At 42.7% G+C, this 143,258-nt stretch overlaps 5 protein-coding genes across 9 annotated transcripts in view; 3 read left to right on the top strand and 2 right to left on the bottom strand.

Annotated features, from left to right (window-relative positions):
• KCNG4 (potassium voltage-gated channel modifier subfamily G member 4) overlaps positions 1–21,643 on the top strand; it is a 37,957-nt gene extending 16,314 nt beyond the window's left edge. The window contains exon 2 of the mRNA XM_036752944.1: positions 20,909–21,643. Within this exon, the coding sequence (XP_036608839.1) occupies positions 20,909–21,643 (735 nt within the window). The remainder of the gene's footprint in view (positions 1–20,908) is intronic.
• A 15,679-nt stretch (positions 21,644–37,322) lies between these two features.
• Positions 37,323–44,057, bottom strand: ADAD2 (adenosine deaminase domain containing 2). Of its 2 annotated transcripts, XM_036748082.1 has the most exons (12): positions 43,994–44,057; positions 43,194–43,411; positions 41,742–41,885; positions 40,558–40,698; positions 40,025–40,072; positions 39,634–39,759; positions 39,241–39,391; positions 38,984–39,151; positions 38,620–38,843; positions 38,119–38,356; positions 37,827–37,947; positions 37,338–37,671 (listed from the first exon to the last, which is right to left on the bottom strand). In XM_036748082.1, the coding sequence occupies exons 2-12, from the start codon at positions 43,396–43,398 to the stop codon at positions 37,567–37,569; spliced, it is 1,671 nt and encodes a 556-aa protein (XP_036603977.1). In that variant the 5' UTR covers positions 43,399–43,411; positions 43,994–44,057; the 3' UTR covers positions 37,338–37,566. The 2 variants fall into 2 exon arrangements, with proteins under 2 accessions (XP_036603976.1, XP_036603977.1); XM_036748081.1 differs by lacking the exon at positions 43,994–44,057 and having other exon boundaries at positions 37,323–37,671; positions 43,194–43,982.
• A 13,149-nt stretch (positions 44,058–57,206) lies between these two features.
• Positions 57,207–64,011, top strand: TAF1C (TATA-box binding protein associated factor, RNA polymerase I subunit C). Its single transcript, XM_036748332.1, has 14 exons — positions 57,207–57,356; positions 58,070–58,163; positions 58,552–58,649; positions 58,745–58,834; positions 58,946–59,019; positions 59,401–59,639; positions 59,852–59,968; positions 60,130–60,247; positions 60,331–60,402; positions 60,595–60,730; positions 60,848–60,991; positions 61,139–61,313; positions 61,405–61,542; positions 61,693–64,011. Exons 1-14 carry the CDS (start codon positions 57,222–57,224, stop codon positions 62,820–62,822), a joined length of 2,760 nt encoding a protein of 919 aa, XP_036604227.1. The 5' UTR covers positions 57,207–57,221; the 3' UTR covers positions 62,823–64,011.
• A 13,083-nt stretch (positions 64,012–77,094) lies between these two features.
• On the bottom strand, positions 77,095–111,563 carry DNAAF1 (dynein axonemal assembly factor 1). The gene is made up of 12 exons (XM_036752298.1): positions 111,461–111,563; positions 94,884–95,016; positions 93,751–93,842; positions 89,392–89,613; positions 89,107–89,273; positions 86,644–86,765; positions 85,707–85,873; positions 83,786–84,064; positions 82,310–82,410; positions 81,769–81,831; positions 79,501–79,861; positions 77,095–77,404 (listed from the first exon to the last, which is right to left on the bottom strand). Exons 1-12 carry the CDS (start codon positions 111,561–111,563, stop codon positions 77,298–77,300), a joined length of 1,917 nt encoding a protein of 638 aa, XP_036608193.1. The 3' UTR covers positions 77,095–77,297.
• A 587-nt stretch (positions 111,564–112,150) lies between these two features.
• On the top strand, positions 112,151–137,939 carry HSDL1 (hydroxysteroid dehydrogenase like 1). 4 transcript variants are annotated; one of them, XM_036752294.1, is made up of 6 exons: positions 112,212–112,297; positions 126,506–126,555; positions 130,801–131,033; positions 132,870–133,315; positions 133,502–133,729; positions 136,419–137,939. In XM_036752294.1, exons 2-6 carry the CDS (start codon positions 126,509–126,511, stop codon positions 136,515–136,517), a joined length of 1,053 nt encoding a protein of 350 aa, XP_036608189.1. In that variant the 5' UTR covers positions 112,212–112,297; positions 126,506–126,508; the 3' UTR covers positions 136,518–137,939. The 4 variants fall into 4 exon arrangements, with proteins under 4 accessions (XP_036608191.1, XP_036608192.1, XP_036608189.1 ...); XM_036752295.1 differs by having other exon boundaries at positions 112,249–112,297; positions 130,849–131,033; XM_036752296.1 differs by lacking the exon at positions 126,506–126,555 and having other exon boundaries at positions 112,151–112,297.
• The last annotated feature ends 5,319 nt before the right edge of the window (positions 137,940–143,258 follow it).

The following is a 143,258-nucleotide window of genomic DNA, read 5'->3' as shown; positions in this document are numbered from 1 at the left end:
TTGAAGGTCCTTTCCAGCTCTCTGATCCCACAGTTCTGGGTAACAGGAAAGATCGCAGCAGCCATTTGACTTTCAACTGGAGGAGAATCGGAGGAAGCTTCTTATGGGATGTCTCACATGAGCCATGTTTGCAAAATTGGATGCAAGGGTAGTTCCCTGGAGAGAAATGGATAGTGGGGGGTGGGGGGCATCAAATCCCATCTCTCTTACTTTGAGCCTATGGGGCCTTGAATGAGTCACTTCCCTCTCACTAGTCCTCAGCGTAGAGCAAGCAAGGTTCTTAATCCTTTTGGGGTTGTATCTTGGACTCATTTGGAAAATGTGGTGATGCTTTTGAATGATGTTTTTAAATGTATAAAAATAAAATAATTAAGATTTCAAAGGAAATCAATGTTGAAATACAGCTCACAAATTTAAAGAAAAAAAAAGTTCATAGAGGCCAGGTTAAGAACCCCTGGCTTTCCAATATCCATTGAAAGTTCCCTTTCAGTTCTAAATCTTCAGACCTCTGAACCTAGTCCCTGCTTTGCCTTCTTTTCCTTTATAAACAGACCATTTCAGAGCATAGCCGTTCTTCACTCACAAAAAGTCAAGTGCTGTGGCATCCTGAAATTGCCCTCAGATGTCAGTGACTGTCATCTGAAAATGTCAGTGATCATTCAATCAGAGGGCTGTCTGTGCCTGGCTTTTCTAAGAACAACTTTCTCTTTCAAGCTGTGTACTTGAAAAAGGCAAACCCTATTTCAGGTCCCACACTCCCCTGGTAGCTAGTTGAGACAAATCCACTTGGGAGTCTGTAAAACTGGTGAAGCCAGCAAGATCTGCTGATAGGAGGATAAAAGACAGAGCCAGAAATCCTAGGAAAGTCCAGCTTGTTAGTGGTTTGCAGGATCAAAGGATTTAAAAGCTGGGAAGGAGCTTAGATGCCAGGTTCTTAATCTGGAGTCTGTGAATGTTATTTTTTTTTAACATTTTGATAACTGTTTTTCAATGTAATTGGTTTCCCTTGTAACCTTAAGTAATTTGTTTTATGCGCTTAAAAACATGATTCTGAGAAGGCTTTACCAGACCGCCAAAGGGGGCTGTGGTACCAGAAGGGTTCAGAACCCCTGCTCTGGTCCAAGAGCCCCATTTTGCAGAGGCCCAGGTCCAAGGTCACACACAGTGCCCAAGGCAGCAGACTCAAAAGTACACAATCAGGTTTCCCAGCAGCTGTTCTTTCCCCCCAAGAGCAGCCGGTAAGCAGAGACACAGTACCTCATTAGGTGAACTCCTCATTAATTCAGGCCCATCTACCATCTGCTAGTGAATTTGGGTGGTGAGGCCCACAAGCCTTTCTATGACATCAGCAGGATTCCAGGATATGAGTTAGCAAAATGATCACAGGTAGGAGTTCCCAGGACCACACATTCTCACTTTTGCCCGCGTAAGCATTTTCTGCTTTATTATAGAAAAGAGGAGGGGAGGAAAAGGAGGTAGAGGAGGGAAGAAGGAGGAAGAAGGAAGACTCAAGCCTCATCAGGACTTCCTAAGGAACCCAGGGCACCTTGATTCCTGATTCCCCACCATCTGCACTAAATCCAAAAATCTTAGAATCTTGGAGTTGATAGGAACCCTCATCATCCTCTGAACTGGCTGCAGAGAGTAAGGCATTCTTCACGTATATCATCCAGCCATTGACTGGAGACTTCTAAGGAAGGGAAGCCTATTATTTGCCTCTGAGACACTCCATTCCACTTTTAGTTAGTTCTAATTATTAACAAGTTTTTTTCCTTTTGTTTAGCTGAAATCTGCCTCTCTGAAACTTCCACTTATTGATCCCAGTTCAGCTGTCTGGGGCCAAGTTGGACAAATCATACCCTTCTTCCAGAGAGTCTTTGAAGACAGCTCTTGGGCATTTTTATTGTTGTTCAGTCATTTCAGTTGTGTCCAACTCTTGGTGACCCCATGTGGGGTTTTCTTGGCAAAGATACTGGTGTGGTTCGTCATTTCCTTCTCCAGCTCATTTTACAGATGAGGAAACTGAGACAAATGGGGTGAAGTGACTTGCCCAAGGTCACACAGCTACTAAGTGTCTGAGGCCAGATTTGACCTCAGGTCTTCCTGACTTTAGGCCCAGCACCCTATCCACTACATCTTCTAGCTGCCCTCATTCGTGTCCATCCTTAATTCTTTTCATTTGGTTGGTCTTAAATGTCCCCAGTTGCTTCAGCCAGTCCTCTTATGGCATGGTCTCCTTTAACATGCCTCACCACCCTGGGTCCCCTCCTCTGAACACGCTCCAGCTTGGCAATGTCTTTCCTAAAATGGGGTGCCCAGAACTGAGCACCACCCTCCATTAATGGTCTAACCAGGGCAGGGCACAGAAGACCCATCACCTCTCTCATCAGCCAGAGGTTCTTAACCTAGTTTGTGCCTATGGACCCCCCTCTCAGACTAATGTTCTTAAATGCATAAAATAAAACCCATATAAAATCACAAAGGAAACTAATGTTGAAATACAGTTATCCAAATTTTTTTAAGCCAAGTTCATAAACCTTGGTTAAGAACTTCTATATGTAGACACTATCCTCTCTTAAGGCTGGTTAGGAAAGTATTGCCTTTTGTTACTGCCAGGATTACATTATTATTTTACATTGAGTTTGTGGTCCACTAAACCCTACAATTTTTTTCAAATGAACTGCAATCTAACCTTACCACTCCCATCCTACCCTTGGACAATTCATTTTTAAAATCCAAGTGTAGGATTTTACGTTCTTCCTGTGTAATTCACTTCAGCCCATTATTCCAGCCCATTGAGATCTTTTGGGATCTCAATTCTTCCATCCTAAGTGTTAGCTTCACCTCGTTTGTTAATGTGACAAAGATGGCATCTAAACTTTCATCCAGCTAATTAATGGAGATGTTGAACAGCACAGGGCAAAGCAGAAATCCCTGGGTCTCTGTCATTGTAATACTCAGTTCGTGTCCTCTACATAATTGAGCATTCTTTTAAATAAGACACAAGAATACCATTTCTGCAAAGTGTTGTCAACCTATCTAATGAGCATGGTTTTCTTGTGTGGTTTGTGAATTGGTTTTGAAATCTATGCCCAAAGAGGAGTTCCAAATGTTTAGTGACCAGGAAGCACCACTGGAATGTGTGACTATCGTCTCCCCCAAGGGGCTGTTGTGAAAGGGGCAGCACTCACTGTCAATGGAAATCATGAGTGGGATTTCAGCATGGCAGGGGACTGCAGAATCAAATCCAGCCCCCATATTTTACAGATGGGGAAACCAAGGGTCAAAAAGGTCAAGGCATTTGCCAAAGGTCACACAGGTAAGTGGGAGAGGGAAGATAGCTAGAACACAGAGAGAGAGAGAGAGAGAGAGAGAGAGAGAGAGAGAGGGAGGGAGAGAGGGAGAAAGATTAAGGATTTGCTATGTGCTATGCACGGTGCTAAGCAAATGCTTGGGATGCAAATATAAGTTCCCACCCTCAAGGAGATTGCATTGTAATGGAGGAAGACAATACATGAAGGAGGCACTGGAGAGTGGAAGGAGAGTTGGAGGAGAGGATACCTGTGTGGGCTGAGAGCTCCGATCAAGGAGATCAAGGACATAGAAAAGTCCAGAGAGAGAGTAGAATTAAGAGCAAGGCTGGTAAGAAGAGGGAGAAGTCCACCAAATGAGACAAACCAGGAAGATTAACTTGAAAGGGGTCCTTCACATAAAGGACTAGAACCTGCTTGTCCTGACTCCCGTCCAGCCCTTTTTCCTCACCAAACTGCTTCCTATGTCAGGCGATAAATCACAGGAGCACAGAATTTAGAGCCAGATGGGCCCTTAGGAAGTGGCTAGTCCAATTTACCCAATTTGCAGATGGAGAGACCGAGGTCCACAGGGGCAGGGGGATTTGCCTATGTTCATACATGTATTAAATCGCAAAACTGAGATTCAAATCCAGGTACAATTGTCAAGATCAAAGTAAAATTTGATTTTAGTTCTGGTTCAAAATGTTAACAGGTTTCCAAAATTCAATTTGGTTAATGTATATCTGCACAAAGTAGTCCAAAATATACCATTCTCACTAGCTAAAAGGGGAAGAAACCTAGTGTTGTGGTAGAAAAAGACCTAGCTTTGGAATCTGAGGTTCTGGATTCAAATCTCAGCCCTGCTACTTCTTAGCCCTGTGAATTTGGGCTATTCATTCACAGTTTCTTCATCTGTAAATTGAGAGTGTTGGACAAGATGACCTCAAACGTCCCTTCCAGTTTAAAATTCTATGAGTATGAGACTTGATAATCACATTTGGAACCTCCTCTGGCAAACAAAACCATTTCAAAATTTGGCAAACCTTGGCTCTCCCTGTCTCTCTGTCTCTGTATCTGTCTCTCTCGGTCTCTCTTTCTCTCTCCCTCTCCCTCCCCCCTCTGTCTGCCTGCCTCTCTCCCTCTCCTCTTTCTCTGTCTCTCCCCCCTTCTCTCCTCTCACTCTCTCTCTCTCTCTCTCTCTCTCTCTCTCTCTCTCTCTCTCTCTCTCTTTCTCTCTCTTTTCCTCCCTTCTCTCTCTTCCCTTCTCTCTTCCTCTCTCTCCCCTTCCTTTCTCTCCCTCCCCCCCTCCTCTCTTCCTCTCTCTCTCCCTCTCCTTTCCCCTGCCTGTCTCTCTCTATCTCTCCCTCTTTCTTCTCTCTCTTTCTCTCTCTCTCTCTTCCTTCTCTCTCTCTGTCTCTCCCTCTTTCCTCTCTGTCTCTCTCTCTCTCTCCCTCCCTCCCCCTCTCTCTTTCTCTCTCCTCTCTGCCTTCCTGTACCTCTTTCTCTCTCCCTTTCTTTCCCCCCACTTCCTCTCCCCTCATCTCCTCACTCTCTCCCCTCTTTCTCCCTCTACCTCTCTTTTTCTCCCTGCTCTCTTTTCTTCCCTCCATCCCTCTCTCTCTTTTGCCCTCCCTTCCTCTCTTTTTCTCTCCCTCTCCCTCTCCCTTTCTCATCTCAGGACCCATAAATTGAGGTGGCAGCCTCACTGATGTGTCATCACTCAGCTCTCCCATTCTCTGAGCGTCAGGCTGGACTGGAGAGGGTGACTTAATGATTCCAATGAGAGCAGCAGTGCAGTCAGAGTGAGTCAGCATGCTCTTGCTGCAGTGCAGTGTGATTCAGAGGCCCCAGGCAAGGAGGGGCCCAGAGAGGAGAGGGCTGCAGCATGCCTGGAATATTCAAACGGAAAGTCTCCAGACCTAGCATTCATGCACCTTACAGGAGGCACCATCTTGACTTCTTATTCCACCAGAACTTCAGGAAGGTTATCCATGGATTGTAAGCCAGAGAGACAATCAGAGAATGTTCAAACTGAGTGGGACTCAAGAGACTGAAGCCCATAGAGGGGAAGTGACTGGACCAGGGTCATAGAGAGTTAATGATAAAGCCAAAACTGGAACCGAGGTCTCCTGGCTCCTGATCAAGTACCGTTCCTAATATAGGTTCATCCAGCATTTAGTAACACCTCCCACATACACTGGAGGATAAAAAAAGATGACAGCAGGATTTCAAGTCAGAAGACTTGTTTTCGAATTCTGCTTCTGCTACTTAAGCCCTGTTTGACCTTGGGAAAGTCATACATCTCTTAAGCTCTCTGGGCCCTACTTTCCTCATCTGTGAAATGAGGTGTGTGGACTATATGACTTCTAAAATACCTTCTAACTCGAAAGCTATGATTCTATGAACTCCTTGCCTTAACAGAGTTGATGATCTCCACACTACCTCTCTTGAACCCAGGTCACTTGATTCAATCCAGTATATTTGTAGCACCTAAGGAACCCCCTCTTACATGCAGATCTCCTAAAGAACTACCCGAGATTGAAAGTACATCGTGGATCAGGGCCACTTAAAAGCTTAGCTCATGAGCCCACACCAATGGGTTTATTTTTGCCAGCTAATTAAAGGACATAATCAGACCAAAAGACATTTACTCAAACAAAATAGCAAATAAAGTGACAATAAAAAATCCTTCCATGTGCACATGACGTATACCCTCCCATAGATTGCTACATTACCAATGTAAATACAAAAATATGCATGACCTGGGAATACTCATGGAGAACAAATCCATAAGGAACACATAGGACCAGGGAACATACATGAAACACAGGAACATGTGTTAGTAGATCAATAAGCATTTATTAAGTACCTACTCTATGTCAAGCACTGTGCTAAGCTCTTGGAATACAAAGAAAGGCAAAATACAGTCCTTACCCTCCAGGAATTTACAGTCTAATGTATGATTAGGACATATGCATGAGGACAAATGTGGCCAGAACAACTCAAAACACCAATGCTGCAAAGGCGACCTATGTTCTCTGGTAGCATCACCATGCTACTCTTTGTTAATTTGTAATAGATGTATTACTTCTGATGGGTATTTTGTCTCTGCTAAGCCCTGTCTCTGTTGAGTTAATGTCTTAGCTAGGTGTTCCCCCTGGTGCCATGGTCACTGAATTTCTGTCACTATCTTTTGTGCTTCAGCTCTTTAGGGTTATCTGCTAGGGTCTTGGCTCCCATTTGTTAAGGTGTAGTGACTAGAAAGCCTCTCTCTGGCAAAGGCAAGATAACAACTTCTTAGTTTGAATTTGAGGATATGAGCCACCATACTTAATGAAGGGTTGCTGAAGGAATGCAACCAAATTGCCCTAGGATAGACTGCCTGCTTTTTTTTATTGCCTGTGTTCGGTTCTTATGAACAGTCTGAGGTTCCAAACAAGTATCTGACTTGGAGTAACAAATTCTTTGCAACTTCCATTTAATCCTTATGGGAATAATGTGCCTACAAAACCTAAATTGGGAGCTCTGACCCAAAACACCCATAGGAGCTATGTGGAGGCCAAAGCTATGAAGTCCATTTCATGCCCAAGATCCTCTCCAATTAACAAGCAAGTGAAATTGAACAAAAGTAAGCAAATAAGGCAAGTCCATTGCTTCCCTCCCTTCTCACTCATTCCTTTACCATGAATATATTCTAGCAACAAAGCTCTTGACTTTTGTGTTCTCTCATATCCAGTGCAAAACCTTGATATTTTCACATACACAGTTTCCAAAATTAGTTCTAGATCAAATGTAGATCCAAGGGGAAAATGTATAGAGGATTCCACACCGGCAAGCAAGTCTCACACAAAATAAACCCATTATTCCTCTGTCTTTGCTCAGAAAAAAAATCCATTTTACTTGCAAGACTTCAGTTATTATATTTCTTCTTCCCAGGGGAATTCACCAGTTTTTTCTGTTCAGCCCTCTTAACTAGTACCCTATTCCTCACCATCTTTACTATCTCTCTTAATACACCCATTTTTTCTAAGACAAGATATTTTAACCCTGACATTTACTCAATCAAAGATCCCTCATAGTCATAAGTATGAGATTTGACAGATTAATTTTCTTAATACTCCACTTTTTATCATGTTACACTTCTATTCAGTAACTTTTTATCACTCTTTATTGCCTACAGAATAGTCAAAATTCCTTAGCCTAGCATTCAAGACTCTCAACAATTTGGTTCCAACCTGATTTTCTATCTTCATCTCCCACTACTTCTCCACCCATGCCCTCCGATAGAGCTAAATTGGATTGTTTGCTGCCTCCCGAACAAACCTTGTGAATTTTCATCTCTGTCACACTGCTATCACCATCCCCCTTTCCCCCACCTCCCTCAAGTCTTTTCCTCTCTTGTTATCTCGGTCCTACTCATCTCTAAAACAAAAAGAAAAGAAAAAGCTTCCCCCAGGAAGCCTTCCATGACCATTCCATTCCAGCCCACAATGACCTCATTTTTCCTCCTCTGATCTCCTATAGAACTCACCTTACCCCTCATCTATTATTTAACATTTTGCTCTACAAGTGCATCTATTTAGAGGAATGAGGATTTTTCAGATGAGGACATTGGGAGCTAGAGAGGAGAAATCACTTGCCCAAGATCACACAGGTAAAAAGTAACAACACCAAAATTTGAATCCTACACTATTAGGGTTATCATTCTGTTTTTCTGGTCATATCTTGTCTTTTCATCTTGATTTAAAAGTTTTTAAGGGCTCTGACAGTTATATATACATATATATATTTTATATCCTTCACAGAATACTGCATATACTAGGTGTTCAGTGACTGTTTGATGATTGACTGAAAGTCATATTATTACTCATTATCCAATTTGTTCTATATCAATCAACTAATAAATATTTGTTAAGCCCTTACAAGGTGTCAAGTACTCTTCTGAGGTCTAGGGAATTCAAAGGTGAGAGTGAAAGTCCTTGCCCCCAAGGAGCCTACATTCTAAAGGGAAAGATGCCAAGGTCCATATAATCCCAGAATGCTGCTCCTTAGGTCTTCGGACTAAAGACAGAATGATAGGCTAAAGAACTAAAGAGTCCTTAGAAATCACTTAGTCTGACCCCTCCATGTTTACAGCTGAGGAAACAAGGGTTAGCACGATCACACACTTTGCCTGAAGTTACACTGCTACCAAGTATCAGAGCCAGGATCTGAAAGACAGCTTCTGAATCCAAAGTCTGCATTCATTCTTCTATATTGTGTTGCGGCAATAACCACAGAGTACGGGGTTAAATCCATGCTAATTCTATGTTTGATCATCTGTCCAAAAAAAAATAGCTCCTTGAGGACAAATGCAGCCTCATCTATATCTGCATTCCCAATCCCCTTCACATGATAAGCGGTTTAATAGATTGTTGGTTGTATTGAATCAAAACACAGTGTCAGCTTTGTCCTAGGAACAGTGGACTATCTCTACTCTGGTCTCTTCTCTTTAGTCACTTTTACTCTAAAGACAGAACCCAATCCGTGAGAAGGTTGGCACCAGGCTGAAGAGGAGGTAGGTCTGTCTGGCTGTGCCTATGAAGTCATTGAGAAAAAGAAAAGGAATTTGATTGGACTTGTCAAATTAAGAGGTGATCATTGGTTATAAAAGTCTTATCCAGGTGCTCAGGGTTGATGTATATATACCACCAGTTGTTCAAAGAAAAAGGGCTGAAAATCTCATCATTATGGAGAAAAGAGGAAATTGGGTGGTGACTTCAATGGAATGGGTGGTATTTGTATTTCTGCCTGTCACAGCCCAGGAACTGCTAGCATTTATATAGCACTTTAAGGTTAGAAAAATATTTCATTTGATCCTCACAACAACCCCTCACTTTACAGATGATAAAACTGAAGCAGGAAAAGGTGACTTGCCCAAGGTTACACAACTAGTAAATATCTGAGGCCGAGTTTGAACTCAGGTCTTCCAGACCTCAGGCCTGTTCACTTTATCCATTGTGTCACAGAGCCAATGATACAAGTGTGGCCTGAATGAACACAAAATGTCAGAGCCAGAAGCCATGTGGTTATAGGACTCCAGGAACGCCTGTCTATGTTCCAGGTTGTGAGGAACAATGACGTGTTCTTAAAGGAAACAGGAACAAGGTTTCAGTGGACAAAAATGGAAACTGAGGTGGAGGAGGGGAGAACTGACCCTTGTCAGGATGATGGACATTGGGAAAATGTAACACAGAGGAGAAAGAGAAGGAAAAGGACAGCTTCCCAATTAGAGCTTAAAGCCAGAAGGAGGGAGCTAGACGTTCAAAGGAAAAAGAAGCCTCCTGTCCTTCCACAGAAGCCATTGGTAAGACTGTCCAGAAAAAAGCAGAGAAGGAAGAGAATCAATGTAGTAGTTGGTCATTCCCTGCTCCTGGAAGGGGGTGGGGGTGGGGGGTGCACGGTGCAGAGTCAGTTGTTTGCTGACCCGATAGCAAAAAGAGAGACTCAGAATATGTGGCAGAGAATCTCCCAGGAGTTATCAAAATGGATGATCACTACCTGCTTCTGTGGTTTAAGCAGGCATAGACACCACTTCCAAAAGGAACCTGAAAATATTGCCAAAAATATATGAAGTCTTGGGCAAGAAACCGATGACAAAAGGGGCACAGGTTGTATTTTCTCCCTGTTTGCCCATCAAAGGAAAGGGATACAAAAAAGAAAAAATTAATCTGAGAAGTGAATGGCTGGAAAAGAAGGTAGTATCTGAAAATGGGGTTTTAGACCATAGCTTATGGCCTTATACCACAGGGTTGACAGATTCCTGGCCAGAGATGGCATACACCCTAACAAAGAATGGTAAAAATATGCTTGCCAGGTATCTCACACATCTAATCAAAGGGACTTTAAACTGAAAAGGATGGGGGAAGGAGAAGACTCCCTAAGTCTATCCCCCAAATTGGAGAACAGCAGCAAAGAAGAAAGGAGTTGAAGAATAGCAGCTGAGAAAAAAGGAAAGAAATGTTAAAAAAGAAAAATAATTTTAAAAAATAGACAAACAAAAAAGAAAAGCAGCTGAAATATCCAGAAATTCACAGGAGACAAAATCCAAGAAAATAGTCCAAAGTAAAACCCACAGCCTCAAATGTCTCTTTGCAAATGCACAAATTTAGGCCACAAAAAAGAGGAATTAAAATTGCTTATGCAAAGAGGCAGATTAGACCTGAGAATGAGCTGAGGCTGCCAAGGGAAGCTAAGGACAACCCAAAGAGGGTTGTTGGGGGTTATTTAAGTTACATTGAGAGGAAAAAAAGATGATCAGAGGAGGAAGGACTTTGGAATGGTGTGGATGAGATGGTGATAAGGGTCAAGGCAGGGCTACTCATTCCTTATTCTATTTCTCTGTCCTAAGCAAAGGAAAATGACCTTTATGTTAGAAATGACTGCCAGGAAGTTGGTTACCCAAGGTAAGTAAGGAGATAGCAAGAGAATACTTCTCTGCCCTCTATTAAGTCAAGTCACCTAAGTTGGATGAACTCCATCTTTGGCTTCTGAAAAAACTGCAGATATGATTGCTAAGCCACTGTTCATGACATTTGAAAGATTATGGCAACCAAAAGAGGTACAAGATTGGAAAATGGCAAATACCATGCTGATTTTCACAAAAGTGAAGAGAATAGAGTCCTGAAACCATAGGCCAGTGTCCTTGACTTTGATTTCTGGGAAAACTCTAGAAAATGTCATTTGAGAAATGGTTGGTGAGCAGCTGGAAAGGGAAATAGTCACGGCAAAGATGTACCCGGCTTAACCAAGCACAGGTCTTGCCAGACTAACCTCACTGCCTTTTTGCACAGGATTACTAAACTAGCGGATGAAAGAAATCCTGTAGATATGGTTTACTTAACCTTTAAGAAAGGTTTTCATAAAGTGGCCCATACTGCTCTTATGGAGAAGATAAGGAGGTATGGATTAGACAACAATACAATCAGATGAATTCAGAACTGGTTGGATGGCCAGACTCAAAGAGTAAATGTTAATGGTTCCAAGTCTATATGGCAGAAGGTTTCCAGATAAGTGCATCAGAGATTTCTGGTTGGTCCTGAGCTGCATTTCATTTTTGTCAATGACTTGGATAAAGGCAGAGATAGCACATAGGTTCATTATATTTGCAGGTGAGGCAAAGCTGGGACAGTGATCACATACTGTGTGATGGAGCCAGTATGCAAAAAGATCTTGACTGGCTAGAACATGAGTCTGAATCTAATGAGATGAAATTGAATAGGGGTATGCTGGAGCCAGCTCTTACTGGCTTGTGAGAGTTGGCTGTTAAATTTTCAGTGTGACCATGTATGCCTCAGAAATCCATAAATGCTATAAATCAAGACTTAATTTATTGTTTTGTTGATTGCCTAGACTTAACAAAAGTGATGGAGAAAATATTAATAATGTAGATTAAACTTAAAAGTGTGTTGTACATACATTTTTGAGAGCTAGTTACTAAACATTTACCAGCATATTTACCTAGATAAATGTAAAAGTCTTAGACTTGAGCAAAAAAAAAGTCAGCTTCACAAATACAAGATGAAGGCTAGTGGTTAGAGAGCAGTTGTTCTGATCTTGGGCTAGTGGACTTCAAGCTCAATATATATTAGCCATTATAAGTTAACAGTGTGGTGTAGCAACCATGGGCAGTTAGGTGGCTCAGTGGATGGAACGCTGGCTCTGGCATCAGGAGGACCTCAGTTCAAATCTGGCCTCAGACGCTTACTAGCTGTGTGAGCCTGGAAAAAGTCACTTCACCCTATTTACCTCAGTTTCCTCATCTGCAAAATGAGCTGGAGAAGGAAATGGCGAATTGCTCCAGCATCTTTGCCAAGAAAACCCGAAATGGGGTCATAAAGAGTCAGACACAACTGAAATGACTGGACACTAAAACAATGAAGCAATCATAAAAGCTATGGGGACCTTGAGACCTTGGGCTGCATTAAGACTGCCATCGCCTCCAGGAATAAGGAGGCGATTGTCCCATTATATTCTGCCCTCATCAGACTTCATCCAGAGCATGGTGTCCAAGCCTAGATCTAGATCATTGATCATTGGGCTCATTGAGTGCAGACCAAGAAGATCATTGAGAAGCTGGAGAGCATGCCGAGGAGAAGGACCAGGATTAACCAGGATGGTGAAGGTCATGAGTCCATGTCCAGCACTTTAGTTAAACCATAATTCCTCCACTTAGATCACAACGGTTACCCTGCTGCTCTGGGATGACTTGTCATTCTTAGCGAAGCTTTATAGTTTCTCCAGCACTAAGCCCAGTGGTCTGCACAAGTCAATTTCCCTCCTTGGGCCTCAGTTTCCTCATCTGTAAAAGTAGCCCCTAAAGCCCCTTCAGACTCTAGATCTATGATTCTATGTTCAAAGTTCTTTCTAGCTCTGACATTTAATGTTCTGTGCTGGAAGTATCTGGATGGCACAGGGGATAGAGTATTGCTCTTGAAATCGGAAAGACCTGAGTTCAAATCCAGCCTCAGAAACTTACTAGTTACTGCGTGACCCTGAGCAAATCACCCTCTATCTGCTCAGTCGTCTCATCGGTAACATGGAAATTATTCCTTTCCAGGGCTGTTGTGAGGATCAAATAAGGTAATATTTGTATAATGCTTTGCAAACTTTAAAGTGCTTTAGAAATGCTAGTTAATATTACTTTCTAATTATTCTAATACAGTATTATCTTGTTCTAAGGGCCCGCCCAGGCAGCTAGGTTGCACAATGGGTAGCACACTGGGCCTGGAGTTAGGAAGACCTGAGTTCAAATTTGACCTCAGGTACTTATTAATTGTGTGACCCTGAACAAGTCACTTAACCCTGTTTGCCTCAGTTTCCTCATCTGTCAAATGAGCTAGAGAAGGAAATGGCAAACCACTCCATTATCTTTGCCAAGAGAACCCCAAAAGGGGTCATGAAGAGTCAGACACGACTGAAACAACTGAACAACAAGGGACCTCCCAGGTGTGGCATTCTATGCTCTAAGGACTCTTCGGCTCTCATGACCACGATCCCTGTTTTCCTTTCCTTGGAGAATAATTTGCTCCCTCCCCTCCATTTTGGGAGAGCTCCTACACCTTCCTTCATCCTATCCACACAATAACCCTTCCCAGAAAAAGTACAGAGCAACCTAGGGTAAGAAGGCAAACTGGGAGAGTGAATTCCTTTGGTGCCAGAAACAGGAAGTCCTTCAGAACATTCCTCCTCATTTGTCCTCATTTGTCATATGTCAGAGGACTGCTTGAACCCAGATCTTGCTGACTTTGAGTCCAGCCTTATCTACTAAGACATAGAGTGAGGTCCAAATGTGTATCTTTTAGCCAACATAAATAATACCCAAGCAGACCCCATTTTTTGGAGTGGATTATAGCAGAGAGGAAGTAAAGAAGAAATATAGAGGAAATGGAAGCTCCTATGGACCTCGCCAAGGAACCCTGAATTGGACCTGGATCCCAACCACCCAGTTCTGGGCCTTTGTCTTTGCCCTAGAACCTTCTCCAGGGCTTTGGAAGTTGTCATGAACCAGCCTCACCTTGACCCTCCAGATCCTGCCTCCTATCCACACTCCTCAAGGCCAGGCCTTTGCCTCCTCCTACCTGAAGTGAGGTGGGTCTCCTGGGTCTCCCAGGACACAGCCTGGATTGGACCTTGAGGGAGGACTTTGAACAATCTTACCACCTGCCTCTCACTCAACAGACTTCTCTCCATCCACTGAAATCCAGCTTCTTCAGCCAACCTGGATTCATTCCTCAGTAGTTAGAATACTCCCATCCTCTCACACTCTCCCCACCCAATGATTCTAAGCCTCTGCTCATCATTGTACAAACCTCATCCTCGTCCCCCACTGCTTGCTCCCCCAACTCTGCTCCCCTCAAACCTGCCCTCACAATGCCCCATTCCAAATCTACCCATTCCTTTCCACCGTGCTCTCTTGATGCCTACTCCATAATTAACACACTTGCTTTCACCTTAAAGCTTTTCCTTTCCCACCCCCTCCCTGTTCTGGATCTCCTTGATACCTAGGTCCCTCCAGAGGACACTGCATCGCTGGTCACCCTTTGTAGCACCGGCTGTACTCCCCATCAAAACTTCCAGACTCTCCCTCCCTCAATCATCGCTCAGTATCCTCTCCTCCCTTGAGATTCATTCAGTCCAAATGTATCATCCAGTCAAGATTCTAGGAGCTATTATCTGTTGATCCCCAGGACGTTCTCTTTCCTTTCTTAATGCACTCACTGCCTGGTTCAGTTATTTTTCTCCATCCCAACTCCTGCCCTCATAGTAGGGGACTTCAGTGTACATTTTAATACTCCCTCAAACACTCTTAACTTCTCAATTCCTCAATCTACTCAATTTCCATCGTCCGTTGTTCCATTCTGCCTCAGCTACAAACAGAGATGGTTATACACTTTATATTTCTGTCATCTACAAGCCATTTCACTTCCATATTGATTAATTCAAAAATCCCTTTATCTTTCATAATCCTTTATCATTGTCCCTTTCTCTCTGCCTTATGACCTTTAATGTTGTTCTTCATTCTTACCATGACCCCCAGTCCCTCCATCTCTCAGTTTTTCTCAGCCAATATCACCATACACTGGCTACATTCTCTTTCCTTCCCAAACTCTGTGAATCAGTTCAAATCCGGACTTTCTCTACATTTAGGTACCTTGCTTCCTTGCTGAACCCTGATCTTGTATTATTCCCACCATCCATCTCCTTCGTCCCTATACATACACTACTGAATAAAGCTGGAGAAAGCAATAAAACCATCCAGACTGGATCCACAACAAATTTATGTTTTTTTTTCTTTTTTTTTTTTTTTTGCAGGGGCAATTGGGGTTAAGTGACTTGCCCAAGGTCACACAGCTAGTATGTCAAGTGTCTGAGGCTGGATTTGAACCCAGATCCTCCTGACTCCAGGGCCAGTGCTCTACTCACTGCGCCACCTAGCTGCCCCAACAAATTTATGTTACATAATCTCAACTGGGCCCTCGCTGCTGCAAGGCAATCTTTTTACACGTGCCCCCAATTAACTCACTATGCCCACTCACCACAGCAACTTTTCTAAAACTTTTAATCATTCCTCAACCCCTGCCCCCACCAATAACCAGACTCCCCATCTCCTACCCTCTCAGCTGAGAACCTTGCCTAGGCAAATGCAATCATTCGTCAAGATCTGGTCCTTCTTCTGACCCTATCTCACATCACTCAGACATCTTCCCCCACTGTCTCCTCCTTCAGCCCAGTCTCCCATAATCAGCTGGCCCATCTTCTTGCCAAGGCCAACTCCTCTACGTGCACAAGTGATCCCATCCCAACCTGCTTTCTCCAGCAAATTACTTCCTCTATTCCCACTGCCTCCTGGCTTCTTCCTCACTACCTACAAACACAGCCATGTCTCTGTCCACCCCTTGCTAGTTATTTTCCTATATTTTTCTTCCCTTTGTGACTAAGCTCCTTGAGAAGGCATCGATGCTTCCGTTCACTCTTACCTCACCCTTTTCTTCAATCTCTACAGTGGCCTCCCCGCTTGTTACTCCACTGAACCTGCTCTCTCAAAAGTTACCAGTGATCTCTTACAACCAAATTGAATGGCGTTCTTGAGCTCTCTGCAGCCTCTGATGGAGGGCCCTTGGAGACCATCTAGCCCAGCCCCCTCACTGTACAGATGAGGAAAAGCATGTAGAAAAAGTCAGAGGTAGGATATGAACCCAGACCTTCTGACTCCAGAGTCAGCACTGTTTCCAGCATACTTATCCTTTACTATGTTTCTGTTCAGTCATTTTCAGTTGTGTTTGATTCCTCATGATCTCATTTGGGGTTTTCTTGGCAGAGATATTGGAGTGGTTTGCCATTTCCTTCTCCAGCTCATTTTATAGTTGAGGAAACTGAAGCCAACAGGGTTAAGGGACTGTCCCAGGAACACACAGCTAGTAAGTGTCTGAGGCCAGATTTGAACCCACAAAGAGGAATCTTCCTGACTCCAGGCCCGGTGCTCTAACCACTGCACCACCTAGCTATCCTTTACTATTCGGAAAGCCCAAGTCCCATCTGAATTTGTTTTTCACTCCAGAGTGCCAGGGAACTTATACTGTCCCAACCAGGCTAAAGGAATCTGCTAAATTCTCATCCTAGTATGGGTCATTTGGGGTTGCATTCCAATTAATTAGACCAAGATATGAAAAGGGTGTTTTAATCCAGCTGCTATGGCCTAGTGGGGAGAGTCTTTGACCAGGGAACTTAGAAAATTTTGGTGCTAGGCTTATCTCCAGGCCTAGGTATTAATCCACTCTGGGACCTTTAGGAAAGCACTTAATCTCTCTCCCAGCCTCAGTCCCCATGTGTAACATTCAGTAATTGAACTAGGTGGCCTCAAAGGGAAGTAACGGGAGAAAGAGCATTGATCTTGGGCTCAGAGGACCAGGAGTCAGAAGGGGAAAAAGGACTGTGGTTGCTTTTAGCTTTTTTAATCACAATATACTGCATGACTTCAAATCACATCTGTCCCTGGCAAATACAACTTAGGAAAGGTTAAGAGATGAAAGCCTGAGAGTTAGCAATTATGGCCAAACATGATCATGTCCGTTTGCACCCTCAGAATGGTGGGCCAGCCTCATGCCCTGGCACACACCACCCCGAGAATCAGAATCTCAGCAGCTCTGAATCTGGAATTTTCTAGAGGAAGCTTGGAACGTTCACATCATTCTCTGCAGTTAAAAATTGATCCGTTCATGTCACTTTGATACACGGTCACTGAGACAGATGGTCACAGGAGTCTGAGATGAAGTCATCATTCTTTTTCCCCTGAGTATGATTCCTGTGCCTCATTGTCAGTCTGAAATCACCCCCAAACTTCCAGCACGGTTAGTCACTTATTTGTCCATGACAAGATTTCAGGGTGGGGGGTTACAGAAACAAGATGGTTTCGACGGGTATTGTCCCTTAGGGCAATTGTTTGTTTATTTAACACTAGAAACCTTATCAATGTATTGGTGAATCTCTGACCTTATGACTAGGAGGGTGCTAGGAGTCAAGAGCATGAGGAAGGCCCAAGGACAAACTGACCGTTAGCTTCTGCCAGAAAGGAGAGTCAATCGTAATGGAAAGGGCCCCAGACTTAGAACCAGAGGTCCTGGGTTCAGGTCTCTGCCACCGTACCCTTCATTAAGTCACTCCATTTCTCTGGGCCTTAGTTCAAATCCCATCTCTGGCTCTCATCTGTGTGACCCCAAGAACGTTACCTAACCTCCCTCTGCCTCAGCTTCCTCATGTGCAAAATGGGAGGATGGTGACGATGGTGGTGGTGATGATGATGACAGCTAATACCCGCATAACGCTGACTTTGTGCCAGGAACTGTGCTAAATGCTCTATGATGACCATCTCCTTTGGTCCCCACGGCAACCCTGCAAGGCAGATACTATTACTACACTCGTTTTACAGATGCATTTGCCCTTCGTTCTCAAAGAGGACCACGACCTCAGGGAAAGGATAACACGACTTGCCGTTGACTTTGATTTGAGGGAGAGATGGCTGATTTTACAGATGAGGAAACTGAGGAAGACAGCATGAAAAGGCTTACACAGCTAGTAAGAGTCTAAGGCTAGATTTGAACTCAGGTCTTCCTGAGCCTAGGTCCAGCACTCTATCCACCACACCACCCTATGTTCCTCCATAATGTAGCAGATTTTCCAACTTTAAAATAGGGGCATTTTCAACGCCTCCATCAGCAAGCAGGCACAGGGAAAGTGCCTTATAAACTTTCAAGTCCTACAGAAATATAACCTATCAGGGCAGCTAGGGGGCGCAGTGAACAAAGCACCAGCCCTGGAGTCAGGAGGACCTGAATTCAAATTTGACCTCAGACACTTGACACAGTGACCTTGGGCAAGTCACTTAACCCCAATTGCTCTGCCTTCCTCCCTCCAAAAATAAATAAATGAAAGTAAGTTTTAAAAAAACAAATAAGAAATACAACCTATCAAATGTTGAACTTGGTGACAGGAGACTCAGGTTCACTAACCACGTGATCTTTGTCCAGTCACTTCAGTAGCACAATGGAGGGGGCCGTCTCCAGTCGTCCTAATCTGTATCTTGCCACTGGACCCAAATGGCTCCGGAGGAGAAAGTGAGGCTGGTGACTTTGCACAGCCCTGCCTCACTTAAATCCAATTCACTTGCAAGTCATGGCATCACTTTCCTGATGTCATGGTCCTCTTCAAGAATGAAGGACAAACCAACAGCAGCACAATGAAGAGAATGACCAATCAGGGACCTCTGGTTCTAATCCCAGCTCCTCCATCTAGCACCTGGATAACTTTGACCAAGCAATGCAATCTCCAGGGGCCTCCCCTCCCTCATTTGTGAAATGACAGGGCTTGGAAGAAGTGATCTCAAAGGTCCCTGCTCCATTCTCTCCTCTCTCTCGCTAAGACTCAGTTTCCTTATCTGCAAAATGGAGGTAACAATCCTCAAGCCTCAGACTTTTCGGAGTCATTGTGAGGGAAGCCCTTAGTGACCTTGGATAAATGTGAGTTCTTTGTACCGCTATGATTATAAAATAACATATGGGTCTTTTGTGGGAACCTCAGGATCTGCCCTTGACAAACCCTCTTAGGGCCTCAAAAAATCCCATCTGAGTTTGTTTTGTTCTCTAAAGAGCCAGGGAACTTACGCTGCCCTGACCAGGCTAAAGGGGTCTGCTAAGTTCTCTGGCTGTCATCCTAACATTGGTGATATGGGCTTCTTGGGAAGATTAAAAGAGATGATATTGGGAATGGGGGAGTAAGTGAATACGCCTTTTGGCAAATGTAATGCTGTATTTCTTCAGTCCCAAGAGAACTGTATAAGCTATTTTAATCTCATCGTTCCTAGGGAGAGCTTACCTTTACTCCCATTGGCTGAAGTGAGATTACCACTCATATTCTTCACCACTTTTACCTGGTGTCAGAGAGGAGGTGGGGGAAGGTCTTCAGGATTCCCAGATGGCCAGGGATACCTTCCTAGCATGTCACTTGGCAGCAGCCAATGTTAAAAAAGAAATTCTAGATAAGGGGAAAGACCTCATGCTCTTAGCAAGACAACACTTTTTTTAAACCCAGTCACAAGCCACTCGCCCTTTATCCTGGCATTGTCACTTATGAGTCACATCACAGATTTTTAAGACTGGGATGAGAGCTTGGATACTATCTAGTACAGCCCTCTCACCTCACACCTAAGGAAGCTGAACTCAGAAAAGGAGAAGTGATTTACCCAAAGTCAACATCAGAGACAGAATTTGAGTCTATGCCTTCTGGCTCCAAATTCGGCTCTCTGTCTGTGTCCTACCAATGTGAGTGCAGGGGCTGCTTGTAATTGACCATCACTCATGGAGTTTTGCCCAAGTAAGAGCTTAGCAAATATTGGGTCAATCGCTATTTGGAGGGGTGGGGTACTTTATCCTCTTGTCTAATCCTGGAGTATCTTACTCCCTCACACCATCACTTGAAGGTAGAAATAGTGAAAATTCACATTTTTATAACGTACTTAATTCACAATCCCCTAAGAGGTAAATAGAGCACCTGAGGAAGGAAGTTGATTCTTAGAGAGGGAAGATAAGCTAGGAATGGTGAGAACTACAACTCTACCACTGTGAGTTTGGAGAAGTCTCCGGTTATTCCTTTGGTCATGACAGCACGTCTTTGTGACATTTAAGAGGAAAAACTCATGGAGGCAGTTGTCAGTCAGTCAACAAACATTTATTATAGCAGGAATGCCTTCTAGCCACAAAGAACTGTGTTTTCAGGTACAAGGGTATCAGATGATTTATAGACCAAATTAATCAGGACTCCTCTTTCTGTAGGCAGTACAAGGAAGACAGTTGGCTTTCCTTTGACTTTCTTTGCTTTAGAATTAAAGATTCATAGAATATTATGGGTTGGAAAGATCCTTAGCAAGATGTCAGAGCTAGGAGAAGCAGGATGTCAGAGCTTAGAAGAATATCAGAGCTGTAAGAAACCTTTAGGCATGGATTGTCAGAGCTGGGAGAGACCTTAGAACATAGAATGTCAGAGCTGGGAGAGACCTTAGAACATAGAATGTCAGAACTGGGAGGAGCCTTAGAACATAGAATGTCAGAGCTGGGAGAGACCTTAGAACATAGAATGTCAGAGCTAGAAGAGACCTTAGAATACAGAATTTTTGAGCTGGGAGGGACCTTAGGACCTAGAATATCAGAGCTTAAAAGGGCCTTAGAATAGACAATGTCAGAAGTAGGAGGGACCTTAGAACACAAAATGACAGAGCTAAGAGGGACCTTAGAACACAGAATGTTCAGAGCTGGAAGGGACCTTAGAACACAAAATGTCAGATCTTAGAGGGGCATTTAGAGATACTAATTTTACATAAAAGGAAACTGAGACCCCAAGAAGGGAGGTGAATCATAAAGGCTGAGCAGGACATTCATCAAGGATCCAGCAGCAGAACTCAGTCAGGTCTCCTGACTCTCACCCAACTCCCCAGTGGGGTGGGCCCTGGACTTTTTTCACCCAGCCCACTGATCTGCTTTCTTTGTCATATCTGTTCTTGTCTTCCCCTCCCCATCCCCCCACAGGGTGAATGTTCTCAGAAGTGCTATTACATTTTCATCATAGAGAGTATCTGCGTTGCTTGGTTCTCTCTGGAGTTCTGCCTGCGGTTTATCCAGGCCAGGAACAAGTGCCAATTCTTCCAGGGACCCCTGAACATCATTGACATCATGGCTATTTCCCCTTACTACGTGTCACTCTTTGTATCTGATGATGCCCAAGGAGAGAGAGAGAAGTCCAGCAGCAACAACTACTTGGAGAAGGTGGGCCTGGTGTTACGGATCCTGCGGGCCCTGAGGATCCTGTACGTGATGCGCCTTGCCAGGCACTCCCTGGGCCTGCAGACCCTCGGTCTCACTGTGCGCCGGTGCACCCGAGAATTTGGCCTTCTCCTGCTCTTCCTCTGCGTTGCTGTCACCCTCTTTTCCCCCTTAGTCTATGTGGCCGAGAATGAATCAGGGAGGGTCCTCGAGTTTACCAGCATCCCAGCTTCCTACTGGTGGGCTATCATCTCCATGACCACTGTGGGCTATGGGGACATGGTGCCCCGGAGCGTCCCGGGACAAGTGGTTGCACTGAGCAGCATCCTGAGTGGGATATTGATCATGGCGTTCCCAGCAACGTCCATCTTTCACACTTTCTCTCATTCTTATCTAGAACTGAAAAAGGAACAGGAGAGGCTGCAAGCCCGGCTTAGTCGCATACAAAACACCAATCTGTCCAACGAGCCTGTTCTGCAGGAAACAGACAAGCTGCTCTGAGAAGGAACAGCTTTACCTATCAAATACCTCTGACTGTTAAAGATGGAGATGGAAGCGGGGGAAAGGGAGGAAGTGGATTCACAGAGTGTTCTGGGTGGAAGAGGCCATGGAGATTAACTAGTCCAACCACTTTCATTTTACAGGTGAAAATGAGCCTCAGAAAGGGGGCATGATCTGCCTGTGATCACCCAGCTAGCTAGCGAGAGGTCCAGGATGAGTCAAGTCTCTTCCCTCCCAGCTCACTGCAGTTATATGCACATTGTAATTAGCTGAAGCTTACTTGCTGTAGCTCTCTAGGGTTCTAAAGCCCACCCAAAGCTCAATAGAAGAGGCTTAGCTCTGATTTGTGACCTTCTCAACCCCTTCTCCCAGCTACAAAGATGGACTTGTTTTACTCCAGTCATCTACCCTGAGTCCCTGCTTCCCTGCTCCATGTAACAAATGGGTCATGCTTTGATGTACTAAATCGTGCTCGTTTTATTTCCCTTTGACTTCCTTGGATTTTCATACTTTCTGAGCCTACATTTGCTCACCTATAGAATGAACATGATACTACTGTGCTACCTGCCTTAGAGGGTTATTTGGTGGAAAGTGCTTTGTAGCCCTTAAAGTGCTATAGAAATATGAGTTGTTATTCCCAAACCAGTCATGGACTTCCTGCAGGACTGGCTGTCCTGGGTCCTTATAAAAGGAGACCCACAGGAATCTATGCCTACCTTAACCCTCCTTCATAAGCCATAACCCCAGTAAGACTCTAAGAGCAAGGTAACTCTCCCATTCCTTTGGTTCACACTCTCACCCAGAATTCTAGAGGTTCTACCACATCCAATCATGGAGCAGGTTGCACCTTCTAAAGCAAGGGTGGGGAACCTACAGCCTTGAGGCCACATGTGGCCTTCTACATCCTTAAGTGCAGTCGTTTGACTAACGCTAAATTTTACTGAATTGTTCTGTAAAATTTGGATTCGGTCAAAAGGACACACTTAAGGATCTAGAAGGTCACGTCTGGCCTCAAGGCTGCAGGTTCCCCACCCTATTCTAAAGCCTCTCTTTCCCTTTGTTGTTGTTCAGCTGTTTCGCCACGTTCAACTCTTTGTGACCCCATCTGGGGTTTCCTTGGTAAAGATACTGGAATGGTTTGCCATTTTCTTCTCCAGTTCATTAAGAAACTGAGACAAACAGCGTGCCCAGGGTCACACAGTTAGGAAGTGTCTGAGGCCAGATTTGAATTTAGGAAGATGAGTCTTTCTGACTCCAGGCCCAGCACACCTTACCACAAACCTAAAGTGAGGCCCTAAGCCACCTCTCTGGGATAATTCACAAACCAGATCCTGGTGATTTCAAGTTTCAAAGGGTCCCCCGGCCTGGGACCCGTTCCGTAGTTCTTGGCATCCTATTAGCTGCTTCTTGGGTGGCCCAAGAGGGTCTTGATGTCTCTTAGCTTTTCATACTGATTCTTGACATGAATCAATGCTCTTTTTATCCACTGTAGCTATTTAAGGGCTCAGAATTCTTCCTCAAGGTTACTGAGCAGGCACTTGGCCTCTTCACCTAAGGCACCTAAGGAACATGTTTCTCTATCTATACCATCCCGCTAGGCCATCCTGAAGTGACCATTACTCACTGTTAGCTCATTTAGAAGAAATGGCGTTGGTGGGCAGGCATTGTCCTCCCCATCGCTGGCTCTCTGAGCTAGGCTACTCCATAGGAACCAGAACCTGAAAGGACCTGAGAGTTCAACTGGTCTAATCTCATTTTACAAATAAAGAAGTGACTTGCCCAAGGCACCCAGCTAGCTAGTAGTATATTTGGGATTTGAACCCAGGTCCTCTGAATGGTGCTTTTCCCATATGCCACAGTCTAGCCTCCCTGGTTGCCTAGGGAAGGTTTACTTCACACTGTTATCTACCCACCTCACCACTATCCCCACCCACCCTCAGCCCCACCAAACCTACCAACACTTCTGCACCCTCCCTTGAGCAAACGGGGGTGCCCCAGCCTCTAACAACAGACAGAGAGGCAGTCACAGCCATAGTTAATCAGCTGTCCCACCGTGCAGAAGGGCAATATGCCTCTCATAAGAAACAGTCCAGAAGGGATGACCTTCCAGATTTACTTCCTAGACAGCTGTACACATTAGAGAGTTATAGCCAAAAGGCACCAAGGGCTAGTATAAAAGCACATGAAATCTTTTAATGACTGTACTACGTGTAAATAATCACCAAATAAAAAGTCATACTGCTCAAGTGTGTGACTGCTGGGGGTTTTAGTTGAGAAGCAGTCTCAACAGTTCCTTGAAAAAAATCCATTAATTTTTAGTATGTGTTATTGTTCATAATAACCATAGCAGTTTTTCAAAGCATTTTCACGTATATTAATGGTTTTATCTGATACTCACAACAAACCTACAAAATGGGCAAGGCAGATATTACATTCCCCAGTTGATAGATGTGGAAACTGAGGTTCAGAGAGATTTACCCAATATCACACAGCAAATTAGGGGAAGAACCAGGGCTAAGAGCCGGATCTTTGGACTCCTAGTTCTCATTTTTCCTCTGGGATTACAGAATTCTAGAATTATACAGTAGTCCCATACCTAGAGCTGGAAGGAACCTCAGAGGCCATCTCCTCCAACTCTATCCTTTAACAAAGGAAGAAAATAAGCTCCACCCCCACCCCTACACTGACCCACCCCACCCCCCACCCAGCTCATACAGGATTCAAACTCAGATCTTCTGGATCTGCAACCACATCTCTTTCCCCTGTATTACCCTCCCTCCCTAGTTTAATGAGCAAATCTTTATACCCTGATCCAGCCCCTTCATTTTACAAATAAGGGAACTGAGGCCCAGACAAGGAAAATGATTTGCCCCAGTTCACACAAATTTAGTGACAAAGTCAGTACCAGGACTTTCATTCTCTAAATTCCAAGCCCAATTCTTATTTCACCTCATTATACTGCCTCCCTAAATGTTCTTCTCCAAAAAAGTTGAGCTTTTAAAATATATTTGCTATTACAAACCCTTAAAAACAATAAAATCCTCAATCATGCTGTATATACTAGCAAAACTCTTAATTAAATCTCAATTTAATTCAGTTTCAATTTCAATACACCTAACGTCTTAACATAAAAACAAATTGAAGCTCTTTGCTAATTTAGGGTAGAAAATTAGACTCAGTTGGCCAAATGTAGCTTAATTAAATTGTCTATTTTTTTCATTACAGTAACTTCCCAAGAGAATTTTATAAGCTATTCCATTGTCATCGTTCCTGTGAAGTACTATTCTTCGTTATAATTGGCCAATGCAGGGCCATGTGATCCCCAGTTAGTGAGGTGTATGTACACACATAAATACACACATTTGTACATATGTATACATGCATAAATTTGTGTCCTATGGGTTAAGTAATATTGCTGAAGCCAACTTTGGAAAAATTCTAGACAAGGGTAAATTGCTTCCATATTCAAGAAGAAAACCCAAAGGGTTACGGGAGAGAGGGAGGGATAAAATTTGGAACTCAAAACTTAAATAACAAATGTTAAAAATTGTTTTTACATGTAATAGGGGGAATAAAATATTACTTGAAAATAAAAAAAATAAGAACACCCTTTATTTAAGGCTCTACGTGAGCTACAGCGTATATATGGCCTCTGCTACTTACTATGTGTCAATCCTGGAGCTTCAGCTTCCTTATCTGTAAAACTGAGATACACATCCTTGCCTTGTCTGACTATGCCTCAGGGTTGTTGGGGGGAAAGCTTCAGAAACTCTACAGCCCCTTCAGAAATGGGAGCTATTGGCTGCTTATGAAGGCATCACCAACTAAACACAGCATATGACAAGTCCTGAAGAAATTCTGGAAAGAGACAAAATGGGGGAATTGCTTCAAGTGCCAAGAAAAAGTAGACAGAAACTACCCGTTGCTACCTGGCTGCAGAGACCCAAACCTTCGCATCCTAATGCAGTCTATGTTTGTGATAAGCCTTGCTCAATCATGCCTATGCAGCAACCCAGTCTAGATGAGAGGCTGAGACACGGATTGTAAATTGCTCACCTACAATGGGGTCAGCTTCTTTGTTCTGGCTCTTTCACAAAAGCGAAGTTGAGCGGGACATTTCATTCCTGTGAAATTCAATTTGGTGATGAATTTGGTGCCTCGAGTTAAATTTAGCTGATATTACTGCTGTCCAAGGCTCCCGCTGTAAATCATTCACTAACCAGTTTTAATTAAAACCTCCTTGGGGATGTTTGGCATTCTCTGAACCATAACTTTGCTTGCAAGGTTGTTTCTGTTCCCCCCCCCATCCACCTCCACTCCAATTTCCCAAAAGAAATGTTAAATGCCATTAAGAAATTAGTTTTTGTATCTTCTGCACAGGGAGAAAAAATTGTCTCACTCAAACATCTTTGTTAATCTCAATTATCAATGGGGGGCATTTATTTATGTAACTCCAAAGGGATCAAATTTCAAAAATACCAATGTAGGGGAAGGGTGAATAGAGAAGGAGGAGAGCAAGAGGGAAAGAAAGGAGAGAGATAAGAAGAAGGGAGATGAGGAAGAAGAGAGAAGAGATGATGGGGAGAGGAAGAGGGAAGAGGGAAGTAAGAGACATTGGAGGGAAAGAAAGAAAGAAAAGATGGAAGGAAGAGAGATAAAAGAAAAGAAGAAGCAAGAGAGATTAGAAGAAACGGGAGGGAAGAGGGCAATGGAAAGAAAATGGGAGAAGGAAAGGAACAGTAGAGAGAAAAGGGAATGAGGAGGGAGAAGGAAGGAGGGGAAAGGATGAGAAAGGGGGATAGAACAGAAGGAGAAAGATGGTAAAAGGGGGAGAGAGGAAAGTCAAAATGAGAGAGTACAGCTACCTCCTACTTGCCCTGTAACTCAGGCACTTGGTAAGTCCTCATGTTAAGCATCCACTTTGAAGACCCTGTGGGTGGAAGCTTCACCTTTCTGTCATGGCCCCAGTCCTCCAGCTACAGCAGCTGACATGAGATGTGTCCTCCTGCCTGTGGCTGGTGCTTAAAGAACATGGATTCAGTTTTGTTTGTGTTTGGTTTGGTTTGGAACAACTGGTCTTGAAACAACAAAATGGATGCTTATTCCAAAAGAAATGCACAGAAATCACCCTGAACATGCCTTATTTGTACTTTTTATTGTTTGCCCTATAATCAGGGAGTCATCAGATACAACTAAATCAATCATACAAACCACTCCATGTGCTACAGGGCACCTGGCATCCAACAGACTGATGGATACATTATCCTCAAAAATACACAGGCAACCCGTGGTTATCTTGGTGGCCAGGAAAGAACAAGGGAGTCGTGTACAGTAAGAGGTTACTACCCATGAGCTCCTTCACCTGGGAAGATGTGATTACATGAAAACAAGATGAAGTAGGGGCAAACACTGGATCACAGATTTCAAAGTAGAAGGAACCTTAGAGATCATCTAGTCTAACTCTCCTCTCACTTTACAGGGGGAGAAACTGAGGTCCAAAGGGTTAGGTATCTTGCCCAGGGTCACAAATAACTGGGATTCAAATCCAGCTTCTCCAGCTCCCATTCCAATGTTCTTTCCACTACATTCTGCTGCCTCTGATGGAATCTTGGAGTCTAGCAGTTTTTAGGAACAGTGAGATCAAGAGTGTATGTGCCCATGATCAGGAATAATAAAGGCAGGAAGGCAGCAGCTAGGGATAATAGCCCTAACAGAGGGAACCAGCCTATAAGTAGTCTATGAAAAGTCCCACCTAAACCTTGGTGCCCAGAACTAAACACAATACTCTATATGTGGTCTGACAAGGAGCCAGCTCCTACCATGAGCATCTACACCTTGGAAATCAGCAAATGCTGTCAATCAGAACTTGAGTTATTGTTTCATTGATTGTCTACACCTAAGAAAGTGATGGAGAAAATGGTAATGATGCATATTGAACTAAAAGTGTGTCATACCTCTTTCAGAGACCTGGTTGTTAGATGTTTACCAGCATGCCATATCCTAGTGTCTGTGGGAAAATCTAGGGTTACAAAGAAAAAGTCAAAGAGTCTCTGCCCTCAAGGGGCTTACCTTAGATAACAAGCACTAAGTTAAGGTAAGCAGACCCTAGGTGCATATCTTTGGATACACCAAACAAGAGCAGGTCAGTCCAAACAGAGGGGTCAACAGTATTCCTTGGGTTTCAGGGACTGAACCATGGATTTCATCACTCACTTTGGTGTTCCTGTTGACATGTTCTCCTTCCTACGTCTAGGAGAAGAGGCCTACTCTGACCTGTGGACATCAATCATCTTGGACTATTAGTAGGTTCTATCGCCTAGAGAAAACAGGCGTATAAATTCAAACAAGTCTAGATTCTAAAAGCAACCAAGGACCACAGAAAAGCAGCTCTGGACTCACAAGAATAAATGAATGAATGAATGAATCTGTCAATCAATCAATCAACGAATCCGTGAATCGATGAAAAATGCTTTTTAGGCACTTAATTGTTAATTAACTACTTAATAATTATGAATAATTAAGTACTGTGATAAGCACTAATAGAAAAATCAAGACAGTCCCTGCTCTCAAAGAACTCACAGTCTAATTGGGGGAGACACAACATATGAAAGTTAGTTCGTAAAAAGGCCCACAAATTCTATCAGTAAAGTGGTGATGTTGGTAACAAGCCTCAGGGGGTCCTTATTTTACATAAGTTGGACAAATGATTGTGTGGGAGACCTGTGAGGCCTAAAGGCAGAGCAAATGTTAAAGCCTGGAGGACCGATAGGTGAAATAGTAAACAGAGTTCTGGGCCTGGAGTCTGGAAGACCTGAGTTCAAATCTTACTAACTGTGTGACTGTGGGTAAGTCACTTAACCCTGTTTGCCTCAGTTATCTGTAAAATGGGGATAATAATAGCACCTACAAACAGGCTGTTTCAAGGATCAAACGAGTAATAATTGTAAAGCGCTTAGCACAGCGCCTAGTACTTAGTAAGCACTATATAAATGAAGATTCCCTTCCCTTCCATTAGGAAATAGGTAGCAACATAGACTCTGGAGTTGGTTGAAGGTAAAATTAAAAGCTGACCATGATGAACCAACTTAGAATGATCCGTATATTCTGAAATAAACTTCCAGAAAACTCATGAGGATGTCAAAGAGCCATGAAGACATACCCCCACAGAAGCATTTTAGAGGGTTTTAAGCAGTTTAACTGAGACTTACATGTTCTCATCAGAATATTTGGTTCAATATTTTGACAATTTTTTTAAAATCTGTGTATAGGTAAATTAACGTGAAGCCAGGGCTGACACTGGGCCCTGCATACAACCTACTTCCCAGGTTATTTCTCTCTGATGCTTATCATCTGCATGACTTTGGGAGAGGCCCTTAACCCCTTCAAGCCTTAGGCAACCCTGAGACTATAGGATTGTGATCTGTGTCAGCAGAAGGCATTCCTATATCAGTGAAATACCATTCCTTGGGACGTTAATATATCTCCATGAGTCCCCAGAAACATTATTTAAATTGCCCCTCAGATACTGAGAAACATAATCAAGCTGGTCCCAGCCGCCATCGCTGTCCCAAAGGTTCCCTGACCAGTGAATCCCACTGCCTTTTAGTGTCCGAAGGAACAAGCCAGAAGGGCAAAGTTAAACTGTTCCCTATTAAGAATACAGAACTATTGAGACTTTTTTAAGGAAATCTTTTCCATAAGGAAGTCAGAACTTAAATTCAGCCTTTAAAGATAGGTAAGACTCGGAAAGGCTCAGAAGGTGAGTTAGTAGTACGCTTACATAGGGACACCCAAACAGAGCCATGGGAAATACAAAATGAGAAATCAAAAGGGACATTTACAGAGTGGTTCCTGGACTCTCTGCCCCATGTTCAGTCCCAGTGAAGTCCAGTTCCTCCTGACAGCTACACACAAATCCATGCTCTGATTTTTGTGCAAAAAAAAAAAAAATAGCCTCTTGATGAAACTGGAGTTTTAAAGGTTTAGGTTAACTTGTTATGGTCTTTTGCTCCTAAAGTGAGAGGATAGTTCATATGCTCCCCTCATTCATCCATCAAACATTTGTGAATATATATACTATATGCTAGACACTGTAAGGAATAGAAGAAAAAAGAATAATTCCCTCTGGCCTCCAAGAGGTTACAGTCCAGTGTGGCAACCAGTAAAGAAGAAAAATCAGAGCAGAACCTGGTAAATGCTACATGAGTGGTTCAAATTACTTGTAAGAGTTCAGAGGAGAGAGAAATTACTCCATTAGGGAAACTCAAGGGAAGCTTCATGAAAGAGGTAGAATGTGAGCTTCTGAGCTAGAGTCAGAACCAAGTTGTGCCCTGACTAAAATGTGTCCTCAACAGACATGACCCAGAGAGTACTGTTCTACAACTAAGTCCCTAATTTAGTCCACACATCTTACTTGAACATAGCTGTTTTCATGCTGTCTGCCTCAGATTGAAAGTGCCTAGAGCATAGGGATTGGTTTTTTTTTTTGTTTTGGGGGGTTTGTTTGTCTTTCTTCATATCCCCAAGGCTTAGAACAGTGCCTGCTACATAGTAAATGGACTTGACTTGACCTAGAGCGTATCGAACATGAGACAAGGAAGACTCAGTCCACTCCATTTCAAAGTGGGCCTTTACTGCCCCACTGAGTCCATCAGTTGTGTCTAAGCTCTGGAGCAAAGGTCTGCTGTGCAGAGACTATTCTCGGAGCCAAGGATTGAGCAGGTGGACTGACGCCATGTGAGAACAAATCTTACTTATTTGGCAGAACACAGTTGGCTAATGTCACTCTGAGTAACTTGTTTACTCAACAACTATGTGATTAATTGGCACCAAAAGGTTTGGTGGGTACAGGCACAGAGTACAATGGCAGACATTTTTCTAGATCTTTAGGTCTCAGTTGATGTCACTGGCCCAGCGCAAAAAAGTAAATCAATTTAAATGATCTCCTAAGGGAACAATCTGTAGTAAATGGGCTAGTTAATAGGCTTCTAGGTCTTTAATCATTTACTCCTTTTTTTCTCACAACCACAATTATTCAGTAGCTGAATATTAATTGGAGGAAACTCACAGACACATACAGTTAAATAATTCAATCTTTTGGAAAACTCAAGAAAAAAAATCTGTGTTTCACTTTCACCCTATCCCAGTCACTTCATCTCCCACTATCCCAAATATACCTTCTCCATTCCAGTGAGGCAGAACTCCTCCATATCTCCCTCTGCACCTTCCACCTCCCTGCCCTTCACCCTCTCATAATTCCCTGCTTATTCAGGGCATATAGGATGTAGTGGTGGAAGAGTTCTTAGGGATTATCCAGGCAAACGTCCTTCATTTTACAGATGAGAAAACCGAGATCCAGAGAAGTTACCTATCCTACCTAAGTCCTTAAGTTGTTTGCCTGGCAAAGCTGGGATTCACTCTGAATCTCAATTTAGAGCACCCTGCATTACATCATGCTGCCTACAGTTTTCGGGATCATTGAACTTCAGAGTTGAAAGGGACATCATGGACCCTGGTTGAATTGCTATCTGAACAAGGAGGTCTTCTATGCAATCCTCAGCAAAAGGGGCATCCGGCCTTCATTTGAAGACCCCAAGTGAAGCCTCCCTGCTTTCAATAATCTTTGGGACAGCTTTCATCATTGGGATGGTTCTCTTCCCATTAAGCTCAAATGGGTCTCTCCGTAACTTCCACTTCATTACTCTTGGTTCTGCACACTGAGATGAGGAACAAGTCTGATCCTTATTCCATGGAACAGCCCTTCAAATGCTTGAAAAGACAGATTTCCAGTTCCCCCCAAAAGCCTTGCTTTCTTCAGACCAATCCTTCAAACCAAACCATGCCTCTCCTATATGTTACTTGTGAATCTGATATTTTTAAACCCAAGACTTTATATTCATTCCTCTCTGTGTTCTGCTCCTGACTCTCTGAGCTTCTTTCTCCACCAACACCTATCAATCTTCTCCCCCCAGTCCATATCCCCTTCTTCAACTGGTCATCTAAACTTCCATTTTAAGCAAAGCACCCAAGCCAGCCATGTTTACTCCTATATCCTTCTCTGGTCTCCATTCCTTACCCTTCAGACTTCTTTCTAGCCTCACCCCCTCCCAATTTTCAGCTTCCTTGTGTTGTCTTCCCCCTTTACAATATAAACTCCTTGAGGACAGGACTTGTCTTTCTTTTTGCTTGTACTTGTAGCACAGTGCCTGACAATGAGTGCTTAGTAAATACTTAATTAACTTGTAGACACTAAATAGCTTCTTAATAGATTCTGCCCAATGTTCTAGCTCATCAAACTTCACCAAACACTGGATGGTCCCTAGAGGCATGTCTAGCTGTTGTTTCCATTCTTTTCAAGATTTTTTCTTTAGTGACTGAAAGGTTAATTTAACTCCGTAATAAAAGGATTTATTTGGTGAAGTTAGGATTCAGTCAAAGAGCCCCATTTGAGGACTTAGAGGGCCACATGTGACCTCTAGGCTGCAGGTTCCCCATCCCTGACGTAGGGGGACTGTGGACCCAAAATTAAGAACTTCTGATTGACATTACCTTGATCTGCCAATTGAATAACTCTTTCAAAAAAGGGAATGAAGCTCCTTCTGGTTGCGTCCTTTTCTACATGCTTATTAGCCATCTTTTTAATAGTGCATTGGTTGATATCGGTTAGTGCTTAACTATTTTAAGCTGCTTTACATATTAGTTTTTTCTTCTCTAACTTGATGGCAGACTCCATAAGGGCAGGAACCATAAATTTCTATACCCCACAAAATTAGGTACATAGTACAAATCACAGGATGTTAGAGCAAAAAAGGCTTATAGAAATCAAAGGATCATAAGGTTTTTACAGTTGGAAAGGAACTTTTAAAACTGGGCCCATCACTGCATTTTCCTGTCTTTGGAGTCATAAGAGCCTTCATTCCCACAGTTCTTGATTTTTTTTTGGCATGTCAGGCTTAATCACTTAGTCCAGCTATCTCCTTTTATACCAGCTGAAACAAACTCCTAAGATGTCTGGATCACTCATGAAGTGCTAGGAGCTAAGAGAGGTACAAGGACTGTTCTTTTTGATGTGGTGAAACTGATGCCTAAACAGGTAAATTGGCTGGCTGGGAGATGCCACTTGCTCCTCCCTCCTTCCATGTCTTTGTAAATACTAATTCCCCCAACAACAGCATCATCACCAAGAACACCTTGCCTTGTGGAGGAAACATAGGTTCATCTATCTCAAGCTTTAACTGTTTCCCAAAATTAGACTTTTGGAAATTGAAGTAATAATTCCAAGCCATCACCACCTCCTTCCCCAGGAGCATCACACATCACAAGGAATGCCTCCAAAAAGTAAGAAGGGTATCTTTGTAACAGGAAGAGGAGGAAGAAGGGCAATTAATAGTCTTCTCAATGTTTCCTTCTTTGCTGATCTCTAACTGAAATCTCTCCTGTTTCACAAACAAATGGAGCCTCGTCGTGAGATCCCATAATGTCACTGGAGATGCGGAGTCTGCCCACAGGAGAAAATGATGACTAGGGAAGAATGAAATAATCCAGGCATTTGTTCTTAAGCCTCAGACTAAAAAATAGCTTGAACACCTGTCCTATTTATTTATGAGACGCTCATTAGAGTGTAAGAGCAAATGGAATCAGGAGAGCTCTGTTTGTCTGCGTCCTTCCATGACAGAATGCAGTCAGTCATTGAGTAGATGGAAAACGTTTTTTTTAGCAACACTAACCCAAAACTTGGCCACTTGGGTGGCAGTGTGAAATAGGGGGAAAGGACTCCAGATTGGGAAGTAGAAGACCTATTTTCATTCCTGCCACATCATGGAACCTTAGAGATTCAGCCTCTTCATCTTGTAGATGGGGAAACTGAGACCCAGAGTGGGAAACAACTGACCCAAGGTCACAAAGCTAAATAGTGGTACGGCACGAACTAGAATGCCAGCCTTTGGTCTCCTGATCCATCCCATCCTTCTTCCCATCTTATCCTACCGCCATCTTTGAGTCCAGGATACTAGCTGCTGAATGAAGTCTGACTCTGATACTTGCCAGCTGTGTAATCACGGGCAAATCACTTAACTGAGCTTCAGTTTATTGGGTTTATTTGCAAAATGGAGATGGTAAAGTACCCACCTCACAAAGTTGTTGTGAGCCCCAAATAAGATATATGTCAAGGGATTTGCAAAAATCTAAAGTGCTACATAAGTGTCAGTTATTACTTGTGTATATGTTTGTGGGGAGAGGAGAGGACAACATAGATTTTAAACTGCATCTAATTTCCATTTATCTGAATAAATCTCATACAATCACTGCATGATCTACTATACCCTGAGGCTAGATTGTGTCTTATGCTTGTATTCATCTCTCATAGGCAATCAATTAATCAACAAACATTTGTTAAAGACAGACTACATGCCAAGGAAGTGCTAGGTGCTTGGGATGGGAAGAGGTTCTGATTCCTTTGGTATGGGGAACTCTCAGATAAGGAAACTGCTTACCGATGCAGGTCAGCACCTTCTCTGCAACTTAGAAAACTGCCTACATTACTGAGGGAATAAATGACCAGACCACCATCCAAAAGCCAGTGTCAGAAAAAGGGCTTGGACTCGACTCCCTGGCTTTAAGCATAGGTATCTATTTGCTATATTACACTATCTCTCTTAAGTACTAAGAATACAGAGACAAAAATGAAGTGTTTCCTGCCCTCAAGGAGTTTACATTCTATAGAGGTAACATGAAGACATATATCCACATATGCAGAATATGTATATGCTTACAGACATACATTTCAGTGCGAGGTAATCTGGAAGAGAGGCACTAGCAGCTAATGCAAACAGGAAAGGGAGGTGGCATTTAAGCTGAGCTTTGCAGGGAGCTCAATAAACAGGCATTGAATGGAATCATAGGGGTTTGAGGCACTTGCTACTCACATCCTCTAGGATGGGTCTTAATCATTTTTTTATGTCAGGGACCCCTTTGGCAGCCTGGTAAGACCTATGAACCCCTTCTCAGAATAATGGCTTTTTTTAAATACATAAAGTAAAATATATAGGACCACAAAAGAAGCCAGTTATATTGAAATAAAAGTGTAAGTTTTTTCTGAGCCAAGTTCATGGACCCCTTAGGGGTTTACGGACCCAAGTAAAGAACCCCTGCTCAGGAGGATATGCTGAGGACAATAGAATCATAGATTTAGAGCGAGAACAGACCTTCTTTTGTGGTTGCTCAGTCATGTCCAACTCTTCAACCCTTTGAAATACAGCACGCCAGTATTGTCCATGGGGTTTTCTTGGCAAAGATACTGGAGTGGTTTGCCTTTTTCCTCTCTGGTAGATTAAGGCAAACAGAGGTTAAGTGACTTACCCAGGGTCACACAGCTAGTAAGTGTCTGAGACTGGATTTGGACTCAGGTCTTCCTGACTCTACCAGCTAAGCCATTTAGCTGTCTGTAAGAGGAAGAGACCTTAGAGGCCATCCAATTCAAGCCCCTTTTTTCACAGGTGAGGAGAAATTGAGGTCTAGAGAAAAAGAGTGACTTGCCTAAGGTCACACATCTAGTAAGTTCTTAAGGCAGAATACAAACTCAAGTCTTCATCAACAGGCATTTTTAAGTGCTTACTAAGTGCCAGGTGCTGTGCTAAGATCTGAGGATACAAAGAAAAAGTAAAAAACAGTTCTTGCCCTCAAGGAGCTTATGTTCTAACGGAGAAGATGATGTATACATAAATCAGCACGCGCAAGACACACATTAAGTGCCAGCACTGGACGGACAAACAAGACGCTCCCTCCCTTCAAGAAGCTTACAATCTACTGAAGGAAGAACAGCACACAAAAGCAAGCTGGAGAGTGAATGGGGGAAGAAGGTACCTAGTCCTCAGCCCCTCCCCCACCCACCGAGAGTGCCAGGGAGGAGGTGATGAGGACCCAATAAGGCTCAATCTCCAGGACGAGATTTCAGGTGAGAGCTTATGGGGGGGGGGAGGCAGCAGGATGTTTGAGGAGGAAACCAAGCAGAGCAGCTGATGGAAAGGGGCTGAGGTGGAAGACAACGTTTGGGCTGAAGGCATTAGTACATGGGGAATGTGGGACGGAGCGTTTGAGTCGAGCCTTCAAAGAAGCACAGATTCTAAGAGGCTGAGGTGAAGAGGGGGAGCGTGTTAGGCACCAAGGATGACCAGCCAGAAACGAGATTCAGGAAGCTCACACAGTGGACTGCGTGGAGGACAAGACCTAAGGTAAGGGAAACAGTGAGATGATGAGGCCTGCACCAGTGGGGGCTGTGGGGGTGGCAAGAAGGTAAGTCTGTGACAGATTATGTGGAGAGAAGGCAAGATTTGGCACCTGGTTGGCTATGCTGGGGGAGATGAACATGTCTGGAGTGACACAAGGTGCAGCGGAGAGAGCCTGGCCTTTGGTGAGCTCAGATCTGGCCGGACACTTCCTAGCTGTGTGACCATTTGCCTCAGTTTCCTCATCTGTCAAACGAGCTGGAGAAGGAAATGGCAAACCACTTTAGTATCTCTGCCAAGAAGATTCCCAATGGGGTCATGAAGGCCTGGAAAAGACTGAAATGACTGGACAACAAACGGGGTCAGAAGCCAGAGGCCGAGAGTCTAAAAGGGAGGAAAGCAGACACCAACATCAACTAGCTGACCTGGTGGGACGTAGAGGGGATTGTCAAGGACGGGTGACTTGAGCATGTTTGGAGGCAGCAGCGAGCTTCTTTCCATGATCTCCTCCATCCATGATCCCTAACTTGACAGATTCAATCATGGTGGCTGACATGGGGGAGGCCTCCCACTGGAAGCTGTACAGAGTTCTGGCCAAAGCCCTCCTTTGATAGAAATGACACCAACTTTCCAGATGCTCTCCTGGTTCTCCAAAGCCCAGGAACTGCTAATGGGGGTGGGGCAGGGAGGGGGCCTTTGACACATCAGACAACGGGTATCCAGGGAAAGCAGTAGGGGAGAAGCCAGGAACAGAGGAAGGCCAGGCCTGAGAGGAGGAGGCCGGGACTTATTCCTGCGATGTCTGTAAAATGTAAGAGGACTGCAATTGGAGCCAGAAGACCCGACTTTGAATACCTGCTTTCTCTCACTCCCTAGCAGTAAGATATGTTAATAATCTATGAGGTTTAAAAAATAGTTTACAGAAACCTGTGCTTGATGAAAAGTCAAGACAGAATCACATACTTCTCTGAAGAGAACAATGATGTCACATAGTTTGTTATGCTTAGTGACATAAACAAGTGGTTAACCCCGAATCCTGGCCCCTGTACAGAATCACCACCATCGTCTGACATTTCAAACGGTCCTGGGGATAACACTGCACAAAGCCTTTCCCTTAGTCTGACAGTGCTGACAATCACATTTTTCATCCCAAGATTCCCCAGACCTGCCTGGGGTCGCTAATGTTTTCCACCTAAAATTTGGGAATATAAAGTTTCCCTTTGGCACTGGCTTCTGCGTTTGGCTGGTCCACTGGTCTATGGGCCAAGTGCTTTCTGAACCTTTTCCAAGCCTGGTGAATCATCTTCCCCACATTTCAGAAGACAATACAGGGCATTCAACTTCTGAACTTCTGCTCCCTCATCCATAAAAGAGGGATAATACTTCCTGGACCACCCCCTCAGTCTCACGAGGGTGTTGTGAGAGTCGTGAGTGTCAAAAGATGGAGGACATTATTTCCAACCAAGACCATACAGAGAACAGGAATTTATTCAGGACAAATCATAAAGCACACATAGCTTCCAACCAGGGATCTCAAATGTCCCCACCTCAGTACCTCTTCCCCAAATTGTGCCCAGCCCAGTCCCTTAATGCCCAGGCACTTTTTAATCCCTGCTATAGCCCCACCACCCCTGCCCCAAAACACACACATCCAAGACTTCCTTGTGGGAAGGACTCAGGGCACACCCTAGAAGCTTGTGTTCAATGACAGAACCCGCCCACCAGAGGCTTGGAGGGCCAAGAGCCCAAGTCCTGCTGTTCCAGGTAAGTGGTCAACGCCTGACGAGCAGCACGGTATGTCCCTGCCTGTAAAGAAGAGACAACCAGGAGGACATCAGAGCGGCCCTCAGTCTCAAGGCAAAGCAAGAGTGAGGAGGAAGAACCATCGGGTTCAAGACAAGGCTTCACTCCTGATGGAAGGCACAATATGAATAAGCTGAACAAAAAGAGTGATCACTGACCTTGGCCACCTCGTACGTGTCCAGTGCCAAGAGATCAAGTCTTTCTAGGGCTTGGGCCACCTGGCGGAAAGCACGGAGGAAAGCAGCCTTGCAGAGGCGAGAGGGAGGACCAAGGGAGCCTCTGGGTGGGGAAAGAAGAGGCCTGGACTCCAAGTCTCTGCCTGTCCCACCTTCAGGCCCCAACACTTACTATCTTGTTGTTATTCTGTCTCAGTCTCCCCATCTCTGGCCCTGCCCCCACACTTTCTGCCTTCTCCACATCTTCCTCCTCCCCTACAACACCTGGCCTTACTCTGACCACACACGCCCCGTGTTTGTGTCCACCACTTCCAGGCTGGTGTCTCCCAGGCTCCAGTTGAGGCTGAGGCCCTGGCAGCTGGAGGGTGGTGAGTCCTGGGGAGCCACAGGTGGTCCCAGAAACAGGTGTAGGGGATTCCGGGCATAGGGAGGTGGCAGGCCTGGCCTTCCTTCTAGGCAAGGCCGGTCGTGGATGACCCGACTCAGAGTTGAGGGGTCATGGCAGGAGTCAGCTGTGAGGGAAAAACAGAAGTCTGAGGGGATAAGGTCATCTTTCCCCCACAAAATATAACCTCCCCACCTCCTTGGATTGCCCCCGCCATGAAATTTGGAGTCAGAAGGGACTTTTGATCCTCCAGTCCAACCTCCTCATTATACAAACGAGGAAACCGATGTTTTGAGAGGGGCAGTGAACTGTCCTTCTCTCCCAGACTCAGGGTCACCTCCCAAGACCCTCCCTCTCTCAACTACCCACAGACACTCATGGGCCTCTCACCAAGGACTAGGCTGGTTGCATGGAGCGGGGGCAGGAAGTGGGCCAGCAGGCCCCCTCCCAGCCCCAGCACCGCCCATCGAGCCAACTTGTCACTGGCCGACAGCGAACAGACCCTGGCTGCCCGGAATCTGGGGGCCAGGTAACAGACAGGGCGTAGCTCTCCCCTGGCGTGGGCTTGAAGACGAAGGGAAGGACTATGGAGAGAGCCCCCTAGGGAAGGGAGGCTGGAGGGGGGAGATCAGAGAGATGAACTAACACAGAAACAGCAGGTCTTCAGATCTCTTCCTTCTGTCCTCCCTCTCCCACCCTGACCACTCCCTCCCCACTCCATTCAGAGAACACCAAATCCAAATGCCCTACGTACTAGATGTCATGTGCAGCGCCCGCAGGGGTATCGCTGAGGTACAAGTGTAAGAATATTCTGGGCTTCAGCGCAAAAGGGGGACCAGGTCCCGGTCGAGGGGTCAGCACTGATCGTTCTGCCCCCTCCGGGCCCCCACTAGCCACCAGCAGAAGCTGCCGGAACAGGAACCTGAGAAAGATGGAGAAAATGACAGATGGATCTTGTGATCAACAGCCCCCATGGGCTCAGGATCCAACTGTCCTTCCTTTACCCCTCACCTGACCAAGGCACGGCGTGCAATGACCAAGCTGTGAGTGTCGTGGAGTCTTCGGCCCATGAACTCAATCCAGCCCCTATAGCCGCCTGAACCGGTACCCAGAGCAACCAGCTCATAGGTCTCCCTACAGCTGCCCCTGTCATCTGGGACCTCTGTGGCAAGAACAAGGGGAGTAGGGGCTGGTGGGGAGGAGGGGCTGGTGGGGAGGAGGTAAAGGCAGGGGAGGGGATGCTGGGGAGAGAAACAGGACAGGACGACTTGGGGGAGATCATGAGATGAGACCCGAGAGGGAGGAGGGGAAGATTCTAGGGGCTCCTTGTTCCCTCCCTAAGGATGAGGTGGGGCCATGGAAGATGGGATGGGGGCGGGGCTCTGGGGAGGAAAGTCTCCGTACCCCTTTCAAGGATGACAGCTGCTATATTCCTTTTGCAGCCCCGATAAGGGGAGTTCTCACCTATCAGCTGGTCAAACCCAGAGCTCACCACGGCCGCACAACGCTGCTCATGGGTCAGAATGTTCTCTAGAGGAAGGGCAGGAGAGTAAGGACCTACGATCCTTCTACCCCATCCCCAAGGTCTACGCTTTGGGGGAGAAGAGTCAGGGGTGGAACCCGAAGAATGGGTGGAAGTTCTAACTACCCAGAGCAGGGTGGGCTGTCTGGAAAGGGAAGGTGTCTACCACATGCAGTGACGTTATAGAGAAGCCTCCCATTCAGATTAACCACTCTGACTCAAAGCCTGGAGTCTAGGGAGGAGGAAAAGGGAAAGTTCTGAGGGAAGGCTCACCTGCAGTTAAAGAACAGAGCGGGAAGTTGTTAGGATCTTCAAAGGGGGCTGCAAAAGAAAATAAAGGACTGTAGATCTCTCTTTTGGGTTACATGGGACACAAGAAGGCTCTGCTCCCCAAATATGAAAAGGAGGCAAATGAGGGAGCGCAAGGTCGGGACGGTTTCATAACCCAGGAATCCCACAGCCCAGTCCCTCCACACACACCACGACTGGGCTCGGAGAAGAGGTGAGAGCAGGGCAGATGGTCACCTCTCCTCCCACAGGCCTGGGCCCCATCTCTCTAGTACCTTGATCAGGGACGGCCTGCTGGCAGTCTAACCTCACAGATGCTCAAGTTGAAAAGGTCCTTAGACCCTAGACTAACATAATTGTCTCATTTTACAAACTGGAAAACTGAGACCTTGAGAGGAGCCGTGATTTGCCCAAGATCACAATGGCAGTTAGCGACAGAGCAGCACCAGCCTTCCTACTGTGGGAGGAAACAGCTGCCCTTCCCCACTAGGAACCTCCTCCTCCTCAGGGAGGACTACCTGGGTTATCCAGCTGGGCCCTGACCCAGTTGAGAGCAAGGATGGCTGCCTGCCCCTTTGCTTCCTTCTTGCTGCTCCCGGTACCCTCAGGACAGGACACCTCACCCAGCACAGCACAGACAGAGAAGTGTCGGAAGGGGACTGAAGAAAGAAAAGGGATTTTAGAATCAGGAAAGGGAGTCTCCACAGCCCATTTCCCTAAGCCCTTCCGACCCTCCTCAAAGTAGCTTCTACATGAAAAATCAAAACCACATTTTAACATTTATAGGTTCTACGAAAGGACCTTAAGAGACATTCTCATCTAATTCCCTCCTCGTTTGAAGAAAGAAAAAACAAACAGGTGGGCACCCCTTAGTTTACAGTTCTTTACCATCACAAACAAGGAGCTGCTATGAATATTTTCATGCATATGGATCCTTTCCCTTTCTTTGCTCTCTTTTGGGTGACGATCTAGTATTGATATCACTGTGTTGGAGGGTATGCCCACTTTAGTAACTTCTGGGGCATAGTTCCAAACATGGTTCCAGAAGGGCCTAAGAAGTTATGGCATGTGAATATAATACTATTGTGCCATAAGAAATGACAATGTTTCAGAGAAACCTGGGAAGACTTGTGTGAACTGTTGCCCAAGGAAGGAAGCAGAGCCTGGAGAACAATTCACACACTGACAACAGCTGTAAAAATGAATGGCTCTGAAGGACCTGAGAACTCTCATCACCACAACCACCAAGCGTAATTCCAGAGGACTCAGGATGATGAAGGAAGATGGAGCCAGAGACAGGATGGACTCCACATACGGAGTGAGACACACATTTCTGGACATGCATCAAGCAGCAATGGTTTGCCTGACTCTGCATATGTGTTATAAGGGGTTTGATTTCCTTTTATCAAGTCAGCAGGGAGGGGTGGGGTGGGGAGTGAAGAGGGGAAAAAAAAACCACTTGCTAATAGAAAAAAGTAAAATGTAATTTAAAAAAAGAGGAAACATATGTAGAGCAGTGGAATAATTTGCCTAATCTCACACATGTGGCAGAGTGATAGGAATGATACACACATTGGTTCCCATCTCACCCTGACGACTGCAGCAAACCCAGGGTCAGAGGCCTGGTTTATACCTCTCTGCCTTGTCCTCCTCCATCCCATCCCAATGCTCAGCACACAGTGACCCCTCTTCCCTCACTTACCCTGGACCTCACTCTCCACAAAGCGCAGAGTAAGGCCCATGCCCTCTGCGTAGCGAGTGAGGATGCTCAGGGCCTGGCCTGGAGAGGGGTCTTTGTGCCCTAGGATCAGCTCCCTCAGCACAGCGGGAGGATCTGGAAGTGGCCCTAAGAAGAGCAAGGAGAGCACAGTAAATCACAGACTGTTAAAACTGAAATCTTAAGTGGCCTGGGAGATCGAGTCCAACTTCCTGCTTGATCAGAATAGGAGACTGGGGCCACGGGAGGCGAGGCAACAGCCAGGGTCCAACGGCAGTCAGTGGCTGAGCTGCCAGGGCCCTTGACTCCCCCTAAAGTGCTCTTTCCCCCACCCATTACCTCCCTCATACCAAGGGACTTGGCTCTCCCCAACTCCCACCTGCCTCCAATGGGAAACAGAGTTGGGAGGGACCCCAAAGGTCATCTAGTTCAACCCATCATGAAATCGGTCTTTCCTCTACTTCACTCCAACAAGAAGTCATCTACCCTCCTCTTCAAAGACCCTCAGTGAGAAAGAAGCCACCACCTTCCAAGGCAGCCTTTGGCTGGCAAGTCATTCATCTCGACATCAAGCAAAAATGTCCCTTTTTGCAGCTGCTACCAACTACTCCTACAACGGGAATGCCAATCTACTTCCCCGTGACTCCACTCACCACCCCTGTAACTGTCCAAACCAAAACGGCACTCCAAGAATATGCTGTTTGGACGGTCACACGCACTCAACAAAGACAAAAAAATAATGCAAGGGAAGAGAAAGTGACAAAGGAACAAGAAATGTAATCAAACAAGGAAAACACAAGATTCGACTGGATAAAGTGTTAGGGGAAACAAGTTGAAATTCACCAGATAGAGCCTAGTGATGAGAACAGTGACAATGCAGAGGGTCTGTGTACCTGTGTTGCCTCAGACTATAAGCTCCATGAAGATAAGGACTGTCCTCCCTTTGGTATCTCTTCCCTAGTCCTCAATCCAGTGCTCCCAATACAGTAAGGGCTTAATAAATGCTTTCGCACTCGTTCAAAGGATGAGTCAAGAAAAAGTCTGCTCCCTTTTCCATTTGACCCCCCTTCAAATGCCTAATGATCATCATAGCATTTATAAAGCACCTTAAGGTTTGCATCATCTCACATTTGCATACTATCTCATCTGAGCCTCACCATAAGCCTGGGAAGGAGGTGCTTTTACAGCATTCTTACAGATGAGGAAAGTGAGGCACAGAAAGGTTTAAGTGCCTTACCCAGAGTCCCGCAGCTGGTAAATTACATTTGAACTCGGGTCTTCTCGCCTCCAGGTCCACTGGCTCTAACCACAGCGGCCTGAAACCCACTTTGCTATTCCCCTTAAATCTTCTCCAGGTGACTCCCGGCCCTGCCCCACCCCTCCCCGCTCCAGCACCGACCCGGCAAACCCTGCGCCCTCCCATCCCAAGGTTCCGACCTCTACCATCCCCAGCGGCCTCGGCCCCCAGCTGCGTCTTCGTCTTCTCCTCCCCCCTGAGGGGCTCTGCTTGGGAAGGCTGAGCCTCCGAGGACGCCTGGGCGGAGTCTTCCGAGGGTCTCCAGGGGGTGGGGCCCAGGATGGGGCCCGGGGACATCTGTAGGGAGGCTGCCAGGCGGGGTTTCCTGCGGGTAGCCTCATCCATCCTGGGAGAGCAACTGCTGGGGAACAGGGAGGGAGGAGAGACCGGCACGACGTGAGCGCGGCCCACGCGCGACGGGACACCCGTCACCCTCCTTCCGCGCAATGCTAGCGCTTCCATAGCGCCTTCGAAAGCGCTTTCACGAACAGGATCGCCTCTGATCCCCACAACCACCCTAGCACGTGAGGAGCTCTGCCTATCCCCATTTTACAGATGAGGAAACTGAGGCGGGCGGGGGTGGAGAGGCCTGCCCAGGGGTCAGAGGAACCAAATCCCCATTTTTCAGGCAGGAAAACTGAGGCACTGAGAGGGAGCTGGAAGGGAAGCTTATCATTCTTGTGAATGAGGAAGGCGAGGCCCGGAAGAGTTTAGGGGCCTGGCTCGAATCCCCAGGGACTCAGAAGCAAGTCTCCCGCCTCCGAGCTCGGGCTCTTCGCAGAACTCCAGGTTCTGGGGGAGGCTCCAGAGGAAGATTTACAAGGGGAAGGGGCGTCTCCATGGGGAAGGAGCGACGAAGAAGCTGTGGCGCGGGAGGAGAGGCCTCGGGGCCCAGCGATTCTCCAGCACCCCACTTCTCCTCCTCCCCCCATCTCTTCACCTCACAGCCAGCCGCTTCTGCACGTGGCGCCCGTTACCCACGTGCGACGTCCGTTAACTGCGTTACGGTTCCCTTGGTTTCCCAGCCCCGCCTTCTTCCGCTGAGCTTAGGCCAATAAAAATCCAGTTAGCAGGGCCACTTCCAGCCAATCAGAGGGCCCGCTGCTTAAAGTCACGCCCCGGTACCCAGCTCAGCCTGGAGAAACCTGTTGGGGGAGGTTTTTCAGAAGCAGGTTCTTAATCTTGTTTGAGCCATAGACTTTCTTCGGGAGTTTGGTGGAGCCCATGGACCCCTTAAATGCATAAAATAAAAGGAAACCAACTGTATTGAAGCAATTTTGTTTGTTTTTTTGTTAGATGTTCCTAGTAGACTCCGGGTTAAGAACTTCTGGTAGAGTGTCCTAGAGAAGTCCAACTGCACCTAAGCATGACTTAAGCTTTTGCATTTTGGGTATCCGCTATACAGAGTTTTGCTGTGGTTAAAAGCAACAGCTCCTCCCTTCCCTTTCCTCTCCCTCTCCCCCTCCATCCCCGCCCTAGGAGATTAACCTAGGAGGTTAATCCAGAAAGGCTTCTTCGGATGTGAGCTTTGAAGATGGAGTTCTCATAGCCCACACAATTCCTGACACCTGTATTGTGAAGCAGAGAGGAAAACACGAGGCATGTGGAATCAGGACCTAGATTCGAATCTTGGCTCGACGAGCATTTATCAGAGTCGTACTGTGTGCCGGGCACTGTGCTCAGCACTGGGGACACAAGTACAAAGCGTGATACAATCTCTATTCACCAGGATCTTATACGTCCTTTTTTTTTTTTCACTTAATGGTATTTTTCCCCAATTATACGTTGTGATAGTTTTCAATATTCATTTTTGTAAGATTTTGAGTTCTAAATTTTTCTACCTCCTGCCTTCCCTCCCCCCTCCCCAAGACAGCAAACAATCCGATAAAGGGTATGCATGTACAATCACGTTTAAAAGATATTAGTCATGTTGTGAAAGATGAATCAGAGCAAAAGGGAAAAACCATGAGAAAGAAAAAACAAATGAAAATAGTATGCTTTGATCTACATTCAGATTCCGTAGTTCTTTCTCTGGATGTAGGCAGCGTTTTCCATCATACTTTTTTTGGAACTGTCTTTGATCATTGTATTATAATAAATTGATCATCGCACAATGTTTCTGTTGCTCTCTGACCCCTCAGTTTTGTCACCTATAAAATGGGAATTTGACAAGCATTTATTTAATCACCTACTATGTGCCAGGCACTGCACTAGGCACTGGGGATAGGAAGATGAAACAATCCTTACCCTCAAGGGGCTTATAGTCTATTGCGGAAAAACATGTGTACATAGAAAACTATATACAAAGTATATAGTTTGTGAGGAAGAGGCTGGCACAAGTCCAGCATGAAGCGCAGTTTGTTAACAATAGGACAGGCGTTTCAGAGGGCACAATGGAAGGGTAGGGTAGGCTGGGACCCAAACCCTGGAGGAATGACCATAAAGAGTTTCCATTCTATGGGGGGAAGACAATATGAACATGTGTAACAGAATTGGATGCTGCTACCGTGAGGCTCAGAGGCTGGGATACTTAAGCTTTGGTTTCCTATTAGGGGCCCCTCTCAAATCTGGAAGCATGCATTAGTGCAGATGAGGTTCAGTCCCGGGGAGCTAAACCTCCAAGGAGAGGGGTCAGACTCTTCTCTTGGCTCATTACCTCTGGTTCTTTACACCAGGAGCCCCCAGAAAAAGAGCTTAAAGCTTAGATTTAACTCACTTCAAAGAGGTCCAGCAGAAAGGTCCTCAATGTCCAATGACCCGTAAACAGCAGCTGTCATAGAAGTACTGTTATAATCACCTAGGGAAGTTAAGAAATCAGATTATGAAACAGCTTGAAGGAACGCTGAAATGACATCTGACATCAACTCTTCATGTACGCGTCTAAACAGTTCCTTCTAGTTACATGTCTTGTAGCCAGACAGGTCAGGGGTTCTACTGGTGGTCATCCTTTGCAAAGCAGAAGCTCCTCCTGCTAATGTATACATCCAGCCTGTCTCTCCCTTGAGGCTACAGTCTGACATCCCCATTTGACCATTGGATATGTCAAACTGGATGTCCCAGAGACAGCTCAAACATAAGTCAAATTCACAGAATCCCAAACTGAACTCATTATTTTCCTCCCAAACCCACCCCTATTCCAAACTTTCCTATTACTATTGAAGGCACCACCAGTCTTCTTTAAGTACACAGGTTCATAACTTCTTTATAATCTTGGACTTCTCACTCTCGCTCACCCCACATATCCAATCAGCTGCCAAATTTTGTTGTTACTACCCCCACAACACCTCTCAGATCTGATCTCATCACTCTATGCACTCAGGTAAGCCTCATCAGTTCTCATCTAAATGAATTCAAGCAGGCTCCCAAGGGGTCTCCCCATTCAAGTCTCTCCCAATCCTGTGTGAAAAGATCAAAGCTAATATTACCTCTGATTTCTTCTGTATTGATTCTATAATGCAACTGACTTTATGCTGTATTAATTTTGTAATTGGATCTGCATCCACCTGATTTGAATTAGACTCAGGCATCCAGCTGGGTCTGCAGCCACCTGGCTGAAGTTGAGCTCAGGAATCCAGCTGAGCTAGCTTAAAATTAATTTAGTTTAAAAGAAAGGTTGTTATCTCTCATGCCCATATCCTCTAGGGTACTTCATGGATATCCGTTTGCTTAGCCCCACAAAATGACCATCCCCAAAAGATATGTCTTCTGTCCTTTCCTGTTTTTGTGTAGCTAAGGGAGTTTTTAATCTCTTACAAGGAAAGAGCAAATCTACAGGTTGTGATCTCCTAGCAAAAATTGCCAGATTCAGATGGGTCCCATAAAACAATTAACACTCCTGAATTGTTAGAGAGAGGCATGATTAGCCTTACCTGAATTCCAACCCACCTTCTTCTATATAGCCAATGGACACTTTCCTGCCCCAACTTTATAACCCATCATCTTTTCTCCATACCTACCCAGACTCCTTCTTTGCTGTATGTTAATAAAAAAGGTTCCCTCCTTCTCTGGGGGTTGCTGGCTTTGTTGAGGTTGCCAGATGGACTCGCCTTGTTAACAGTTAACAGGTCATTGTTAAAAAACTGACCCAGCTCAGAATCTGTGCCTCGGTCTACCCTTATTACATTTACTCACCACACCTGCAAATGGTATTTCCCTTAAGTGTAGATCTGATTGCGTGATGCCATTATTCAATAAACTGCTCTTCCTCTCCATCACCTCTAAGATAAAATATAAACTTATGAATTCCCTTTTTCAGCTTTTAAAACCCTATACAACTTTTTTTTTTACTTCTCAGAATCATTTGGTTTTCCAAAATATATCCATATATATTTAGACAGTCAATTCATATGTAAAATTGCTGGCGCCATTGCTGTTTTATAAGTGCCCTAATAATTTAAAGTGGCTTTTCAAGTTATTCTGAATGATTTCAAAAATAATTTTCTGAAGGAAGTTGACTCAGTTATTGCTTAAAATATCAAAAAAGAAGTTTCCAAAGGTATTTGATAGTGTGTATGAAAAAAGTTCAAGAAATTAAATTCAACATTTTTCCATTAAGAAAAAACAAAAACTCTATACAGTTTTGTCCTCAACCACTCTTTCCACCTTCGTTAACCATAATTCCCCCTCTGTAATCCAAACAAATTCTTCTCTCACTGCCACCTCCAAGATTCTCCATCTCCCATCTCTAGGCCTTTTCACACTGGTTGTTCCCCATACCTGGAAGGCCCTCTCTGCTCACCTCCACCTTACAGAATTCCTCTATTCCATAAAGATTCGAGTCAAGTACCACCTTCTACTGGAAGCCTTATCTGATCTACCTCCCTCCAAATACTGATGTTTTCCTTTCCAAATTCCTTGGGGTTCATGAAGGAGTACAATTAGACAAGGCTTGGGAGTGGATCTTTTATGTACTGAGGATCATAAGAAAAGAATGGAAAGAGAAGGAAAGAGGAATGTACTGGGAGGGAAGGGAATCATCACATAATAAGGGTGCTTAAGCAGACATCCGTACAAACAACAAGGAGTGTACAGTAGCTGACCTTAAATTTCTCTCATTTGAACTTGTCAAATTCCTTTACAATTTTTCCCTCAAACACTCTCATTCCATTTATAAAAAACATTTTAAAATTCTTGCTCCATCTCTTCCAATAATTCTAGGGCGTACCACAAGGTATGAATTGATGTAAAGCAGGGCTGTCCAAAATACCGGCATGCAGCCCACAGTGCGATTTTATGCGGACAGCCTACAAACATAGAAATTGACATAAATGCTTTAGCAAAGGAAGCCGAGCTACCGCAGAGCTCTCACTAAAATGTCACATCAAAATATTTTGTCTATTGTTTCAATAAAAACTCTTAAAGTACCATGACTTTTCGTAGAGCTTGCTAAACCTAACTAAGGTAAGACTACAAATTAACTATTATATTAGTGTACTGTATTTTTTATTCTGGGTGTGGCCTTTGAATAATTATTTTATTTTAATGTGGCCCTAAGATAACCTAAGGTTGGACAGCCCTGAGGTAAAGCAAGGCTCGGTAAAATAAAAGCATATAAAAGGAACTGTAGCTACATTTTAAAAACACATAAAATTTAAAAAACAAAGGAGTTTTTAAAATCCACAGAAATTTGGAGGAATCAGTGATTTATTTTTCTTTGTTTTAAACATCAATCTTATACTGTTAAAAATTTTTTAAAAAAATGTATAGAGTTTTGTTTGTTTATCATATATCTGTTTTACTGGCTAGAGGAGAACATTTATTAAGCGCCTGTGATGCACCAGGTACTCTATAAATATTAGTCAGTCAGTCAATAAACATTTATTAAGCATCTGCTACGTGCCAGGCACTGTGCTAGTCAATTAATCAATAAACATTTATTAAGCACCAGGTTCCAGGTGCTGTACTAAGAGCTGGGGATTTTTGTTGTTATTGCTTCAGTAGTGTTTGACTCTTTTTGACCCGTTTTGGGTCAAGAGGTCCTGGAGTGGTTTGCCATTTCCTTCTCCAGCTCATTTGACAGATGAGGAAATTGAGGCAAACAGGGTGAAGTGACTTGCCTAGCCATTAAGTGCCTAAGGAACTCAGGTACTCCTAACTCCCGGGCCCACCATACCCTATGGCTGCCCCACAGCTGGGTATATAAATATGAAAAAAGACAATCCTTTCCCTCAAGGAACCTACAACCTAATTGAGAAGACAACATGAAGAAGGAACTGAAAGTGGAGAGGGGGGATGGGAAAGGCACCCATGGTGGAGGCAGAGAAAGCCCAAAGCAGTGCAGTCAAGTGAGACATGAGATGATGCTCCAAGCTGAGCTCTCACCTCCTTAAACAGAGGGCTTGGAGTTCAGGGCTCCAACCTCCAACCAGAACCTCATCTGACCCTCAGACTGTACTCTTGTGAGAAATAATTTATTGCTTTATTAATACCTCTGAGGCATTAATGAGTCCTGTGCTCCTAGTATCCCCATTTTACCATTGAGGAAACAGAGTCAGGAAGAGGTTAAATGACTTGCCCAGGGTCACACAGCTAGGAAATGTCTAAGGCTAGATTTGAACTCAGGTCTTCCTACATCCAGGCCCAGCTACTCTATCCAGTGCTCCAGCTAGCTGTCCAGAGTGCTGGGCTTAGAGTTTGGAAACCCTGGGCTCAAATCCTGACTCTGACACTGACTGTGAAACCATAGGCAAGTCACTTAACCTAAATAACAATTTTCTCATCTGTAAAGTGGGGAAGTCCAATACCCATTTCATTGTTTATCTAAAATAACTTGAAGCAGTATAGAATACCTGGGAGTCCAGGAATTCTATGAGCAAAGTTCACCGTTGTCAGTTTCAAAAGACATAATATATATAAAGTGTTTTCAGAGCTACAAAGTATCATATAAAAATAAGGGTAATCATAGCACCTCCCTCCCAGAGTTGCGAGAATAAAAAGAGACTATATACAGTGTTTTGAAAACCTTAGAGAGCTATGTAAATGCTAGCTATTATTGTTATAGGAAATTGGAGAATGGCTGAACAAGCTGTGTTATGTGAATATAATGGAATACTACCGTTCTATAAGAAATGATGAACAGGCAGATTTCAGAAAAACCTAGAAAGACTTACCTGAACTGATACAGAGTGAAGTGAGAAGAACCAGGAGCACACTGTATACAGTGACAGCAACGCTGTGCAATGATCAACTACAAGTGACTTAGCTATTCTCTGCAATACAATGATCCAAGACAATCCCAAAGTGTTAAAAAAAAATAACGTTGCTTATAATCACTATTTTTAAAAAACCTATGTGTACAGTAACAGCAACATCGTGGGATGACTAACTTTGATAGACTTAACTCTTCTCAGCAATGCAAGGATCTAAGACAACTCCAAAAGGCTCATGATGGAAAATGCTATCTACATCCAGAGAAAAGAACTTTGGAGTCTGAATGCAGATGGAAGCAGACTATTTGATAGTTTTTTTGGTTGTTTCTTCTTTCTTGTGGTTCCTCCCTCGGTTCTAATTCTTCTTTATAACATAACTAATGTGAAGATATGTTTAATATAAATGTATATATAGAGCCTATATCAGATTGCAAGCCATCTTGGGAAGGGGAGAGGAGAGGAAGGGGCAGAAAATTTCAAATGCAAAATCTTATGGAAGTGAATGTTGAAAACCAAAAATAAAGAAATAAATAATTTTTTAAAAAATTAAAAAAACAAACAAACAGGTCCTTGTGATGTGGAAGTTCCTGATACTTAGCTCTCTTGCATGTACCTGAAAAAAAGGAAAGGAAAGCAAAAAAAAAGGGGGGGGGGAACTGGTGACTTACTGCGGATGTGCAGGAAGGACAGGTCACTGGCTGAGAGATTTCCCAGATTCCGCCAGAGCCCCAACTCTGAGCTGTTCCTTTCTAAGGGAGGCATTTCCTGAGAGCTGAAGGGCCCAGGAGTTGGCATCATAGTGTGTGAGGTAAATAAAATGTGAAGACTTCACAGGGAAGATATGTGGGAATTGGAGTTTCTGTGCCTCAATTTCCCTGTTCTTTCTCTAGCTTTCGTGCTCAGATTGTAAGCCCACCTCCCAGCAAATGGTGAGAAGGGTCAGAGGTGGGTGGGAATTCTCTTGTGCTAAGTATAATTATTGGTGCTTTGCTGCTTGTAAAGCACCTCCCTTGCTAGATCAGTTCTAGCAAAGGATGCCCAATTCTTGAGAATTGAATAAAATTTATTTCTGTTCCCACGCTGAGATGGCTCCTTATTAACTTTTAATTGGTGAGGGTCTTTCATCCCACACAATAGTCACAGAATGCCAGATGGCTGGGACATTAGCAATATCTATCCGAACTCCCTCTCATTCTACAGATGGAGAAACTGAGGCACAGAGGGGCTAAGCTATTGGTCCAAAGGTCACTCAGGTCCTAAGTAACAAGCCAGGAATCTCTGAGAATGTTGGCCTTGGGGGACATTCAGAAAATTCCTCTCCTTTGGTTCTCCCAGATGAATTATCTGAGCTAAAGGGGCCCCTTGGGATCACTTAGTCCAAGGTTCTCTCTCTCTCTCTCTGTCTCTCTCTCTCTCTCTCTCTCTCTCTCTCTCTCGTTTGTTCCATGGACCCTTGGGCAGTCTGGTGAAGCCTAGGGATCCCTTCTCAGAATCAGGTTTTTAATTGCATTAAATATGAAAACCATTCTATATTGAAATATTATAGTTAATATAATTATATATTATATTCATAAAGGAAGCCACTTATATTGAAATAAAGATATTTTTTCTTTGCCCATGCAAGTTCATAAGCTGACCTGAAATCTATCCAGGGACCTTTTTAATAATAAATGTTGATTGATTGATTGACTTTAGGGGGCCATGAGCGTCAGGTTAAGAACCCCTTATTTAGTCCAACCCCCTCGTTTTACAGATGATGAAACTGAAGTCCAAGGATGTGAAGTAATTTGTCCAAGATATCAGTGTGAACAGAGGTGGGAATCATGAAACCTGGGTTCTCATCAGGTAGCATTTATTAAGTACCAGTTACTACAATGCCAGGCATTTAGCTGAATTGGGGATACAAGAAAGGACAAAAAGAAATCCCTACTTTTTTTTTTTTTGCTTTTTGGCAGGGCAATTGGGGTTAAGTGACTTGCCCAAGGTCACACAGCTAATAAATGTGTCAAGTGTCTGAGGGCAGATTTGAACTCGGGTCTTCATGACTCCAGGGCTGGTGCTCTACTCACTACGCCACCTAGCTGCCCCAGAAATCCTACTTTCAAAGAGTTCACAATCTATTGGTGTTTCCACAACCTGGCTAGCAGCTTCTGTGGGGGTGTAAGATCCACCCACAGGCAGCACCTGGAAAGCTGCCAATAACACTGGTTCTTTTAATCTGCTTAACTAAGGAAAGCAAGGTGAAGGGGTTGATAAATTTACTTTAATCCAGCATACAGACAGCATTCACTTAGTTCAGAGGAAAAATCCAGTATGCTGAACTTCAGAATAAAATACAAACAAATTACAAACATCAACAGACAGACCCAATACAGATTCATAGTTACCAACATCTAGGTTCAGCCCAGGAGCTCAGAACAAGAGCTGGCCCAGAGTCACGCTGCCACCACTGCTGCGCCAAAGAGCTCCCAAGAACAGACAGCCAACCCCCGGTTTTTATATCTTTTTCAGCGTGTGACTCACCCACGTGACCTAGAATCATCACAAAGAGGTGGACTTTAACCCACCTGGTCTAAAAGCCTCATCTCTCCCAGACATGTAAACCAGGCCCTCCCTGGGGTTAGCCCCACCTTGGGCCCCACCTTAGTTGCCAATCCACACCCACATAGGATTTACATCTAAAAGGGGTTTGGGCCTGGGGCTTAGCACCTAGTAAGGCTCAATGAATTACTCAAAGAGAACAAAAGCCAAACTACTCAAGGGCACTTGTTGAACTAAGTGCTGAGGAGCCCATTTTTGGTTACCAACACAATTGGACTTTCTGTATGTGGTTTCTTAAAGGAATGAACGACTGGCTGGCTGGCTGGCTGATATATATGTGTGTGTGTGTATATATATATCATATATATATATGTCATATATATATGATACTTTGTAGCTCTCAAAACACTTTATTGAGCACTATGTGCAAAGCACCCTGTTAAGCCCTGGGGGATACTAATAGCAAAGAGATCCTTCTTTCCAGAAGCATACTTGGAAAAAGAGGCGGGGTATGGCGGTAGGGGTTTGGATTAAATCAGTCAGTAAATTAACACAGTTTGCTTAATCACCTTCTGTGTGCAGGCACTGTGCTAAATCCCAGGGACTCAATGGCAAAAAAAAAAAAAAAAAAAAGAAAAAAATAGTCCCTGCTCTCAAGGAGCTCACCATCTAACGGTGACCACACACTACAGTCGCTTCCAGCGCCAGATCTATCGTGATCCTTTTCCCAACGTGACTCTGGACAAGTCTCTTCTCCGAACCGGCTTTCCCATCTGCAAAATAGGCTTTAATTCCTGCACAGGATGACGATGATGACATAATGGTCGTGATAGTGCTTTGCAACAGCAAAATGAGCGGGAACGGAGGGTGGGTGAACGTTACAGGGGCAGTTAAAAAGTGTCAGGAGCACCCTTCTCCTCTCAGAGAACTGGGTTCATATTAAGAAAGCCCCTCCTCTCCAGCTCCGCGTTTCTCCTGAGCTCTTGGAGTGGCCCCTGCGGGCCACCATCCACGCAGCTGATAAGGGGGCGGGGCCAACCCTGCGCCGAGGATAACGACGGTTCCCGTTAAGGGGATAAGACTAAGGAGGCCGCTACACTTCGTAGGGCAGCTCTCGCCAGGCGCAAGACTTCCAGTACTCAGTTTTGGGGCTCCGGGTCTGGCGGGTTCCAGGGAAATCTCTCGGCCAGCGATCCGTCGTCCCGCACATGCGCAGTGAGTAAGTTAGCAGTTTCTTGGTTCAGCCGGCTTTCTTCTTGGTTTTCCATGTGTGCCCGGGGTGGTTTGTGAGTCCCCTCGTGGGTACGGTAGGGACCGTCTTCGCGCTCGGAGTCACAACTACCGTTTTACACTGAAGAAGATGAAGAGGTCTGGGTAACCTTGGCTCCCTTTTCTGCAGGTTGGGGGTCATTAAACCTCCTTTTACAGACTGGGAGAAACTGAGGTACAGCAAGGAAGCGGGGAGGGACGCGGCTAAGGTGACAAAGCCGGGGTTCAGCGCCTGCTGTCAACTCCTAAGTCTAAGGTTCTCTCCATAATGGAGCGATGTTCTCGACCCGCTTCACAAGACAGTTTGGACTAAGGTTTGAATCCCAGACTGCGACTGATGAGCTGTGGGCTAGTGGGTCGTTCTAGGCTTTGCTTTCCTGAGGAATGTAAAAGGAGGAAGTTGTACTAGGCGATCTGGAGGCTCTTTCGGCTGCTCTGACATTCTCCTTCACAACCCGTCCCCCTTCCTGCTTTTCCAGGACCCTTACATCTCATTCCCCCCCAGTACTCTGCGATCCGTGACACTGGTCTCCTGCTTGTTCCTAGAATGCAGCACTCCCTCTCCCGAACTTCCCTGGGGCATCTTTCCTGCTTTTCCCACGTGCTCAGAATTCTGTCCTTCCTCATCTCAGAAGCCTTTCCCAGGTTTCCATAATATTCGTTGATGATCTCCAGTTCTCTCTCTCTGTCCCTCTCTCCCACCCCACCCCCCAACCCCCACCCCCGTTGGCTTGTTATCTCTCCCGTTAGACTCTGAGGTCCTTGAAAGCAGGGACTTTTTGCCTTTCTTGGGAGCCCCAGTTCTTAGCACAGTGCCTGGTACCTAGTAGGCACTTAATAAATGCATACTTACATGACTTTGATTCCCCATCCCACCTATTCCTACTACATTGGCTGTCTGAAGTCTCATAACCAGACCTGTTCTGGGTAGAATATAATCCAGATTCTGTTTAGCCCCACGGTTCCTGGATATGTCAGGTTCTTCCCTACTTCAGGCATGCTCCAGCCTGACTCATCCCCTTCATTCTACCTCTTGTCTTCAGGTTCCTCACATTTGGTTTTTCTCACTTCCTGACCTCTCAATTCTCACCATCGTTGACTTTCACCATCCCACTTCAGCTACAGGGATGGGTCAGGTCACATAGTATTATCATTCTGTGCTTCCCTCAGACTGGATCACTCAACCCCAGAAGCAACTTTTACCCCACAAAATAGACTCTCTCATTGTTCAGTCATCCAACTCTTTATGACTCTGTGGACCAAACTGTCCAGAGTGGTCCACCATTTCCTTCTCTAGTGGATTAAGGCAAACAGGACAAGTGACTTGCCCAGGGTCATACAGCTAGTACATGTCTGAAGACAGATTTGAACTCAGATCTTACTGACTCCAGGCCTACCACATTATCCACTGAGCTGTCTCACTGCCCTTAGGAATTCTAGGAATACTGTTCTCCAGATATTGGTCATTGAACCCAGGGGGATTGAGAGTACCAAATGAGGGTGTGTAGAGGAAAAGCATAGTCAAAGAGATAGCCTTGGGATACAGCACAGTTAGTGGTTATTTTGTGTGTGATCATTCAGCAAAGGAGACGCAGAGGCAATGGTCAGAGAAGTAAGAGGAGAGTCAAAAAGGGAACAGTATCATGAAAACCCAGAGGAGAAGGTGGTAAACAGTGCCAGAGTCTGCAGAGAGGTCAAGAAGCATGAAGACCAAGAAAAAGTGTTAAATTTGGCATTTAAGAGATCATTGATAACTTTGGAGGGTTATTTCAGTCAAATGATGAGGTCTAGAGCCAGACTGTAAAGAGTTAAGAAGTGAGAGGAGTGGAAGCTTAGGCATTGGGAGAAGACATCTTTTGTCCAGGGGTTTAGCTGAGAAGGGGAGGAGGGAAGAAGATTGTAGGGATGGTAGTTTTTTTTTTAAGACCGAGGAAGACTTGGCAGAGTCTGTTGGTAGCAGGGAAGAAGCTAGGAAATAAGCAGCAATTGAAGATTAGGCAGAGTGGGTTGATAGTGGGACCACTAAGCTGGAGAAGACAGAAGGGGGTGGGATAAAGGGTACCTGTGGAGGGGTTGGCTTTGGCAGGAAGGGCTTCCTCTTCATCCCAGACTGGAAAGAAGGATGGAGATGATTGTTGAAAAGATGTGAGATGGGGAGAAGAGGAAAGACGCTCACTGGGAACGGCCTCAGTTTTTTCAGCCCCTCAGTTGAAAAGGATTGGGAAGCTTGAGAAGGTTTGGAACAGCCACCCAAGAGTGGGATAGAGAATCAATTAGGCAGGATTTTAAAGGATTGTCTTGCAGCATTGGGGCAGCTAGGTGGCATAGAGTGCCAGGCCTGGTGTCAAGAAGACTCATGTTTCTGAGTTCAAATTTGGCCTCAAACACTTACTGGCTATATGACCCTTGGCAAGTCACTTAACCCTGCTTGCCTCAGTTTCTCTATCTATAAAATGAGCTGGAGGAGGAAATGGCACACCAACTCCAGTATCTCTGCCAAGAAAACCCCAAATGGGGTCACGGAGTCAGACATAACTGAACCAACTGAACAGCAGCGACGAAAACTTGTAGCATTAAAGGCTGAGCTTAGCTAGCAGAAGACTGTAGCGGACCCAGTCTGCAGAGTTTTGTAACCACCTTCTGCTCTGTTCAGGTACAGGGAGAGGGGGAAAGGAAGCAGATGGTAGGAGCTATCCAGGGTTGGGGTTGATCCCCCAGATAGATAATGACTTTCCCCCTTGGGTCACACGTAGGTAACACTTTATATCTCTTAATGCACTTATTCAACATTTTGCACTTTTGTTACTTTTGTGTTTTATCCTAGACTGAGTTTCATGAAGGGAGCCACCAGAGCTTATTTAAAGTATTTCTCCCTCAAAGCATAGCCCGGTGGGTGTGCTGCCTGTTAGGTGCTTAATAGATACCTGCTGAATGAATAAACTGTGCTTAGAGGGGAAACAAAAACTTTTAGTGTATGAGCCCTGCAGATGGACTCCTGTGACGGGGAATGTTGCTGAGGACAGATTTGGCTCTGAATTCCTTTTTACTTCCAACAGAGAAACACTCCATGTTGCCCCTTCTCCCGGAGGTTCATGGCCCCGTGAAATCTTTTGTGCAAGGTTCCACTGATCACAGAAAGAAAACGTGACTTTCTTATCTTTGTTTCACAGAAACTGAGACCAGAGAATTGGGCACAAACTCTACACACAGATGGATTTCCCTGACAATCTGTTTCCCACATTCTTTTTGCCTGGCCCTCCTGGCCTGAGTGATTCCCCTGGTTCCTATCTGGCCCCTGCTTGGAGTGACTGTATGCAGCTGCTGAAGCCCCCCCAGGATCCATCGGTAGGAGCAGCCCCAGGGCCATTTCTGGGGAAGTGTTGTTTGGACAGTTATTCATTGGTACAAACAGTGGTATTCACTTCTGCTCGGCTCTAGGGATGTTTGATGTCCTGGGCACCCCAGAGACTTTGCTGGGGAGCTTCCCCTGTCCCTAATTCCATAATAAAAGAAGAATGGTGTCACCTGTGCTCTCTAAAAGCTCATCGGGATCGTAGATTTGGACCTGGGAGGAACCTCTGAAATCCATCTTTTCCAGCCTCCTTATGTTATGAGGCCTAAAGTGACACAGGCACCAAGTGGCCCACTAAGTGTCAAAGCTGCGTTTTGAAAGCAGTTCCTCTATCTCCAAACCCATCGCTGGCTCACATCCTCCCTAGAGGGACAGGAAGCGTTTAGATATGAAAGATTTGACCTAGCTCGGCAGTGGTAATTTACAAGAACTGAATGGGTCTTAGGCCCCTCGATCTAGAAGTACAAGGGACCTCAGAGGCCGTCGAGTCCAACCCCTCATTTTACAGATGGGGAAGCTGAGGCCCAGAGAGGTAAGATGGCTTTCCCCAGGTCACCCAGGTAATAAGCATCAAAGGCGGTATTGGAATCCAGGTGCTCTGACTACAAAGCCGAAGGTCTTTCCACCATACCACACTCCCCGACAAAATGGAGATTAACCTTGATACTACAGGCGTGGACTACTGAAGTCTTTCCTTGTCTCTCAGGTTAACCCCCAGCATGAGACATCATATGTGACAAAGTGGGGGAGATGGACGTCTGACACTCCTGGACCCCTGCCCTTCCTGCGCCCTGTTGCTGGTGAGGGGTCCCCTTTTGCTGTTCCTGGCCCAACCCTACTTGCTGCCTTCTGACAACCCTGCCCCCCCAAGCCTGCCCTCCCCACCATCCCTTTTTATTGGGGTGTAGCCCCTGGAATCCAGCCTAAAGCTCCTTCTATGGAAGCTTCATTTGGCAGCAGCTGTTTGGACCACAGGCTCTCATCTCAATGTCCAGTGTTGTCAGATATATACATTTCCTACCATGGACAAGAAAATTAGAATGATCCTCCTACCAGGTTCCTGGGTGCCTGTTAGACTATCCTCTTAGGACTTCCTCTTAAATATATTCTCTGACTTCCCACCCAACCCAGCTCTCTTTGCCAAGAACCTTGAGCCCTTCTCCCTAATCTCCCTACTTTTCCCTTCAGAACCCTGGGAACCTGAGCTGACCTCCCGAGATCTGCTTTTCCAGGGGCAACTGAGGCGTCCATTTGGGCCTAAAGCGACAGTAGATGTTATAGAACAGGTGAGAGGGCATTGGGTCTTTCTGAGGGTTACTCTGGGCTCTCATCTCGGCCCTTGCCCTTTGTGGTCACTGTTGTCGTCTTTGTCTCCCATCAGCTCAACCAGTTCTTGTGGGATCACGGGGACGTTGCCTTTGGGCCCCTGGGACGGCTGCTGCAGGAGAATTTTAACCTGGGAGAACCCAAGGTAATTTTGACCACTGGACAGCTGATAAAAGTGACCCCCCCCCCCCCATTGACATGGGGAGGTAGTGACAGACTGGGCAGAGTCAAGAAGTAACTGAAGCTTTCTCTCCAGAAATCCCAGAAGGACAGGACGGTGATGAATGCAGAATGGTTGGTCCAGGACCTCAGCGGACACCAGCCCAAGGGGCAAGTGACCCAAAGAGGAGAAAAGAAGGGGGTGGGGAGGATAGTGTTAGGGAGGAGCAAGGGTTAGTCAGAACTGGGGGGTTCTAGGATTGGGAAGAAGGGACCAGAATTTCCCTCAACTATCTACCAACTTTCTCTCTTGTCATCCTCCTGAGGGTGGGTACTCCACTTAGTGGGTACATTTGCAGCCCAGAGGACCTGGGTTTGAGTCCCAGCTCTGACATGTACTAGTTGTGTGACTCTGAGCCTTAGTTTCCTCATCTGTAAAAGGGGGACAATAATCCTTACACAGCCTGCCTTGAAAGGTTGCTGTGAGAAGAATTGCCTTGTGATCCTTTCTGTGATCTGGAATTATTCTTAATGGGATCTCTGCTCTCCCAGGTGCCCCTGGGCCCACCTGAGTGCCCGTCAGCGACGGTTCTCCCTGCGGGGGGGCTCGGTGCTGGGGGAGGAAGTGGATGGCCTGCTGGGGGGGCTGCTGCACGAGGAGCTGGAGACACGCTGGAAGGAGCTGCTACTGAATGAATCTCGCACAGGCGGGGCTCTCGGGTGGATTCCAGGGGCCAGACCTCACGTTGGCCAGCTGGCCTACCCCACCGGGCAGGCCTGCAACCAGCTGAGTATCCTTGTGTGGGAAGGACAGAGGAAACTGGCTTCTCCTCTCTGATAGGGGGAAAGAGAGTGGTGCAGGAGGTCTGGGAGGGACCAGCTCTGGAGCTGGCCACATGTAGAGCCCTTAGTCTGTGATCCGAGGGGCTTAGAAGAAATGGTTTCAAAGATCCCTTCTAGACCTCGATCCTGAATCTTGAGACTGCCTTAGCTCAATGCTCAGACTTCCAGAAGGTAAAGCTGTCCACCACCAGTGGACCCCAGGCCCTTGGAGACCCAACCCGAATCTTGCTCCAGGGCCCAGTCCGGCAAGTGGTAACCCGCACAATCCAGGAGGAAGGTGAGTCCTGTAAACATCTTGTTCAGTGGCTCTATTTTACACCCCCCCAGCCTGCACTGGTTGCTGGGGTGCTTCCTGATTTGGTTCCTAGGGTCCCTTGCCCCTGATCCTGGCCAGCAGAGAGTGTGACTGTTTTCAGCTAACCCCTACCCTCTCCTCAGCTCTGGTGGCTGTCCGCTCTGATCATCACTGTGCTGTGTGGCGGGTCAGTCGTCAAGGGCACCCTGAGCCCCTGCAGGTGCTGGGTACGGAGAAGGGAGCCACGGGGATCAGCCTCAGGTGAGGTGGGCACTTGGGATGAGTACCGCAGAAAGGAATGGAAAGGGGTTGCCCATGCTGACATCATTCCCTCCATCCCTCAGCCCTCATCTTCCTGGAGAGCTGGCAGTCTGCACTCGCTCAGGAGCTGTGTGTCTGTGGAGCCCCCAGGATGGGTAATGTTTACCCCTAGGTCAGATCTGACCAGCCTCCCAGTCTCTCCCCTGATCCCCTGCCCTAAAGGCTTTCCCAGGCCTGGCTGCCATCATCCTCAGTCAGACACATCGCTACTAAGCCTGGGCATCTTAAATATACCTGTCCTCCTGTTAGCCGTGAAAAGTGAGGCACATCTTCCTTCTCTCCCCCAGGCTGCAGCAAATATACAAAGACCCTGAGACCCTTGTCTTCAAGGACCCGTCTTCGTGGCGCTGGGCAGACTTCACCGCTCACCCCCGGATGCTGACTGTTGCTGACCGCACTGGAGTCCGACTCACAGATGTTCGGGTACGCGGTGGGGGTGGTAATTCTCACTGACCACATAGGGTATTGGGGAATGTGCAGATGGGGAAGCAGGCTCTGGGGCACAGGGAAGTGACCTCTTGTCCGTGTCTCTGACCTCAGGGTCCCCCAGACCGCGGTGAGCTTCTTTTTCGTGTAGGGGCTGAAGCCTCGTGTAAACAAGGGGAGCGTGTCTTATTGGCTCAGTACTTGGGGACATCCAGTCCTGCCTCCCTGAATCCCACCCTTCATCTCATCTGTACACAGGTAAGTGACATTCCCACTGTGGAGACACCTTCCTGTCATCCCAACGACCCCTCTCCCAGATCTGACTTCCCCCATTCCACAAAGTCCCCAGGGTATGTCCATGCAGAGTGGGTGCTGTCCACCTGACTTGAGTCACAATACCCCCAGTTCTCTCTCTACCTGCTGGATGAGCGTTTACCTCTTGTGCCAATGCTGAAGTGGAACCATGCACTCATGTCCCCTCCGCTGCTGGCTCAGCTCCTGCCCCCACCCTGTCCTGGGGCGCCTCTTCCCTTGCTGCTTGGAGGACTTGGGGGCCATCTGCGGATGTTGCATCTCTCAGGTGAGGCTTGGGGCTGAGACCAGCAGGAACCCAGTGGCAGTGCTTGGGTTGGCATCTCCGGCCGTCTCCCCACACTCCCTTCTTTCCCCAGGAGGGTCCAGTAGCACCCCCCAGCTAGCAGCACCACCGCAGTCACTCCCTTCACTTAGGGACTCACTCCCTGGCTTTCCAGTCCTTGAGCCCCATGGTGAGCAGCTGCTACAGGACCGTCTCAAGGCTCCCCTCACAGGTACGTTGAGGGATGTGCTGACAGAGATGGGGGCGACAAGAGGGACTGGGTATAAAGCTGTCCCCTGCATGGGATGTTTTGCGGTTGGCATTCTGCTGTCCAAGTTCAACAGCTCAGGATTTGGGGTCCTCTTCACTGGTCTTTCCCCAGGCTTGGCTGCTGTTGTACCACCAAGTTGTCCGAGTCCCACCATGCTACTGTTCCAACTCTCAGCTGCCGGAGACGTTTTTTATCAGCGCCTCTGGCTCCAGCCAGACACCGGTTCTGAAAATGCCGACTCTCTCCAAAATAGTAACTCTTGCACTGACCATGCTGATGATCCAGGCCTCGATTCTCATGACCAGACCACTGCTACCTCATCCTTGGACACAGCTCCTATCCCCAGTGCTGTTTCCTGGAATCCCCGGGCTGTTGCTTGCTGCCGCCGTTGGTTGAAGACCCTGCTACAGGTTCCCCCAGCCCTCCCTCCTTGGACACCCCCTACTTTCTCCCTACACCGTCTCCGATGGTCAGGGAAGGAAGACAAAGGGAAGGGCCGAGAGGGCCTGCAGGCTGCCATGGCTGAAGGCCGGCTGCTGCAACAAGGGGACCTGGGCCCACTCCCTTCCTCGGACCCTCCCCCTGCACATGAGCCCTTCGGTCCTGAGGACAAGTTGACTGAACGTTTGGAAGCATCTTGGGAGGGGAAGGGAGCCATTTGGTGGGACAGCCAGCAAGGTGATACCCAGGTACTAAGAAAGCGGCGGTCACGGGAGAAGAGGCGGACCCAGCTCTCCAGCTCTTTCTCTTCTGTCAGAACCACTTCTGACTTCTCTGACATCGACAGTCGCCATGGCACTCCTAGCCCCCTCCACAGGACATCTGAAGCTTCTCAATCTCTGGAGCTGTCTCAGGAGCCATGGGTCCGGAGTGTACCCCGTGAGCGGCGGCAGACGCTTCGAGACTATCTTGCGGTCCTCCCTTCTCCAGACTCAGGAAGCTGCTCTACCCCCCAATCCCAAAACCCAAGCAGCCAGACCATCCCCACCTCCGAGCCAGGTCAGCACTCAGTACCACGCTTCCAGGATCCAAGGACCCAGACCCTCCTTTGTCCTCCCCCAGGGAGCTCCTCTGCCCACTGCTCTCAAAATCCAAGTAGTCAGACCCCCTGCTCCCCTGACACAAGGTTCAACTCTCTATCCCACTCCCAAAATTCAAGCGTCCGGAGCCTGCCCTCCCGTCACACTCCTTCCCTTGCAGGCTCACAGCCCCGCAAGAAGAAACCCCGCATGGGTTTCTAAGGACTTTTGTAGATCGTAGGATCCCCAGAAATCCCAGGACCTCATAGGATTGTAGCTTTCGACTAGAAGGAATCTAGTCCAACCTCCTCGTTTCACAGATGAGGAAACTGAGGCCTGGAAAGATGTGCACACGTGTTAAAGATCATTACCCAGTGCTCCCTCCTCTAGTGCCTTGCAGAATTGACAAAGCTCACTCTGTCTGGCTCCACCACTGGGGAGCTGGATCAGTCTGGGTGTCCAGGAAAAGTTTCCATCTCACTTTGCCTGGAAAAGTCCCAGTCTGGCCCATTTACTTTAATACTAATTGCTCTTTAAGCTCATGGGAGATCACTGGAAGGGACCCTACCCTCTCTGTGCCCTGGTTCCAGCACATTCTTACTGATAACTGAAAGTCGGGTCAGTTAATTTGACCATTTGGCCTTGGGTATTTCTTTCTCACAGTGGCCAGAGCCAAATGGGGAAGAGTCCCCCAGGGACACACAGACCCTGTGCAGTTGGCCATGATATCGAGCATCCTGGTGCCCATGAGCCAGTGCATGAAGCTTTCAAAAAGGGTGGCCGTTGGCCTAAAGAAAGTCTCAATTTCACCGGGGAAAATAGATATGTTTGAAGGAGGGACTTTGAAGGCTCGGCTGAGGAGTATAAATGAGATGCCATCTTGTAGCTGTTGCCTCAGGTTTCTCCATTGGCATCAATTCAATTTCCAAACTCTGAGCCTTTAAAATTTAAAATTTTCTACTGTTAGCTAACTTCCTTCTTCAGAATGACCAGCTGCTAATCCTTTCACTGTGACCTTCAAGCTAATGAATACATATAGAGACTCAAAACTCCATATTCCAGCTTTCCTATTTGGGCAGCTAACAGAAGCCCATGGGTCTCTTTATGTGTCTAACCTGACCATCTGTACTCCAGGGGCTGATAACAAGAGGGAAAAGGCAAGATATGCAGGGGACTGCTACTTTAAAAAGCATAGGATTTTACTGGAGAAAAAGAGGTCTTAATTATAAGAAAATATAATGCCTTAAAGAAGCCAAAGGAATATAAATTAAAAACTAAACTGTGTTTTTGTTGTCATGTGGAACAATTTTGCAAGGAACTAACTGAAGGCCCAAAAGATAGAGATAAAGACTGCTTTGGAAGAAGAATATAAGCTGAGACAGAGGCCTTATACCTCTTTACATTTTTTCAGTGTTTTCTACATAAAAAGTACCAAATAAATATTTTCTGATTAATACCCTGGTTCTTGCAAGACTTTTTTTTTCCTAAACGATCTAATGAAAGAAACTCCCAACTAACTACAAAATACATTAAATAATTGGTATACAAATACAATTTAATGACACTCTATGTGGCTAAGGAGAAATAATTGAAGAGTTAATTCATCATTGAGCCATCCCAATCTAATGAAAATGCTGCTTAGATTGCAGATTTAATGCAATTCCAGTCAACTCCAAAAGGCTCATCGTCGATGAAGTACAACAACCAACCTTGGACAGACTGTGCCATTATCTGGATCGACATGTTGGGGACTATGTGCTGCGTTGTTTGGTTTGGCTTATCTGGTTTTTTGTTGTTCCTCTGTTGTGGAGAGGGGAAAGCGGGAGCATGAGAGCCCAGAGTGAGAAAAGGGGAGAGAGCCTAAGAGCCAGAATCAAACACTGATCTAATTCAGGCAACTCGAAGGAACAGCTGCCCACTCCTCCAAGAGGAAAAGTAAAGGGAGGGGGAAATTCTGGGGGAAGAATACTGGGAAACAATGTGTAAAAAGCCAAAGGAATTGATAAAACTTGAAAGTGAAAACCAGCAATACAGAGATGAAATTACAATAAAATGAATTGAAATATTTTGGCAGGGAGAGGCCCCATGAAAATCTCAAAGCCAGTAGAAAGCATTCTAGCCAGTGAAATGCCAAACCCGTGTGGAAAACTACAGAAAGAATCTGAGATGCTCTGTGTGTAAACTGAGAAGTAGCAAATGAGATTGAATGCAGGCAAGAATAAAATAACAGCTAGCTGACCACCATTATCTTTCTCTGTCTTTGAGCAAGTCAAAACATTGTAGGTCATGTTTCTTTACCTGAACAATGGAGTTCTAGATATTCCACACTCATACTCTGCGGATGCACTCATCCTTTATTCAAAAATGAGCTTAATAATGACAATAGCTAGCATTAATTTATCATAACAGATTTGAGTTCAGATCCAGCCTCAGATACTTGCTGGCTGTGTGACCCTGGGCAAGTCACTTAACCCATATTTGCCTCAGTTCCTCATTTGGAAACTGAGAACACATTGGAGAAGGAAATGACAAACCACTCCAATATCTGCCAAGAATATGACTTAGAGTCAGCTGTGACTGAACAACAAAACATTTAATGCTTCAAGGTTTAACACTATATCATTTGATCCTCACACTAACCCTGGGAGGTAGGTGCTCTTATCATCTCCAGTGTAGCAAGTGCTTTGTTGAACCTACTCACCCAAAGTTTGGAGGTAATAGAGGAGTGTGACCCCAAATGTTGGAGGGAAATGTTGCGCAACTTCTATTCTTAAGACATCTTCTCAGTAAATATAACTTTATAAAAGCTAGGTAATAATAATGATGATAGTAATTGGTTATAAATCTCTCCCCCAATAGAATGTAAGCTTCTTGAGGGCAGAGACTTTTTCACTTTTGTCTTTGTATCCCCCAGTGCCTAGTACTGTGCTGGGCACCTGGCAGGGATTTAATATGTGTGTTTGTTGGTTGATTCAGTAGCTACTGGCTTCTAATGCTCATTCTGTCTCAGATTTTTCTTTCTGCAGTGATAGTGGGTGGTTCTTCAAGCTAACCAAGTAACAGGTATTCCATCTTCTTTAAAGAAATAAAATTTCTAAAGGGAGAAGGATCATTATTCAATAAAAATAGTCAAGAAAATTGAATATCAACATGGCAAGAAATTAGTTTATAGTCTTGCTTTTACATCATAGGTTACAATAAATTCTGATTGGATGTATTCTATAATTTTATCAATTGTAAAGCTGAAAGAAAAAAGAGTAACAAGGAAATTAGAAAGCGAGAGTGCCAGTGCTGAGTAGCAGTGGCCATGAGGAAGTGGTGTTCTTAGCTCCATCATGGATTTAAGGCGCAGAGTTGGAGAAAAGTGGGCAGGATAATCATAGCACCTCCATTCCAGGGTGGTTGTGAGCATTAAATGAGATTGTTCCTCCATCCCTCTCCTCTCTCATTGCGGGTGGTCCAGGTGAGAGGCAAGCAGTGAAGAAGGTGGTAACAGAGTTTTGAGAGAGGGGCATGTAGCCCTGCCATCCCAGTGGACTAGAACCAGGCAGGGAAAAATTGGCACAGGCCCCAAGAATGGCCCCTATAGGACAGTTAACTTTCACTACATAGACAAAATTAGGTAATTATCAAAAATAAAATAATTTTATAATAGGAAAAGCAATGCTTCTAAAGGAAAAGAGACTGAGAAAAATAACTACATTACATATATCACAGATTTTGAGCAGGAGGAGACCTGAGGGGTCATTTAGTCCAACCACCTCGTTTAATAGGTGAGGAAACTGAGACCTATGAAGTTAAGTGACTAGCCCAAGATCACAGAGATGATGGAGGTGAGATTTGAACCCATTTCCAAATCTAGTGCTCATTCTGCTGTGCCATACCGCCTCTCCTGAACCTTGATATCTGGAATCTAAAAAGTACCTGATAGATATTTATGGTGACATCCATTCCCCGATGGAAAACCAGTCAAGGAACGTGAAGAGACCACTGTTGAATCATCATCCTGCATCTTTGCATGTTGAATTCCTGCGTATCCTTTTAAGTCCAACTCCATAATAATTACGGAATCTATACATTAGAGTCTCAGAGGCTATCTAGTGCACGTGAAAACGAATCCAGTCTGCTACAGACATAAGAAGTAGTTACCCAGCCTTCATCTGGAGACCTCTAGTGAAATGCAATTCACCGTCTCCTAAGGCAGCCCAATCTACTTCTGGATAACTCATTATTAGGAAGATTTTCCTACATCTGACCCATGCTGCTCCTAGGTCTGCCCTCTGGGACCAAGCAGAGAATATCTGAATGGGTAGAGATGTGGTTATCCCCCTAATTTCCATCTTCCTCCTTCCCTGCCCCAGCCCATTCTTTTCTTTTCCAGGTCAAACATCCCCAGTTTCTCCTCATATGATATACCTCAAACTTCTTCACCTTTCTAATTGTCCTCTCTTTGCATGATGGATAAAACCTAGGGTATACAAGGACAAAAGGGAAAAAAGGCCTCCCTTAAAGGACTTGTATTATTCTGGGGGAGAGGTGATCCACCGAGACATAAATAAATACAAAATATATACAATGTAATTTCTTTTTACTTTTTGGAGGCAATTGAGGTTAAGTGACTTGCCCAGGGTCACACAGCTAGCAAGTGTCTGAGGCTGGATTTGAATTCAGGTCCTCCTGACTCTAGGGCCGGTACTCTGTTCACTGTACCACCTAGCTGCCCCCAAAATATATAAAGTATAATTTCAAGAAGAAAATACAATTAACAAGGTGATCAGGAAGAGATTTGGGTAGGACCTGAGCCGTGCTTTGAAGGAAACTTGGAATCTTACTAGACTAGTAGACAGTAGAGAGCCACTGAAGATTTTTTTTTTTGAGTAGGAGAGTGAGATGGTCAGATTTATGTTCTAGAAATATCAATATGGCAGTCATGTCAATTAGCGGTATCAAACTCAAATAAAACCAAGGGCCAAGGGCCATATGTAAGGATCCCTGTGGGCTGCATATTGACTTAAAAAACCACACATTTATATATCCTCTTTTTTCCCTTAATACAGCAGTCACATAGGAATCAGACTTTAATCGGGTTCTAGCTGCACTCTGGAACGCTGTGGGCCACATGCGACTGCCCATTTGACGTCTCTGGTGTAGGTGATAGTTTGGAGAGCGGAGGGGATTGAAGCTGAAAGATCAGTCCTGATCAAGGTCTGACCTAGGTGCTGAGAGAGATGAGGCTAGATGCAAAGGATGTTGGGATTAACTAAATCCGGCAGGTGATTGGATGTGTAGGGGGAAGAGTCAATGTTACCGATTTGATAAGTATGCCATCTATACCGGCAATTCGTATAAATAGGTAGAAATATGTAAAAATCAATATGAAAATAGCACAGAATCAATCAAATCACTAGAACACTCCACTAGGGAGCGCTTTCTAAGTTGACACAAAACCAGTAATTACTGAGTCTGGCCATTCAACCAGTTTCAAATGCACCGAATTACTATCATCTACTCCCCATCTCTCCTTCCACGAGATAATCCGGAGAAACTATCTACCTTCTACAGCATCCTCCTGCTCTACCAGTCTAAAAACCCTATCAAAAAGGAGGTTAATATAGTACGATGTGTCTCGAGAAGTTCCTGCTGCTGCTTTGTGGTACCAACACCTTACGTAGGTAAATATCTGCTGACCATCCCTTTAATTATGTCTTCTAGAACTTTGCCAAGAGCCCAAATCGAATTCACTGACCTTTAGTTTGCAGATTTCACTAACTTTCTTTTTTTGAGAATTGGGACATTTGGTTCTCCTTCTCCAACTCTTTACCTTTCCCCTTTACTCCCCTTCCCTCCTCTTATTCCACCCCCCACCCTCCCCTTCTTCCCTCCTCCTCCATTCTTCATTCAATCCTTTCTCCTTCCTCCCTTCCCTGGCTTAGAAATGGTGTGGTGGAGACGGCCAAGGAGTCCACAGAGCCTGCCCGGGGGGACATCACAGAGCTGTGCCAGGATGCATTCTCCAAAATGGCCACGTACCTGATGGGCGAGCTGACAGCCACCAGTGAAAACTATAAACTTCTGGAAAATATGAACAAACGGACTAGCTTAAAGTATCTAGAAATGAAAGATATTGCAGTAAACATAAGCAGAACCTAAAGGACTTAAACCAGAAACATGCAGCACTTCAGCCTTATCTGGATCAGATCACTTTAATTGAGGAGCAAGTAGCAACTACAGAGCAGGCAGCTTACAAGGTGGATGTATATTCAAAGAAACTAGAAGCAAAGTACAAAGAGTTAGAGAGGCAATGAAAGAATTCTTTGGCACAAAGACTTTAACTGCAAGAATATTTTATAAGAGTTGAAATAAGTGGGATGGAACTTGTCACTGTGCTTCAATTTCTAAAAAGAAACCGTGCTGCTGATCCAAGGAGAATCCCAGCCCCCACCTCTGGTTGGGTGTGGAACTTTGGCCACCCCCAATGTTTTCCTAAACCTGTATCCCCTGGAACCTCATCTTATCAGGGCCTTTGTTGTGTGCCCCAGACCAAGGCTCAGAAATCAGAATCAACCCCATTTAGAGCAGGCACAGATGAGAGGCTCTCGTCTCCCTGTCTCCTCCCTCCTTCCCTCTCCCCTAGGGTCCCCCACCCCCTTTATAACCTGTTCTTCAACTTAAATAATAAATGAGGATGTATGAAAAAAAAGAAAATTGAGACATTTGGGCTTTTCTAATTCTGCAGTCTTTTTCAATTGACATAATCTTTTTTCTTTTTAAAATAAGTTTATTTTTACATGCATGTATAATCTGTCCCTCCAACTACTCTCCTAACTCCCATAGAACAGCAATGACAAAAATGAAACACAAAACCCTCATCCTAAGTATGAATAGTCCAAAAGAACAAATTCCTCAATTGACCATTCCTTCTCTGTATTTTAAGGCCGTCACCTCTCTAGAGGGAGCTGAGTAGTATGTTTCTCTTTCAGTCCTCTGGATTTTTGATGTATCAAGACAAGAATTCTAGTCTTTCAAAGTTTCTTTCAAAGGTCATTGGAAATGACTTGGCTATGGCATCTACCAGTTTTTCAGTTCTCTGGGAGCAAGTTCATCTGGGTGTGGCATTTTGAACTTGGATCAAAAATTATTAAGTGTTCTTTATCTCCCCTCTTATCCTTGGTACCAGGTTCCTATTCACTGGTTTTGTTCTGACTTTTCTAGTCCAAAGTTCATTTTCCTTGTTAGAGAAAACAAGCAAAATGAAAGTTGAGGATCTCCATGTTTTCTGTTATATAACCATCATCCCACTCATCCTAAGCAGTGATCCTGGCCTTCTTTAATCTTCTTCTCCATAATATAGCTTAAAAACAAAAGAAACAAACAAAACCCTTTTTGTTGTCTCCAAGCCGTCTTTCCTCAACAGCCTCATCTCACCCTGAGCTTTACTACTCCTTTTTATTATTTTTATAGAATCATGGACTGGAATTTAACAATACCTTGGAGGACCAGCTGCACCAATTGACATAGAGCATTCTTTTTAATCCAAAAGGTAAAGAACATAAAGGATAAAAAATTTTATTTCAAAGTAAAATTATAATTTGTGTTTGTGCATCAATTGACCCATCTGGTCCTGGACTGTTTAGTTTCTTGTCATTGTGTCCATAACTTGTAACACATTCTAGAGTATAATACGCATTTAATAAATGCATATTGAATGACTAAGTAAATTATGCTATGATTTTGTCACTTGGTTGTCTTCTGTTGATGTCCTTTATGTAACAGGAGGACTGGGCAAGGAAGGCCCAGGTTGGAGAATATCCAGAATATCCTCTGCCTGCTGGCAACCCACACAGGTGCTCGGGGAACTTGCTTCTGAAAGTAGGTGATGACCTGGAATGTCTTGATTCCAAGCACATGTAGGTCTTTTATAACCACTTGCTGTCTGCTTACTGCATGCTGTAGGATAAAAGGAAAAGGAGAAAAAGGCTTTTGATTGAAACTGGAACTTCTAAAACTGCCTTTTGAATGTACTAACTGGGCAAATGGAGTCTTATCTCTTTCCTGGTGGTGATCAAGTAAAGATGTACTCCTAAGCCTCTGGGTGGAGAGAGGTCATACACCATCATCTCCCCTCCTAACCTGATGTGTGGCCGTGAATGGATGGACTGTTGGTTTTCTGTCATTGTAAAGCTTCATTCTTTCCTGCTTTTAGGTGAGTAAGTGAAGAAAATAGAATAGACTGATCTTGTGAGCTTTGAAAGTCAGAAGAGTAACCAAAAGTCCAGAAGCTGGAGTCCATACCAGTTTGATGGCAGTCATGACCATCATCCAATGTGGCAAGCTTCTTCCATCAGGCCACAAGTAGTTTGGCCTTCAGAAGTGAACTTTGAGGTGGATGCTTTACAGCAACCACTTTAAATTTGAGCTCACTCTCCCTAAGTGGTAGACGAGAGAGTGTGACCCAGCTTAGAAGATGTGTATGTACTTCTGGATCAACTACAAATTTATGTTATGTAATCTCAACTGGGCCCTTGCTGCTGCAAGGCAATTCTTTTATACCTACCTAGTTAACTCACTATGCCACTCAGCACAGTGGCTTTTCCAAACCTATTCATCTCTCCTTAAACCTTCCCCAAACCTCTCTCAGCTGAGAACCTTGCCTCATATCTTCACATTTCACTGAAAAAAAAAAATTGGAGCCATTTTCTGAAAACTCTCTTCTTGCTTCCTTCCCTTGTATTGCCCAGATGCCTTCTACCAATCTCCTCCTTCACTTCTGTCTTACTTGAAGAGATGGTCTCCTTTCCTTCTGCCAATGTAAGCCCTCTACATGCCCAACTGATCCCATTCCATCTCATCTTCTCCAACAGATTGTTTCCTTTGTCATCACTTTCTCCACTTATCTTCCATCTCTCCCTATCTACTGGCTCCTTCCCTACTGCCTACAAACATGTCCATGTCTCCCACATCCATAAAAAACCCTCACTTGATCCATATATCTCATCTAAATATTGTTAGAATTTTATTGTCTGAGGAAAATGATGAATAGATTAAGAAGCTGGACAATTGCTGTAACTTAAGAAATTATAAACTTCCAAGTTTTGTCTTTATTTAAAAGGAAGTTCAGTTAAAATTGTTTTTGCTATAAATCAAGTATTTATACAAAGGCCTTGTCCAAACAAAGATCTCCTCTTGTAATTTTGGTCAATTCAGGATACATTGTAAACTGTTAAAAATGTGATCTACAGTCTCAGGAGTTCTCTCCCAAAATTCCAACTAATCAGTTTCCAAAAAAAATTTTTAATGATTAATCCCAGAATCTGCTAAAATATTTTTAGCTCTGTTCCCACTGTAATTCCAAGTTGACCAGACCAAAAATTACAAGGAAAAGAGTCTTTGTTTCCCTAGCTGCAGCCTTAAAAATCTCTGGCTGCCTGCATTTCAAATTTTACAAAGTAACAGACTCATTTCACAGCACATTGACACACACACACACACACACACACACACACACACTGAAAGACAGACAAATTGACAATTAACAGGATAAATACAAACTGAGTTCAGAATTTAACAACAGAGAGGGAATTAGAGGCTTTCATGAATTGTCTATTATTATTCTGAAGAAAGGGGGTTTTGGGGAATTTGCAAGGATCTAAGATCTGACAGGGATGGATCCTGCAGCTTTTACTTGGAGCACCTCTATGGGTTTTGGGGGAAGCCTTGGCATCCCTGATTTTTCTGACTCTCCATAACCTACATCCAGAGTGTAGCTGTCTTCCTCAAGAACAAAGCCCTTAAGGGAAATGGGGAAAGGGAGAGAGGGAGGAGGAGGAGGACTAGGGCAGGTAAGGGAAGGCAAGGAGTAAGGACAAAGTGCATTTATCCTCCCCATAATCAGATCCTAAAAGGGAAAGGAGGCAGGAAAGAGGTGAGGAATAGGGTGGAAAGAGTAGAGGAACAGCTAGAGCTGGAGTCGTTGGAAAAGAGGGGAGAGTGAGGTGGAGAGAATTAGCCAATACTTGGTGGGGGGGATGATGAAGCAGCTTTGCGAGCCTTAAGGGAAGAGGCTTTTGCCTTTTATTCTTGCTCAGTCATCTCAGCAAACCCAAGGTGAAAACATTCCCAACTCATTTTGAAAGATCATTCTGCAAAGGGGACCTAATTAATGTGAATTGGTCCCCACCCTCAAAGCTAGCTTAAAGGGAATCAAGGACTTCAACCAAACTAGTGGGAGTTCTTTGGAAGCTGGGAATAGGGAAAACTTACCCCAACCCCATCAAGGCCAAGATTCCAAGAAAAATCCTGAGGCGCCTGAATCATTATTAGCATTGGCGAGTTTGGGCTGCAGTTCTTTGTCCCGGTTCCATCAGTTCCATCTGAGTCACGGCACCATAACTGTTGACCTGAAAGTTTGGTTAAAGTAGGTAAACAGACTAGGTGACATATAAATTCATATAGTTTATTCCCTTGAAGCTAGCAGATACATGATAATGGAATCAGAAGCAAGCAAGCTCTGATTGACAAGAAAAAGAAAGACAAGGTTTAAGTAACAATTCTCATCTTCAGTTTATCATCTCCATATCAAAGAAAGGAAGTTCTTAGGTAAACAAGACAATTGACAAAGTAGGGTCACTTAGAGATTACGATAACAAGATGCAAATGTCTCTAGAATATCAAGACAAGAGAAATCACACTGTTCTGGCTGCAGACATTCTGTTACCAACTGGAAAGATATACTTTGTTAATCTTCTCTGGTCTTTGAAGTTGCTGACACAGAAAGGGGGATTTTTAGAATAGAGCAAAAGCAGTTGGAGGCTTTGGATATGATTGGGGTTCGAATAATCTGAAAGGATTGACACTAGCCCTGTGGACATAGTTCCAAATTGCACTACAGAATTGCTCTATAGCAGTCCTAACCTCTCTCCTAACCTCTTACATCTCCAATTACCTATTAGCCATCTCCAGCTGGATGTTCAGTAGATATTTTAAACCCAACATGTCATAAACAACTTATCTCCCCCCACCCAAAAAAAACCCCTCTCCTCTCTCAATTTCCCCATTACTGTTGAGAGTACCACCATCCTCCCAGTCACCCAGGCTCTCAACTTGGGTGGCATCCTCAACTCCTCACTCTTTCTCATGCCCCATATCCAATGTTGCCAATTCCTGCTGATTTTACCCTCTTCTCATTTATGTTCCCTTGTCTCCCCTGACACTACCATCACCTTGGTCCAGGCCCTTATCACCTCATACTGGGATTATTGCTGTAGCCTGCTGGTTAGGCTCCCTGCCTCAAGTTTCTTCCCATTCTAGTCCTTCCTACCTTCAGCAGTCAAATTGACCTTCCTAAAGCAAAAATCTCTGTCACTCCCCTATGCAATAAGCTGCAGTGGCTCCCTATGATCTCCAAGATCAAATAGAAAATCCTGTTTGGTGTTCAAAACCCTTCATAATCTGCTCCCTAACCTTTCCAGCTTTCTTATACTTTACTAACCCCACCACATACTCCGATCCAGTGACACTGGATTCCTTTTTTCTTGCACAACACTCCATCTCCCAGGTCTGGGCCATCCCCCCATGCCTGGAATTCTCTCCTTTCCCATCTCTGCCTCCTATCTTCCCTGGTGCTTCAAGTACCAGCTAACATCCCAGCCTTTCCCTGGAAACAGGCCTTCCCTCTGTTGATCATCTCAGTAAATACTCCTTTGTAAAGCTCAATTGATGTTAATTGCCTCCTGGTGGTATCAGTGGAGTTATCTGGCTAAATTGATAGTGGCACGTTAATAAATTGGCTAAATGATATTGGTAAAGCAATCATTGATGATTAATATTGGAGAGAACATGAGAATGAGGGCTTGAGCCGTCAGTATTAGAAAGTCACCCCAGTCTCTCAGGGGTGACCCTAGAACTCTCAGATGTAGCCACCATCTGAAGATTGTGGAAAATATTATACTATTTTATATCATTTTTAATTTCAAGTAGACCCAGAGCCTGAATTAATGAGTAACTGGATGAAGATCCAGGACCTGGGCTTCTTTGTTCTCTCTAAAAGTTTGCTCAGGTAATAAATACCCTTACCTCTGTCAACAAGGCCAGATTAGACTGACCTAAGGACATTACCCTAACCCCAAGAGAGATTACCTTGCTTAATATTCTACAGGTATATACTATGTTATGGAATGTAATGAGACACAGAGACTCTGGGCTGTAGTTTCAAATGACTTTTGTCAACATCCTTTACAACTCTATTCCATTAAGGAAAATCCTCTTCTTGTATCATGGTTAAACATACATGAGGGTCATAAAAATGAGGTCATACAGGCTTGCTAGCTCTGCTAAAATAACGTATGTAAGTTTTCTCATTGCTTTGTTCAGGCAGCCAGAGTTTATACTCTGACTCCTTGTATGTACAAGTAAGCTAGCTCCGCTATGCTTTAAGGGAAAATAATAAACAACATGGATTTTTCTATCACCTAGCTCTGTTGTTTCCTTCAACCAAATTTTCAGGTTTAACAAGATACAACTTGCCAGTGGGTTGGGATAAATAGAACTTAGCTATATTTAAGATCCAAGTCTATAGACTTAGAGCCAGAAGGGCCTTAGACATCATCTAGTCTAACCCCCTTGCTTTACAGATGAGGGAACTGAGGCCAGAGGCTTTAAATGAATCTCCCAAGATGTCACAGGAAGTGGCCGAACCAGGACTCATGCACGGCAAGCAGAGCAGTGTAGGAATGTGAGTGCTGGTCTTAGATTCAGAAGACCTGGATTCAGATCCTACCAGTGAGAACTTCTTGTGTGACCCTGGGTGGATCCTATGTTCTATGACTGTACACCTGAGCAAAGACGCCTCACCTTGGGATTAGCGGGGTGGCAGAAGGGGTGGGCAGTGAAGGTCAGCATGAGAGAAAATGGAAATACTAGGTTTAGGGTCAGAAGACTTGAGTTCAAGGCGGGGACGTCACTTGTGTGACATGTACCTGTGACCTTTACCCTCTATAGACTCTGGTCACATCTGCCACATCAGGGTGTTGCATCCACATGCTGGAGTGTGGGGAGGCCTCAGGATCTCCCAAGTTGGCATATGCTGTCCCTCACCTTTGTTGCTCCACGGGTAGCTTTCACATGAGTCCATGTGGTTTGGGGGTAGTTAAGAGAGGTGGACGTAGTTAAGGTTAGAGGGCTCTGGCCTCTACCAGATCTTTAGCTTCCTTCAAGGCTTGACTCAGGTGCCACCCCCTACAGGAAGCTTTTCCTACTTCTCTTGGCTGTTAGCACTTTCCTTTTCTTTAAATAGCTCTTATCCCAGTAAATATTCTACTTCCCTCACCCCAGTAGAATGAATATAAACTCCCTGAGGAAAGGGACTGTTTTTATTTTGTCTTTGTATTCCCAGCATCTTGTATACAGTAACCACTTAATGCATATGAAATGAGTACTTCAAGGGGAGAAAGGCATATTCTTTATATAAATCCTGAAAAATTATCTAAACTCTCTAATAATCAGAGAAATTAAAAAACTTGTAATGTTTTACACTCATAAAATTGGTAAAAACTAGTTTAGAAAGCAATAAAATTCATTGTCAGTGGAGCTATGAGAAAATAGGCACACAAATCATGAATGGGATAATAAATTGGTACAACTTGGCAATAGTTACAAAACTGATCATACACCAAGGGAATGGATGTTATAAAAAAGTAAAAAACAAATAAGATAAAAATAAAGATCTAACTATAAAAGCACTCATGGATGCTTTGTTTGTAATAGCAAAAATATTAAACTATTGGGTCCAATGATTAGGAAATTAAATACATTGTGACATATCAGCATAGCAGAATATTTCTGTGCTATTTAAAATGACAAATATGAAGAGTACAAAGAAATATGGAAATTTATGTGAAATGATACAAAATAAAGTTGGCAGAATTAGAATATACCCATTTCTTTCAACTATATTAAAAAACCCCAAACCAACAATATTTCATACGTGTTCAGACAATGAAGAGAATGTTATTTATGATATTTTGTTAAAGTTTGCATTCTATTACCAATTTTCCTTCTTTTTTCTTTATTTTTATCAAAAAGGTAAAGAGTTCAGATTTTGTTTTGGGGAGATTTACAGTAGGGGCTTGATAAATATTTGCTAAATGGAACCAAACATACTATTTAGTACTGTTAAAGAAGTATTAAATTTATAATAAGATAATAATTTATTCCAAATTTATAAGCAAATGTTAGGATAAATTTGTCTTCAGTGTATGTTTAAAGGATAGAATTACATATGAAAAAAACACAAATTCTTGAAACTGATGTTGAAATTTTTATAAAGCTCCAAAGGAAAACATACAGTTATATAATACAGTAAACCAAAGTTAACCAGAAAAAATAAAATCACACACTATGAATTTGAGGACTACTGTTGCATATCATTTACAATGGCTAAAAGAATAAGTCAACATTCTAAATAGACAGATCAATTCAACTTTAGCTATTGCCTAGAAGTACTTGTCAGAGGACAAACCCTGGTGCTCTCCCTTAACTAAGACTGCCACATATTTTTTTCTCCACCCTCACGCTGTCGATCTGGAAATAGGACTCTCTGGATGGTGGGGCAAGGCCAAATAATCAGCGCACCTTAAAACTGGTGTGCATATACACCTGTGGGAAAATAAATAACTGTCCCACACCATCCATCTTTGACATTTAATCTAGCCCAAATTCAATGTCTTCATTGCCTTCCTTGATCCCATGCACAATGAGATCTTCAGTCTCTGTCAATAACTGGACCTTATTTTTTGAAGCATCACTTCCTGTTGAAACATAATACAAAATATCAGCCATATTTCTGAAAAAATATGACACAGTTACTGAAATCTGTTTATTCTGTTAAAAAACAAGTTAACATACACAGAAACTTTCTGTAATTCAATGATATCCATGGCATCTTTATACACATATTCACTATTTAACAGAAAATTATTTAATATGAGTCTGAACTTGAGTAATTTATGAATGGTCATAGATTTGTTCTTTGGAAATAGCCTATGCTGGCTACTTAATCCCTCTAACTGCAATAAGTTGGCATAATCAGCCTCTATGACATGCTAAGGCTGCATCCTATTCACGGGGTCCAGTAATAGTCAGCACTCTGCCAGGTTCAACAGATGCCATATTGATGTACTAACAGTTTTAATGAACATGCCCATAATTTAAAAAATAGTGTGAAAGTCAAACAGGAATCATTTACTTATTTATCAGCTTTCCTCATTCAGCAAGGACCGAATGAATTTTTGGTTCTTAGCTTTATCTGTTGCTATCCTTCCCAATTAAGGAAAATTTTGACTGTCTATGTGTTTGCCATCAACAAGAGGATACAAGTCCAAGTATAGGAATGACAGTCCATGGGGACGAGGTATATAAAAAGTTCATTATATGAAGTTTGTGAAGAACTCAGTGAAGTTATTAGGGCAATTTTCCCTTCCGTTATGTGACCAATATGTGGGGCAGATGACAACACTATGAGAATTTCTGCCATGGGACTATATTATGTTCTCATCTTCAAAGTTTTCATTTCTTGTGAATGATTATTAAAAATCCAAATTTTATTACTGCTATTTCATGTGTTATTTCCTTATTAAGTATGTGATTTTAAAAAGGTCTGTTTTGTTCTTCAGTAGAATTTTGCTTTATTACATCCAGAGAACCAACTCCTCAAGGAATAATATATTCTCTGCAACTAGAGTTCTCTAATGGACTTAGTTTTGCCCAGCTTCTCAAAGGAAGGAAGCAGTTCTGGCTTTCTGCATGAGCTGCTACAGCTATTCTAATTGAAGTTATCCTGCAGTCCAGAGTAAGGGGGATGCCACACAAAAATGGTACAGCAAAGAGGAAAACCAGGACCTGAGTCACATCACTCAAGCGGTAGGTGCGATTTATCTTAGTCAGAGGTAAGGGACTTAGCACTGGAAGACCACAGTTTGAGTCCTTATGCTGGTACTTATTAGCTGTGTGGTCCTGGCAAAGTTATTTAGTTTGAGTCCCAGGTTCTTCATGGGCGAAAGAACATACAACCTCTTTCATAGGAGCTGTTGGGAAGAAAGCGTGAGGGAATTTTTAAAGCATTACTATCGAAATCTAAGTGACCCGGTATTATTACTAGATATGAAAGTACCACCCAAGGATTAGTTTTATACTCCCAAACCTAATCTAGTGACAGAAATGTCAAAGCTGGATTAAATTTTACCTCACATAATTAAGTTAGGTTTCATAAAGAAACACTTCTGGGGCAGCTAGGTGGCACAGTGAGTAGAGCACCGGCCCTGGAGTCAGAAGACCTGAGTTCAAATCTGGTCTCAGACACTTGACACACTTACTAGCTGTGTGACCTTGGGCAAGTCACTTAACCTCAACTGCCCTTCCTTCCCCCCTCCGAAAAAAAAAAGATAAAGAAAGACATAAAGAAACACTTCTCATAAACATATAAAACATGGTAAACTAAATGTCTTCTGGATCTGAAGCACAGGAGGATTCCACAGTGAAACTCTGGATTATATTAGGGTATCAATTTATACCTCACAGCTGAGAATCTGCCCTTTCAAATTACCATTGGATATCACAGGCACCAGTGCAGACAACAGCATGGCAGCCATTTGTGATTAGTAGCAGGCAGCCTGGGTCCAGCTCTGATCCTTACTACCTATGGGATGATGGCTACCTCTAGGCCTTACTTTCCTCATTTTATAAAGCGAAGGTATTTGACCAAATGACCTCTAAGATCCTGCCTCTTTCAGCTCTAAATCCTCTAAGCACAGTCAGATTCTTCCTTCAGAAACTGTTTTCAAAGTTATATCACTACATGTTCAGCAAAGAAACAAGCCTTTCATGTACCTAGGAAGTGCCACGTTACCTGAAGAAGAGGGTGAAGCCGGATTATCATTCGGGTCTACATTGAGAAGGGTTTGTTGGCTTTCTTCATTGCAGGTTGGGGACATCAGTGACTCCTCTAGTGGACTTTTACTGATCTCTTGAATCAATGGTTCTGACAGCTTTGTGTGGTCATTTTCGGTCTCCAAGTCCTTGTTTGATTCTGTTTCAAATATTTCCACAAGGGGTGTGATGGCCTTCTTGGAGGTATCTTTAGGAATTTTAAATATATTAGAAAGTGTATCTGTGGATGTTTTGTCCTGTATCGTGCAGCCTTCATCCAGTTCGGGATCACTTTCATCACTTGCTCCAGAAATTATTTTAATTTTTGGAGAAGAGGCTTTCTATTAAAAAAAAAGAAACATACACTTTGAAAACCTATCGACATACCACTACTGTGACACATAATGTGGTTGTTCTCCACAATCTCTATTTTCTATGTGACCACAAGAGAGGAGGCGTGTGTTCTCTACTGATGGAATAAGGCTTGAGAGCATGGGCCAGGAGCTCCTCTCCATATGCTCCAGGGGGATGGTCACATCCACAGCAGCTAGGGATGTAAAGCCTTTCACAGTCAAATTATTCACCTCCTTGCCACCCACCACAGTCTAGCTGAACTCCTGTTCTGATTCCTTGCACACAACCTGCCACTTCCTGCCTCTCCACATCTCTGTACACCCCAAGGCCTGGAATGCACTCTCCATCTCTGTCTCTTAGAATTCTCAGTTTCCTTCCAAGATCAGTTCAAGCTTCACCTTCTACATGAAGAGCCTTCTCAAAAGAATGTAAACTCCCTGAGGACGAGGACTGTTTTATTTTTATTTCTATATTTCCTCGCCTAACGTAGTGTTTGACCCACCCTAGATGCTTAATAAATGCATGATGACTGTCCTTCCCTTTTGTAAGTATATGGGTGCGTACTGGACGGATAATTTTGACTATCTTCATCATATCATATGTTTCCTATCGCTTTCTGTCTTTAGTCTCTCCACACCTGTGAACTTATACACTTATAAAGGACTGATACACATATCTTACAGAGACACGGTGAACAGACATATCTTGATGTATCTTTAATCAGTTCTGCGAAAACACATTAGGTGAAACAATACTACAGGGGGCAGTCAGCTCCAAGGGAACAGCATTATAAATGGGTGATGAGCCAAATGATATTGCACTGGAGTTGGGTAGAATGCATTAATGACGTTACCTCAAAATGGCACGGTAAAATAATGTAAGGTGTCTGAACTATCATAGCAATAACACTTTCCTTACAAGCATAAGAGACAGAGAGGACGCCCGATTACGATTCCTATTTTATAGATAATAAAAGTGAAGCTCAAAGACATGAGGTGGCCACTGGAAAGAAGGGACCAGCCATTCCACTATCTGCCAACTAACGGCCGCTCACAGAGCAGGTGAGCCACCCTAGCCGAAGCAACAAGGCCCCCTGAGGGAGCCAGAGCGGTCAGACCACCACCACAATATCCTGACCACCATTTCCCCTCTGACCCTGATAAACAAACAGCACAGGACTCAGCCTAAAGGCCTTGGGAAGAGCAATGATCCCAGCCCAGTGTCCACAGTCATGATCCCAGGAAGCAATCCCCATGGAAATGAAGGATAGCCACAGCTCCTGAAGGTTCAGAAAGGAAAGTTGTCACTCAGCGGAAATGACATTAAAGAAGGTGCTTTCACCACCTGCTTGCTTTTACCACCTGCTTCGCTGCTGCATCCTAAGGACTGTGGGACCTTTCTGTCTGACTTATACCAGGAACTTCCCAGCTGTGTTGTCTCCTCCATTAGAATGTGCATTTCTGGAGAGGAAGGACTGGCTGGCTTTTCTCTGTAGATCTTGCACTTAGGCCAGTGCCTTGCACATAGCAAGGATTGCATAAATGCTTCATTCATTCATCCTTGAAATGACTCGCCCAAGGCCACTCAGGGTCATAAAAGTGAGGATTCCAAACTCCTGACTCCAAGTTCAGCTCTCCTCCTTTATTCTCAGCTTTTCAGTTGATTGAAAATATATCATATATCATATATCAAGTATAAGTGACTGGATAATTTCCTAATTTACATTGATCAATAATAAATGATTCATATGCATGCCTTGATTATGAAGGAAATGTTCAACACTTTTAAAGACTTCATTGGACTATATCTGTGCTAGAAAGTTTTACTTTGTAGAAAAATATAGCTCAGAATTATGGTATTAAACCAAACATGTAAAGGGAAAATAAACACTTACATTTTCATCTGAATTTTCTGGAAAGATCTCATCAACTTCTATATCTTCTAAATCAGGCAGATCCTGAAGGATTGAATTACAAAATATGTCGCCAGGGAAGGGAGGGTGGTAGGGCAAAAACATCCCAAGAATTATGTCACAGAAACACATTCCCAAGGTATGCCCGCCATGCAAAGTGAAGTGGAAAAGTGGGGTGAGTAGCTAATAATGGCCTCCCTACCTTCCACCATCCATTATCTGGATATTTTAAATGAAAATGTTGAATATTCACAGAATATTTATAAAGGAGAAAATGGAGGCTGAAAGAGGTTAAGTTACTAGCCCAAATTCATATGACATGTTAGTGGTAGAGTTGAGAACAGAACCCAGTCCTCTGATTTTCAGTCTTGTGTCTTTTTATACCATACCAAACAACCTCTGATGCAGTGACACAGTGGTTGGCCACATTAGGGAAAGACTGACTTGGGACCTGAGACATATTTACTAGATAGCCTACTAATTCTAAAACAAATATTAATTACCATGGGCAACCATTACATACATCAATGAAGAGCTTGTCTTCTGCCTCCACTTCAATGGTTTCTAATTCCTTAGCTCCATCCAGTTCTGCCTTCTCTGTAGTCAGAGCTTTTAATGTTGATTCTAAGGAAGAGTAAATATTGAATATATCCTGGAATTAATTTTGTAGGCTGTTTTCTAGTTGATAAACAGAGGAAGACTGGTCCAAGAGTAAGATGGACAAAGGAAAATAGGCCCAAGATCTAAGATGAAGTGACTGTGGACAAGGACAAGACACTGAGGTTAGAAAGGGCCACCCATACCATGAAAAGAAACCTGAGGAAAGCTGTTCAAAATAACACACAGAGAAAAATTCAGGACTAGAAGAATAAGACGCACATCTATTGTGTGTGACCACATGAAAGGAGGCGTAAGTGTGGATGAACAAAGAATCTGGATGAGGGCTGCAGTGACTAAAAAACTGTCCTGCTGCTTTGTGTGGCAAATGAATTCAAATGTCAAAATCACTAAGCATGTTCAGTTAGTCGTATCGATGATCAACGTTAATCTCCTAATTGAACGTCTTTAGAAAAGGAAAGAGCCCTTCTGGGACAGGAGCTAATAAGAATACACGTCCTTTGGATGGCATTAATGTACATAGTGTAATTTGGAGGCCTGGTACTGAGACAATAGTTCCTCCTTGTCAGGCCCTACAAAGCAAACAATTTAAAATGTAAGCAACCTAAAAAATTTAGGCAGTAACCTTGGAAACTGAGGGACGATGAAAGGCTGCTACCAAGAGCAGGAAGACCGTCCTTCACCTTTGCCCCTGATCTTGCATTTACCAAGTTGCCTCTAAATAGTCCTCAGGGCCAGGAAGGGCATGGGCTGGCGGGGAGGGGGGGGGGTGGAGGTGTCTTTGTGGTAGGCATATATCTGTGGGTCCTCCAAGACGGATGCTGATGTGGGGTGGGGCAGCGTGAGGAACAGGAAATCTTTTTTCTTCTTCTTTTTTTTGAGGGGGGAAGGCAGGGCAATTGGGGTTAAGTGACTTGCCTCAGGTCACACAGCTAGTAAGTGTGTCAAGTGTCTGAGGCCGGATTTGAACTCAGGTCCTCCTGACTCTAGGGCCAGTGCTCTACTCACTGTGTCACCTAGCTGCCCCATGGAACAGGAAGTCTTAAAAAGGCCATGAGGACAGGGAAGGAAAGAGTGGGATGAATGAAGCCTGGGGTGGGGATTCTCTAGAGCTGCTCAGACCTCTCCAGGTTACTGCCAACAAATGGCTGCTCAGGGAAAACTCTGCATTAGCCTGAGCCTAAGGCAATGAGAAAGACCTTGAGAACAAGGCACCATTTGGCTGACTGTGTTTATCTTACTAGGACATTCCTACCTTCTAGACATTTAGAGATAACTCTGATACTAAAGAGTACCTCACTTGACTCTCGGGTCTGATTCGTTTATTGTTGACATCTCTCAGCAGATGTTCCATTCTCAAATTACTCACTGGGAGTGAGGCCTGGCTCTGGTCGGTGCTCAGGGGTATCTCTTGGCTGGCAATTACCTTCTTGTGAAGCTTTGAGGTTTGGGTCTGACTCCTCCTGGGTTTTTCCTTGAGCTTCCATAGGTGCCTCACTTTTCACACTGGAGTCTTCCGGAAAGACTTCATCCCAGGCATCAAAACTCTCTTGGACAAACTTCTCTTTCTTCTGCTGTGTGGCTTCCTCCTCAGGGGACTGTCGACCTACTTCTGTGCCTGAATCTGGGCTCACATCGTCATTTGATGGTGGAGTCTCTCCTACATGAAGTTAGAAAGTGAAGAAGAGCATTTCAGGCTTATGTCCAGGCATATGTTAGAAACTGATGGGGGATCTGACGGGGTGTCATCTGTAGGACAGGGAGCCCTCCTAAATATGGAACCAACCACCACGTATTCCCATCACTTCCCTACACACTGAGGGCTGTGAAGAAGTGCAGTGGGTAGCAAGCATTGGACACGGAAGCTCAGGAAGGCCCAAGCTGGAATCAGGCCTGGGACACTGGTGAGCTGTGTGACCCTGGGCAAGTCACAACCTCTGCTTGCCTCAGTTTCCTCATCTGTAAGATGTGGTTCCTAATAGCACCTCCCTTCCCTGGCTGCCTTGAGGCTCAAATGAGATAACGTGTTTGTAAAGCACTTTGTAAATCTTTAAATGGGATGCACAGGCTAGCTAGGATGGTGATGATGACCACTATTCTACCACCCCATCCCAGCTGTGTGTGTCGTATCCTTCAGGCAGGCCAGAGGACTAGCTGTCTCTAGTCAGCTCCAAAGGTGTGCACAGAACCCTGACACCCAAACGGAAGTAGGCACCAAGAGGGAGGTAAGAGAAGTAGAGGACATATTCCCTGCCTCCTAGGAGCTTATGAGCTCACTGGGGAGGTGATGTACACCTCCTTGAAGGGGTTAACAACAGCACTAAGTAATATATAGTAAGTGCCCAAGATTGATGATTCATAAATGTCCTAGGGCACTGATGCCCAATGCAGGCGCCTGAGAGAAGGGGTCACCGCAAGGGATCCTCAGAGCACCCTGAGATGGTAGAGTATCGTCAGATGTGGAGTCAGGAAGCTGTGAGCTCAAATGCTGTTGGTTGGAATGAGGACTTCTCCACAAGCGGCTCTGACACGGTCAATGTCAAGACTAGCGGTAGCCACAAAGTTCATCACCCTGATGCCAAGCTGGCCAGGACCCTCTCTCCGATGAGCAGGACATGGCTTGTTGTCAGGGTCATCTGAGGAATTTCCTCCCAACCCCTTTCACCTGCTGAGTAGAACCTGCCAGCTCACTCTCTCCTGACAGCCTTCGAGAACACAGGGCTGCTTCTGAGTTATGAAAAAGTATCCGACGGAAGAGGATGTGAATGGAGAAGCCATAATAGTCATAATAATAATAATTTTTAAAATTGAGTAAAAAAACTCAATCAGTTAAAATTAGTACAAAATTATGAATTTAAGACCAAAAATGAATTAATACAATTTACTTAATTTTATGATGAGTTATTTTCTAGCTCAACAAGGGTTATTTTGAAAAATTTGAGTCAATTGACCAGGTCCTGTCTGTCCATCTGAAGATGAGTTGATTTGAGGCAATCACAGATAGGCTACCTTAAGATGGACGACAGGGTCTATCAGGCTAAGAGAAAAACGGTGATTTCATTGGTCTAGGTAACTCCCAGTGGACAATTCCTCTGCTGATGCACATCAGCAATTTATCCCAGTTGTCCAGGGCAATGAATAATTGACATGTCCAGGATCACACAGCCAGGTGAACCCAGGTCTTCCACTGGCGAGCTGCCAGGCCAAGCCACCTCTCAGTTCAACACTGAGAAGGGTTAAAACAAAGGCTCCTTCTCCAAGGGACCCTGCTGGTGTCTGTTCACCTTCTCTACCCACGGTACCTTTTTCCTCCATTTCTTTCTGTCTCTTTTTCTCCATCGCTCTTTGCCTAATCATGGCCAAGGCATCAATGCTGTCTTCAATTTTCTTCCTTTCTCTGGTTTCCCATTTCCCTCTTTCTTCCTTCTCAGCTTCACTCCCTCCCTTAGCCCAGGCTTCTGCACATGCTCTGTTTAGAAAAGCACAGAATTGCTCAGAAAAATCTTAATGGTGGGTGTGTGTGTGCGCGTGCATGTGTGTGTGTGTGTGTGTATGTGATTTAAAAACTGTAATTCAAAAGAAAATCAGAGTATATATTTGAGCAACCAAAAGGTTGTTTTCTATGAACCAGTTTATAACTATTCTTTGCATATGGGAAAGAAAATAGGTTACGGGTTAATTTTCTTTTTTAAAAAGTCACCTGATTTCACATCTTCCTTAAAGTCCTAATCTGCTGGTGTGGAGGTGGGCTCTGGAGGCCCTGCCAGGGAGTGCCAGCCCAGTGATGGATGGTGCATATGTGTCTTAATGCTCAAAACTAGTCTCTATGGCAGATCTACTGAGTGAAGTTCGTTCAAGTCAATGTGTATTTGAAAATATGGAATAAAACTCCTTAAAATGTTCTATATTTCAAACTCTCCATTCCTTTACACCAGTTTTCTCCTTAAGTAAAAATCTAAATTATTGAAGCCTGACATTATATCTGATAGTCTAAAAAAATTAAAATTCACCCAGTGAGTACAACACTTGAAACTGGGTTTGTTACTTAATAATCCATAGGACAAGTGAGCTAAGTAACCTCTCTGATCCCCATCTGTTCCTTATCTGTAAAAAAGGGATAAAGTATTCGTACTTTTCTTCATAGGGTTGTTTGGAAGACCAATTGAGATGTTTGTGAAAATGATGTAAACTGTAAAGTCGGAGGCAAATCTTGTCTATTAAACTCATAATTATTTTTACCTGTCCTTTGGGAAAACTGGCCTATCGTCCAGGTAGGTTAAGGCTTTCAATCGAATGGTAACAGTTCTTCTATAGTGCAGAATTTTCCTAATCACTATGTTTCCCATCAAATTTAGTACACGCTATGAGCAAAGAAACACAATAAAATTAAGCACTGGAAATAAAATTGATATGATTAAGATAGTGCCATGTTCTATACATTAAGAAGCTATGAATTTTCTTCTTCGCAAAATGACAAACATGAAAATATGTTTAATGTGAATGTATATGTAGAGCCTGTATCAGACTGCATGCCATCTTGGGGAGGCGAGAGGAGTGACAGGGAGAAAATATGGAAGTCAAAAGCTTGTGGAATTGAATGTTGTAAACTAAAAATAAATAAATAAATTTAAAAGAAAAAAATAAAAAAGGGTCTGCACTTTGCTTTTTAGGGTTTTTAGCATAAATGTGTTATGACTTTGTCAAAGGCTTTTTTTTACATCTATTGAATTGTGTAGCTTTGGATTTTTTTTTTGTTTTTAATGTGACTATGTTGTTTTCCTTATGTTGAACTATTTTTGCCTCCTTGCCATAAATCCAACATGGTCATAATAGTGAATAATTTCTTAGATGAATGGCTGAAGACTATTTGACAGGACTTTATTAAAACTTTTGAATCAATATTCAAACAAAGCTATGAATTTATGAGATATATCTGTACAAAAAAATAATGTCTCATCAAATCCTTTATCAGATAATTTCGGAATTGTTTTTTTGTTGGAATTCTCCAGGTAACTGAATGACCCTTTCCTTTGACTGTGTAGCTGTGATTTGAAATTTTATTCATGAGGTTTTCAAGAATAATGCAAATTGTTCTATAACTAAATTATTATTGAGGCATCTGATGGGAATAGTGGATAGAGAGCTGAGCATGGAGTCAGGAAGACTTGAGTTCAAATCCAGCCTCAGATACTCACTAGCTGGGTGACCTTGGGCAAATCACTTGCCTCTGAACGCCTCCAGTTACTCATCTATAAAATGTGGATAATAAGAGCACTACCTCCCTGGGCTTTTGGGAGGCTCAAATGAGATAAGTGTAAAGTGCTTAGCTTACTGCCTGGCCTATAGTAGGTGCTATGTAAATGCTTATTCCCTTTCCCTTCCCTTCGCTATTCTGGGTGACTTGGAACAGGTTAACTCCTTCCTCTAGGCCTCCGTTTTCCTGTAAAATTAGGAATTTATACTAGAATCTAGATGCAGGGTGATGAGTAACCTGGACCCCAATTTAGGGAGTGGGGGTGGGTCTGTGAACTTGAGTGGAAAAAAATTAAACCTTTATTTCAACAGAATGGGTTTTCTTTATAATCCTATGTATTTTATTTTATGGCTTTAAAAATATTATTAAGAAGAGCATTTCCTAAGCACCAGACTGCCAAAGAGGGCCAGGATAAGAAAACGGTTGAGAGCCCCACACTGGCTGATCGCTAAGTTCTGAGACAAATTTATTCATGGCGTTATCCATCTCTAGTAACTAAATTAGTTTTTGCTACTTCAATCTATTTAACTACCTATGTCTGATTTACTCAGTGTTTCCCTTTCCTGCCTGTCAGACATAGGAGCTGTTGCATCAGGCATAAAGATACCTCTGTGTAAGACTTCTGGGAATGTCACTGGGGGACAGGCCTTGCAAATCAGCTTAGCCTTACAGAGGAAGAAAAGGGGAGTTATAATACGGATCAAGCATGTGGACATCTCCAGGATCTTCCAGTATTCCTCAGATTTTCACCAATACCTCTTCTGTTTTTAGGAGCTCAAGGTAGGTCATCAGGTATGATAACAGCAGGTAAATACATTTTCAAAAATCTCTATGCTTGCAATAATTACTTCCCCTCTGGAGTCCCAGACCCTTGAAGTCTGTGAGGGACCTCAGAGGTCACTAGCTCCAGGAATTTCTTCCAGAACAGCCTTGACAAGGGCCTATCCAGCTTCTTCTTAGCTAGGTCCGCTACCCTCTAGCGCAGAGGCCATTTCCTTGTGGCAGCTCCAATAATCAAGACCTTTTCCCTCACATGGAGCTGAAATCTGCCTCTCCCTTACTCCTATTTTGTGTCCTCTATAATCAAACCGAACATCAAACCTTTCTCACATCCCTTTAAGGCAGGCAGTGCAACAATATTATTATTCTCCATTTTACAGAGAAGCAAACTGAGTTTCAGAGGGGTTAAATGATTTGCCCGAGGTCTAATGATGTGAGATTCAAAGGTCTTTCCTGAATGTTGTTCCTCAAATGCAGTACCCAGAACTGAACACACAGAAAACTGCAGAAAATTTAGTGTTATTTAGAAGAAAAGGAATGACTTCATTCTTTGGGTTTCCATCCCAGCACCTAGGAGAATCCCCAACGCTTAGGAGTTGTTTGATAGATCCCTGCTGATTGGCTGATGGATAGAATGAGTGAAGACTAGTTTTACTAGGCTTTGTTACCAAATCAGGCATGGCTTCCAGGACACAGAGGATATCCGGATCACTCAGCTTGTTGTTGGAAAGGTCAAGAACACAAATACTTATGCAGTCCTTTAGGTGCTGAATGTCTTCCACAGTCTCTAGGTGATTGTTAGCAATCTGCAGTGTGCTTAGAACTGGAAGACAAGCTGAAAGAGAATCACAGACGGATTAAAGGATAAACACCAAAGATTATGGAAAAGGCTTATAAGCAGGAAAGCAATGGACATGAGGGGAAACTGACACTCAGCACATGGCACTTCTTACACAGGTTCTCGATGGTCTTGATATAGTTATTACTAAGGTTGAGGGAACTCAGCTTTTTCAAGGGTTCGAGGTTCTCAATTTTATGAATTAAATTTAACTGCAAGTAGAGGCAACGTAATTCTGTCTGCGCGTGCAGGTTCTCAATTTTCTGTATCCCATTACATTCTAGCCAAAGACACCGTAATCCTGTATATTCTTCCAGGTTCTCGATGCAGTCAAAACCTAGAGCAAAGGAACACGTAGATGAAGCTAAAGGGAACTGGCCATCAGCAGAGCAAGAATGAGAGACACAACACTTAAAAGCATAACCACCACCAGCTGGGACACGGCCTGGTCCATAGCACCCTCTATGAGGGCGCCAGCCTCTCTTGTGTTCTTCCTGTCCACACACTCTATAGTCCAGACAACTGGACTCATTTCTGCCCTGATGGTTCCCCTTGGAAGCTTTCCCCAATGCTCCTGGACTTTACATAGTGTTTTGTGATATATCACTCTAATGCAGGTATGATGAAACTCTGTGTAGGAGAGTAACTTGTGTTTATGTCTTGTGACTCCACTACATTCTAAGCTCTACTGAAGCAGGGGCTGTTGTCTTCTCTAAATTCTGTGATTCCTCTAGGACAGAAGCTCCTTCTCTGAACAAAGCAGATGTTTCTGGAATGAATGAACATCTAACTCAACCTACTAATCCACACCTTGACGGTGTAACAAAAGAACTTATGGAAGAACATCATTGACCTCTCTGACGTTGAAATCCAAAAGGTGAAAATGAAGGTCCCAACGTACTTTCCCTATTTATATTTATATTTATTTTATTATATTATTATATCTTATATATTATATTATTATATATTATATACTATACACATAATATATATTACTATATTATATATATATTATATTACATATTATTTATTTATTTATTTATATATTTATATTTCCCACCTGCCATTCTAACACCCATATTTAAGCCTTTCAGGAAACACTTTCTATTTTCGGCCCACCTTCCCCTTCTTGAGGCAGTGAGGTTCTGTGCTGAGTATGTGTTGTATAAGGTGAGACATCTTTTTGTCCTGGAAGGGGAAAAAGTCACAAGAGGGGAGTATGGGCCCTGTGAGGGAGTTAAACTCTGGTGACTGTAGAGGGGTTTAGGACTAACTAAAATCCCATGTTTTACAGGAAGCCTTTCCCAACCCCTCTTAATTCTGCTCCTTTCCCCCTGTCGGTTATTTTCCATTTATCCTGTATACAGCTTCTTTGTATACATTTGCTTACATGTTGTCTCTCCAGTTAGACTGTAAGCACCTGGAGGGCAGGGACTATATTTTGTCTATTTTTTGTTTCTAGTAGGCACTTCCTGATTGATTAGCCCCTCAGTTCTTTAGCCTGCTCTGTCCCGGCTCCCCCTCCACCACCTGGGTCCTTTCCCTTAAGTCCCCTGTCCCCCATGCTTCTCTTTCACCTGCTTGTCCATTCTTAGCTACAGATGACCAGGATTCCCAGCACTGCTGCTTTAGGCCTGTTCCCTCACTTTTCTATATTTTTTTTGTATTTTTTTGGAGGGGGGAAGGCAGGGCAATGGGGGTTTAGTGACTTGCCCAAGGTCACACAGCTAGTAAGTGTATCAAGTGTCTGAGGCCACATTTGAACTCAGGTCCTCCTGACTCCAGGGCTGGTGCTCTACTCACTGTGCCACCTAGCTGCCCCTCCCTCACTTTTCTAACCAGAGTTTGAAAGGTCTGGTACCCAAGGATAGTTGGGGGTGGGAATGAAGGAGTTGTAAAACAGAGAGAAATATGAAGAGGAAAGAGAAGGAAAAAAGGATTTACATAGTGCTGACTATGTGCCAGGCACAGTGCTAAGCACTTCACAAACATATTACCTCATTCAATCTTCACAACATCCCTGTGAGGTAAGTGCTATTATCACATCCATTTTATAGTCAAGGAAACTGAGGCAGACAGTGGCTAAGTGACTTGCCTAAGGTCACTCAGTCTGTGTCTGAGGCTGCATTTGAACTTACGTCTTCCTGACTCCAGGGCCAGTGCTCTATCATACTGTGCCACCTAACTTGCTCTGAGGCAAATATCAATCTAGTTTTACCTAAAGCTGGTCATAATAGGATGGGAAAAAGATACATGTAGTTGATCCTGCTCTACATCTATGACTTTTTTGTAGAAAAACTCCCAGGCCCCAGAGCTAGGCTGCTGGGGATCTTGCCTAGGCATCTCAGGCAAGCTGCTTTCCTGGCTCTAGGCATCGGGTTTCTCATCCATCAAATGGGGGGGGGGGTTGGAGTGGGGTTAGCCCACAGTTCTCCTGTCTAAGGTATCAGCCCTGTGCTTGTAAGCTGGGTGAATGCCAAGGCTGGTAAAGTGAAGAAAGTAAATGGAGATGGAAAGGAAAAAAGGGGGTACACAAGAGAGGCATTTCAGTGGGAAAATTAATTCAACAAGTATTTACTGAGTACTCACTATGTATTCAGCATTGTGCTAGAGACCATGGTGGATACACAAGTATATGATGATACTGGCCCTTAGGGAGAGCTTACTTCCTGTCTTTTGAGGGCAGAGGAGGTGGCATGAAATAATTAGTGAAAACAATGAAAAGGTATTTTTAAGTGCTACATTGCATATAATTAGGGGTCAGAATGTATGGTTCAGATAGTAATATTAAAAAAAAATAAAAGTGAAGTCAGAAAATGGAGAAGGCCTTAACAGGCTTAGAGGGCTTCCTGGAGGAGGTAGAATCACATGGGCCTTGAACAATCAATGGGAAAGAGTTCTGATAAAAAGAGCATCCCTCGCATGAGTGAACAATGCCATGAGTGGACAATTAATGAAACTAGTATGTAATGGGGGAGAGACTGGCCTGGCTGGAAGATGGTCTGGGTAAAGTGGGACCAGGTTATGGAGAGTATGAAACCAACATGAAGAGTATGGATTGGATACAATGGACAAAGAGTCATCACCGTAGGCTCTTGAGCAGGAAGCCATTTTAGTCTGGCCATTCTCTATAGGATGAACCCAGGAAGGGAGAGGTAGACCTCGGAACAGGAAGTCAGCAAGTGTCCAAAATAATCTAGGTGTGGTGTGTGGAAGGCTGAAGGCCCCCACGCTGAAGGCTCATACAAAAGATCAGGGCCGAAGGGAATGATGAGACCGGAACAAGACAAGACCAAGAGCCCACAAAATGACAGTATTGTATTTGAGGAACTCCTACCAATTGAGCTTATTGCGGTTTTATTGACATTGTGGTGTTGGAAATGGTTTTCCCCAAAACTGTAAATCCACAGTGACCCCAGGCTCAAAGCTCACTGGGATGGGGTTTTCTCCTTAGTGGAAGAGGGCAAAGGCCTGTGCCTGTGTGAGGGGCAGAGTGGAGTTGGCAAGGGTGGGAGAGAAAAGAGCTCTTCTGCTTTCTTCAAGTTGCTGAGTCTCTTAGAATTTGGGGTGCTTTGGGCTTTGAGCTTCCAGAGAGATGATGGCTAATGACAGCCCACTTCAAGTTGCTGAGACTCTGGGAGGAAGCCAACATGAGATGAGCTCTCCGTCACATCCCTGTCCCCAAAGTGCAACACTAGAGACTTTGGGAACTTTCCCTTGGGTGAGATCTGGGACTCTCAGCTGACTTATCTCACTCCCAATAGGAGAGCTCCTTCACCCTGTATTATCAGGGCGGGGTGTTCTCCTTTGTATACCTTCTCTTGATTTCTGTTTGCCACAGAATTGGATAAATAGGTTTATTTGCTAATTTCTATGTTTTCATTGTGGAATTTGTATTTGGTAGAAGGGGAGTCAAGCTCTGGATTAAAGCTAAGAGTCTTGCTTCCTATTCCCCACCACGCCCTTCTCTCCCTTGATGAAACAGCTATTAGAAGGTTGAGTGAACCTGACAAACCACATCCTCTAGACTGAAGCAGAGAGGTCTAATTCCAGCCCAGTACTCTGTCTCTCTGGAGAGCAGAGTGGGCAAACTTCTGGCCCCAATTCCTATTTCCTTCATTAAAGAAACAGTGCTCAGGGCTGTTGTGAGGATCCAATGAGATATCTACTTAGCCCAGTACCTGGTACATACTAGGTGCATAATAAATGCTTATTTCCTTCCTTCACATACATTATCTCACTGACAGTAATCTGCAAAATGGCTAGAGAAGGTACTGTGAGGTTCCTGTTCTCAGAGAAGAAGCCCAGGTCCAGTAAGCATCCCTTGCAGGTGATCAGCCAGCCAGCAAGGGAAAGGCTAGGACTAGATCTCGGCTTGCTACTGCCATGCCCAGCCCTCTTCCCACTCCACTCCACCTGCCTTCTAAGGTCCGCAGGTGAACGTCCGACACCTGTCTTAAAACGGAAGCCTTACCTTTGAAGTGTAAATAAAGCGTGTCGTTTAATGCTGGAGTCACATACAGTTTTTGTTCCTTGCAAAGTTTTCTAAGTAAACTTTTAGTCATTCTGAAATCATAACAAAGTAAATTAAGTGAATTTTAAAAGTCAGTTATAAGCATTATGTTAAACAATCTGGAACTATCCAAAAAAGTTAAATTGTTCATACCTTTTGACCCAGAAATTTTACTCTTGGGGCTACATCTCAGGGATACTACTGACAGGAAAAAAAGACCCATACATATATAAACACTTATCATCACGTTAGTTATGACACTAAAGAGGCAGAAACAAAACATATGGCCAAATAATTAGGGAATAAATATGTGAATGAAATGGACCATAGTGCACCTAAGGGATGACAAAAATGAAGGATTTAGAGGAATCTGAGAAATTCTGAATGAAGAATGGTCTGCATTGTGGCTACAACAACGTGAACAAGATGATCATTGAGTGGCAACAGAACACTCCTCAGTTCTAATAATCAGGTCCTGTCAAGTTAAATGATACATCCACTCCTTTCCTTGCTTTTTGTAAAGGGTGGGGCTTTGTTTGGGTGTTGTTGGGGAGTGATTGCTGGATCACAAGAAAATGTGATAATAAATTTTTAAAAAGAAAATCAGAATGAATAAAAGAAAAAAGTCAGTGATAAGACATGGTCCCAAAGTATGTATACTGAAATAGTTAGGAAGCTTGATACCTCTAAGATAAGTGTTTAAATCTTTCCTTTTGAGTGTATGCAAGCAAGGATATACCAAATGCACCACTGGCAACACTCCTGAGTGCCACCTGAACCAGATTAAAATGTAATTGGGGAATATTTAACAAAATAAATGAAAAATACAACAGAATATCCATAATGTTACTCTGTGGTTTTCTAAGTCATTATGGAGCCCCAGGGATTTGAGTCTGATACCACCGATGTCTAGGATCAATACTTTTTTTTAAACATTTTTATTTAACACTACTTACACAGCATTTTCCAATAACAGTTTTTAGGATAGTTCTGTCCTATCTAAGGAGATAAGAGCTCATTCCATACTACTTTCTTTTGTCCTAACCTCCCACAAAAAAAAAAAATCAAGAGGCTATCATTAAATGTGACATTACCTATTACAACTGTCCTTTGCATCGGTTTTTTGGCTCGGCCGAGTTTTTGAGTTTTGAGCATCACTTAGCTTCTGCTCACTTTGGTACCATTTTCCCAAAGAAGGGTCTGTAGATTTCTCATTAGGGTTTATCTCTGAAAGAGAGAGGAGATTTCTTTGTAATAGCAGCAAAAGATGCATACAAGAATTTCCACAAAAGGGATTCCAGGCATTAATTGAAGTTAATGTCAGCATTTTAAAGTCTGTTTGGAGTTAACATCAGCAGTCTAACAGAAAAATAAAGAAAATGTACACATTTTCTAAGTCTGATCAGTAATGTGTATGGAAATGTTGGTAAATGTTTAATTGAGGGCTCCCCAGAAGAAAATCATGCATGAACACTTCTAGGTTTAATCTGCCTTATTACAGTTTTCTCCGTCGTTGTCTAGATCAAGGGTGGGGAACCTGTGGCCTCAAGGCCACGTGTGGCCCTCTAGGTCCTCAAGTGTGGCCCTGCTGAAATCCATGCTGGGTGGTCCTGAGCCAATGTCTCCCACATCTCACAATCAATTCCAAAATTCTTCAGAGATGTCTTGAAAGTGTTCTTTCCTAGCATGAGTTCTCCATAAAAGTCTTTTAGGCAAATGCACATCACTATGCTAGAGTCCAGTTACAGTGTGATGGACTGTGCCTGATCAGACAAATATGACCTCGGAATGCTCTGCTACAGGTTGAGCACAAATAGTCCATATGAACGTGTGGGGTGGATTCTCTAAATTTGAGCATCTCGAGTTTCTTTTAAGCTACTTCAATTCTGTTTTTCTCATAGAGCAGCACCTTCTCTGATGTTGGCATGCCATGCTGGGCAGTGTGCCAGTGTCTCCCACATCACACAATCAATTCCAAAGTTCTTAAGAGGGACCTTAAGAGTGTCCTTGTATCACTTCTGACCACCATGTGAACGCTTGCCCTATGTGAGTTCTCCATCTTTTTAGCAAGCATATGTTTCACATTCAAAAACATGGCCTTCAGAATTACACTCTCTGAAGCAGAGTTTGAATGCTTGACACTTTAGTTCAAGAAACATCTCTGGAATGTATACTGCCAAGGTAAGTGAACTTATCCACAATACTCAACATTTCTCCATCTGCTGTAACCAATGGTTCCATGTCTGGATGGTGTGGTGCTGCCTAGTGGGGAAGCTCTGTTTCCTTGGTCTTTGGAATTCTTTCTTATAATTTCTTGTAATTCTTAGGCCAAAATTAGCATAAGCAGCAGAGCATCAATTTTGTCGTCGTCGTTGCATCTCTGCCGCAGAGGCTGCATTGAGCGTGCAATCATCTGTGAACAAAAAGTCATGCGCTGACTCTCCCTCCACTTTAGTCTTGGCTTGTAGCCTTTACAAGTTAAATAATTTACCATCAGTGTTGCCATTTTCATCCTCACTGAAGTCAGCAGGTACAGAAGACTCAAGAGAGGGTTTTTCAGAATGAGAGAGATATGGGCATGTTTATAAATAGCACGAAAGCAGCTAGTAAAATAGGGAGAGATTGAAGATAAGTGAGAAGATGGAGATAATAAGTGGGGGTGATCTGCTGGAGGAGGAGACAGCTTGTAGAGGTAGAGAGGTTGGTCTTGGTGTGAGACAGGTGAAGGAGGAGACAGTGACAAAAGGCATCTGAGCGATAGAAGGAAGACAAGAGGAGACGGAACTCTTCGCAAATGGCCTCGATTTTTTTTCCATAAAATATGAAGTTAAGGGTCTCAGTTGAGAGAGTGGGGGAAGGAGGAGTCATAGAAGATTTGAGGAGGTATGAACAAGTTTGGAAGAGCCACTGTGGAGAATGGGATGGTGAGCTGATAAGGGAGGCATAGTAGGATTGCGTAATAGCAGCGAGAGCCCCGTTGAGATTGTGTAACATAAATGTGTAGTGGACCCAGTTAGAATAGTTATGTGACTTTGTGCACCTTCGTTCAACAGCATATGTGTAGGAACAAAGGTGGATGGTTTGAGTTATCCGTGGCTGAGGCTTGGCAGAGGATAATTGGTGATATAAGGAAGCCAGGACTCAAGGAAAGTGGGCAGAGTACAGTTGAACTGGCTCACCAAGGGTCAAGATGGGGAAAAGGAGAGAAGATGGTTTGGGGAGAAGGGGAAAAACTGTGAGCGAGGCACTGAACTCTGTTAGAAAGGAAGGGGAGTGGAAATATGTAAAAACAGCCATGTGGATTTTGATTGGGTGGAAGATGTGGATTGTAGGGACTTCAAAAGAGGAGAGGTTACTGGGGATGGAGGTAGGGGGAGAAGTGGCATAGAGTTCAGGCATGAGGGGATGAGGGCCTGTACCAGGGTGGTGGCTGTATCAGATGAGAGAAGAGGGCATATTTGAGAGATGTTGCAAAGGTAGAAATGACAGGTCTTGGCAACAGATTGGATCTAGGGTGTAAAAGAGGGTGATGAGTTCAGAGGGAAACCTAGATTGGGAACCTAGGTGACCAGGGAAAGTGATGCCCTCCCCAGTAACAGGGAAGCGGGTAGTAAAAAGTACCCAGGGCTTGGAAAGGTAGAGTTTCTAGGTAGAGGGCCATAAGTAACTCAGTGTGACTTGGAGAAATGGCTACTCTGCCTCGTGAAGATCCAGAAGTTCTAAGGTCCAATCGTGAGCTGTATGAACACTGATGTCTGGCAGTGATGCATGTTGTCCTTTGGGGCTGACCTTTGAGATGAGAGGCCACGCACTGAGAGCAGGACAGTGATGACAGGCACGCTCAGGAGTGACGGAGTACCCAGTCTCTCAAGGGCAGAGGAGAGCCAACAGCAGGGCACAAGGCAGGGACTTTCCTAATCCGGGCTGTGAATTTGTGAGGCCTGACACTAAACATCCAAGGGAAAGGGCCTTGGAGCATCCCTGAAGAGAGGCCGTCTCACTCCTGTTCTATGCTGCCATTCACAACCTGACTCTATGACTAATCGTTTTGTTAGCCTCATCACTTTCAAGGACCCTTCTAAGAGACATAGGCCAGATTCTCAAGTCTCCAGAGAGAACTTGGATGAACCAGGTAAACGGAGGAGGGGGAAATGGGCCGTAGAGATTAGAAAGCAGTACCCAAGATTGAACTGCATCCATTTGTCAGAAATCAGGGTCTAATGCTCATTAAGGCTTAAACAATTACCCCTACATTGGGTAAGCAATCCTGGTTGGACAAAGAGTAGGCCTTCTAGGAGCCCCACTCTCTCTAATTCTTCAATCACATCCTCTCTGCTAGCTCCTTCCTTGCTACCTACAAACATGCCCACCTTTCCCCCACCTTTATAAAAACCCTCACTTCACCTAACTATCCCTGATAGCTACCACCCTGTGTGTATCTCCCCCTCCATTTCTCCGGCTAAAATCCTTAAGAAATTTATCTTCACTAGATGGCTCCACTTCCTTTCTTCTCATTCACTCCTAGACCCCTTCATTCTGGCTTCCAACCTCAACAACTAAATTGCTCCCTCCAAAGTTACCGATGTTCTTTTAATCACCAAGTCTAATGCTTTTTTTCTCAATCCCCCTCCTTCTTGACCTCTTTGCAGCCTCTGACACTGCTGATTGTACTCTTCTCCTTGATACTCTCTTCTCTCTAGGTTTTTGGGACACTGCTCACTCCTGCTTCTCCTGCTGTCTGATGGAGCCTCCTCAGTTTCCTTTGCTGGATTGACATTTGGGTTGTGCGGGCTAACTGTGACTGTCCCCTAGGTGATCTGCCTCAGGCCCTCTGCTCTTCCCCCTCTATACTGTTTTGTTTGGTGATCTCATCACCTCCCATGGATTCAATTATCCTCTCTGTGTAGATGATCCCCAGATCTATATATCCAGCCCTAATAGTTCTCCTGAGCCTCAGTCCTAATCGTCATTTGTCTTCTGGATATTTCAAACTGAATTCCCATGTGCATCTCAACCTCACTATGTCCCAAGCTGAGCTCATTATCTCCCAAAGTCTCACAACTTTCTTATTGTTGGTGAGGGCACCAACCATTCTCCCATTCACCTGGGCTTGCAGTCTGGGAATCATCCTCTTCTCATTCTTGCTTACCCAAACACCTGATTTGTAAGAAAGTTTTTCCACATTCACAACATCTTTCCTATGCATCCCCTTCTCTCCACTCAAATAGCTGGGGCAGGCCTTCAATCCCTTCATGCCTGGACTACTGAACAACTCTTTGGTTAGCCTCCCTGCCTCATCTTTCCCCACTCCAATCCCTAGTCCACTCAGCTGCCAAAGTGATTTTCTTAAAGTGTGGTCCAATCATGTTACTCTTCTCCACCACCCTCTTCCAAACCTTTACAGTAGCATTTTACTTTATTAAATTAAATAGCTTTTAATAAATATTAATTCTAATGCAATCTTGTTCTCTACATTGTGTTAAATCAATTGTGTGATGGTAAAAATGAGTTTTACTGTGGAATATCACTTGAGAAAACCTACTTGTTCCCTTCTGAATTGGTATGTGGAGTATTGATGATCTGTCAACTACTTTTTAGAGGTAATAAGAGTCCAAGATTTTTCACCTTTTGGTATCTTCCCCTCTCCTTCATACACCTTGACAATCAATCCCTCAAAACTGTTACACCCAGCAAGTACCTCCTCTCTATACATATGCCTAGTTCAGATGTTTTTCCCTTTGTTTTATTCTACTTCTTCAAAAACTATCTGGAACATCATGTTAAGAGTCATTGAATCAGTCATTCTCAGCATTAGAGGTGTAAGGACTTTATAGAATGACAGAATTTTCTAGTTGTAGAGACCTCTGTGGTCATATTGTCCAATCCATAAATGAAAAAAAAATCCTTACAACGATGACAACCTGGTAAGAGGCCATCCAACCTTTGTGGCAGACCTCTGGTGGGAGGAAACCCATTTCCTATTTGGAAGGCTTTGATGCCTAAATTCTTCTCTTGACAACCTTCCTAATTCTGTTCTCTGGGGGCCAAACAGGACAAATGTGATCCCTCTTTCACATGACAGCCTTTCAAATACTGGAGGACAGATCCTATCTACTTCTCTTCAGTTTTCTCTTGCACATGTTGACTATCTCAAGTTCCTTCGATTATGAATTTAAGGTCCCTCACTATCATAGCTGCCCTCCTCCATGGCTTATCAATGTCCTTACTAAAATGTGGTACCAGAATGAAGCACAATATTCCAGATGGGCTCTGACCAGGGCACAGTACAAGTGGAATTATCACCTCCTGGATACTTTGTGGACACAATGCCTCTTTTAATTCAGCCTGGGATAGCATTAACTTTTTTGGCAGTCACATCATGCCATTAACTCACATCAAGACCCAGATTTTTTAAAGGCAAATTATTATCTAACCACAGATCCTCTACCTTGTACTTGTGGGAAGTTTTTCAACCCATCCTGCAAATGCCATGTAGCAGAAGCAGATTATGAATTCTTTATGCAGATATGATCTGCCAGGCCCTGAACCCTGTTCCTTTTCTTCTCCAGTCCACTCCAATTCTTGACTTATTCAGAATTTATGACATGAATAATGATTTTATCTCCCTTCCTCTGTCTCTTAGAACCAAAATTATGTTGTGATACCATCAACAAATGTCACACTTCTCAGTTTGTGGGGTAGGCAGTTGTCATCTCAGAAAGCTGCCAGAATCAAGATCATAAAATCACACAAAGGTCATAATAAACTACACAATCACAGGGAAAATTCTACACATTTCTTCAAAAAATATTCTGTGCCAAACTGTCAAGGAAGTATCCCAAACAGCTAAATTACAGATTCTTCAAGTATTGAAATAAGAATAAACTAATATCATATCAAATCAATTTTACGTGACAATACATAATGTCTTAAAAATTGGGTTCAAATATTCCTACAAATAAGTTCATGGAATGCTAGATTATCTACTAAAAATCCCTCACAGTCCACATGAGAAAGATGATGCTGAGAGAGCTGATGGGACTTCTGTGAGGTGACAGAGCCAGTTAATGATGGGGTTAATCCTAGAATCCAGGTTTCCTCCCAGAGAATCCTTAAAACGTTTGAGTCTTGTCCGATGAAAAGCAGACACTTAAAGCAAACATCTCTGCTCTTTTCTAATCTCCTTGTGTAAGGTGATGATAGACATCTATGTCTTTAGCCTAGTGATGTTGGAAGTTGGTCACGTGGGAAAGAGGTGGAGAAGGTGAAAGGCCTAGTCATTTAACTGGTCTGACGTAGGCCTAGATGGAAACTTAAGGCAGTGGAGGAAGAGCCAAGATGGAGGTGGAGAAGTATCCAGCTGAGCTGTCCCAAATTCCCCTCCAAACAATTCTTTTTTTAATTTAAAAAAATTTTTATATAGTTATTTTCATTTTTAGTTTTCAATATTCACTCCATAAGATTTTGAGTTTTAAATTTTCTTCCTCTCCCTCTCTTCCCCTGTCCCAAGATGGCATGCAATCTGATATATGTTGTACTTATACATTCATATTAAACATACTTTCACATTAGTCATGTTGTAAAGAAGAATCAGAACTAGTGGGAAGAACCACAAGAAAGTAGAAACAAAATAAAACAACAAAAGAAAAGGAGAGCAAATAGTATGCTTCCGTCTGCATTCAGACTCCAAAGTTCTTTCTCTGGATGTGGATGGCATTTTCCATCATGATTCTTTTGGAGCTGTCTTAGATCCTTGCATTGCTGAGAAGAGCTAAGTCTATCAAAGTCAGTCATCGCACAATGTGGCTGTTAATGTGTATGATGTTCTCCTGGTTCTGCTCATTTCACTTAGCATGAGTTCATATAAGTCTTTCCAGGTTTTTCTGAAGTCAGCCTGCTAATCATTTCTCATAGCAAAATAGCATTCCTTTACAATCATATACCACAACTTGTTCGGCCATTCCCCAATCGATAGACGTCCCCTCAATTTTTAATTCTCGAGCTGCTATAAACATTTCTGTACACGTGGGTCCCCTCCAAATAATTCTAAAGCAACAGATCAAATAGAATTCTGGAGTGGCAGAACCCATAAAAGGATGGCATGAAATAATTTCCCAACCCAAGACAACTTAGGAGGTTGGCAGGAAAAGTCTGTCACACAGGGTGCTGCTGGGCCCTGGAAGCACAGTACCGGCGATGCCATAAGATGGCTGCACTGGGGGCAGAGCTTCAGGAGCTCTCAGCTCACAGACAGTAGGAGGTTGAACAACTGGTCAGAAGAAGATTTCAAGGGACCCTGTGCTGGTGCTGGGTTCAGGACCCTGTTGTATTGACCATATGCAGCTTCTGGTGGCAATGTTAAGACCCACAGCACTTGCAGCTGCAGGGAGTGGGGACCTTGGTCACGATTCCAGGGTAGAGAGGAGTACTTGCAGTTGTTCATGGGGGAGTAGAGACCCTGGTCTCAATTCAAGACAGCGGCAAGCACTAGCAATTGTGCCTACATTTCCAAGGCCAGGAGGAGTGCTAGCCCTGTGGCTACAAGGAAATAAGGTCCCTTCCTAGGTAAAGACCAGAGCACAGGCCAGGAGAACAGTAACCACACCTCTCCCTATCATACTGCCTTGGAAACACTGAAAACCTACAGATCCCCAGAGTTAGCTCTGAAAAGAGCAGCAAGATAGGCTTGAAGCTTAGGACAGTGCCCCTTCCACCCTGGAAGCAGAGCCCAACCTTAACACAAAGTTAAAAACCAAGAAATAGGCCGAAAATATGGGCAAAAAAAAAATTCCAAACCTGACCATAACAAGTTACTATGGTGACAAGGAAGATGAAGGCACAAACCCAAAAGAAGACGATATCAAAGTGGCTACAAGCAAAGCCTCAAAGAGAAATGTGAATAGGATACAAGCCAACAAAAAACTGCTGGAAGACTTCAAAAAGGATTTTAACACTCAATTAACAAAGGTAAAGGAAAAAATGGGATAAGAAATGAGAATAATGCAAGAAGATTATAAAAAGAGAGTCAACAGCTTGGTAAACAAAGCACAACAACAACAAAACAACCCTGAAGAAAATAACACCTTAAAAAAACAGAATTGGCCAAATAGTAAAAGGAGGCACAAAAATCCACTGAAGAGAAGAACTCCTTAAAAAGCAGAATTGGCCAAATAGAAAGAGGTACGAAAGCTCACTGAAGAAAATAATTCCTTAAAAATTGGAATTGGGCAAGTGGAAGCTAATGACTACATGAAACACCAAGACACAATAAAACAAAACCAAAAGAATGAAAAAATAGATGAAAATGTGACATATATCATTGGAAAAACAACTCACCTGAAAAATAAGTCAAGAAGACAGAGATATTTTAAGAGTTCTTGGACTATCCTAAAAGCCATCATCAAGAAAAAAGAGCCTAGACATCAAATTTCAAGAAATGATCAAGGAAAACTGTTCCCACATCTTAAATACAGAGGAAAAATAGAAATTGAAAGAATCTACCAATCACCTCCTGAAAGAGTCCCCGAAATGAAAGCTCCCAGGAATATTATAGCCAAATTCCAGAGCTCCCAGGTCAAGAAGAAAATGTTAAAAGAAGCCAGAAAGAAACAATTTAAATACTGTAGAGCCACAGTCAGGATCACAAAATTTAGCAGCTTCCATATTAAAGGATCAGAAGGTTTGGAATATAATATTCTAGAAAGCAAAGGAGTTATTATAATCAAGAATAACCTATCCAGCAAAACTAAGTATAGTTCTTCAGGAGTTTGTTCAGGAGAACAAAATAGATATTTAATGGAATAAAGGACTTTCAAGCCTTTCTGGTGAAAAGACCCAGAAATGAATAGAAAATTTGACTTTCAAATACAAGACTCAAAAGAAGCATAAAAGATAAACATGAAAGAGAAATCATAAAGGAATCAATAAGGTTAAAATGTTTACATTTCTATATGAGAAGATGATAACTGTAAGTCCTAAGAATTTTATCATTATTAGGGCACTTAGAATGAGTATATATAGACAGAGGGCATGGGTGTGAGTTGACTATGACAGGATGATATAAAAAAAATTTAACGGGTGAGAAAGAGGGATGCAATGGGAAATGGAGAAAGGGAGAGGAAGAATGGGGAAAATTGTCTCACATAAAAGATATCTACAAGAAAGAACTTTTATAGTGGAGAGGGAAATGGATGGGAGGTTGGTGGGCAATACTTGAACCTTACTCTCATTGGAATCCACTCAACAAGCCAATAACATACAAACTCAATTGAGTATAGAAATCTATCTTACCCCACAGGGAAGAAGGAGAAAGGAATAAGAGAAGGGGGAGGGGAGCTGATGGAAGGGAGGGCAGATTTAGGGAGGTAGTGGTCAGAAGCAAAACAGACTTAAGAGGAAGGAAAAGGTAAAAAGAGAGAGACAGAAGGATGAACAGGGAAAAAATAGGATGGAGATAAAAACATAATAATCATAACTATGAGTGTAAATAGGATAACTCACCCATAAAATGGAAGTGGATTGCAGAGTGGATTAAAAACCAGAATCCAACAGTGTGTTGTTTATATAAAACACACTTGAAACAGAGAAAGACACACAGAGTTAAAAAAAAAAAAAGGCTGGAGCATGACCTATTATGCTTCAGCTGAGGTAAAAGCAGGCGTAGCAATCATGATCTCAGATAAAGCAAAAGCAATAACAGACCCAATTAAAAGAGATACACAGGGAAACTATATTTTGCTAAAAGGTACCATAGGCAATGAAGTAATGTTAAACATATGTGCACCAAATGGCAAAGCATCCAAATTCTTAAAGGAAAATTCTTAAATGAGTTACAGGAGGAAATAGTAAAACTATATTAGTGGGGGAACCTCAACTTTCTCTTCTCAAAGCTAGATAAATCTAACCATAATATAAACAAGAAAGAAGTTAAAGAAACAGAATCTTAGAAAAGTTAGATATGATATACCTCTGGAGAAAACTCAATGGGAATAGAAAGTACATATTTTTTCTCAGCTGAACATGGCACCTTTACAAAAACTGATCACGTATCAAGGCAAAAAAAAAATCACAACCAAATTCAGAAAGGCAGAAATATTAAATGCATCCTTTTCAGATCATAATGAAACGAAAATATGTTCAATAAAGGGCTGTGGATATATAGGTTAAAATTAATGGAAACTAAATAACCTAATCCCAAAGAGTTAACTGGGTCAAAGAACAAATCACAGAAACAATAAACAATTTCATTGAAGAGAATGACAATAATGGGACAAACACACCAAACTTTATAAGATAAAGATAAAGTAGTACTTAGGGGAAATTTTATATCTCCCAAAACTGACATCAATAAAATGAGAAATAGCAGATCAACAAATTGGGCATGCAACTAAAAAAAAACAACTAAAAAAACCCCCAAATTTTAAATACCCAAACACCAAATTGGAAATTCTGAAAATCAAAGGAGAGATTAATAAAACTGAAAGAAAACCATTGAACTAATAAATAAAAGTAGGAGCTGGTTTCATGGGGAGAAAACAATAAAATAGATAAACCATTGGTTAATTTGATTAAAAAAAGCAATTATTAGGAGCTATTGTACCCACTTATATTCCAATAAATCTAAGTAAAATAGATGAATATTTACAAAAATATAAATTGCCTAGATTAACAGAAGAGGATATATAATATTTAAATAATTTTATTCTAGAAAAAGAAATTAAGCAAGCCATAAAGGAGCTCTCTAAGAAAAAATCCCCAGGACCAAATGGATTCACAAGTGAATTCTACCAAACATTTAAAGAACAATTAATTCTAATACTATATAAACTATTTGGAAAAGTAGGTGGGGTCCTACCAAATTCCTTTTACAATATAACTGTGGTGCTAAACCAGAAAGAGCAAAAACAGAGAAAGAAAACTATAGATTCCCTAATGAATGTTGCTGCAAAAATTTTAAATAAAATTCTCGTAAGGAGATTATAGCAATAAATCACAAAGATCATAACACTATGACCAGCTGGGATTTATACCAGGAATGCAGGGCTGGTTCAATACTAGGAATAACTATCAGCATAATTGACCATGTCAATAACAAAACGAACAGGGATCATATGATTATCTCAATAGATGCAAAAAAGGCTTTTGACAAAATGCAACACTCCTTCCTATTAAAAACACTAGAAAGCATAGGAATAAATGAAGCTTTCCTTAAAATGATAAGTGGTTATCTATCTAAAACCATCATAAAGTATTATCTGTAATGGGGATAAGCTAGAAGCCTTTCCAATAAGATCTGCAATGAAGCAATGATACCCATTATCACTATTATTATTCAATATTGTCCTAAAAATGCTAGCTATAGCACTAAGACAAGAAAAAGGAAATTGAAGGAATTAGAATAAGGAATAAGGAAACAAAAACATCACTCTTTGCAGATGATATGATGGTAAACTTACAAAATCCTAGAGAATTGACTAAAAAACTATTTGAAATAATAACTTCAACAAATTTGCAGGATATGAAATAAGCCCACATAAATCATCAGCATTTCTATATATTACTAACAAAGTGTAGCAGGAAGAGACAGAAAGAGAAATTCCACTTAAAATAACTGCAGACAGTGTAAAATACTTGGGAGTCGACCGGCCAAGACAAACCTAGGAACTATATGAACACAATTACAAAACACTTCACACAAATAAAGTCAGATTTAAACAACTGGAGAAATTTTAATTGCTCTTAGGTAGGTCAAGCCAATATAATAAAAACGACAATTCTACCTAACTCAATTTACTTAATCAACTCAATCAAATTAACACAAAAATTATTTTACAGATTTAGAAAAATAATAACAATTCATCTGGGAGAACAAAAGGTCAAGGATATCAAGGAAATCAACAAAAAAAATGTGAAAGGAGGTGCTTTAAGCAGTACAAGATCTCAAACTGTATTACAAAGTGGTAATCATCAAAATAATCTGGCACTGGCTAAGAAATAGAGTGGTAGATCAGAGGAATAGATTAGGTACACAATACTCCGTAGTAAATAACCATAACAATCTAGTGTTTGGCAAACCCAAAGATCCAAGATTCTGGAACAAGAATTCACTATTTATCAAAAACTTCTGGGGAAGATGGAGAGTGGTTTGGTAGAAACTAGGTATAGACCAACATCTCACAATATATACTGAGTTAAGGTCAAAATGGGTGCATGACTTAGACACAAAGGGTGACATCATAAGTAAGTTAGGAGAGCATGGAATACTTTACCTGTCAGATTTATGGATAAGAGAAGAATTTATGATTAAACAAGAGACAGAGTACATTTTGAGATATAAAATGGATAATTTTGATTACCTCAAATAAAATTTTTTGCATGAACAAAACCAATGCAGCTAAGATTAGAAGGGAAGCAGAAAACTGTGAAAAACTTTTTTATGTCAAATTTCTCTGATAAATGACTAATTTCTCAAATATATAGAGAACTGAGTCAAATTTATAAGAATACGATTCATTCCCCAATTTATAAATAGTCAAAGGATATGAATAGGCAGTTTTCAGATGAAGAAATTAAAGCCATCTAAAGTCATATGAAAAAATGCTCTAAATCACTATTGATTAAAGAAATGCAAATTAAAACAACTCTGAGGTGCTACCTCACACCTATCAGACTGACTAATACGACAGAAAAGGAAAATGATAAATGTTGGAGAAGGGGTGGAAAAATAGGTACACTAATACATTGTTGGTAGAGCTGTGAACTGATCAATTTGGCACTATGCCCAAATGGCTATAAAACTGTGTATACTCTTTGACCCAGCAATACCCACTGCTAGGTTTATACCCCAAAGACATAAAAGAAAAAGGAAAAGGACCTATATGTGCAAAAAATATTTATAGCAGCTCTTTTCGTGGTAGCAAAGAATTGGAAACTGAGAGGATGTCCATTAATCAGAGAATGACTGAACAAGTTGTGGGATATGATTATGATGGAATCCTACTGTGCTTTAAAAAATGACTAGCAGGATGCTTTCAGCAAAACCTGAGAAGACTTACATGAACTGATGCAAAGTGAAGTAAGTAGAACCAGTAGAACAATGTACACAGTAACAGCATTATTTTACTATGATTAACTGTGAATGACTTAGCTATTTTCAGCAATACAATACTTATGATGAAAAATACTATCCACCTCCAGAGAAAGAACTGATGGAGTCTGAATGCAGACTGAACCATACTTTTAAAACTTTATGTTTTTTTTAAATCTGTGTTTTCTTTTGCAACATGACTAATGTAGAAATGTTCTGAATGAGTGCACATGTACAATCTATATCAAATTACTTGCTTTCTCAAGGAAGGGGAAGGAGGAGGAGGAAAGAACTCAAAATTTTAAAAATGAATGTTAAAAATTTTTTGCTTACACGTAATTGAGGGGAAAAAAAGCAAACAAAAAAGAAACATATGGCAGTGAATAAAGTATAATTAAACTTTCATGTGTACAAAATCTGTTATGTTTTGTTATTTTCCCCCTACCCAGAGGTGAAAAACTACTACTATAGAACAGTGACTGGCTATGATACACTTTGAGGGCTGGAATATAGCGATACAATCCATAAATGATGGTCTAATAGGTGTGTGGATATGCGATATTCCTGAGACAAAGGGGAGTCAGAACAAATTTGGAAAATTGAACTCACTTTCACACTGAAAAAAATTGCTGCACAAAATTAGTATCTCAGATATACACATAATTTCATCTTTAATATTTTAATGGGAAAAATATTGCCAGCATTAATATTTTCTCATGGAATCATTACTCATCATGTACAGGGGAAGATCAGAATTCCCAAAAACACTATTTAGGAAAAATATGGCCAATCTAATTTATTTAGGGCTCAATTTGAGAGCCTATGCTTCTTCTGCTGTCTGCCTTTTGGATAGTTTACTTAATTTTAGTAATAACGTTAGCTGACATTCACATATATATGTGTGTGTGTATATATGTACATATTTAAATTTGTGACTCGCATTGCATGTATTTTTTGCTAAAGAATGAACACGAGAAATGGGAAATAATATAAGGAGATGAAACACAAAACCAGTCCACTTCAATTTTATCAGCATAACTTTAAAGATAGGGTCTAGAGAGAAAAGAGATTAAAACTTTTGTTTAAATGAAATGCTTAGTTGACAGTATGACTTTTTCCTGTCTAAGCGCAAAGTAGGAGACAATAATAGCTCCCATTTATATAGGCTTTAAAGCCAATAAAGCCATTATCTTATTTGACCCTCTCAACAACCCTTGGGATAAGGAGTATTATTACCCTCAGTGAACAAAGAAGAAAACTGAGGCACCTGTATAAAGGTGAAGCCTTGCCTGCAGCATAGAGGGGTGCTAGCTTGGAGCCTACAGACACAGGTTTGAATGCCAACACTTACTAATGGTGCGATCTTGGGAAAGTCACTTCACCATTCTGACCCTCCCCTTCACCAAGAGTCCCCAGCCACAAGGCCCGGGTGTCCGTGTCTGTGGGGAGAATGTTGTTACTTTTCTCCCCATGCTATTTCATTATTAATGAGGTTGATCAAAGGAGTCTACCAGCTGCACTCTTGATTTTTAGAAGGCAGAAAAGAAAAAGGAACCCGGAGTCTTCAGTGAAGACTCCTTTTAAAAGCCAACCTAAAGGAATGGCTTCTCTGATAAGGGTTCCAGAGAGTCTAAACAAGCCATCTCATCATAGGTGCCCAGCCCTAGTTCACCAAAACTGTGGGAGGGTCCCAAGGAGGCACCAAGGTCTGCTCCAAGCCAACAAAACTTTTTCCCTTCTACTTCCCCCCGCCAAGAACGGAAATGGAGCAAGTGGTTCCCCTACCATCTCCCTCACCTCCAGAAGTGATTCATGACAGTCTCCAGGTAGAAGCACATGGGAGCTGTATAGGTACATGGGAGCCCAGAACTATACAGTTGAGAAGAGAATTCCTGGTCACTTTTGCCTTTTCATTTCCTTTTTCTGACCACAGGTCAGAGAAGAGAGACCTGAGGACAGTTTTCTAGATGGTTTAGTGTCCAGGAGAAACACATCACAGATAGATGTGCTCAGTCACATGGCCTGAGAAGAGTACATGCACAATTTCATATCTGAACCTCTGCCTCCTACTTAGAAGATGAAGATTTCCAAGGCAGTGGAATCCTAGAATTTAGACAACTAGCATGCCTCTGGCTAATCTGAGTTCTGTTCCTTTCCAGAGTCAAAACATGGGGTAGAAATAAGTCCAGAAGAACCTAGAACCTTAAAGAAAAATGGAACTCATGGAGAGGGAGAATTGTGTTGATTGTTTGTAGGCTTTTAAGAGTTTCTCTACATTTACTATGGGGTTCATTTTCTCCACTGCCTTTGGGATTAAATAGAGGTAATCTTGTGGGTCTACCCATTACCACTATTTTTGTTAACAAGAGTTAGGTTAACGACCTGCAGTACTTGTTTGAACAGCAGCTAGGTAGGTGGTTGCCTATATCTGTGGAATCACAGACAACATAAATTGGGGCCCAGCAAAAACTCTGGGTATCTGCTGGGGCAGCTAGATGGTGAAATAGATAGCGCAATGGGCCTGGAGTCAGGAAGATCTGAGTTCAAATTTGCACTCAGATACGGTATGACCCTGGGCAAGTCACTTAACCCTGTTTGACTCCGTTTCCTCATCTGTTCAATGAGCCAGAGGAGATGGCAAACTACTCCACTATCTTTGCCAAGAATACCCCAAATGGGTCACAAAGAGATGTACTTGACTGGATAACGATAACATATGTTTGCTAAGAGAAACTAATCTTTGGGTTTAGTCCCCAAGATTGGGCTAGGTCTGTGTAAGTCCAGAGTTTGAGGGACCCTGGGCCATAGGTTACAGTTATATGCCTTTGTTTTGAACTATTTTTTCTGGCTTACTAATAATAAGTTTACATGCGTCAGTAAGGGACCATGAGTGGTGGTTTAGATAGGACGCAGGCCAGAAGAGGTAGCTCCCTATCACATCCAGGATCAAATACAAATTATTCTTGTTTGGCCTTAAAATCCTTTAATAAACTAGTCCCCTCCTGCCATTCTACACTTTTTAGAACCTACTTCCCAGCACATACTCTTTAGTCCAGTGACTCTGGCCTCCTGAGCAAGATACTCCTTTTGTTGGCTCTGGGGGTTTTCTCTGGCTTCTCTGCCCCCCCCCCCCATATAGAACATTTTCCTTCCTCAACTCTACCTTACAGACTTCCCTGGCTTCCTTTAAGTCCTAACTAAAATCTCATCTTTGACAGGAAGCCTTCCCCATCCCCCTTTGATTTTAGTGCCTTCCCTCTGTTAATTATTTCCTATTTATCCTGTATGTAGCTTCTTTGTATATATCTGTTTGCATGTTGTCTCCCCCATTAGATTGTGAGCTCCTTGAGGTTTTTTTTTCTCTTCCTTTTTGTATCCCCAGTGCTTAGCATAGTACCTGGCAATAGTAAGTGCGTAATATTTTATTGACTGATCTTTCTGGGATGCAATAACGTGCTTTAAAAACCTTAACGTTCTGTAGAAATGAGGGCTGTTGTTACTGTTTCTCGAGGTCACTCATTAGTGGCTGAAGCAGATTTCAGTTTGGGCTGGGAGAACAGCATGGGCTCCCCGTGCAGTGGTTACCTGCGTTGTTTATCAGCACAGCCTCTCCATTTCTACAGTCCTCTGGCACAGTCCCATGCTCGGTTCCATCTTCCTGGACGGGTGCTCCAGCTTCTGGATACATTTTTAGTTCTGCAAACACATACATGTGTGTGATGGTCAAGCAGGCTCTACCCACATCTTAGAAATTATACTCCAAAGGCAGTTTTTATGGTTCAAGCAAGGTTTAAGTCCTCCCCTGGACTGAGACTATTCCAATGGAGCCCCACTACCACTCAAATATTGTACAAATAGACCTTAGAGATCAATTTAGTCCACCCCCGCCCCCTATTTTATAGATGGGGAAACTGAGGCCCGGGGAAGAGAACCGACTCGTTCAAAGTGACACAGTGACTGTGAAAAGAGAAAACGGGGTTTCGGACCTAGCACTTTTTCGCCTCCACGAGCCACTTCCCCCTTGAGCGGCCCCAAGCCCTGCCCGCAGTCCCCTCCCAGGCGCGCTCCGGACGGGGTGAGGGGGGCGGTGCTCTGCCCCCCACCCTCGGAACAGACCCCGGCGCGGCCGAGGCCTTCTCGGGTCCCCTGGGTGCCCCACCTCGGCGGGCAGGCTCGCCAAACCTCTAGCTCAGGTCTCCTCCCGCAGCGCTGGCTGGGCCGCAGCTGCGCCCTAACGCTTCCTCCGTCGCCAAGGCAACCGCCGCGGCCGCGCGCCCCGGGGGGCCCAGGGTTGCCAACGGCCCCGCCCCGCCGGCCGCGGTCACGTGGGGGGTGCGGCGCGGGCAGACGCGGCGCGGCTGGGCGTGGCGCTGTGGCTGGACGAGCGGGAGCCGCTGCTGGACTGGCCCCTCGCCTCTGCAGGTAGGGCCTGCTGCGACCCTGGCCGAGGGCCCCCGCCCACCCATGCCTCGGCCCTGCTGAGCGCCCCGCCCCCGCCCGGACCGGGCCCCGGCCCATCCCCGCCTGACCCCCCCCCCCGGCCCTGATCCCAGTGTGAGCCCATCCGGAGCGCCCCCCACCCCGTCCTCTCCCTAATCTTCCCCTCCCCCCCAATCTCGCCCGTAACCCAGGCTGGGCCCCTTCCCATCCCCTCCCCCGCCTCAGTCCCCTTCCCATCCTCTCCTGAGCTCCTCCGTCTTCTCCTGAGCCCCCTCCAGCCCATCCCAGTCTGAGTCCCCTCAAGCGTCTGGTCTGATGGCTCCCCCCTTCCCAGCTCCCTCCATCCTCTCCCGAGCCTTCCTCTGGTCCCAGTCCAGTCCCTGTCTGAGCCTCCCTGCCCTCCTCCTCCCCTTCCCCCTCCACCAATCCCTTGGGCCCCTCCCCCATCTTCTCCAGAGCCCTGGTCCTTTACTGCGCTCTCCCCCCCACCCCCCAGTCCCAGCCCCAGCCCCGTCTGAGCCTCCCTCCCCCCGCCGAGTCCCACCCCCATCCCCTCCTAAGCTCCCGGCCTGAGGGGGCCCTCCCTCCAACCAGGTCCCAGCCCCGTCCTTGTCTGAGAGCCGCCGTCCCCTCCTGAGCCCCTCCAACTCCTCCCGAGTCTTCCTCCCCTCCCACCCCGCCATCCCCTCCTGAGCTCCCGGCCTGAGGGCGTCCTCCCCCCGACCCTCCATCCCCATCTAAGCTCTCCCCTCCATCAGGTCGCAGTCCCATCCGCGTCTCAGCACAGCCCTCCCAACCTGAGCCCTCCGCCCATCTCCATCCGTGCCGAAGGCTCCCCTCATTCCTCAGCCTCATCTCCAGAGTCGACCTCTCCCCTGGGTTCCAGCCTCACGTCCACCTGAGCCCACTCCCCCTCCGGCCTCCGCCTCTCCTCTCCTGACACCCCCTCCAGGCTTCATCCGACGCAGAAGCTCTGCGTCCCAGCCTCATTCCCTCCTGACCTTCCCCTTCCCTGAGATCCCCCCTCCCCGCAGCCCCGTCCTTACTTGAGCCTTACCCTCCCAGCCCAGCATGAGCCCTCCTCCCTTCAGGGCCTAGTCCCTTCCCTTCAGGCCTTGCCTTCTTCCCTTCACCCCAGGTCCAAGCTCCATCCCTCACTAAGGTCCCCTTTTCGAAGATCCAGACTGGCTCCCTCCCAGAACTCACCCCTCTCCTTCCCACAGGGTCTCATCTCCGAAATCTGACTCCTCTTCCAGTGCCTTCCACCTTTCCTGAGTTCTTCCCTCCCCTCTCCAGGTTCTAGCTCTATCCCCTCCCTCAGACCCATTCCCTCCTCAGCACCCTCCACCCCTGACAACCTGACAGTTTCTCCCAGGTGCTAGGCCCATTTTCTCCCTCCTGGCCACTGTTCCTCCCTTGATCAGGCACCATCCTGTCCAGAGCTACTTTAGATCCTTATCTCTGCCCCACCCCCCACCCCCAGCCCATCATAGATCCTTCTCCATTCCTTCCATCTAATCAAGTCCCAATCCCTTCCTCAGGAATCCCTCCTCACATCCCTATCATCCCTCTCTGTGACTTTCCTGTCCTTACCCAGTGTCTCTATCAGTCCTGTCCAGTTCTTCATTTGCTCTCTATCCAGCCCCATCCCCATTTTAGCCCCTTGAATAGAGGCCCCATCTCTTCCCTAGTCACACAAAACCTGGCCACATCCACCCACCTTAGCAACTCCTCAAGCTAGGCCTCAGTCTGACCCAATCCTGTCCTCATCTTTCCATTAGAGACTTTCTAAAGCCTGACTGGCCCAACTGCAGTGAGTACATGCCTCCCTCAGCAACCCTCGGGCCTTTTCTTCCTTCAAGTTCAGTCCTGTCTCTTCTGATCCCCATCCCTTCCTACCCTATTCTGTCCCCATCATCAGGAGTTCAGTGCATCCCCAAAACTAGCTTGTCCATCAGGCTGCCCCTCTTAATCCCATGTCTTAAAAGGGTTCAGAGGCTCTGGGCTCCACTTTTGGAGGCTGGTGAGCTTCAGGTTCCTTGGCTCATCTTTGTAAGCCTTTTATTTACTTCATTAAAAATACTTTTATGTTGAGTGTTTTCTAGTTTAAAATAGCTTTTAAGGATAAAAGATGAAAGCTACTAATGTACCAATGTAGTATTTCTTAGATTAAGAATTTGCAAGATCTTGTAAATAAGTTTCAGTATGATTTCAAATGTTCTTCTATGCAGGCGTAATGATGAGAAATACTTTGAATTTATATAACACCTTTTCTAATTGGACATATTCACATATAGTATTTATTACCTCATTTGTTTTCACAGCATGACTTCTGGATAGAAAAAAGTTCTATTATTATTTTAACTTAATTTCACAAATAGAGAAAACTAGAGAAATAAATGACTTGCTTGAAGGTTTTGTGGGTATCTGCTCCAAGACTCGAATCCAGGTCTCACAGCTCTGATCCTGTTACTCTTTATACTAAATAAATAAGCCGTTGTTTCTCAGCCTTCCCCAGTGACTGATAAATCACAATTTGGCAAAGGGAAATGAAACATCAGGAAGCCAGGATATGCCAAGGACTTTTCCCCCCCAGCATTATGTTTGACCTACATGATTAGGACCTTCTTCCAGCATTCCGCATTGAGTAATATTTAAGTTTATTCATTGAATATATTTATCGACTTGCTTATCATGTACAGAGAGCACTGTGCTAGCTGATAAGGGGAGCAACAAAAGAAATAAAAGACATGGTCCCCTGGCCAAAAGCAACTTTTAGTGTAGTTGGGGAGATAAGGCAGGAAACATTTCAAGAAGTGCAGTGATGGTTGTTTAAAGCAAGGAACGTGGAGTCAGAGGACCTGAGTTTGAATCCCAGCTCTGCTATTTATAGGGACTGGTGGGCCTTTCCCACTCCCCCAACCCTCAGTTTCCTCTGTAAAATGAGGGGGTTGGACTGGAAGGCTTCTAAGACCTCAAGACTATGGTCACACAGGTGACCCCTCCAGTTCCTTGCCCTTCTAATCCTGCACTTCTATAAACTCCAGATGGTTGTCACAGACAAGTATTAGGGCTACAACTTAGGGACTGGACTGATGAGAGATGTGGGGCACAGGGTAGGATTTCTATAGACCAAGAGAAGTGGGGGGTGGGGAACCTGAAGGCTAAAGATACAAGTGCAAAGATGCTGTGAGCCTGGAGAATGAAAAAAGGGAAGAGAACATCGTCTTAAAACTATAGGCTGGTTAAAATAACTGATTCCTGGGAAATACTAGAGTAGATGATTAAAGAGATTGTTAGGAAACATCTAGGAAAAGAATTGATGATTTACAAAGATGACTTCATCAAGAATAGATCAGGCCACACTTCCCTCATTCCCTTTTTCCTTTTTCACAGGATTGCTGAACTAGTAGATGAGAATGCTGTGGATATAAGCTTATCTAGATTTTTGCAAAGCTTTTGATTAAGTATATCATACTGTCTTGTGGGGAAGATGAAGTATGGATTACATAATAATAGAGGAAGAGGGATTCAAAACTCATGGGATGGCTAGACTAATAGGGTAGATATTAATGTGTTGTTGTCAGTTTGGATCTCCGGTGGAAGCTGGTCTTTAGACTACTCATCTGTAAAATGAGGGGCCTGGACAGCATCTCTAAAGTCCAAATTCAACTAAGCTCAATTCTGTTAAATCATAAGGTTTTTTTAAAAACCTTTTTATTCATCATGCTTGATTTGGTATTAACAATTTCTTTCATCTTCTGTAAATTATTTGGCTATGTGCTATTATTTTCATTACAGAGACCAGAAAGCAAAAAAACCAAAAAACAAAAACCATGCTACCTACTAGTTTAATGCAACTATATTGCATTAGTGACCAGGATTTTCTCTGCTCTGTTACTATTTGAAACAATGCTAAGTTGCTACACTATCTTTGCAAAGAAACTGAAACAGTATCATCTGTGAGGAAGGAGTCTGTCTTTCAGCCTAGTAGAAGGTATGTGTTATTTCAGGATTTAGATATAAGGGATGTTTACTTTTGATTAAGACCAAGTTTTAATTTCTCTGCATATGTTGCTGTATGAAAGGCTTAGCTTTGATAAGGAATCTTACTGGACTTAGGTGGCTGAGCCCCACTTGGAGTCTTGGGCCATATGACCCTGGCCAAGTCCTTGTCCTCTTATAGCTCCAGTTTCTTCAGTGAAGGAAAGAGATATAATAAGCCTCTAATACTACCTCACAGGGTGGTTTTGAGGAACAAATGAGATACTTTATGTGAAGCACTTTGAAAGCCTCAAAATGCTCCCTGTGTCTGCTGTTCACTCTTGGGAGGGAGTACATGGCAGAGTCACTGATGGCCAAAGGATATGAACAGTTGGATAATTTTTCTCATAATTTTCTCCAGCATTTGACTCAGTTCATAGATCCACTTAACACTGATTGTTAGGTTTTTTCTAGCTTGCAGTCTGAACACATGTTTTTTCCTCACAGAAACATTGTTAACACATGGTAGTTGAGTTCTATAGGCCTCTAGGTGGTACTGTAGAAGTGCTGGACCTAGAGTCAGGAAGATCTGAGTTCAGATTCATCCACATACTAGCTATGAGACCCTGGGCAAATCTTGATTTATGCAAATGTATTTATGCATTTAACTGTCTTACATCACCTTTTCCATCAATAAGATGGCCATGATTATAATAGCATCTACTTTTCAGGGTTATTTTGAGGTTAAAGTGAGATAATATTTATAAAGTTCCAAGTCTTAAAATTCTATAAAAATGCTAACTGCTACTACTAGTAATTACTACTTGCAATATAACTATGTTTTAAGGGAACCTTGTCATCTCATGTTTCTATGGGAAAACATAATTCTAATTCCAAATGATTGTCAAGCCTCTAAACTGGGAAGTGCTCTTATAGGATTCTCTGTAGAGCTTTTTATCCTTGAGATTCTAGTAGAGACCTACTGATATTGGGGGGCAGGGTGAATGAGAGTGAGGAGTTCAGTATGACTAAGGTTGTGAAACTAAGTGACTGTGGAAGGATGCTTGTGGCCTGAATAGAAATAGGGAAGTTAAGCAGAAGAGTTAGATTGAGAGAAAAATAATGAATTCCATGTTGGACATTCTGTTGACTTTGAGATTCTCCACAACCTTCAAGATGGAAATATACATATACAGCAGGTAGTAAGTAATGTAGAACTGGAACTCAAAAACTCAATGAGAATTGGGCATGTAGATTGTGGTAGTCATCTGCAGGGAGATAATTGAACCCTTGGGAATGATGAGATAACCAAGAGAGAGAATGTAAGGAAAGAAAAGAAGAGGGCCTGGAACAGAAACCTAGGACACACTTGTAGATTGATAAGGAACAATCAGACAGGAGGTAGAGGACCCAGAAGAGAACAGTATTAGGATATGGGAGAGGAGGATGAGGTAGTTAGCAGTATCAAAAAGCTTAGGAGAAGTTAAGAAGAGTGGAGGACTGAAAAAAATCACCACACAAAGTGAGGTTGAACTAGATGTTCTCTTAAGAGTTTTACTGACTCTAAAAAGTATGAATCTATATCTTTTTTCATATAGTACATTCCAGAATATGTTCAGGATTCAACTGCTGTATTATTTAACCATTAATTTTGAGTATATTTGCGTAATTCAATTTAGTGAGTACTTCTGTGTGTTTAGGGGTCATAGTGAAACAAAAAAAAATGCAGTTTTGTGCTGTGAAGGAGCATATAGACAGATATGAAACAATTAAAAATGCAAGACACCATAATATTTGATAACAAAGATTTTCCCCTGGTTCAACCACTTCACTTCTTTTCTTAATGTTGTTTGTGCAGAAGCTCTTCAGTTTCAAGAAATCAAGGTTATCCATTTTATCCTTGGTATGGTTAAGACTATGTCTCTTACCTTTGACTGTGAGAGGTAAATGGTCTTTTTCTCTTGAAAGTTTTTTATAGTATGATCTTTAATAGTCATGTCATGTTTCCATTTAAAATATATCGTGGAGTGTGGTATAAGATGTTGGTCTAAGCTCAGTTTCTGATAGACTGCTTTCCAGTTTTTCTAACAATTTTTATCTAATAGGGAATTTTTCTTAGGTAATTTATGTTTTGCATCTTATCTAACACTGGGTTTTCTATTTTCTGAATCTCCCTTGTCTAGTTTGTTTCATTGGTTTTGCTATAGTCTTTAATCAGTACAAGATAGTTTTGATAACTTCTGCTTTATAAACATACTTTGGGGTTCGGAAGTGCTATTTTCCCTTTGTCCTGACTTCTTTTCATCATTTCCCTTGATATTCTAGATTTTTAGTTTCCCAGACGAATTTTGCTATTATTTTATCAAATTCTGTAAAGTATCCTCTTGGTAATTTGATTGAAATAGCATTTAAAATGCAAATCAATTTTGGTAGTATTGTCATTTTTCTTATGTTATCATAGCCTAGCCATGAGCACTGAATATTTCTCAAGCTATTTAAGTTGTTCTTTATTTCTTCAAGGAGTACTTTGTAATTGATTGTATATTAAGTTTTTTGTGTGCTTTGGAATGTTGCTTCTGAGATATTCTATAGTTATTCCCCTTTCTATTTCTATTTCCCTTTCTATTCTTGATTCTTGTGTTTGTTATTATTATTATATAGAAATGCTTTTGATTTTTGAGGATTTATTTTGTAGCCTGCAACTTTGTTGAAGCTATTTGCTGAAGTCTCAATTAGTATCCTTTCTGAGGTTTTCCAAGTAAACTGTCATATCAGCAAATAGGGATTTATTCCTTTAATTCCCTTCTCTTTTCTTATAGCTATTACTAACATTTCCATAAGTATATCAAATAGTAGTAGGGAGAGTGAGTGTCCTTCTGCACTTATTGCAAAGAATTCTAGACATTCTGAGGTCTGTATCCTAAAGAGATCAAAGACAAGGGAAAAGCATCTATTTGTACAGAAATATTTATAGCAGCTCTTTTTGTGGTGGCAAAGAATTGGAAACTGTATCATTTGGGTAATGACTGAATAAGTTGTGGCATATGATTGTGATGGAATATTATTGTGCTGTGAGAAATGATGAGCAAGATGGTTTCAGAAAAACTGTCATATATGAACTGATACAAATTGAAGTGAGCAGGATCAGGAGAAAGACTTAGTAGCTGTGATCAAGACAACATTCCAAGACAATTCCAAAGGACCCATGATAAAAAATGCTATCCACCTCCAGAGAGAATGCGGATTAAAGAATACTTTTTTTACGTTGTTTATTTTTCTTATTTTTTTTTCATCATAGTTAATGGATAAATCCCAAGCGGGATTTGAAAACAAGTCTTACCTTTAATGTGAGCACCTTAACTACTAGGTCATAGCCATTCTATATTCTGCCCTTCTCACATGTAATTGTTGTGTTCACTTCTGGGAAGGACATTGGCAAGCTAGAAAGTGGCCAGGATAGTGATGCCTTGAGACCAAACCATTTGAAAATCTTCTGAAGGATCTGGACTTGTTTAGCCTGAAGAAGACTTGAGGGCTGTGATAGCAGGTTTTATGTATTTAAAGAGAGATTTGACTTATCTGTTTAGCCCCAGAGGGAAGAACAAGGAGCAAAAGGTAGAAGTTACTTCTTGAGGCAGACTTGCCATTGAGGTAAGAAAAACTTCCAGACAATTAGAGTTATCTAAGTAGAATAGGCTGTTTTAGAAAGTAGTCTTACCCTCTCAAGAGTTCTTCAGTCAAAGGCTAAATGACCAGTGATTGGGACTGTTGTAGAGCAGATTCACAACAGGTATGGGTTGGACTAGATGGTGTCAAAGGTCCCTTCAGACTTGGTGAAGATTCTCTGGCTCCTTTGCATAGCCAACTAGCTTTGATAGATAAGGAAAGCTTCCTTATCTATCAAATGAGAGGCTAAATCCCTCCCAGTTGTAGACTTCTATAACTCTACGAAAATCAGACTCCCTGTGACTTTGAAGGATCATATAATCCAGCCACATCAATGCTACCACCTTAAAAATTTTCTTTATCTTCATCTTTCTCTCCACAACCTCCTTTCTTTTTTTTTTAATTAATTTAATATTTTTAGTTTTCAGCATTGATTTTCACAAGAGTTTGAATTACAAATTTCCTCCCAATTTCTACCCTCCCCCCCACTCCAAGATGGCATATTGTCTGGTTGCCCCGTTCCCCAGTCAGCCCTCTCTTCTGTCACCCCACTCCCCCCATCCCCTTTTCCCTTACTTTCCTGTAGGGCAAGATAAATTTCTATGTCCCATTGCCTGTATATCTTACTTCCTAGTTGCATGCAAAAACTTTTCTTTTTTGTTTTTGAACGTCTGTTTTTAAAACTTTGTGTTCCAAATTCTCTCCCCTCTTCCCTCCCCACCCACCCTCCCTAAGAAGGCAAGCAATTCAACATAGGCCACATGTGTATCATTATGTAAAACCCTTCCACAATATTCATGTTGTGAAAGACTAACTATATTTTGTTCCTTCCTATCCTATCCCCCTTTATTCAATTTTCTCCCTTGACCCTGTCCCTTTTCGAAAGTGTTTGTTTTTGATTACCTCCTACCCCTATCTGCCCTCCCTTCTATCGTCCTCCCTTTTTTATCTCCTTCCTCCTTTTTTCCTGTGGGGTAGGATACCCAATTGAGTGTGTATGTTAGTCCCTCCTCAGGTCAAATCCGATGAGAGCAAGATTCACTCATTCCCCCTCACCTGCTCCCTCTTCCCTTCCTACAGAACTGCTTTTTCTTGCCACTTTTATGCGAGATAATTTACCCCATTCTATCTCTCTCTTTCTCCCTCTCTCAATATATTTCTCTCTCATCCTTTAATTTAATTTTATTTTTTGAGGTATCATCCCTTCATATTCAACTCACCCTGTGATATATATATATATATATATATATATATATATATATATATATATATATATATATATATTCCCTTCAGCTACCCTAGTACTGAGGTCTCATGAATTATACACATCATCTTTCCATGTAGGAATGTAAACAAAACAGTTCAACTTTAGTAAGTCCCTTATGATTGTTCTTTCTTGTTTACCTTTTCATGCCTCTCTTGATTCTTGTGTTTGAAAGTCATATTTTCTATTCAGCTGTGGTCTTTTTACTGAGAAAGCTTGAAAGTCCTCTATTTTATTGAAAATCCACATTTTGCCTTGGAGCATGATACTCGATTTTGCTGGGTAGGTGATTCTTGGTTTTAGTCCTAGCTCCATTGACCTCCGGAATATCATATTCCAAGCCCTTCGATCCCTTAATGTAGAAGCTGCTAGATCTTGTGTTATCCTGATTGTGTTCCCACAATACTCAAATTGATTCTTTTTGGCTGCTTGCAGTATTTTCTCCTTGATCTGGGAGCTCTGGAATTTGGCAACAATATTCCTAGGAGTTTTCTTTTTGGGATCTATTTGAGGAGGTGATCTGTGGATTCTTTCAATTTCTATTTTACCCTCTGGCTGTAGAATATCAGGGCTGTTCTCCTTGATAATTTCTTGAAAGATGATATCTAGGCTCTTTTTTTTTGATCATGGCTTTCAGGTAGTCCAATAATTTTTAAATTATCTCTCCTGGATCTATTTTCCAGGTCAGTGGTTTTTCCAATGAGATATTTCACATTGTCTTCCACTTTTTCATTCCTTTGGTTCTGTTTTATAATATCTTGATTTCTCATAAAGTCACTAGCTTTCACTTGCTCCAGTCTCATTTTTGAGGTAGTATTTTCTTCAGTGGTCTTTTGGAGCTCCTTTTCCATTTGGCTAATTCTGCCTTTCAAGGCATTCTTCTCCTCATTGGCTTTTTGGAGCTCTTTTGCCATTTGAGTTAGCCTATTTTTTAAGGTGTTTTTTTCTTCAGTATTTTTTTGAGTCTCCTTTAGCCAGTCATAGGTCATTGACTTGTTTTTCATGGTTTTCTTGCATTACTCTCATTTCTCTTCCCAATTGTTCCTCTACTTCTCTAACTTGCTTTTCCAAATCTTTTTTGAGCTCTTCCATGGCCTGAGACCAGTTCATGTTTTTCTTGGAGGCTTTTGATGTAGGCTCTTTGACTTTGTTGACTTCTTCTGGCTGTATGTTTTGTTCTTCTTTGTCACCAAAGAAAGATTCCAAAGTCTGAGTCTGAATCTGAGGGTGTTTTTGCTGCCTGGCCATGTTCCCAGCCAACTTACTTGACCCTTGAGGTTTTCATTGGGGTGTGACTCCTTGTAGAGTATATAGTACTTTGTCCCAAGCTTGAGGGGCTGCGCTGTTGTTTTCAGAGTTATCTCTACCCAGCAAGCTCAGCCATACCAGCAATACTCCTCCCCCGAGAACCGCCAACCAGAATGGGACTCAGCTCTGATCCACCACTTAATTCCTCCCACCAGGTGGGCCTGGGGCTGGAAGCAACTGCAGCTGTAGTTCTGTAGCTGCACCACCTCTGCTGCCTCTGGGGCAGTGGCTGAACCCTCGAACTCCTTTCACTCTGTCCCAGCAGCTTTTCCCACTAACCTTCTCTGTTGTCTTTGGTGTTTGTGGGTTGAGAAGTCTGGTAACTGCTGCAGCTCACTGATTCAGGGAGCTAGGGCCTGTTCCTCCCAGCTGCCGGTGTGGTTGGTGCAGGCGAGGCTCATACTGGGCTCTGCTCTGGTCCGTTCCCAGTTCTGTGCCGTAGACCTTACCCAGCGACTGTCCAGGCTCTTCTGGGCTGGAGCCCTGCTTCCCTCTGCTATTTTGTGGGTTCTGCAGTTCCAGAATTTGTTCAGAGCCATTTTTATAGGTGTTTGGAGGGACCTGGGGGGCAGCTCATGCAAGTTCCTGCTTTCCAGTTGTCATCTTGGCCCACAACCTCCTTTCTTAGAGAAGGAAGTGTTCTTCCTTCTTTCCAAGGATAATCCCCCTCCTCTAGGTTCTTCATTCTATCTCTTCATCTCCCAGGGCTTTCATCTATTATCCTTTCTTCACACTTAGGCTGAATGGAACCACATCGACCTTAGATTAAGTGTGAAGTCTTTGAAAGACATTTAATGAGGTGAAATGAAACCAGACAAGAAGTCTGGACTAGGATTTTTTTCAGTCCCGTTTGAGTCATGTATTAAAAGCATTGAGTTAGCTGGAATTGGAAAGTTGGAGCAATTTCAGCACACTCCTGAAGAGCAAAGGTAGGAATGAATGGAAGAGAGACATCAGAGGAGGCAATTGACTTTATAGACATTTCAGAATAGAAGACCAGGGCCAAGAGGACCCCAGGGAAACTCCCCACCAAGTCACTGTTTATTACAGATACTGTAATATAATCTAATGTTTCATTACCCAGATGATTACAGTAAACTTTTTTTGATGCAGCCATGAAGAGGTCAGAGATTAAGGAGAGATCAATTTAAGTGTAAATTGAGGCAGAGTGCCCAATCTTTGCCTAAATGTTAGGAATCTTCCTTACTAGGGGCAATTGTGATTAAACTCATAGTTATTCATCTAAAATAATTCCCTAGAGCCTAAGAGAAGAGAACCTCATGGACCTTTGGAGCCTCATTGTCCCTAATACTAAAGTGAACTAATTATTTTAACAGTATTACACCAATATCTACAAACATACACGGGTCTTTCCTATCTTAAGACATCTTCACTTGATTAAGCTAGCTTCTCTTAATCACCGAACTTTGGCGGGGGGGGGGGGGGGGGGGGGGGGTCGAGGGGGCTGGCCGGGGAGGGAAGGAGTACCTTGAAACTTGGTTTTACTATCTCCAATTTATCTCTGTAGCACTATCGAATTTAGCTTCTCTCCCCCACACTGTACTAAAACTGCACCAACTTCTTTTGTTAGCTGTTACTCTTTTTAATATTTATGAAACATTCAACACTGTTAACTAGCCCCTCTTTCAAGAAACTCTTCTCTTTGCTTCAATGGCACTACATGATGCTGATCTTCCTAGTGCTTAGGATACTCCATCTTCCCTCTACTAAAAGACATACTCTCTCCCATCATATCTCATTCCTTTCCTGTGTTTTTTTTTTTACTTTTACCTTTTCTTTACAAATCTCATTTGTAGCATCATGTAGATCAGGGTCTCATAAAGTAATTTCAATTCATCAACAAACCATGCCTTTGCCTATAATGTCTATGTCGTTGACTGCCAAAAACTGCCTTTTCTGAGTTTCAGTTTTACATCTTCAAATTCATACTATAGATTTCCACATTGACAGCTTGTCATTTCAAATTTAGTTTGTCTAAAACTGACTTTTTCATTTTATTCCTAGATTATCTATGTCCTTTGAATTTACTATTTGCTTGCCCTCACCCCGTTTGCTTATACTGAACCTCTTAAATGCATATCTACAAACCCTGTTCCCCACCCCTAGCTACAAACTCCTTTACTCTCCTCTACTTCAGCCTTAACTTCCCTTGCCCAAAGTCCCACTACAATGTACCTACCAATCCCTTCCACTATGCCCTCTGGAATGCCTACTCTATAATTAACATATTCTTTCATCCCAAATCTTTTCTCCATCTTTTGGCATTCATTAAGAAAACCCTTTCTTCTTCCTAACTTCCTTATTATTGTCAAGGGTTCCACCATCCTTCCAGTCATTGAGGCTTACAACCCACATGTAATCCTCAACTCTCTCTACTCCCCTTTCTATACTCCATCTGTTGCCAAATTCTGTCAATTCTATCTTTGTAACATCTCTCATCTATGCCCTCTTCTCATCAATGAGACTGTTTCCATGTTGCAGTAGGCTCTCATCACCGTGCTTGGACTAATGATGTAGCTACCTGCTTAATCTTTCCTTACGTTTCCCCACTCCAGTCCATCCTTCACTCAGCTGTCACATTGGTCTTCCTAAAGTACATGTCTGACAATGTCACCTGCCTCCTGCATTCAGTAAACTCCAGGGATTCCATATAACCTCCAGGATCAAATACAAAATCCTCAATTTTGATGTTAAAGTCCTTTATATTCCTATTCTTTCCTACCTTTCCAGTCTTACAAACCCCACGCCCACATACTCTTTGATCCTGTGACACTGGCCTCCTTGCTGTTCCTCGAACAAAACACTGTACAAAATCACTGACTGTACCCTATGTCTGGAATTCTCTTCTTCATTGTGTCTGCCTTCTGTCTTCCTTCAAGTCTCAGCTAAAATCTCACCCTCTGCAAGCAAGCCTTTCCTGGTTCCTCTTAATACTAGTGCTTTTCCTATAAAGTTTTCTCTAGTTTATCATGTTTATATCTTGTTTGAATAAAGTCTCCCCATTAGAATTTGAGCTTCTTGACAGCAGGGATTCTTTTTATCCCCTTTCTTCCTGTCTTTAGCACTTAGCATAATTACTTACCCAGTACACATGCAGTAGATGCTTAAAAGTGCTTATTGACTTGATGTTAGCTCATACCTCATGACTCACTGTTCTTGTGGTAGAGAAGGTAGACTACTCCTTGCTCCCCATTGCCACAACCAGACTCCCTCTATCACCTAATGTTTTGGACAAATTGCTATAGTCTGATAGAATTTTAACATTTTGAGTCACTTCTCATGAATGATACTGGGCCTGTAGTTTTCTTTCTATATTTTATCTTTCCTTGGTTTAGGTATTAGGACTCTATTTATCTCATAAAAGGATTCTGGTGGGGTGTTTTCTTTCTCAGTTGTTGAAAATAATTTCTAAAGTGTGGGTACTAACTGTTCTTTAAAAGTTTAGTAGAATCCTGCTGTGAATCTATAAGAACTAGGAGTTTTTTTTTCCACCCTTTGGTAGTTCCTATATAACTAGACCTAGTTCTTTTTCCAAAGATTGAGTTATTTAACATCTCTTATCTTGTTGTCTGGTAGTTCAGATATTTTATGTTTTTAATGCTATTCTTCAGTTCCCTTTTCTAGTCTCAGTTTTGTTGGCATGTAAGTATATATAATATGTTCTGATTTTTTTTCATTTCTTCTGTTTTGCTGTGATTTCACCTTGCTCATTTGCTACTTTATTGATCTGATTTTTTGCTCTCTTTAATGAGATTAGCCAAGGATTTACCAATTTTATTAGTCTTTGCAAAGAACTAGCTTTTAGTTATGTTTTTTGTTTCTCTCTAATTTTTAATATCTCCTTTTTTACTTATTTTAGGGGTTTTTTGTTGATTTTCTAATTTCTTTAAATGCATATTCAGTTCATTAATCCTCTTTTTTCAATTTTGTTCATGTATGATTGTAAGGATATGATTTTCCCCTTGAGGACTGCTTTAGCTGCATCCCAGAAATTTCGGTACGTTGTTTTATATCATTATTGTTTTCTTTTACATAGTTATTAATTGTTTCTGGGAATTGTTTTTTGACCTCATTATTTGAGATTTCATTATTTAAGACTCTGTGTCTTTTGTTTGTGGTCCCTGAACTGATTTCTGTTCTTATGGTATCATGGTCTGTAAAGGATGTATTGACTACTTCTGTCTTTTTACATTTGCTTGCAGTATCTCTGTGTCCTAGTACATAATCAGTTTTTGTAAAATTTTCATGCTATGAAGAGAAATATATATTTTTTTGAGTTCCAGTTAGAAGATGCCAAGAAGTCTTTTAACTCTCACTTCTCCAGAAACTTGTTCAGTTCCATATTTTTCCTTTTGTTTATCTTTTTGTTGGACTTACCCAAAACGGATAGAGGGATATTGAAGTCTCCTATCAATATTGAGTTACAGTTTTTGTCTTCTTGAAACTCAGATAATGTTTCCTTTATGAATTTGGATGGTAAGACATTTGGAACTCCTAAGTTTATTACTGATAATTGGTTCTTTGTCTATGGTTCCTTTCACCATAATGTAATTTGCTTGTTTATCCCTTTTTATTTTATGAATGTTTTTGCTTTACCTGATAGCAACTACTGCTTTTTTTGGATTCACTTGATGAATAGCTTTATTTTGTATATATGTCTTTGTTTTTTAAAATATATTTCTTGTAAGCAGCAGGTTGTAGGATTTTGTTTTCTTTTCTAATCTGTCACTTTTTCATTTTATTGGATTGTTTTATTCATTCACATTTAAAGTTAGGATTTGGGTTTATATTTTCTTCCATCTGTCTCTATAATTGGGTTTTTTGAGTTTTTTTTCCCCTCCTGCTGTAAACAGAGTATTATGTTCCTTCAGTTACTTTATTTTAATCTTTTTTTAAGGTGGCACTATTCCCACCAACACTCCTGATCTCCTCTTCTCAGTTGTTACCCTTTTCCCTTTAGGGTTTTGTTTATTTCCTTTTTTTTTCCTGATTTTATCTGGATATATATTTCTTCTGTCTCTTTTTTCTTCCTCTCATTAAAGTAGATTTCCCCTTCCTCTCCTCCCCTTTGGTTAGTCCTGTTTATTAGTTTTTAAAATTTCATTTTTTGCACCCCTTTCCAAAAAGGATTTCTCTCTCTTCATTGTCCATTTTCTCTTTCTGTTTACTCTAGACCCTTATTCTCTTATTCATAGCTTCTATCCTCATCTGGTCCCTTTCTTTTATGTGTGTTCTTTATGCAATCAACAGTTCCAGGGTATCCATGTAGGTTTTCCTTTCTAGGCACTTTCTGTCACTGCCTTGTAAGGCTTATTCCATGGATTTCCCTTTTCCATTGTGCCTTATTCCCAAAACAATGCCAATTATTATAAGTATCAGAGAAGATACTGCCCCATGGTAGAGCCCCTCCAATACCACTGATTTATACCCTCTCTGATTCACCTCCCCCCACCCAAAATTTGCCTGGAAATCTTCCTGTGTTCATGCTGTCTCATTCCTCCAGGTGCCAGTTTTCCTTAGAGGTTCCAACTTCTTCCTCCCCTTCTACTTACCCCTTCAAGTAGATCTTCCAGTCCTCATCCAGAGTAAGATCCCCAACTCTCTTAATGACCATCTCTCTTCACCTATAGGAGTATTCATCAGTGAAATCCCCTCCCACCTCCAAAGTAAGGCCTCCTTTTTTCCCTTCTTTTCAGTTTTTCCCTCTTCCTCCTCTTCTACTTCTCTGTTGACTCTTCTTTTTCTGAGACCAGAGAGGTCTCCTTCTTCTCACTGCTAGCCCTTAATAAGACAAGGTGCATCACATACTCTCTCTATCCTCCTCCTCCCCCCACTCATTTTATGTACCTTCTTATGTTGTAATGTAGTTCCACAAAAGAAGTATTCACCTGTAGGCAGGGTGTCACTAGGTTCTTGTCATAATGCCCTGTCTGCCTCTTCACCTTTATTAGATTTTCACCTTCACCTCTCTCCTTGTGTACACTTAGAAGTCTTTCTGTTGTGACCCTGTTGCTGTGTGCATTTATTCATTCCTCCTGCATTTTTGTTTTTCTGATATGTTCAAGAAGCAAATAATCTCTTCAAGTCTGGTATTCTTGCTATGAGTGTTTCAAATTCTTTATTATTAAACATCCATCATTGGTCCTGTATGGTCACCCTGGGTTGCGTTCTCAGTTCCATTGCTCTTTGGAACACATTATTCCATTCCCTCCTCCTTTTTCTATTGGGTACAGAATTTTTTTTGCATTATTCAAATGACCTTTCCTTTGTGATTGAAAGTCTTTCCTCGTGATGGTGAATCAAATTATTAAATTTAGCCGCAGGTGTCTTGGAGTTTGCAGCCTTAGATTTTTCTTCTGGGGACAATCTGAATTCTTTCAATTGGAATTTCATTTTCTAAGTTCAGAAGTTATGGGCAGTTCTCTTCTATTATTTTCTTCATTATGGTGTTAAGAATTTTTTGTCTTACGTTCTTTTGGGAGACTTGTGATCCTTAGGTTGTCTCTACACAGTACTGTCTTTAAAATCAGTGTGTTTTGCTTTCATAGTGAACATATTTTCTTTTAATGTTACTGTTTTTTTTCTTTTGTTCTTCTAGATTGTTCTTTACTTTGTGTATTTGCATTTGTCTGTTGTTCTTTCTTTTGTTTCTTTGGTAAGACTTGCCATTGCAAATTACAGGTTTTTGATTCTGCTCATTATTTTTGCTGTGTAGGGCATAAATTCTGCTTTCATGATTCTCATTTCTCTTTTTAATTATTCAGGAACAGTGCGTTGTGCTCCATGTCCTCAAATTCTACAGGGTGTTGGATTGTTTTCCTTTGTTTTGCAGTATTTATTCATAAATGCCTGAATTTGTTATGAGATCTGGAGGCCATGTTTCCTTCTGTTGTTACTGTTTTTTCCTGTTGATTTATCTGTTTTTGTTCAAGGTCTTTGAGTTTTCTTGCTGAAATCTTTGGTACTTTCATTCTTTCCCACCTCTTTATTTTCCTTATCACTCATTTCCTGACTTCTAATTCTTCCCTTCTAGTTGTGATTTCCTCGTGGCTGGATCTCTAAGTGTCAGCCTCCTGGGTTTGGGGAGTTTCTTTTTTTTAACCTCCTTTTGTATTTTGAGTATCCTAGGTAAAGTTGCTTTCTCTTTGAAGCATAATTTTTGTTTTGAAGATATCTTAAAAGTCATAGAGATAGGAGAAATGTCTAATCTGCCAGTTTGTTTCCCACATGACCTGGAACTGACACTATAATATCTTACCAGAAAATTATTATTCCATTAGGTGTTCAATTCTAAGTATGATTTTAATTATACTTTTGTTCTGAAACTCTTTAGATAACTGTTCAAGTATATATATTTACAGATGTGCTTTTGGAGACTATTGAATTGTAGATCATAGGTTTTCTGATAGCACCTACCCTTGCCTTTGATTTTACAGATAAAGAGCTTAAAGCAGTTAAGTGACTTGCCTCATATCACACAGGTAGATGTGAATCTGGGATTAGAACTCAGGCCCTTTGGCTCCAAATCTACCACTTTTTTATGAGGGGTAGGAATGGGAATGAAAACAGGGCTAGATTTTAAGTCAGGAGAGATCTAGGGTCCACGTCTTTGCTGTGAGACTTACTTGGTGACCTTGATCAAGCTTATCAACTTTTCTTTTGTTTGTTCTGCAAGAATGGGGTCCATAGCAGTTGTACCATGGCTCTCCTAGGGTTCTTGTGAGAAAGGGTTTTTGTAAGCCTTAAAATGAAATACAAATAAATGTGAGTTGTTATTTCCAGTAATAATTGCCTTCCCTATTAAAGGGAGAATAATGCCACTTCATCAAGTAAATCAAAATTGCACTGGGTTTGTACAGTTTTTCTAATGAGGGTCACCAGCCCTTTCCTCCTCCTCATGCCAAACTCCAGAGCATGGGTCCTTATCCATTCACTGTTTTGGGGAGAAGGAGTGCTGCAGTAGGCTTTGCTCTTTCAGTCTTAAGTAACTTTTTAAATGATTTAGCTCTGAGGAAGGAAAAACATTTTAAAGACTAATTCTGAAGCAGTCAGACCCTCAATGAACTGGCTGCAGGGGCTAGGTACATCTGAAAAAGTCATTGTTACTTTCATGCCAAAGAATCCCATTTTCATTCCCCGTGAAGCAGATGTCTCTCTAGTGTGAAACATACATGGTATTGATTTATCAGGCAGAGGTGCTCTTCTTATTGATACCATTTTTCTTTTTCTGTTTTTTTTTCAGGGTTCTGTTAGCCATGGCTGCTGTTGACAGTTTCTACCTCTTATACAGGGAAATTGCCCGGTCTTGCAATTGCTACATGGAAGCTTTAGCTTTGGTCGGAGCCTGGTACACTGCCAGAAAAAGCATCACCATCATATGTGACTTTTACAGCTTGATCAGACTGCATTTCATCCCTAGATTGGTGAGCAGAGCAGATCTCATTAAGCAGTACGGAAGATGGGCAGTTGTCAGTGGTAAGAAACTAAATTATCAGTACTTTGACTTTAATTTAAAATCCAAGTAGCTATTTAATATCTACTTTTAAATTAGAGGTGTTATTTAAGTATGATATAATGGGTTGAGAGCCGACCTTAAAGTCAAGAAATTCTAAGTTCAGGTTCTGTTTCTGACATATTGTTGGCTGTGTGACCCAAGGAAAGTTGCTTAATCTCTCAGATTTCTGGAGAACTTTGAAACCATAAGATGCAGAGAAAGGATCAGCCTCATTGGTAAAGAGAATTTGCTTACCTAGGAGTTCTCCGTACCAGAGGTGTCAAACTCACTCCCAAGTGGCCAGAACCAGATTAAAATGTAATTGAGAAATGTTTAACAAAATTAATTAAAATACACTACAATATAGATAACATTGATTTGTGGTTTTCTAAGTCAATTTGATCTGTTGCTGTTTAAGTTTGACATTGCTGCCCTAGATCAGGGCTGTCCAAAATACGGCCTACGAGCCACATGTGGCCCGCAGTGTGATTTTATGCAGCCCACCTGTGGGTTTTTATTTTCATGAGCGAAAAAGTAAAATAATAATTTGCATGGAATGCATATTAGATTTTTAAAAATTCCATCACTAATAAATAATCTTGTTGATGTTAATTTTCTTTGGTGTTTTTAAGCAGTATTACACACAGAACACATTGCACAGAATTTTCATTCACTCTGTGGGATGCGTTCGGTCTGTATGATGCAGACTAGTCAGTATGCACCTACCTTTATACTGTTGTGTTGTCGCTTTGTTGTTTTGTGTTTGCTTTCGTGCTTTGAGTCTTTACCTGCTGTATTGATGACACGCATTCCCCAACTTTCTATTAGTGTACTGTATTTTTTATTCTGGGTGAGGCTCTTGAATAATTATTTTATTTTAATGTGGCCCTAAGATAACCTAAGGTTGGACAGCTCTGCCCTAGACCATTGAAATCAAGAGTCAAGTCCTTTTCTTTGTTATTTAGAAGACTATTTATAACTCATTTTGGTACTTTAATAGGAAAATACTATTTAAAAAGCCATGTATATTTACATGCATATTTTTTCTATTATGTATCCCTCTCCACTGCATTTTTAGAAGAAAACATTTTTAAAAGATTTTTACAGAATGGAAAAGCTGGAAAGGATCTCGGAGATGACTTTGTATCAGAGTACCTCTCTCATTTTACAGCTAAGAACACTGAGCTCAGAGGAGGGAAAGAACTTCCTGAAGGTTACCCAGCTGCCAGACGGCTGCAGAACCAGAACTAGAATGGAATGGGGGGAGGGGAATGTCCTCAGTCCTTGTCTTGTACTCTTTCCTGTGGTACTATGCAACTTCTCATATAATTTTTTCCTCCTTTATTCTAATTCCTTTCATTTTCTGAAATGGTTGTTGGCTACTGCCTCAGCTTTATGAAATTTGGAGTTTGAGGAGTTTTACCTTCATAGAGTCACTTTGTTGGAACATGGACAAGATCCTTCTTATGATATACACACTCAAGGATGAATTATTGAAGTTTTTTTTAAAAAATTGAAAAATATAGAAATATTCAGTGTCATATAATCAGTTTAAATAACTTTAAATAAATTTTATCAAAATTTTATAAATTTTTTAATTTTGTTCCAGGTCAGCATTTATAATCAAACTGACCCACCTATATTTATTAGCCCATCATCACTTTACAGTATCATGTGAGATAAGGCAGTTAAGGCCTTATTCTCTCTTTTTTCCTACATGATTCTCTTTGATATGCTTGTTTGATGGTTCCAAATGCTACACATCACAAGATAAAGATACTCAGATGCTGTATTACCTTTTCTCTTTTCTAACACAGGCGCCACAGATGGTATTGGAAAAGCCTATGCTGAAGAGTTAGCAAGCCGGGGTCTCAATATTGTCCTAATCAGCCAGAATGAAGACAAGCTGCACAAGCTTTCCAAAACCTTAGCTGAGACCTACAAAGTTGAAACAGAGATTATAGTCGCAGACTTCTCCAATGGCCGCGGAATTTACTTACTTATTAGAGAAGCTTTACAAGATAGAGACATTGGTATCTTGGTGAATAATGTTGGGGTGTTTTATCCCTACCCACAGTATTTTACTCAAGTCTCTGAGGACAAACTGTGGGACATTATCGATGTAAACATTGCAGCTGCCAGCTTGATGGTCCACATAGTATTGCCAGGGATGGTGGCAAGGAGGAAGGGTGCGATTGTGAACATCTCCTCTGGCTCCTGCTGCAAACCCACTCCCCAGATGACTGCGTACTCGGCATCGAAGGTGATGATTATTGTGGGTTGGGAAAAGAGCCCTAGGCATAAAATAATACTGTAATCATTTGAATAGATTGCAAAACCTTGTTGTTGTCCTTTTGACTGCAGCTGTGGTACTCTAAATACTATTTCTTCTCTTAATGAAAAATGAGAAATAAATGTTTTCTTTTATTTCCTCCTTCTGTTTAAACAGGCTTACTTAGACCACTTCAGCAGAGCATTGCAATATGAATATGCTTCTAAAGGAATTTTTGTACAGAGTTTAATTCCATTCTCTGTAGCTACAAATTCGAAAGCATGCAGTAGCTTTCTACATGGCTGCTCTTGGTTGGTGCCGTCACCAAAAGTATATGCGCATCATGCAATTGCTACTCTTGGAATCTCAAAAAGGACCACGGGATACTGGTTTCATTCAATTCAGGTAACAATATTGGGAACTTTATCTCGCCTAAGTCAGCATAGCTTTAATTGTTTTGAATGATTCTAAAAAAATTTTAAATTTAAGTGAAGGCTAATGTTGAGAAGCAGGAAGTTTTAATTAATTCTTTCATTAACTTCTTTGGTGTTTTTGGTTGTCACAGAAGCTTCTCTTTCAGTAATATTTGTGCTAAAATTGTTGAAAATTAAAATGGATATATGATGAGAAGGGCTTCTCTACATAAATGCAAATGACAACAGAAAACACATCTTAATTTGATGCCATATTGTTGTGTAGAGGTGCTGTTTTGCTTCTCAAAAGACTGTGCCAGGGTGTTGCACACCCAGGCTGTTCCTACAAAGCTAGAAATGTTTTTAATATAGGCCTAATGATGGACTGGCTGAATCATCAGTCATCTTGAGGAGAGTCTATCCATGTTTTCGGGGGCTCATCACTAGTTTGTCCACAAGGTGATGAGTTTTAAAAGGCACAATGACTCTTAATGCGTATCTGTAAATTATAAAGGGATTGACATCTACATCAGGGAAGGGAGTACTCACAGAGATGAAATCTCAGATTTTTGCAGTATGGGAGTATAATTGTAAAAATGGTTCAATGTCTTCATTGGCATCTAACAGGTAAATCTAGTAAGTACTAACTGGTAATGCTTGTAGAAGTGGGTACTGAAGCTTACAGGGTCATCTGAACAATGTAAACCTGCAAAATGTTTCTTTATTTCTGAAGACTGTTATGCCTAATGGTGAAATTGCACAATGTGTTGTGACAATTTTAAGAGGCAAAGAATGAAAAATTATGTATTGGAACATGCTTAAAATACTTAGATCTTTTGATATCTTTGTAGAATAGTTTAGTGAAATAGTTGAGAATTTGAATATTCTAAGTATTGGGAAAGAAACTTGCATGGTTTTATTAAGGGCTTGATTTCTGTAACATAGAATGCATAAGTGTACCATGCTTTCAGAGTTCTTTTAGGTAAAGAGGGCACCAAGTTCTTTAAAACTGTTTATTCCATCCCAAGAATCTTTAGCTTTTATGGTAGATATAATATTCTAAATAGAAACAAAATTAGAAGAGACATGTCAGTCATGGTTGTATTTGACTTTTAGTGCTTCAGCCTAGCGTGTGCTATGTTAGCTATTCAGGTAAAAGTGGAGAAATGATTTTAGCCTGCAAGGCAGAAAGGGAGTCTGGAAGCATTATTACCATATTGATACTGTCCAAGTATTAATATTGCCTTGGAAAGCATTTCTTCTCATACTTGGAAATAACATTCATTTTACTCATTGTAGCTAGTAATTTTTATCCTCAGAACATGATGCAAGTTTGGCAGGAAAAGAGCAGCCTTTTCATTACTAGCTTTCCATCTTTGATATTTAATAAAAAATACCAGACACATTCTAGAGTAGAGTTGACTGAAAAACAAGCTAATAAATACCTTTCCCAGGGTTAATTATTATAAAAATTAGGAAATGGTACCACCATGGATTAGTAGTTGAAACCAAAACCACACTTTAGTTAGGACAGGCTGGCAGAGCAGGATGGAGAAGATTTTATTCAATTTTGAACTTGTGCGTATTTTCATCTACTTGGTCCCAGATATTTAAAGCCATTCCCAAAAGATACCTAGTAGAGGCAGATGTATGTATTCTGTTTTTCATCAATGGGATGAATATTAAGCTTAATATTTTTGAAGATTTATGATTTCATCATGTGATTAAGCTCTCTACTCTCAAACTACTGTAGTTTGCCACTTCTCTGTACCTGTGATTCTCAAACGGTGTGCCATGAAAGTTTGGCATTTCTATTAAGCAGATGAAAGAAAATATATATTTTTGTTTGATATAAATTTTAATTACCTTACATATATAATGTTGTAAGTGTAATATTTGAAAAAATAAACACAGCTTTCCTATTATACATGTGCACTAAACTCAAAACATGTCAAGTCTTGAACTTGTAAAAAATTCAACAAAAATGGCCTCTCTTATTAAAGAGAAACTTTGCACATGCAAATCTTCTGACTTTGCAGTAGTGGAGCTGATATAAACATTCAGTGTACCTCATTTCCTCGTAGTTCAAAGAAGGCTGTACTGGGAAAAAAAATAAATTTTGAGACCATTTGCTTAATTGGTTTAATGGGTTGCTCTTGCCCCCAGAATCCATCATGTAATGGCCAGATCTTCAGTGAAGAGCATTTCTGCCCTTAGCTAACTGAGCTGGTCCTAGGCAGACAGACAGCCACACAATCTAATGCCTGACTCATACCAGAAGCCTCGTCAGCTTCAGATTTGCCACTTTTTATACTTTGTTAGCATAATTTTGATAAATTGGGGTCATCAATATACCATAATGAGGCATCAAAATAGGATGTTAATAAAGGATTAAACTTTTCAATTAGGTGAAATTACCCTGATATTTCAGGTTCTAGGTGGTGATGATCTTAGATGACCATCAGTATTAAGCAAAGAACTGCAGGATTGAATCAGTATTTTCTAGAAATGCTTTTTGATTTACAATATTTTATATGATTAGTATTTTTATGTGTTTTGGACTGTTAAGAATTGATGAATATTCTGAAGCCTTATTAATTGGTACCTTTAGTGATAATTGTAATGGAGGGGCGGGGAAGGTTCTAGTATTGTTAGTAACTTTTCTTCCTTTTTCTTTTTAGTTTCTTTTTGCACAGTATATGCCAGAATGGCTCTGGGCATGGGGAGCAAATATTATCAACAACTCATTGCGTCATGAGGCCTTATCCCATAGATTGTGAGCCTGGATATATCACCTTAGGAAGTCTTGCCAAATTATGTGAACCTACAGTATTCAGAGCATTGGAAGAACAACATTTCATTTTAATTGTGTATTTGCTCTTAACTATTTTGCTGGCACCTTATTGTTGCATCATTGATAAAAACAGACAGGTACTTTTAAAGGATCTGTTGGGGAGCTGCCTGAAGGCATTGGCATGGGGTTAATATTGAATGTGATGAGAACTGATCTAGGAAGCCTAGAATTGGGTATTCCTTTTTTTAATGTAAGCTACTGGAAAAACTGTCAATGAGTCAGCGTTGTGCTATGAACCAAGATGAACTGAAATTGAAATAGACTCATAGTTTGATTCGTTGGGTCTTTTCATTTTAAATCTTCTTGTTTTAAGAGTGGTCATGTGTTTCCTTTGAAGAATTGTAATTCTAAAAAAAAAATAACTGGAAAAGGTGTGTTTAAAGAACCATTTTGAAGCTAAAAATGGCTGGTGTTAGTAGCTGTAGAAATCCAACTACCTATATGTATTGTATTACCTAGATCTTGTAGTTTGAATCTCTTCTGATGAAAATGCTGCTTTTCCACCCAAGAACAGAATTGTATTAGGCAGGTTTGAAAGTTGATCATATTTAGAAAATGGTGAGATCCGTATGAGTAACTTTATAACTAACGGGCAAATCAGTTTTTAAAAGATACATGTAAAGCGGCTTTGGATGGGAGCTTCATGGGATTTCAAAAAGTATTTAAATGCAGTCTGAAAGAAAGGCTTCTCTAGTTTTGTGACTCTCCATAGTCTAGTAGTGTAAGTTTAATAACTTTCTGTTAAGTTCCTAACCTACTTTGGACCTAACCCTTTGCCGGAACTGCAAATACCTTACGAAGTTTTTCAAGCATTTTTTTAATTTATACAATTCTTTTGGATAATACAATTATTTTCAGTGTGCTGTGTTGTATTTTTTTAACTGAAATCTTGCCCTTTAGAAAGAAAATTATTTCACAATTTTCTATGTGATAATCAGTTCCAATAGCATTTATTGGTATAACCAAATTGTTTGCTGAGGTAGTTAAAATGTGGAGTAATTATGTACTATGTATTGTATCTGATAACAGATTTAGAAGTGTAATCTTAGTTTGTGCAATGAATGTAATGAATAAAATGGACAATTGTGTTGGAGTAAAAATGACTAAACTGCTTAGACAAGGTTAGTTCTGAAATATAATGTGTGTGATGTTTTGGGTTTAGATCATAGTGTCTTATTTGAAAACTTGTTGTGAGAACCATCCAGTGCTGTCAAAACTGTGAAGCTCTATACCAATGTAAGGTATTGTTATTATTTACGTATTGATAATTCTGCATTTTCTTTTGTGACTCCAGTGTAGATATATATTGAGTATTCGTAAGCCTGGTAAAATTATTTAAGAACCATGACTTTTGTGGAATTCTTTTCTCATGAAGTAATATGCAATCAAGTACACACACACACACACACACAGATACAAAATTACTTATGTAATGACTCTTGTGAAGTTGTTTTCTCATGAGAAAATATGCAGTTATAAGTACACATAAGTATACATGCATATATGGGCGAAAGGTCATATACCTGCTGTACAGGGTAATAAGTATTACCAGGAGACCTGGGTTCAAGCCCTTGCCTCTGACTTATAGAAAGTGTGGCCCTGGACACATAACCCTTTCCGTGCTCTATTGTTCCATAGCCTAAGGCTCTGAGTTGCACCTTCCCTCTTCTTATTCATACACATGGAGGTATCTCTTCAGAAGAGCTGCCTTGGACCTTTGCCATCTGATACTGAATTGCTGCTCCTTAATTCTTACAGTCCAGGTCCACTGAAAGCTTCCACAGCACTCCCTGTGTCCCCATTCCTAAGCCCTCCCGTGTTCTCCCTGTGACCTCCGTTCTTCTGTTATTGCTTATGTGCAGCTTAGTCTTTTTCTATAGGACCTGGGTGAAGAAGGAGGAAGGGAAACAAGGTGCTATCTTTTTATATCTTACTACAAGCAAAAAGTATCTAGTATTTATCTGTTTATATTTACTAAGCACCTACCAGTTGCCTGTTGGGATACAAAGGCAAAGCATGAGAACTGATGCCCTCAGAGAATTTACACTTTATTGGAAAAGACAACACCTCCACACACAGGGCGTCCCAAAAGTCTTTTTGTGGTTTTAAGTTTTAATAGTACAAAATTGTACAAAGACTTTTGGAACACTGTATAAGTATGTACAAAACAAATAGAAGGCATTTTTTTTGGTGGGGAGAGGATTCTAAGGGGAAGCAAGGAATGAATGCTTTCCAAGCATGGAGGACAGCCTAATAGAAAGGACTGGAGCTTTGGAATGTTGTGTGTAAAGACCCAGAAAGAAGATAGCTCAGCCGGATCACAGAGTCCATGTATAATAAGCCAGGAGATGGTAGGTGGGAGCCAGTTTGTGAAGGGCTTTAAATGCCAGAGAAATTAGCATTTGATCCTAGAGATTAAAATAGGGAGCTATTGGAGTTTAGTGAGCAGAAGCCTTAGGAATATAACTCTAGAAGCTGAAAGGAGGGTGGATTGGAAAGAGGAGAGACTGGAGGCAGGGAGATGAATTGTAAGGCTACTGCAGTGACCCAAGCCAGCAGCGATGTGAACTTGAACCAGAGGGAGGACTTGGCTGTAGAGTGGAGAAGTGGAATGGAGAGATTTTGTGGAGGGAGAATCCACAAGATGTGGCAACTGATTGGATGTATGGGGTGAGAGAGAATAAGAAATTGGGTGTGACTAGAGGAATGGTAGCTTTGAGAGAAATAAGGAGGGAAGAGGGGGGTAGGTTTCAGGGAAAAGATAATCAGATATTTGGGGATATTTTGAAATATCTACTAGTCATGCAATACTAGAGATCAGGAGAGATGATGGCTGGCTATATATGATCTGAATGGAGATAACTGAACCCATGGATACTGATGATATCAGCAAAAAAGAGTGCAGAGGGAGATGAGAAGAGGGCCTAGGACAGAGCTTTGGGTTATACAAATTAGGAGGCAGGCTGAAGATAACATCAGACTGAAAAGAAAGCATCAGACAGGCAGGAGGAGAACCAAGAGAGGACAATACCTTGATATTAGGGTTGAACAGTGAAAAGCAGATATAAATGTAGGCAACTTTTTCTAGGAAGTTGGTTAAGAAAGGGAAGAGGGATGAGGAAGGAAGATCAAGTGAGGCATTTTTAAGGATGTTTGTTGATCCGGGATTGAATGATAGGCATTTTAATTAAGTTCCTGTCATGAGTCAAGAACTGCCAGATGCCCAGGATACAAATAGGAATGACACTTCCCTCAGACCCACCTCTCTTCAGAACTTCCCTGTTTTTGTTGAGGATACCACCATTCTTCTAGTCACCCAGGTTCATAGCATTGGCTTCAGCCTTGCCTCTTCCACTCTCCCTTGACTTTACCAGATTTTTTAATCCCTACTCAGGCCCTGTGACTCTCCCTCTTCCTACTCTCTCAGCTGAGAAGCTTGCCTCATATTTCAATTAAATTTTTTTAAGAGGCTATTTGCCTCTTCTTCCATTCTCATCTTATATCACTCTGGTGCCTTCTGCCACTATCTGTTTCCATTTCCTCACATTAGAGGTGGCCCTTATCCTCACCAATGCACCCCTCTGCGCACAAGTGATCCTTTATCCAGGCTTCTCCAGCCTATTCTGTTGCTCCCATTCTCACTAATTTTCAATCTCTCCGTATTGGCTGGCTTCTTTGCTGCCTACATATACACCCATGTCTCCCCTGTCATCAAAAAACCCTTACTTGATCCATCTATCTCTGGTAGCTATCATCCCATATCTCTCTTCCCTTTTATGGCTGAAGTCTTTGAGAAAAACTAAACCAGGCTGCCTTAGCTTCCTTTTTTTTTTTTTTTTTAAACCAGTTTGGCTTCCAACTTCATCACTGAACTGAAGCTGCCCTCTCTAGAGTGACCAGTGATCTCTTAATTGCCAAATCCATTGGCCTCTACTCAGTCCTCTTCGTGATCTCTCTGCAGCCTTTAACGCTGTTGATCACCCTTTTCTTGATACTTTTTTCCAAGTTTTCAGGACACTGCTTTGCTTTGGTGCTCCTGCTATCTGTCTGACTGCTCTTTCTGTCTCCTTTGCTGGATCTTTGTCAAAGCTGTGCCCAATAACTGTGGGAGAACCCCAATGATATCTTCTTTTTTAGCCTCTTTACCCTCTGTATGATTTTGTTGGGGGATTTCGTCATTTTCATCATCTCCCATAGATTCAGTTATTCTCTCAGGGCTATTGCAGTAGCCTTCTGGTTAGTCTTTCTGCTTCTCTTCATTCCATTATATCCTCCATTCATCTATAAAATTGATGTTTCTAATGCACGGGTAGGCTGTGTCAAACACCAAACCCTTCCCCGACTCTTGCCCAGTGGGCTCCATATTGCATCCAAAAACAAATAGAAAATCTTCCATTTGGCTTCTGAAGCCCATTATATGTCATCCTCTTCCTACTTTTCACCTTCCTTCCACATTATCTTTAATCCAGTGACACCAGCCTCCTTTCTCTTCCTCCCACAAGAAGCACTCTTTCTCTCTCTTACCTCTGTGCATTTTCACTGGCTGTCCCTGACATGCTCAGGATGCTCTCCTTCCTCATCTCCTGTCTTACCTTCAGGCCTAGGTAAAGTTCTGTCTTCTGTAACAAGTCTTTTCTGATCCTTCTTAATTCTAGTATGTTCCCTCTGAGATCATTTCCACTTTATCCTGTCTATATCTTGTGTGCAGTTGTTTTAACATGTTGTCTCTCCCATTAGACTGTGAGCTTCTTGAAAGCAGGAGCAATTTTTTTTTGCCTGTCTTTGTATCCCCTGGGGCTTAACACAGTGCCTGGCATATAATGGATGCTTAATAAATGCTTGTTGACTTTACTTCCTCACATAAAATGGGTGGCCAAATCTTCATATCCTGAATATCTAACTGTACTCAGGTCTACCACCCTGGTTCAAGTCTTCCATCACCTCTCACCTGAACTTCTTCAAGAGCCTCCCAGCTGGGTGCCCTTTCACATTCCTCAGCCTGATCCATCCTCCACACAACCATTCCTGAAGTTCAGTTTTGACAATGTCACTACTAGTAAATCAACTCCATTAGTTTTCTGTTGCCTCTAAAGTCAAATGTAAACTCTCACACTTAAAGCTTTTCACAAGCTGCCCCCAACCTTTCTGGCCTTATTATACATTACTCTCTTTCCTGAACTCTACAGAGTCCAGCCAAACTAGTTTTCTTGCTGTTCCTCACATACAACACTGTTCCCCTTAATACTAGTACCCTCCCTCTCTGGACCTTTCTCCAATTAACCCTGTATGTCTCTTAGTTGTACATATTTTTTTTGCAAGTTGTCTCCTCCCTTCGATTGCAAACTCCTTGAGGGCAGGAACTGTTTCTTCCTTTCTTAGTATCTCTAGCACTTAGCACAGTGCCTGGCACATAGTAGGCACTTAATAAATGTTTGCTGACCTGCCTTAAGAACACGATTCTCTTTCTCTGTTCCTTTGTGCTGGCTCCCTCCATGCCTAGAATGCCCTTTCTCCTTATTTCTATTTCCTTGTGTCTGATTTCCTTCCAGTTCTATTCTTTGAAACTTTTGCTGACCACCATACACATATGTTCCTCAAGAGCAGCGATGGTTTTAATTTTTTTTTATCCCAAGCATATAGCACAGTATCTGTTAGACATCGAGTGTTTGATAAATGCTTATTGACTGATAATTGGGAATCAATATGGGTGGACATGTAGGGGAGTTTTGGTCTGAGAAGTCATAGGAATGAAGCCTAGACTCGTAGGGTGCTCTATTCTCTATTACCTTTCTCTTTTTACAAAGTACTTACTTAGCACATAGTAGGTACTATATCAGTGCTCTTCTGTTCTGAAGGCATGCATGCAGAGGCAGGGCAGAGAGATAACTATAGCAGGATGATGGGGTAGGTGTATGAGAAGCATGGTCTGGGGCAGGCTAGACAGCTCCGCCCCTGGGTTGAATTCTAAAATTAATCAGATTAACCCACATCTTGTCTCAAACTCTGGTCCAGAGGATGCTATACTAGCTGGGGAGAGGGTCAGCTGCAAGGCACCCCAGGATGTGTGGGGTGGAGGGAAAAGTACAAATAGAGAGTGAAATGAAATCTCTCTTGTTGAGAAGGGCTACATCTTCATCTGAGGCTATGATAAATGACAAAATGGGTAGGGGTTTTGAAATGTTAGTGTGGGGAGAGGAGAGTACCAAGGTTGAAAGGCCTCTTAGTGAAGTATAGGGCAAAGTTGTGAACAGAGGTGTGGGAGGCTGGTGAGAAGAGCTTTCAAAAGGCTCCCAGGGAGAGTAAAAATTAGTGTAAAAAGATTACCTTGCAGTAATGGAGAGGACAATTTCCAATAAGTTCTGACAGCTCTGTTCTGCAGGACATGAATAGAAGCAGAGGAGGCTGATGGGGTTTGGCAAGGCATGGGCACAAGCCAATAAAAGAATTAACATATATATATTTATATGTACATAGTTGTTGGCATGCCTCCTATATTAGACTGAGCTCCTTAAGGACTGGTGCCTTAGCCAAGTCCTTAGCATATAGGTGATAAGAGGGAAGGTGGAATGATCTTTTCCAGAGTGTGTGGGGAAAAAAAAAAAGAAACCCTGATTAAAACAGGGGGCTTAGCAAGGCCAGGTGGGAGCAGAGGTCTTGGAGTCAGGAA

This window comes from Trichosurus vulpecula, chromosome 3 (assembly GCF_011100635.1).
Source record: "Trichosurus vulpecula isolate mTriVul1 chromosome 3, mTriVul1.pri, whole genome shotgun sequence".
NCBI lineage: Eukaryota > Metazoa > Chordata > Mammalia > Diprotodontia > Phalangeridae > Trichosurus > Trichosurus vulpecula.
The sequence above is the reverse complement of the archived record's forward strand: the minus strand, read 5'-3'. Positions and strand labels throughout refer to the sequence as shown.

Coding starts and splice junctions, on each gene's coding strand:
- ADAD2 (XM_036748081.1), bottom strand. CDS start 43,515: ATGGAAGCGCTAGCATTGCGCGGAAGGAGGGTGACGGGTGTCCCGTCG. Junction 41,886..43,193: donor GGCCGCTGGGGATGGTAGAG/GTCGGAACCTTG, acceptor TGCTCTTCTTAG/GGCCACTTCCAGATCCTCCC. Junction 39,392..39,633: donor AGCTGTCATCCTTGAAAGGG/GTACGGAGACTT, acceptor TTCTTGCCACAG/AGGTCCCAGATGACAGGGGC.
- TAF1C (XM_036748332.1), top strand. CDS start 57,222: ATGGATTTCCCTGACAATCTGTTTCCCACATTCTTTTTGCCTGGCCCT. Junction 58,835..58,945: donor TTAACCTGGGAGAACCCAAG/GTAATTTTGACC, acceptor CTTTCTCTCCAG/AAATCCCAGAAGGACAGGAC. Junction 59,640..59,851: donor GCAGGCCTGCAACCAGCTGA/GTATCCTTGTGT, acceptor CTCAATGCTCAG/ACTTCCAGAAGGTAAAGCTG.
- DNAAF1 (XM_036752298.1), bottom strand. CDS start 111,563: ATGTATCCAGAAGCTGGAGCACCCGTCCAGGAAGATGGAACCGAGCAT. Junction 89,614..93,750: donor GCTTTATTTACACTTCAAAG/GTAAGGCTTCCG, acceptor CCTTTGCTCTAG/GTTTTGACTGCATCGAGAAC. Junction 82,411..83,785: donor TGAGCACCGACCAGAGCCAG/GCCTCACTCCCA, acceptor ACTCTTCCTTAG/AATCAACATTAAAAGCTCTG.
- HSDL1 (XM_036752294.1), top strand. CDS start 126,509: ATGATTTTCCCCTTGAGGACTGCTTTAGCTGCATCCCAGAAATTTCG. Junction 126,556..130,800: donor GCTGCATCCCAGAAATTTCG/GTACGTTGTTTT, acceptor TTTTTTTTTCAG/GGTTCTGTTAGCCATGGCTG. Junction 131,034..132,869: donor AAGATGGGCAGTTGTCAGTG/GTAAGAAACTAA, acceptor TTTCTAACACAG/GCGCCACAGATGGTATTGGA.